The sequence below is a fragment of the Solanum dulcamara genome, chromosome 6, assembly GCF_947179165.1.
Source record: "Solanum dulcamara chromosome 6, daSolDulc1.2, whole genome shotgun sequence".
Taxonomy (NCBI): Eukaryota; Viridiplantae; Streptophyta; class Magnoliopsida; order Solanales; family Solanaceae; genus Solanum; species Solanum dulcamara.
Genome location: NC_077242.1, coordinates 73,647,801 through 73,791,979, shown reverse-complemented (window position 1 = coordinate 73,791,979; position 144,179 = coordinate 73,647,801). Strand labels below are relative to the sequence as shown.

Below are 144,179 nucleotides of genomic sequence, written 5' to 3'. Positions count from 1 at the left end.
ATTAATTCCTTATACTCAGTCAAGTAAAACCTACTAAGTACATGTGAATTGTACTCACCCCTACTTATGTATCCCTTTTTGATGCAGTTACTAGTCTGAGTACCTCATGTAGCAGTTGATATTCTGATGGATTGTGTATTCTCAGATTAGTGGTGAGGTCCCAAAATTCGGATCGTCACTAGTCTATCTTTATTTTTTAGTCTTTTGTATCATTCAGAGACTTATGTTGTATATTCAGATTCAAACCTTGTATTAGATGCTCTTTATACTTATAACACTAGGTTTTAGGATAAATTTTTTGTATTGTTTTTTTTTATTTAAATTGTGGCATCACTTTCCCCTTTGGGAGTCTTGTATGAGTTTTATTTTTAGGGTTACACATCAAATTGGGTTTTGAGATGTGTGTCATTATGACCTCGATTTTTAGGTCGTGACAGTCTTGTTGGTTAGGTTGAATTCGAGCTTAACAGATATTGACTTTTGATATCTAGCTTGGAGGGATGTTACTATTGAAATTTGAGGTGATTTCGTGAAAAATTGAAGTTGAAAATTTGAATTTTTGGTGTTCTTGGAGAAGAAGCAAAAAAAGTGCATTTGATTCAAAACTCTAATAAAAAAGTGTTAAAAGTTGTTTAGGTGATTTTGCAAAATCGGAGTTAAGAAATAATGGCATAGATGAGCCTTTTCTTAAACGGCAATGGCATAGATGAGCCAAACTTTTAACGGATGGTATAAATGAGTCTTTTCTCAAAGTTCGATGGCATATTTGAACATTTTTCCTTTAATAATTAATATCACTTTCTCGACAATGTCTATTGTTCAAGTCTCTACCTCTTCAAAACAAATCACATGACAAAGAGGCACACGCCTTAGCCCTTTAATGCCTACATAAAAGCAAATGCCTAAACAAGGCAAAACGCCTAGCTTGCACTTTAAATAGCTTCACGACTTAAGTGCATCTCCAATAGTGTCCTGACAATACCCCACTCTGAATGGTGCCCTAGTTTTACAAGGTTTGAGGATGATATTGAGTTAAAGTAGTGCTAGGACACTAGCATTATTCTTTGAAGTAATAAATGTATTGTGGTACCACAAAGTTATGATTCTCGTGCAATCATTTATGTAAGCCTGAAAATCATGGGTGCACCAAATTTTCATTAAAAGGTTAGTTCCTCTAATTTTTACAAAAGAGTTCTGCCGACCCTCAATATAGAGTTCTATAGCAACAGAAGGAGAAGAAACTCATTGGTGCATTACATTGTCGCTCTTGGTACTTATTTATTGGGAATGCTACAGCCAATTACTTTTAAAAGTGAAAAGCACAAACCAAACGACAACTTGTGTGGGCCTTGAAGCGAAAAACGAGAAGTGAAGCGCATATTACTTTGGAGAGAAGCGTATTATATAACATGAATAAAGGAATATCAAACATCTATGAATTTAGCACAGTAAAACTGCATGTGTTGCTTAGACTCTCCAAAAATGATATCGCACCCGTGTCTGGTCCTTAAAAGATGCACTATGAAGGATTTGACATGCACCCGTCGACATTTTTAAGAGTCCGAGCAACATAGGTAAAAAATAAAATAACTAATTCCAACATCAAATATTTGATAATGCTTATATTAATCCAATACTTGTCCTAGCCTTGGTGGAGAGAGTTACCTGGTACCTCCTGTTGGTAGTAGCAAGTATCCTGTGGAATTAATCGAAGTACGCGAAAGCTGGCCCGAATACCAGGGTCATCACAAAGAAAAATAAAAATTCAACACTTCAAAGTTAAAATTCAAATAAGGGATCAATTCTCACACTGTATGCAACCATTGTTTTTTTCTTTTTTGAAATAGGTAAATTTTAATGCAACTTTTGTTTAAAGTGCAAAATTTCATCCATAAAGCGATAATACAGTGCTTTATATTACTTTGTCCTTTCAGTAACAAGGCGATGACTCTACGTAACTCTTCTCTTCTCGTCTAATGTTAAGAAATGCTCTACATTCCTATTCCTCTTAGCCCCACCTCAAATATTTGAATAGTTTCCCCATAGCAATAATTTCATCAGTCAAAAATTAAGATAGAGCTACAAGGCACTTTTGGAGGTTTTAAGAACTGATCTGTTTCACCCAAATTGAGCAGAACTCTTAAGTCAAGTTTATCCAATTTCCATTTAAACCCCCTTTTTCTGAATAAGTAATCAACTTATACTTTTAAGTCCAATTTGGACAGTTCATGATCAGGATCTTTTTGACAAGTATGATTTTCATCAGTATTTACTAAGCTTGATTGTCTATTAGGCTTTACTCAATGCAAAGAGAGTGTATCTTTCACAAAAAAAAAGGAAAACAATTCAAAAGGGCTTGATAAGTGGTACAAATAAGATTTACGGAAAGACTTTGGGCAGTATTGCCCACTATTTTTTAATGATGGTGGTCTCCAGACCGCCTTGCGTGCACCTCGACTATTCCATCAAGTTTCTATTACCTCCCACCAGTACGGGTACCAGTAACTCTATCCAACATGGCTTAGGTAGATGAGAAGAAATCACGTAATGTTTTTGCCTCAATTGGTATTTGAAGACATCATACTTCTCCTCTAACTTCATTGACCATTAGGCCACACTTGTATTGCCTGTCTTTTTGTATTGATTGTACAACGGTCTCTAAACAAAGAATTTCTAGAGAGTTCTCCCAGTCGACTAAAGGAGCAATGGCATCCACTTTTGAAATTCAGCTAAGGTGTGAGCAAGGGTATCTTCAAAAGAAAAGAATTACACCACACAAGCATTTTCATAGTGTAATCAGTAGTTCCTACCTACAAGGAACCATCAAAGTGATGTCAACCTGATTTAATTCCATCCAAAATAGCAACAATTTTATCCAAAGACGACATAACTTAAACACTAAAGGATCATTTGGTTGGTGGGATAAGGATAATAATCCCGGCATATCTCATGTGATTATTTTATTCTACGTTGGGTCATGGGTAGTATTTAGTCCCAAGATTATTTTATCCATCATTTTAGTATAAAAGGTGGGATAAGTTATCCCGTATATAAGATGGTATAAAATAATCTCATTGAATATCCTTGTCTATCTCATTCTACTAATGAAACGACCCCTAAGGACTTTCAAAAGCTAAAGTTGAAAGCATTGGAACAGAATCTATGAAAACCTGAATCCTCTGGGATAAAAAAAACTTGATTTCTCTCTCTTCATTTTATACATGCGGTGCCCAATCCATCTTGCGAACCCCTTGATTAATTACGGAGGTACCTGCTACCTCCTACTAGCACAGGTACCCTTGTCCACCAAGGCTTGAAGAAATAGGAAGAAATCATCTAGTGTTCTCTGCTAGGATTTAAACATGAGAACTTGGTTTCTCTGTTGATGTCCCAATACCTTAAAATGGCTTAGTTACTCAGTATTGACTTAAGTAGCACAAACCTAGATGTTGTCACCAGCCAGACATAAGCATAGGGATTAAACAAGTGTCTTACATCCATCGATATGAAAATTCTTCATACAACCACAATCCTCTAGGAATACACCGAAAGACAAAAGAAATGGAATGGGTACATCTAACAAGTTAAGATTAAAGTAAGTTCCATTCACATCCAGCAAAGGTTATTCTTTATAATCGAATTTTCATGTCTAACCATTTTAGCCAAGCACAAATATGAAATAATGTTCCTCTGGTGTCTAGAAGAGTAACACGATTGCCCTAAATGGCTAAAACAATAAATAAGGAAAATAAGGTGAGCTGGATTCTTTTGGTATTGTTTCGGTAAGGTAGTGACAATTGACAAGCCTAAGCACAATTGAATGTCACCTAAAACTTAAAGCCTCATTAGCTCGAGTACAGAGTAATCTTTCCTATTTTGCTCAGGCATATAGCCTAAACTATGGAGATATTTTTGACATTAGGAAATAAGATATCATTCACAGTCCAGATTTTCTATAAGGAAAGAATTAGAGAAGGCGCCTACTGCACCTCTTGTAGGTTTTCTAAAGCAGCAAGAAATCCCCAAGGACCAGTAGCACACGGTTTGAAACTCAATGGATAATGGAACAGTCCTCCTACCCTTATCCACTTAAATACCAAAGTTCGAACCTACTGAACATATTGTAGTTCTTTGATGAAGTTTTACACATGATATTCTTATCATCTTTTAAAAGTACCTGCTGAAACTAGGTTCCTCAATGAGGTCTTTGAATTTAATCTCCACCTCACCACATAGGTCATTACTTTTGAACACACAGAAAATGCAGGTCCATGGAAATTTGACTTTGATGGCACAACTAATCAAAATGGGTACAGAGTAGGGGCATTGCTGATTACACCTGATGAATCGGTTAATAAGCAGAAACCATAACCACTCTCAATTATAGGATTAGCCATGTAAGATTAAAAGGCTGGAAAAGGCAAAAAGTGAAGAAATTTTGCTTTCGGCCCCATCTCAAGGCTGGCTACTATATGAAGATGTTCTACTACACCCAGTGTGAAATGATGCACATATCTCTTGTATCTCAAACCATAAAATATAATCCATGCTTCTTTTTTTGAGGGAGATACAAAGTTTATCAGTTTCAAATTACGATGTAACTGCTTCAGCTGGAACTTCTAGAGATGTTAAGCAATAAACGCATCATCTCAAATGTAAAAGGAGCCTCCAAGCTCTAAATCCGTCTTAAAAATTTGATAAGACCTCCAAGATCTAATATGTTACTAAATGAGAGTGATGATCTGCAGGTTCGGGTGTCATACTTGGGTATCAGATTACAACGAATATTCAGTTATATATGTCAAACTGTGATCTCTTTACATCTTCCATTGTAGTTTACCAGCTCCATTCTGGGATTAGAACTTTCTTTACTTAAAAGACTTCTTAGCTCATGCTCAAATAGAAAATTATGCTTTCATTGCAAATTTGAGATTAGTTCAACGAAAACTCAGAACCAACTGCAAATGTTATTAGATGTTGTTTTACTAAAATAGGTTGAACAATTAACTATCAGCGATCTTCTAACTGTGCATAAAACTTAAATTAGTCTTTGGTGTCAATATGTAATAGAATTTGTTAGACAAAGATTAACACTTATTCCCCTTGTTGAGATAATTGGCTACTAAATCTTTAACATTTATGCACATCATTTTTTATCAACTGACAAATAAAAGTATCTCCCGGCGATGACTAACCTTGCATATTGGACGGTGGGGATCACGCAGATTAACCAATAGATTATCGCTTTTCAAGTCAAAGTGCACTATATTCTTCCCATGCAGATACTCCATTCCAAATGCCACATCCATGGCGATCACGAGGCGTTTCCGCTTATCCAGATTCCTGAAGACAGTATGCGATGCATTTACTCATCCCATTTTCTTATGTGTAACACCACAACTAATATACAATTTTAATGTATGCAGAAGAGTACTACAAGTGATCAAACTGAAAATGATTTGACATCCCACAAAATTAAGGAGAATGTCATTAAAGAAACCTACTCATCCACAAACCCTACCCTCATGGCAGTCCAGGGGAGGATCTAGTTTGGGGGGTGGGGGTCGCCCGAACCCCCTCGACAAAAAATAACACTGTATATATAGTATAGATTTTCTGTATTTACGTAATATATTAATTTTGAACCCCCTAAACAATAAACAAAATGTAGCTTAGTGGTAAAAGCCCCTCCATTGCACCCCTGTGTTCAAGGTTCAAATCCCACCAACTAGATTACTTTTTACATTTAGCTTTGCTAATTTTTTCCATTTATTTTCAACATTAACTTTTGTTTTTGTTATTGTTTTTCATTTAATTTCCAAAACAGCCACGAGACCACTGCCCAACTATGATTATTTTTTAAAAAAAGAAAGTGCTGGAATAGTGAATTAGGGACTTCTAATCTCAAAAATCAAGCGTTTTGTACTTATAAACTATATACTACTGTCTCCCTTATAATTGTGTTTTATTGGCTTATTCACATGTTTATACTTTTATTTTCCGAACCCCATAAGTGAAAATCCTGGATCCGCCACTGTATGGCACACTTGAAAAAAACCATTTGAAAATGATGTGGCCTTTAACCTACCATTACCGTAAAATTATATGAAGACATGAATTTATACCACCAGGTTATTTAATCACTAAAATCATAGCAGAGGTCAACCCTAAAACAAGTTAAACCCAAAATTCAGTGGTATAAAAACCAGCAAATTAAGTAATTAATAATTAGGATCCATTTCAAATATCTTCACATGGAAGTAAAGATTGAATTACCAATAAACAAATACTCCATTTAATCTGTGCAAGCAAAAAGAATAACAAAAAGACAGAATACCTCTCGTTCTTTTGTAAAGAGTTTCTCAAGGACCCGTTAACCATATATTCTGTAACAGTCGCCACTGAGCCACCCGGACCATCTAGCACAACACCATAGAAGGCAACAACGTTTGGATGGTGCAAGTCTGCAAGTTTGATGGCCTCATTCCAGAAATCATCCCTCTAAATGAAAAGATAAGCACAGACAAATTATAGACATGAATAAAAGAAGCAAAGATCTTGGATAAATTAGTTAAGTTATCAGGTGCAGGGAAAAAGACAAGGGACGAGAAGAATTTGAAAGAAGGGGGAAAAGGTGCCAACCATACGCTCTTGTTCTGAAGCTTTCCCAGCGAAACACCTGTCATTAATCCTTTTAATTGCAACATCAGTACCCCTCCACTTTCCATGATAAACAGTGCCAAATGTACCAGAACCCAATTCTCGAATCTCCTCGAGGTCATCATTCTTTATAATCTATTCACAAGAATGCACTTTCAAAACATGGGAAAATGAAAAAATTGCAACGCGGTAGTGACAGTAAAAGATCAGTTCACTTTTCCATTTAGGTATAACAAATTATGGGAATTACACTGGACAAGAAATGTCGAACCTGCAAGCGGCCAATGCCACCTGATACAGGAAACCCAAAATTTGCTCCCTCTGGAAATTTAGTTTTAGTTTCCTGAACAGAGATTGCTTCTGATTAGCAAGACTGGCAAAGATAAGATACAAGAAACTGATTCTAAACAACTTGCATCGCAGCAGCTGTTGTTTGTGTGAGAGAATTTAAGACCTCAAATTTATCCTTGGAGTCCTTTCCGGCATTAGTGCTTTCAAATTCAACATTCCGTTGACTTGAAGATGGGGACTCACTCCTCCCATGGGTGGACAGGTCAGCATTAGATGGAATTGATGACTGAAGAACAGAAGCAGCGACACCCTCAGCAACAGCCTGAAGTTCTTGCTTGATCATTTCCTCCTCTGAGTCTTCAATAGCAAATAGTAAAAGAAAAAGTTAGGATGGCAAGAATATAAGATGACCCACCAATACTGAATTACAGAAAGAAGCAAATTGAAGCTTCTCACCTTTCTTGGACCATGATTGATCTGAACTATAATCTGCATTACCTGAGGGAAGGTAAGCTCCATCCTCCAAACGAATCTGTGTTTGTAATCCGCCATTACTAATAGTTGGCAACTCACTGCTATTGCCAAAACGATTCTCGCCAGAATAATCCTTGGTGCCAGCAGCTTCCTTTTTTAGCTGAAGTTTACTAGGTTTAGGAGGAGGGAAATGGGCATCATGTTGCAAATTCCAAGGATCCTGGTTGCTATATAAAGAATTTGAATTCTCCTCTACACATGGTGAGGTACCATCGAGTATGGTCATTTCTGCAGTTGTAGTACTCAACATTGGCTGGAAATGCCGAGCCCCATCTTTCCATTCAGCAATAGCTGGAGTTTTTTCTGTTGCATGGGCAGATAGGGAAGTTAAATGGGGAGACATTTCACCGGGTATCAAGTGATTAACCCCGTAGTTTGGTTGGGCATGCACACCTGGATTTGTCATAACAGGATGTTGAGAGACTTCATACCCTTCTGCAGCGTGAATGTTGGGCAAGAAAGGATTCTCATTTGGAGAAACAGGTATGTCATTTGGATTCATGTTACTTGTAACCAAACCTGGATATCCCTCCCTCCCACCAAACTGTTGTACTCTGTTATTCAAGATGTCTTCCCTTCTAAAATTATCAACAGCTGGCTTACTCTGCTCATTATTTGCTAAAATTTCAGCGGGGTGCATCAGGAGATTTTCCATCCTTCCCTCAATTTGTCTCAAATGGTTGTAAGCCGTAACAGATTCTATATCATCTTCTTTCGGGAGCATGGTAGGTGCCGTTCCACCATAATTCTTAGGAGATTCACCACTTAAGTTATCCAGTGTTTGACCAGGCACGCTGCCAATCTTAAGTAAATCACTATTGACTGGTTTAGTCGCAGCAACTTCCTGTTTAACCTGATACTGTGATGGAACCACAAGCTGCTCAGTGGCATTAACATGGCACGATTGAGGAACAGCTCCAACAAAAACTCCATAAGGTGATTGCACCGTACCTGTTAACCCTATCATACCTTGGGGGGGAACTGGGACCTTTGGGTGCTCTGTATATTCAGACTTTTGAAGGCTTCTATCATATTCATACTGTTTATCAACAGTTTGTGAGACTCCAATTACCTCACCTTGACCTTTTCCAACTGCATGATCCATCTGACCTCCAATTCTTTGCCCAACAGCAGCTCCCTGCTGTTCAACAGCTGCCTCACCCAGGGTTCCAGTTGTAACAGCTCGGTAAATAGGCCGCCCCATCTCATCCAACCTTGGGTTAGAATACACCGGATTAAAGTCAGATACTGTGCTTGCAGGACTCTCTCTTTGCTCTTGCACTACTGTATCTGAGTGTGCATGAGGCAGCGATTTTTGACACATTACACAGTCATCATACCTAGGTAATGCATCAGAACCAGTAACCGGTGGTTGAGGTACCTGGCCTTCAGAAAGTGGCACCTGCTGTGTTTGTGGAATCTGGTGCCATCCATAAGCTCCTCCAAGACCTGCAGGAGGGGCGTGATGCTGAAAACCACTGTATCCATGGTCAACAGGAAACTGCACAACTCTCTGCCCCAATGTGCCTTCTGCAGGATAATGTTCTAACCTAAAATGTTGGGGCTGAATCTGTGAGGCAACCAGATTAGGATTCATACTGACATGACCGGAAGGAGTCATTGACATGTGAAGAGCAGGGACAAACTGCTGAGTTGGACCACCAGCAATTATATGCTGCTGATTGATTACTGGCCTAACAGTTCCCAAAAGCTGTCTTGGGAATCCCATTTGTGAGGGGATCTGAACATAATCTGTAAGGTTTAGTGTCTCCCTCTGAGGATCCAAATAAGCTGGGAAATATGGTGTAGTTCCTTGATAAGTCACTCCTGTTTGCTGCATATCATAACCCATTTGTTGCTGCTGTGCAGTGACAGGCACAGTTTTCTCTAATCCATGCTCCAGCTGAGCAGATAAGCTTGGACCTAACCCAGGAACGACTAATGGAATGGTCATTGGAACAACAGAAGCATCAGCATGAGTTGCAGGATTTGCATCTGTAGACACCAATCTATAAGCAGGCTCTTGAGAGGCAGCAGAAGTCCCACTAAGTGATAGTGCGTCAAAAGAAGGTACACCTCTAAGCTCCACCTGACCATGACCTAAAACATCCACAGCTTCAGAGACACTAAATTCTGAATTCTGGGTGGAACCAGCACTAGCGTTACTCCCTTTCCTAGTAAGGCCAATACCACTAACTCCATTACTAATCCCATTCACTGCCTCGACATACCTCTGTCCACAATCTTGCAGATCTCCCAATTGTACCAAACCGGATGATTCCACCTCTGAAGCCGAAAACAGAAACACCCTCAATTTAGCTGACCCATCTGACGCTCTTTCAACCAACTTTTCATACTCATCCATCATATTTTCAAGATCTTCTGGACAAGAAACAGACACAAGTGCATCAAGATCCTCATCAGGCAACTGGTACTTAATTGTCACATCATGCCCACAAGTCTCTACCATTTTGCGTACAAGTTCAGCAAAACTTGCATCCCTCCTAACACTGATAATCCTAATCTGTCCACCCACATATCTCAATGCCCCATCACTCGGCCTCGGGATTATCCTCCCCCCAAAACTGCACAAAAACTTAACTTTCCTCCCTGACACCGAACCATCATCACTAGCACGCTCAGACACACCACTACCAACCCGTGCCCCGGAATGCAAATTCTGCGATGACCCAGTACCTGAACTCATAACACCAGCACTTACAACCGGTGGTTGCGAAGCCACAACCTGCGGTGGGACCCACCCAACCGCCCCTGGACCAGCATTGCTATAACCTAAACCTACAAACCCGGCATCCATTACAGTACTAGGGTAATAAAACCCCTGTATAGTTCCAGGACTACCTCCAACATCCCGAGTCAGGTTACCATAAAACCCCTCAACAGTTCTACCAGATGTAGTCACAGGAGCAATACCCGATTCTTCGGGCACTGTCCTGACAATGTTCAACGGCCTCAAATCTTTAGGTATTGAATTTTGATCAAAAGCCATAATCTGTACAAATCAAAATTGGATTTTTTTTAAACCTAAAATTGCTGTTTTTGTTTTTTAGGTTTATCCTTCTCTACATTAAGCTACTACGAAAACCAAGAAAACCCAATACTACAAACCTCCAATAAACCCTAATGGGGTTCAACCAAATACAAGCAAATCAAAAGGGTTTCTCAAGAAACATAAGTTTTCAGTAACGAACAACATCAAACTGAAAATTACCTCAAAAAAAGGAACCGACCCAGCAAGAAAGTGGTGAAAACAAGAAGAATAACAGCACTTTCTAGCTAATCTCTGTATTTCTACAGCTGATATGCCCAAAAAATACAATTTTTTTTATTTTTTTCTCATTTTTTTTGAGATTTTGCAGGAAAAAATGTGTGCAGGAAGAAAGGAAGCCAAAAACAAGAAGGGGAAGAAAGAAAGCTGCGTGGGTCGCTATCAAATTGTAGAAATGGAAGAGGATGGTGCCTTTGATTTTGATTTTTGATTTCTTGAAATATTTTTGCATAAAAAAAAAAAAAAAAAATATATATATATATATATATATATATATATATAAAGAAAAAAATTAAAGAAATGGAAATGAGAAAGAGACAGTGATAGATGAGGGAAAGGGCACGTGGAAGAGTTCATGCCTAAGTGTTTGCAAATTGGAAAATTTAGTCAATTTGGTGAAAGGATCTAAAGAGCAATTCTTTAAAGAAAAAATTTGAAAGGAACATTTCAAAAATCCAATTTTAGATACTCCTATAATGGAACTTTTTTTAGAAAAAGATATGTATTTATATTTGGAGTGTAAATTAAGTGATGCAATGAATGAGATAGACGTGAAAGTAAAGTTTCGAAGAGAAATAGTTTTAAGTATTTTGGAATTTTAATTCAGGGAAATAGGGATCGACAAAGATGTCACACATTGTATTAGTGCAGAGTGGATGAAGAAAACTAGAAAAGCATTGTTTTCGGAGTCTTGTGTGATAAAAATATATCACCTAAATCTAAAGGTAAGTTTTATAGAGTGATGATTAGATCGACTCTGTTGCATGGGGAGAAGTGCTGATCAATTAAGAACTCTCATGTTCATAAGGTGTAAGTTGTGGAAATAATGTTGTTGAGATGAATATGTGGATATACTACGAATGATAAGATTAGGAATGGGGATGTCTAAGTAAAGTTAGGAGTGGCTTCAATGGGGGTTTGAAGGGAGCAGGATTGAGATGGATTTGAACATGTGAAAGGAGATACGCATATGCTCTAGTGAATAATAGTTCAACTATTTATATGCAACCAGTAGAGTACATCAACCAATGAAACTGCTCTGTTTGGGCCTTATGGTACATCGTTCGGTAGAAGTATTCTATTTAAACACATCGTTAAGTGCATTGATCGTAATCTTATTGTGATTTGTGGAATTCCATACGGTCTAGCAAACGTATTTGACTCTTCTTTCTTCCAGCATGACTTCACGCTATGGATTTCTATCTTTATTAACAGAATCTTCAGCTGGCATTACGTTTATATCAGAAGTGGTTGATAGCGGATATGTAATGATTTTGATTGCTATTATTGGCGATTCTCCGAAGATGGCTTACTTTTAACGACTCTATTCAACTCATCCTTTAACGTTATTCTAATGTCACGTATATTTATCCTGTGCAGTTACGACGTATTTACGATGATTTTTCCCATACAATTTTTATATAATTTTGAAACGTTAATAAAATTGACGAAACATGTTGAAGACCAAATAATTTTAAAAGCGCTTTTAACAAATTCTCTATTTTTCACTCAATATTTCCTGCGTACCGAACACATCCGTTATTTTCGTTCTTTCCTAAATTTGGCTTTACTTTCTTTTTCTTTCTCCATGAAGAAAAACACATAACAAAAATATAAGTCATCTTTTTGTGTACATACTTTCCTATATTTTTACAAAAATTATAGAACTTCATGATCATCCTACTTTTGGAGGCATAAATTGTTTCTTTCTTGGAGGAAAATGACTTCACATTATATTAATATTTTCAATAGACATTTATTTTTAAAAATGAGGGGAAAAAAAGAGGAGAATGTACTTGAGTTTTATGCATTTTTCACATTTTAATGAATATTATTCTTTTTTTCTTTCCAATTATTTTTCAAATCTTACACATAACAAAAATTTTAGTGTATAGGCTATCTTCGTTTAGAGAAAGAGTGATTAGTTTAAAATATTCTAAATTTTGGATTCTTTCTTTGTTCTTTTTTGCTTTACGATGTTGTAATATAATGACAATGCGATGATTAAGTTAATGATAAGATTCACTTTGTGACAACATAATCTAATAACAAAATAACAAATCTAAGACAAAAGATTAAATAAGTAAGTAATTATCATTTAGTTTAATTAGGCTACTCCATTAGTCTGTTCAATTTCAATTAATGATTTTATATTGGTTATTTCTTTTTGCTGAGTCTTTTGTTCGATTCCAATTAGTGAGTAGATAGATTCTAATCTCCATTTTGAAGACGATGCTTGTTGGCATTACTTTAGGCTGCAACGATTCAATTGTAAGGATAATATTATAATCAAGAATGAGTAATTGAGTTGGCTAAAAAATTGTTAAAGTCTAATGCAAACTTAAAGTTCAAAGTTCAGTTAATCCCAAAATCTAACTGAACTTGTCTCATTGTTCTGTGAGTATGCAGGAAACTATCATGATTAGAAGTTCTTTATATATTTTCAAAATTGTATTTGCCGTTGAATTCATCAAAATAAAATTTAAGGGGTTGTTTGGTATGTGAAATGCGGTGAAATATTTTATGATTAAATTTGGTATAAAAATTATACCATGTTACTTAGCTAACTATTAGAAATGATTTGTCCATGTCAGTCATCTGTTAATAATTGGGGTCACACATGTCACTGTTGTGACCTAAAGTTCCTCTTTATGTAAATTTTTTATCTTTAATTTTTTAATTTTTATTTGTAATTAATAATATAACGTACATACAATAGTTTTTTTATATATACATATATTATAATTAACACGATATACATGTGCAAAGCATGTACACTTGACTAGTATATCTATATCTATCTATCTCTCTCTATATATATATATAATTTTACTCCAATTTTTTTATTGATTTATTTTGTATTAGATTGTTATAGTTCTAAACCTAACTCATTAGTGGACTTTCATTGCATGATTTTGAAAGGAGAAAAACATATCATAGATTTTGAGGACAATTATTTTTCAATTTTTTTTAATTGTTATTATTTCATAATTTTGATAATAAAATAAAGGATGAATAACATCTTAGTTATTGGTAAATTTTAATTCTAGTTCTTATATCTAACTATGCACATTTTTTTAATTATTTGAAATGCATGCTTTTGATCTCTCTGCTTATGAATATTCACAAAATTTCATACGCTTAATTAGGGGTGCTTATCGGGCGGATTAGACGGATTATTATGCTTAACGGTTTGACTTAACGGTTATCGGCTTTTAAAAGTACTAATCCACTAGCCAACCTATAAGATATCGGTTGGTTCGGTATCGAATTAGCAATTATCGGACGGTTATCAGGCGGTGTATCAATGGTATGGTAACATGTAAAGGAAAGACAAACAACAAAAAGTAGTCAAATGAAAATGACATACACAAGGGTTGCCAACAAATTCTTAAACAGTGAATAAAATCAATTCAAATAAATTAAGGAAAATTAACTGTGAACCAAGTGGAGTAGCAATACAAATCCAACGTTGTTAAAAAAAAACATCACATATATTCATATATCTTAAATGCAGAAACAAAAGTTAATCTAAATAGATCACCAACACGTGATTTTTAGAAGATAAAATGATAGAAAATAATATCATGAAATAATGGAGGACAAGATCAGTGAGAAACCAATAATAAAAGAATAAAGACAATTTAACAATGCATAACTTATTTGAGGATTAAAAAAAATTAGTAAACTAGTCACTGAAAATAGACTTGGACAAAAATAATAAAATTAAACTATAACAAATATAATTCAGAATATCTAGATAAACACAAATCTTAGAAAATAAATACATATTTATAATATCCCAACGGCGCATAGCCTGTTGTTCGCCGGAGTTTGGAGCCACAACGTTTCTATTGACATCTTGGAGACCAATCAATGCTCAAGCAACATCAAACTAGTTTAAATTATTTCAAGCCACCATGACAGTCAAGAAGAGTACACAGTATACACAACTTAACACTACACTGAGTTTTGAGAGAGAATGAGAGAATAGAGATGAGACAGAGGGCAACTGGCAAAGTGGCACTCTGAATCTCTTATACTCTTAATTAGGTTTAGGAAAAATTATGTTTAGTAATTAGTTGCTGAGTATACTTTAAATGGGCTTGGCCTGTTTAATTAAATGAGTTTGGCCTATTGAGGCTTATTTTAGATTTATAAATTATAATTATCATACATATTTTATATGTTTAGGGATAAAAATATAGTAAAATATAATAAATTCTTAACGGGTTAACGGTTTACCCAATAACAAAATTGAGTAATCCGTTCCCCACACCGATAAGCCGTTAATTATAAAATTTAAATCCATTCCCCACCCGTTAATCCGATAACTCAATACCAATAAGCCAATAAGCCAATTTTGCGATTGGGTTATCGGTAGCGGAACAGCCCTACGCTTAATTACTTTTGTGTATACTTTTTAATTAATTAATTAAAGAATAAATATGTTTTAAGTCATATACATAAAGGGCCAAAAGTGTTATTCTCCCTGAAACAAAATAGAGTTGAAGAAACACACTTTTTCCTTTAAAAATGTGCTTAATAATTAAATAAAAATTGACATAAGAAATCCACGTACACATTTCCCCAAAATATGATGAGAATTAATTTTTTCAGTTTCATCAGTTACGAGTCTTTTTCTTGTTTGATTACAAGTCAAGACGTACTTAACCATATTAATTAAATTAATCTCCCTCACGCTACTGATACTCTTAAAATAATTAATGAGATTTTCTGAATTAAAGAATTTAATTATGATTCTTAAAACTTAAAAGGCATAATACATAAATATTTGACGTTGGATTTGAGAGTACATATCTAGACACCTTAACTTAATCGGTTTCAACTGACAACTAAATACTTCAATTCGTTTTTACTATATCTCGTGAATATCCAGATGTTGATGTAATACATTAATTTTAGAGATGTCTATGTGATTATTTTATAAGTTGAAGTGTTCAAGTGCCATGATAGAAATGATTTAAAATATATAAATATACATACTCAAAATTAAAATATTTATTTATTAATTGAGATCCAATTTGAGAGTTCGTTTACTACCGTTAATTAGTCCATTTAAACAAATTGATCAAACATATTGCTTGTGTAGTGTGGTTGTTCAACATTAACTTATTCAAATGACGGTGCGATATTTGATTGGAAGTCTGTTTAATCTAAATACCGTTATGTTAGAATCATTAATGAAAAGAAGAAAATGTTTTTTATTAATATTATTATTTTTATTTTCAAAGTTTCAACTTAAATTTTTTTAATTGAGATTCAAGAAATCATATCCATTTCATGGTAATTTTTGATGGTATAATATCAACTTCTTCAACATCAAGTTATTATGGTACTTTTTGTATTATTTTTACTTTAGGAAAAGTAAAAGTAATTATGGTGATTGATGATGCTTTGATTTTTTTCTTTAAAAAAATTATAAAATTTAATTATGATAAAAAAATCTGAGCAAAAAACTTTAACAGTTTTACCAATGAATTAAACTCAAGTGTTGACATTTTAAAACAATTGTTGTTACTTTATTGTCATTGTATATCTTTTGAAGACTTCCGATACAAAAACAAATTTTTAAGGCGTATAGCTAAATTTAATCAAACATTAATATAAATATTGATCATCAAATTAAAAATCATGGAACATACAAGGAGGCGTCACAATTTTGGGGGTTGCAGGAGTATTACGGTCGAGGAGGTTAAGGGTGTTGTTCGTAGGATGTGCTAGGGAAGAGCGACAGAACATGACGAGATTCCTGAGAAATTTTGGAAGAGCGTGAACTCGGTAGGTTTGGAGTGTCTGACTAGGTTATTTAATGTCATCTTTAAGACGGCAACGATGCCCGAAGAATGGAGGTCGAGCGCAATGATCCCCCTATACGAAAACAAGGGGATATCTAGAGCTGCAACAACTATAGAGGTATCAAGCTTCTAAGTCATACTATGAAAGTGTGAGAAAGAGTGGTAGAGATGAGAGCGAAGAGAGGCGTGTCTATTTCAGAGAACCAGTTCGAATTTATGCCGGGACGCTCAACTGCAGAAACCATCTATCTTATGAGGAGACTGGTGGAGAAGTATAGGGAGAGGAAGAGAGACTTGCATATGGTATTCATCGACCTAGAAAAGGCTTACGATAAAGTTCCATGAGAGATACTATGGAGATGTCTGCAGTCTAAAGGTGTACCCATGACATATATTAAGGTGATCAAGGACATGTATAAGGGTGCCAAAATCAAGGTAAGGACAGTAGGAAGAGACTCAAAGCACTTCCCAGTTGTGATGGAGTTGCATCAAGGATCAGCTCTCAGTCCATTTTTATTTGTCTTGGTGATGGATAGATTGACCTGACAAATTCAAGATGGGGTGCCATGGTGTATGCTTTTCGCGGACGACATAGTCATGATCGATGAGGCTAGTAGTGGAGTTAACACTAAGCTGGAGGATTGAAGACATACCTTGGAGTCTAAAGGGTTTAAGCTGAGTAGGACCAAGACAGAGTACTTAGAGTGCAAGTTCAGTGAGACATCTCAGGAGGTTGGCGAGAAAGTTAGGCTTGGTGACCAGTCCATCGAAAAAAAAAGTAGTTTCAAGTACCTTGGGTCTATTATACAAGGCAGCGGGGAAAATGACGATTATGTCACACACCGTATTGGGGCAGGGTGGATGAAATGGAGGCTCGCTTCCGATGTGCTATGTGACAAAAAGGTTCCACCAGAACTTAAGGGCAAGTTCTACAAAGTGGTGGTTAGACCGGCTATGTTATATGGGGCGGAGTGTTGGCCAGTTAAGGTTTCTCCCATTCAAAAGATAAAAGTTGCGGAGGTGAGAATGTGTCACGACCCAAAAACTGAGGTCATGATGGCACACATCTCAAAACCCAATCTGATGTGTAACCCTAAAAATAAAATTCATACAAGACTCCCAAAGAGGAAAGTGATTCCACGATTTAAATAAAAAGAAAAAAAACAATGAAGAAATTATCCCAAAACCTGGTGTCATAAGTATAAAGAGCATCTAATACAAGGTTCGAATCTGAAGATACAACATAAGTCTCTGAATGATACAAAAGACTGAAAAATAAAGATAGACTAGTGACGATCCGAATTCTGGGACCTCACCACTAATCTGAGAATTACACAATCCGCTAGAATATTAACTGCCACGTGGGGTACCCCGACTAGTATCTGCATCAAAAAGGGACACAGAAGTAGGGGTGAGTACAATTCACATGTACTCAGTAGGTTTTAGCTGACTGAGTATAAGGAATTAATCAAACCTATGAAATAAACTAAGGAACGCTTCCACCTGCATATAGAAAAGTCCCACTTCGGCATCGGTGCCGCCAGTTTATATATATAGTGGCACGAATAAAGTATAATAACAACTCATAATCACAATTAATCAAATAATTCAAGCAGCACAAATGTCAATGCAATGCAATGCAATATGATGATGCAATGATGTGGTGGTACGGTGGAATCAAGACTGTCGCACAGCCTGTCGTATACACCTGCCGAGCTGTGCTACCAAGCAGGACCCATGGGGGTCTCGCAGACCATATACCTCAATCACAATATCTCATTATCCTTGCCACCTCCTCGTGGTCAAGGGATCACAATGCATCCACTACCCTGCCGGAAAACTACCTCGGTCAGGGACTCAAGATACAAAGGTTGGGATCACAATGCATCCACTACCCTACCGGAAAACTGCCTCGGTCAGGGACTCAAGATACAAAGGTTTAAAGGTGTTTCATTTTCTTTCTCAAAAAGAATTTCCATATTTCTCAACTTCCCATGTTTCATGATGTGATGAATGAGGATGAATGCATCAAAACACATATGCATGGAAGTAATAATCAACTCACATGTGGTATAATGTTCAAAGTTCTCAAAACTTAACCTACACATGATATTCACCCTCAATAAATAGTAACGGGAAGAACACACTTTCATTTAAATATTCACCCCTTTCTCAACAATATTTCAATACTCAAGTATGCTCAAAACCCCCAACTCAATCTCTCAGGCGGCATCACAAGTCAAATAATATACTCAAGCCTCTCTCTTAGGCAAATCATAATTCACATGCTCTCAAAGCAAATAAGATAACAAATAAGGCCCCCACACGGGCTATGTAATACAAATAAACCCCGTCACGGCAACACATTAATAAATAAGCCTCCACACGGACATCATAATATATATAACATTCTCAACTCATACTACAACCCCATCCCAAAGTCTATAACATATGAATGATTAATTACTCCATCTCAATCTCAAAGAAAGATAGCCAAACCTACCTCAATTGCCGAAACCGCACTCGAATACCTCCACCGGACAAGTAACTCTCGAATTCAGCGCTCGGAATGACAACCCACTATCAACAATGAAACATACACGTCACAAGGAGTCCAATGACACCCATATTGATAGGTTTCGGAACCGGGGGTAAAATGATCCAAAAATTAACTATTTTCGAAAAGAGTCAAATCTGTAAATTTATTGAACAATCCCATTCTATTGGTAATAAGAAACTCATGGTTGAAAAACCCATAAAAATAGAGCTCAAAACGAGTTGGAAATCACAATTTTCCTTAAATTCGGATTAGGGAAGAAACAAGGATTTTTGGGGTTTGAAACTAAAATTTAAGAGTTAAAATCGTCAAAAACTTAATGAAAAAGGAAGGTTTTAGGTCAAAAATCACTTACCCAACACTTTGCCTCGAAAATCTCTTCTCAAATCACCTCAAGGAGTTCAAGAACTCAAACAAATGTTGAAAAATATTGAAATGAGAAGAAAGGGGCATTTTCTGCCCAAAAAGTTACTGTTCACGCGTGTTACTGTTCACGCGTGTTACTGTTCACGCGTGTTTTGTACAAATTTACGAAAATCACCCTCAAGGTCATTACAATATCCACCACTAAAAAAGATATTCGTCCTCGAACATAAGATAAAATAAAGTACCTGGGGTCTCAAAAAGCTGAGGGTATCGAGCCTGCATATCAGACTCTAACTCCCAAGTCGCCTCCTCAGCAGGCCGATGCTGCCACTGCACCTTGACCGAAGCGACCTCCTTGGTCCTGAGTCTACGAAGCCGCCTATCTAGAATAACTGTCGGCTCCTCCTCATAAGTCAAATCCGGACTCAACTCTACCGCATCATAAGAAATCACATGAGACTCATCCGGTATGTACTTGCGAAGCATGGAAACATGAAACACCGGATGGACAGCTGACAATTTAGGGGGTAAGGCCAACTTATACGCCACTCCACCTACTCTCCTCAGGATTTCAAACGGGCCAACAAACCTTGGGCTAAGCTTGCCCTTCTTTCCGAACCTCATCACACCCTTCATGGGCGATATTTTAAGCCACACGCAATCACCCACCATGAACTCTAAGGGACGAACCCTCCTATCAGCATAACTCTTCTGACGACTCTGAGCTGTCAATAGTCGACCCTGAATCAAACGTACCCGCTCCACAGCATCCCTAAGTAAGTCAGTATCCAATGCATCAACCGCAACAGAATCAAACCATCCAATGGGTGATCGACACCTACGACCATACAATGCCTCAAATGGTGCCATTTGAATGCTGGAGTGATAACTGTTATTATAGGCAAACTCTGCTAAGGGCAAGTGTTGGTCCCATTGGGCACCAAAATCAATCACACAGGCCCTAAGCATATCCTCCAACACCTGAATAGTCCGTTCAGACTGACCATCGGTTTGGGGATGAAATGCTGAACTCATCTCTAGTCGCGTACCCAAACCACGCTGTAATGCCTTCCAAAAGTGAGAGGTGAACACTGAACCCCGATCCGATACAATAGAGATAGGCACCCCATGCAGCCTAACAATCTCACGAAGATAGATCCTAGCTAACTGATCCGCATTGTAGCTAGTCTTCACCGGAAGGAAATGGGCTGATTTGGTCAATCGATCCACAATCACCCAGACAGAGTCATACTTACCCAATGCCATGGGTAATCCAGACACGAAGTCCATAGTGATACGCTCCCATTTCCACTCAGGAATGGGCATCCTTTGCATAGGACCACCCGGTTTCTGATGCTCATACTTCACTTGTTGGCAATTTAGACACTTAGCCACAAAATCAATAATGTCTCTCTTCATGCCACACCACCAATAATGTTGTTTCAAGTCATGAAACATCTTTGCCACTCCCGGGTGAATCGAATACTTGGAACAATGAGCCTCCTCTAATATCATACGTACCCATTCACTAACCTTGGGCACACAAATGCGACCATTAATCCTCAAAACTCCTTCCTGATCAAGAGAGGCTGATTTTGCTTCACCACTCAACACTTTGTCTCGAATGGCCCTCAACTTTTCATCTTCAAACTGGTGTGTACGAATCTGGTCCATCAAAGTAGACCTAGCCTCCACAAATGCCAAAATACCATGATGTGTAGAAATATCCAGTCGGACCAACTGTCTAGCCAATGACTGAACCTCCAACGCCAAAGGCCTCTCCACAGCCTTAAGAAAGGCCAAACTACCCATGCTAGATGCTTTGCGACTCAGGGCATCCGCTACCACATTAGCTTTGCCCGGATGATAAAGTATGGTAATGTCATAGTCTTTCAATAACTCTAACCACCTACGCTGCCGCATGTTCAGATTCGGCTGAGAAAAGATATACTTAAGGCTACGGTGGTCAGTATAGACCTCGCAATGCACTCCATAGAGATAATGCCTCCACAACTTCAGAACAAACACCACTGCTGCTAACTCTAAGTCGTGGGTAGGATAGTTCTTCTCATGTACCTTCAACTGTCGAGAAGCATAAGCTATAACTCTACCTTTTTGCATCAATACACCACCCAAGCCGACTCCCGAAGCATCACAAAACACAATAAATGCCACGCCCTCCTCGGGTAAGGCTAGAATAGGTGCTGAAGTCAATAATTCCTTGAGCTTTTGAAAGCTCGCCTCACACTCATCAGTCCACTGAAATGCCACGGTCTTTTGAGTTAGCCTAGTCAATGGGGCTGCAATAGAAGAGAATCCTTGAACAAACCGACGATAGTAGCCTGCCAACCCAATAAAACTCCGAATCTCGGTAACCGAAGTAGGCCTAACCCAATCACGAACCGCTGCAACTTTGGCTGGATCAACCATAATACCATCCTTGGTCACTATATGACCCAAGAATGTCACGGACTCAAGCCAAAACTCACATTTGGAGAATTTTGCATACAACTTCTCCTCTCTCAATCTCTGAAGGACTGTCCTCAGGTGCCTAACATGATCCGCCTCATTCTTGGAATAAACCAAGATGTCATCAATAAACACAATCACAAACGAGTCCAAATAAGGTCGAAATACCCAGTTCATCAACTCCATAAAAGCAGCCGGGGCATTAGTCAACCCGAAGGACATAACCACAAACTCATAATGCCCATAACGAGTCCTGAATGCAGTCTTCGGGATGTCAGATTCTCGAACTCTCAACTGATGGTAACCCGACCTCAAATCAATCTTTGAGAACACCGATGCACCTTGAAGCTGGTCAAATAAATCATCAATGCGAGGGAGAGGATACTTGTTCTTGATAGTGACTTTGTTCAACTGTCGATAGTCAATACACATCCTCATAGTACCATCTTTCTTCTTCACAAATAAAACCGGTGCACCCCACGGTGATACACTAGGTCTAATAAACCCTTTCTTCAATAAATCTTCCAATTGTTCTTTCAACTCTTTCAATTCTGCCGGAGCCATCCGATAAGGAGAAATAGAGATGGGTTTAGTGTCATGCTCCAAATCAATCACAAAATCGATATCACGATCAGGAGGAACTCCCGGCAAGTCTGTAGGAAATACATCCATAAACTCTCTCACCACCCTCGTAGTCTCTATATGAGATGACTCCGTGGTGAGATCACGTACATGAGCCAAATAAGACAAACAACCCTTATCCATCAAGCGACGAGCACGAATATAAGATATCACCCCCTTAGGGTATGAACTCGGATTACCCTTCCATACTAAGCTAGGTAAACCGGGATAAGCTAAGGTCACGGTCTTTGCATAACAATCTAATATAGCATGATAAGGAGATAACCAGTCCATACCCAGTATCACATCAAAATCAAGCATGTCTAATAAAATCAAGTCTGCACGGGTCTCTCTACCCGAAAATATCACCAAACATCCCTTGTATACCCGATCCACTACTAAAGATTCACCTATTGGGTAGAAATAGTAATAGGCACAATAAGGGACTCACTCACATAATCAATACCCACATTAAAATAAGTCGACACATAAGAATAGGTAGACCCTGGGTCAAATAATACTGAAGCAGAACGATGGCAAACTGGAACAATACCTGTAATAACTGCATCAGAGGCTTCTGCCTCATATCTACCCGGTATAGCATAGCATAACTGACGGTCACCCTTAGCCTGCGAACCACCACGAGCACCACCTCGTACTCTACCCCTAGCACCATGGGTGCCACCTCTAGTATTCTGCGAAGAACCTCGAATAGTTGGAGCATCTATAGAATGAACAACTGGTGCCCCAGGCCGTCCATTAGAAGGAGCACGTTTGGGGCAATCTTGGGCCTTATGCCCAAACTCATCACACACATAACAACCTCGAGGACCTAAACTCCGTGGGGAATAACTAGAATTGTCAAAACGACCTCCGGAGCTCGAAGAACCCTGAATAGCTGCCTGGACTGGTCTGCCCTGATAACCATGGGTTCCTGAACCCGAATATTCTCTACCCTTGGAGGAATGATCGCTGAATTGACCCTGCCGACGGAACCTCTTGGCCCCGCCCTGTCTAGCACGTCGGATACTCTCTATCATCCTGGCATGATCAATAATACTCTGAAACGTACCCCCAGACAGTACAAGAGAGGCTGTAGCCTCCTGGAGATAACCGGCGAATCTCTTCACTAGTTTGCGAATCCGCTCGAATTCGGTGGGAATACTCGACATAGCATAACGAGATAACTCATGGAAGCGAGTCTCGTACTCAGATACAGATAAGGAGCCCTGCTCCAGTCTGTCAAACTCATCCCTACGCTGATCACGAAGGCTATATGGTACAAATCTCTCAAGGAACACCTCAGTAAACTGTTCCCAACTCATCATAGGAGAACCAATAGGTCTACGAGCAAGAACTGACCTCCACCATTCTTTGGCCACTCCCGCAAATTGATATAAAGTGTAAGCAACTCCATGTGCCTCTAAAATGCCTAGGTTGAACAACCTATCTTGACACTCAATCAAAAAGTCATAGGCTTTCTCTCCGGCTTTACCATCAAACCTTGGAGGTGCCAATCGAACGAACCTCTCAAAACTCTTCTGCTCAGCTACCGACATGGCAGCATTAGCAGAAACTGGCGGAGCTGCAAATCTCGGAGGTGCAATAGAAGGCATTGAAGATGAACCAGGAATCTGAAATCCTACACTAGGCCCCTGAACTGGCGGTGTAGCACCAACTGTGATAGGAGAACCTATAGTACCTGAAATAATACCAGAGGTAGGAGCACCATCCAGTCTAGCCAATAATCGAACCAATAGCTCTTGAAGCATCGGAGTACTATCGAGAACCACAGGAGGCTGGGATGGCCTCTCCTCCTCAGTCTTCTGCTCTAAGTCATCCTCATGCTCATACATGGGCTCAGGTGATAGCTCTCTAGCTCGTCCACGAGTAGGTGCCGCTCCCCTTGCTCGGCCTCATCCCCTGACTCCACCACGTCCTCTACCTCGCCCGCGTACTGGGGCTTGAGCAGCAGGTGCAGCCTCACCCTCAGTAATTGTGGCTCTAGTCCTCACCATCTGCGCAGAAGGAATAGATCAGAGGTATACAACACTTGATATGAATAAATCGCACGAAGGGAGTAAAAAGAAAGAAATTCTTCTATTAAGTATCTTGTAGCCTCTCGAAGATAAGTACGGACGTCTACGTACCGATCCGCAAGACTCTACTAGACACCCTGCTCTTTAACTTATAAGACCGGTGAACCTAGTGCTCTGATACCAATTATCACGACCCAAAAACTGAGGTCATGATGGCACACATCTCAAAACCCAATCTGATGTGTAACCCTAAAAATAAAATTCATACAAGACTCCCAAAGAGGAAAGTGATTCCACGATTTAAATAAAAAAAAAAAAAACAATGAAGAAATTATCCCAAAACCTGGTGTCATAAGTATAAAGAGCATCTAATACAAGGTTCGAATCTGAAGATACAACATAAGTCTCTGAATGATACAAAAGACTGAAAAATAAAGATAGACTAGTGACGATCCGAATTCTGGGACCTCACCACTAATCTGAGAATTACACAATCCGCTAGAATATTAACTGCCACGTGGGGTACCCCGACTAGTATCTGCATCAAAAAGGGACACAGAAGTAGGGGTGAGTACAATTCACATGTACTCAGTAGGTTTTAGCTGACTGAGTATAAGGAATTAATCAAACCTATGAAATAAACTAAGGAACGCTTCCACCTGCATATAGAAAAGTCCCACTTCGGCATCGGTGCCGCCAGTTTATATATATAGTGGCACGAATAAAGTATAATAACAACTCATAATCACAATTAATCAAATAATTCAAGCAGCACAAATGTCAATGCAATGCAATGCAATATGATGATGCAATGATGTGGTGGTACGGTGGAATCAAGACTGTCGCACAGCCTGTCGTATACACCTGCCGAGCTGTGCTACCAAGCAGGACCCATGGGGGTCTCGCAGACCATATACCTCAATCACAATATCTCATTATCCTTGCCACCTCCTCGTGGTCAAGGGATCACAATGCATCCACTACCCTGCCGGAAAACTACCTCGGTCAGGGACTCAAGATACAAAGGTTGGGATCACAATGCATCCACTACCCTACCGGAAAACTGCCTCGGTCAGGGACTCAAGATACAAAGGTTTAAAGGTGTTTCATTTTCTTTCTCAAAAAGAATTTCCATATTTCTCAACTTCCCATGTTTCATGATGTGATGAATGAGGATGAATGCATCAAAACACATATGCATGGAAGTAATAATCAACTCACATGTGGTATAATGTTCAAAGTTCTCAAAACTTAACCTACACATGATATTCACCCTCAATAAATAGTAACGGGAAGAACACACTTTCATTTAAATATTCACCCCTTTCTCAACAATATTTCAATACTCAAGTATGCTCAAAACCCCCAACTCAATCTCTCAGGCGGCATCACAAGTCAAATAATATACTCAAGCCTCTCTCTTAGGCAAATCATAATTCACATGCTCTCAAAGCAAATAAGATAACAAATAAGGCCCCCACACGGGCTATGTAATACAAATAAACCCCGTCACGGCAACACATTAATAAATAAGCCTCCACACGGACATCATAATATATATAACATTCTCAACTCATACTACAACCCCATCCCAAAGTCTATAACATATGAATGATTAATTACTCCATCTCAATCTCAAAGAAAGATAGCCAAACCTACCTCAATTGCCGAAACCGCACTCGAATACCTCCACCGGACAAGTAACTCTCGAATTCAGCGCTCGGAATGACAACCCACTATCAACAATGAAACATACACGTCACAAGAAGTCCAATGACACCCATATTGATAGGTTTCGGAACCGGGGGTAAAATGGTCCAAAAATTAACTATTTTCGAAAAGAGTCAAATCTGTAAATTTATTGAACAATCCCATTCTATTGGTAATAAGAAACTCATGGTTGAAAAACCCATAAAAATAGAGCTCAAAACGAGTTGGAAATCACAATTTTCCTTAAATTCGGATTAGGGAAGAAACAAGGATTTTTGGGGTTTGAAACTAAAATTTAAGAGTTAAAATCGTCAAAAACTTAATGAAAAAGGAAGGTTTTAGGTCAAAAATCACTTACCCAACACTTTGCCTCGAAAATCTCTTCTCAAATCACCTCAAGGAGTTCAAGAACTCAAACAAATGTTGAAAAATATTGAAATGAGAAGAAAGGGGCATTTTCTGCCCAAAAAGTTACTGTTCACGCGTGTTACTGTTCACGCGTGTTACTGTTCACGCGTGTTTTGTACAAATTTATGAAAATCACCCTCAAGGTCATTACAGAATGTTAAGATGGATATGTGGGTATACCAGGAGCGACAGGATTAGAAATGAGGCTATTCAGAACAAGGTAGGAGTGGCTTCGGTGGAAGATAAGATGCGGACAATGTGACTGGGATGGTTTGAGCATGTGAAGAGGAGAGACACAGATATTCAGTGCGGAGGTGTGAGAGGTTGGTCATGGATGGTTTCAGAAGAAGTAAGGGTAGGCCAAAGAAATATTTGGAAGATGTGATTAGACAGGACATGGCGCAACTACAACTTACCGAAGACATGACCTTAAATAAGAGGGTGTGGAGGACTCACATTAGGGTAGAAGGCTAGTACATAGTCTCGTTATTCTCCCTTATTAGTAGGCTCATTAGCGCACTATAATTTCTTATGCTTTGATTTCTGTTATTATCTATTACTTTCTGTACTTTGATTACTCTATTTTATCTGTGTCGCTCTCGTTATTTGCTTTCGCATATCGCTTTGAACTTCTTAGCCTTATCTAATATCTTTTTATGCTTTTATTGAGTCGAGGATTTTTTGAAAACAGTCGTCCTATCTTTGTTTTGTAGGAGTAAGGTCTGCGTACACTTTATCCTTCCAGACTCCACGTTGTGGAATTTCACCAAGCAAAATGCACTTTAAAAGAGTCCATCTCTCATTTTTTTTAAAAAAAATGGTGCAACTAATTGTTGGAAAAAAATAGTGACTGATTCCCGTTCCTTCTTGACCGCTCCATCAAATAGAAAATAATAACAAATAAATTAAAGAAAATAAAAAAAAACACAAGATATAGTGTAGAAATTTAATGCGGAAAAAATCACGAATCATTCAGAAAAATATTCACTATATGAAAAATTGTTATAACCATATAATACATAATATTTTTTTTAAATATCACAATACCTAAAATATTATACCCAAGAGACCTCTAAAAGATATGATCCCTAAATCTCTTAATGATAAAAAAATACTATATCATGTATTTACTATTATAAAATACTATACCATGTATTTTATATATTTTAATATTTTTTTTAATATAGATATAAACAATATTGCTAAGCTCCTTAAATAGCTAACAAAAATTATATGCATCGGCTATCTCACCGATGTGAATTAGCCAATATTTTTTACCTTTTTTTTTCTTTTTCAAATCAATAACCAACACTAATTGGAGACAAAAAAAATAAAAATCACATGTTGCCACATGAAGAAAAGAGAACAGCCAAAAGCAAGTCCTAACAATTACTTTTAATTATTGTTTTTTTGTAAAGACAAATGTTTTATGAAAGCCTGTTGGAAACATCAACTTGGAAATGATGAGTCAAGGCACTTTCATGTGTTCGGATAAGGTTTGGTGAAACATTTCAGTGTTGCACCTAGGATTTCAGAATCGTGATAAAATGAATGAGATTTATTTTATTTTTAATTAAATTTTTAGGTTTAAATTCTAGTTAAAAAAAATAATCTCGATAGAAAGTTTTTATTTTTTCTTTAATGGATTTTATACGATATAAAATCGAATGATAGGAATCTCAACACGGGCATCGACATTAAATAGGAAATCAAAAAAATAAAAACATTAAATATAAACTTGCAGTTAAGAGTGTGATTTAACAGTTAAAGAATAAAAATAAAAATTAAGATTCAAATTTCAACAAAAACGAAAAAGAAAAAATGAACAATGTTATTTGATATTTATGTGTTGAATATCAAGATACGATCAACTTGACTCAGAATTCAATATTGTATTAACAAAAAAATTGATTGACACACCAGGATGAACTAAAGATATAAGTTTGATAGAATTCATTAACTTTCATTTATATTTTATATGTTATGTAAAAAAATAATTCATTCAAAACTCAATAAATAAAAGTTATAGCTCAAAATTTAACTAAAAATCTTGAAGTTAGCCTCTAAACTAATACACTCTTTCCAAAAAGAAATGTAAGTTGGCCATGTTGGGTGAAAAGTGTCCTTTACTCCCTATGCAAGTTGAGGCTTGGTTTTGTGCATGTAGTAATTTATCTTCTTGAATTCAACAAACAATGAAAATCATTGTCAAAAACGTACTCCTTCATTTCAAAATAATTATCTTATATTTTTCATTTAACTAACCTTTAAGAAAATATTCCTCCACTATTTCATATTAACTGAATTTCTAATTTTTTTTATTATATCAAAATAGTTGAATTATTCAAAATTTAATAAAAATGTTTGAATCTTTTTCCATATTTACCCTTTCTATTAATAAAATTTTGTAATTTTTTAGAAGTTAAACTATACTACTTGCAAAAATATACTCCAATAAGAGACTATTTGTATTTATGATTTCACATTTAATCATTTTTATGAGGCTGATTAAACAAAAGGGTAATAGAGGAAAATATGATTCAAATTTTGTCCTTGAATATTTTTCTTAATATGTGTGCATTACTTTAGAAATTCAATTAATATTCCTCTATTCTATATTAATTATATTTGAGGGATTTTTCATTGTTCAATATAATTGAATTGTTCAAAGTTCAAGATAGATGTTTGAAACTTTTTTCATATTTGCCCTTTCATTTATTGAAGTTTTATATTTTTTAGAAGATAAATTATGTTGTTGAATATTTCTCTTAATATGTGTGTATTGCATTACAAATTCAGTTAATATGAAATAGAGAGAATAATATTTTAACTATTTTAACTATTAATTAACTCTCTTCAATGTATCTATGCCAACTCCATCAATGACGTTATCTCTATTAAATGTTATAATTAATACAAAGGGTAAGCTGAGAAAATATTTAATTTTGTTTTGATTCTTTTTTTTGAATAAACAAGTATTTTGGGAATTTGTTTTTAGTAAAAATGATAAATATTTGGAGATGGAAGAGAGTACAAATTGTATGCTAGTGGAAATTTTGAATATTATAAAAATATATTAGGGATAAACCACTTATAAGCAGTTATAAAGTAATACAATTAATAATCTATTTTGGTTCCAACTATTTTGTGGTTAAAATCTAATTAACCTTTAATTCACACTAACAGCCTAGTTTAGTTAATCACTTTATTATTATTTTTCATTTTTACAAAAAAAAATTCATTGTTTTGATTAAAGAAATAATCAACAAAGTACTTTTAATCACTTTGGAAAACTTTTCCTATCCAATCTTTATTGTAAATCAACAAAGTGTTTAATACTTTAATGGTTGTCTACATATGGTTTGTTGTTTTATAATTTTGTTAGTTAATCAATTTGGTAAAAACTCAAAGAAAAAGAAAATCATTAGGATTTCCTAAAGTTCCAATCTTTCACAGACAATGACAATTACAAAAGCCAAAAAGAGAGTTCAAAGAAGGTCTTTTTTGTTTTTTTGTTTATTTAGTATGAACGTCTCTATTAATTTGAATTTGTACAGCATAAAACTTATTAAATGGGAGAATTGTTCCTTATCGAAAAATGAATTTCATATAAGAGATCGATCTTGATACTTTGAATTCAAATACAAAAATATTCATCCCACCACAATTTTCGCTTGTCTTTTAAACGATTCAATCCAAACATTTAAAAAAGAAAAAAAAAGACATGTACCAAAAAATAAATATAAAAAGAAGGGCAATTTTTATTTTTGTTGTAAAGTCTTTTGGATTTCAATATGGCACATATTTCTATATTATTATTTTTTAATTTTAAAAAAAATATTATTTATCACTTTAAAATGAAAATGATGGGATGGTTTCTTTCTGTGAAATTTTGACAGGTTGATGATGCAAATTTCAGTTTTTGAGGTACTTTTTGTTTTGTGGCTGAAAATTATTTGTTATGTGGTAATTTAGTGGAAATTGCTTTCATGAGCTATAATTAAGGTTGGTTAGTGATATAGCTTTCATTAATTATAATTAAGGTTGGCTTGACAACTTTAAAATTGGCATTGGATAATATCTATTCATATGTTATAAACTTATACTAGCTTCAACAAAATAAGACACAAGAAATAATAGAGAAAGGAAGAACAAAGGAAGAGCAGAGGAGAAAAGGAGAAGAATTGGAGTATGTCTTCTCTACTTCATAATGGCAAATAATGGCCATATTTATAGTGATACAAAGGAAGGCAAGTTGAGCAACTTGCACAGTGGTGGGTCCACACAAAGAAATGGACGTCCACTACTTAACACTCCCCCTTGGATATCCACGTGTAAAAAAAAATGCTAAAAAATAAATAAATATACATAGTTATCCTGAACGTCCATAAATGTTGTGCCTCATTAAAATCTTAATAGGAAAAATTCAGTGGGAAAAAACCTAGTGAGGGAAAAAGAGTACACATATCTGATAATACGACTTGATTGCTGTCTCGTTAAAAACCTTATCAGGAAAATCCAATGGGACAAAACCTTGGTTAAGGAAAAAAGAGTACAACGCGTATTTTACTCCCCCTGATGAAAACTTCATTTGATATTTTGGAGACGACGCATTCCAACCTTATATCTTAATTTCTCAAAAGTTGATGTTGGTAATGCCTTTGTGAATAAATCTGCAAGATTATCACTCGAACGAACTTGTTGTACATCAATATCACCATTCTTCTGTAGATCATGTGTGAAGAATAATTTTGGTGAAATATGTTTCGTTCTGTCTCCTTTTATAAAGCCACCTTTTAATTGAGCTATGCACGCGGCATTGTCTTCGAATATGACTATGGGTACTTTAACATTATTTTCGAGGCCGCATCTTTCTTTGATGAACTGTATCATCGATCTCAACCACACACATTCTCTACTTGCTTCATGAATTGCTATTATTTCAGTATGATTTGAAGAAGTAGCAATAATGGACTGCTTTGTAGATCGCCATGATATAACAGTTCCTCTGTGTGTAAATAGATAGCCTGTCTGAGATCGAGCTTTATGTGGGTTTGACAAATAACCTACATCTGCATAACCAATAAGGTCTGCGCAACCTTTGTTAGTATAAAACAAACCCATATCAATAGTACCTTTCAGGTATCGCAAAATATGTTTGATATCGTTCTAATGCCTTCGCGTTGGGGATGAACTATACCTTGCTAGCAAATTAACAGAAAATGTTATATCAAGCCTAGTTGCGTTAGCAAGATACATAAGTGCACCAATAGCACTGAGATATGATACTTCACGACCAAGAATTTCTTCATCCTCTTCTAGAGGTCGAAATTGATTTTTTTCCACTTCAAGTGATCGAACAACCATTGGAGTACTTAATGGATGTGCTTTGTCAATGTAAAATCTTTTTAAGATTTTGTCAGTGTAGGCAGATTGATGGACAAAGACCTTGTCTACTAAATGTTCAATTTACAGACCTAGACAAAGTTTTGTCTTTCCAAAGTCTTTCATCTTAAATTCTTTTTTTAGCTATTTAATCGCCTTTTGGACCTCTTCAGGGGGTCCAATGAGATTTATGTCATCAACATAAACGGTGAGTATAACAAACTCTGATTTCATTTTCTTAATAAAAACACATAGATAAATGACATCATTTATATAACCTTCATTTATTAAGTACTCACTGAGGCAATTATACCACATACGCTCTGATTGTTTTAGACCATATAATGATCTTTGCAATTTCACTGAGTACATCTCTCGAGATTTATTACATGCTTCATGCAATTTTAATTCTTCTGGATTTTTCATATAAATTTCATTATCAAGTGAACCATAAAGGTAAGTTGTAACTACATCTATTAGGTGTATTTCAAGATTTTTATGTATAGCTAAACTGATGAGATATCGAAAAGTTATTCCATCCATAACCGGTGGATATGTTTTTTCATAGTTGACCACAGGTCTTTGAGAGAATCCTTGTGCAACAAGGCATGCCTTGTATCTTACAATTTTATTTCTCTCATTTTGTTTTCGCACAAAAACCCATTTATAGCCAACTGGTTTTACACCTTCAGGGGTTCGGACTACTGCTCCAAAAACCTCACGTTTAGCGAATGAGTCTAATTCTAATTTAATTATCTTTTGCCATTCTGGCCAATCACATCTACGTCGACATTCTTCGACGGATTTAGGCTCAAGACTTTCACTATCTTGCATGAGGTCAAGTGCAACATTATATGCAAAAATATTATCAACCGTGATTTTTGATCGATCTAAATTTATCTTATCACCGGTAGAACTTATTAAAAGTTCTTCATTCACTTGAGTCTCGGGCTCACTGATTTCTTCAGGAATATCAGAAGTACTCAAATCTTGACCTTTTTCAGGAGGTTCTTGTGTAGTATTATTTTTATTATTTCTCACACTTCTCTTTCTAGGATTTTTATCCTTCGATCCCAATGGTCTACCACGCTTCAGGCGTGTTTGGAATTCAGAAGCTATGATACTAGTAGATGGTCTTTTTGGGATATCAATTAGGATAGGCACATTCACTGCAGGGATATGTGACTTTGTTATCCTTTTCAAATCCGTAAATACATCTGGTATTTGATTTGCTAATTTTTGTAAGTGGATGATCTTCTGGACCTCCTACTCACATGTGTGGGTATGTGAATCAAAATGAGATAGTGATGAAACTTTCCACGCAATTGTTTTTTCTTTTTTGGGTTCCTTTTTCTCTCCCCTTAATGGCGGAAAAATTATTTCATCAAACCAACAATCTACAAATCGAGCAGTGAATAAGTCTCTAGTCAACAGTTTAAGGTATTGAATTATGGAGGGTGAGTCAAACCCAACATAGATACCCAACCTTCGTTGGGGGTCATCTTTGTACGTTGTGGTGGTTCTACAGGCACGTATACCGCACAACCAAAAATTCTTAGATGGGCTATATTTGGCTCATGACCAAATACTAATTGTGATGGAGAATATTTATTATAATGTGTCGGTCTGAGACGTACAAGTGTTGCTGCATGTAAGATAGCATGACCCCAAACAGTAATTGACAATTTTATTTTCATTAGTAGAGGTCTTGCTATCAATTGTAGGCGATTTATAAATGACTCTTCAAGGCCATTTTCAGTATGGACATGAGCAATAGGATGTTTAATTTTTATCACAATTGATAAGCAATAATCATTAAATGTTTGAGATGTAAATTCTCCAGCATTATCAAGGCAGATGGCCTTAATTGGATAATCTGAGAATTGCGCTCTCAATCTTATTATTTATGCTAACAACTTCGCAAACTCCAGGTTGCAAGATGATAACAGACACACATGGGACCATCTAGATGATGCATCTATTCGGACCATAAAATATCTAAATAATCCATTAGGTGGATGAATAGATCCACATATATCTTCATGTATACGCTCTAAAAAGTCAGAAGATTCGATGCCAACCTTCAGGGTTGATGGTCTGACAATTAATTTGTCTTGATAACAAACAGCACATGAAAATTCACCAGTCGTAAGAATCTTCTGGTTTTTTAACGGATGTTCAGTTGAATTTTTAAGAATTCGTCTCATCATTATTAATCCAGGATGACCTATTCGATCATGCCATAGGAAAAATGTATTTGGATCAGTAAACTTCTGGTTTATGATCATATGTGCTTCAACTGCACTAATTTTTGCATAATATAGATCAGATGACAAAGTTGATAATTTTTCCAAAATATATTTCTGGCCTGAGACACTTTTGGTTATACCAAGGTATTCAATATTCATTTCATTTAGTGTCTCAACATGATATCCATTTCTGGGGATATCTTTAAAACTTAACAAGTTTTTAGGGGATTTAGAAGAGGATAATGCATCTTCTATAACAATTTTTGTTCCTTTAGGCAGAATTATAGTAGCTCCTTCGGAGCCTTCTATTATTTTTGAATTATCAAAAATTGTAGTAACATTTGCTTTTCTTCTTAGCAAGTTAAAAAAAATATTTCCCATCTTTAAATATAGCATGAGTTGCTCCACTATCAATTACACAAATATCCTCTTGATTTATCATTGATCCAAATAAGATTTGAGGCATTTTTATATTTTCTTCAATAAGAAATAAAATAAGTATTAACACATGATACATTACACAAGTTTTATTTATTTACATTGACTAGGAAAATACAAACATGATATTTAATACATATAAAAAGAAAAATATTTATATATTATTAGTCCTATCAATATTCATATTTTTATCAGAAAAATTAAAGAAATCAGCTACATTCAAATGCATAGGCTCAATATTATCTCCAGAGACAAAATTTGTCTCTGGATTATTTTTTGCCCTCTTAAATAATGTCTGATATAGCTGAATCAGATGTTTTGACGACCGGCAAGTCCGCGATCAGTGCCCCACACTTCCAAATCTATGATATACACTTTTTGAATTATTTTTCGGTAAAAAACTTCTGGCTTTTTACCCTACCTTTTATATTGCTGGTCATTTCTCGGTTCCAGCCGAGTATCATAATTAAAATTTTTTCTTTGACCACATCACGATGGGGACATGACCTCTTTCTCGTTGGTTATAATTTGTCTGATTCACTTCAGGGAGTGACAAAGAACCAACGAACCAACTATCATGATTTTTCATTAATAATTCATTATGTGGTCGGGTCCTTTCCCGAACCCTGCGCATAGCGGGAGCTTAAGTGCACCGGGCTGCCCTTTTTAATTCATTATGTCTTTCAACAATAAGAAGGTGGAATAATAATTCAGAATATTTTGTAAAAACCTTTTTCGCGATATTACTGTTGCAGGAGCATATTCGCGGGTGGAAATATGGAGATATTTTTTTCAGTTTATCTTGCTCAGTGATTTCGTCTCCGCATAAATTTAACTGAGCTATAATTCTTAATAAGGCAGAATTATATTCAGTTATATTTTTAAAGTCCATTAATCTCAGATTTAACCAGTCATGACGTGCTTGTGGAAGCATGACCAACTTCAGGTGGTCATATCTTTCTTTTAAATTTTTCTACAATTTCAGGGGATCCTTTAATGTAAGATATTGTAATTTTAGCCCCTCGTCAAGATGGTGGCGGAGAAAAATTATAGCTTTTGCACGATCTTGACTAGATGCCTGTTATCATCTTTGATGGTGTCTGCCAGACCTATCGATTCTAGATGAATTTCGACATCAGGTGCCCATGATCAGTAGCCTTTTTCAGAGATATCAAGAGCAGTAAATTCAAGTTTTGAAATATTAGACATTTTAAGAAAATAAAATTCTTATCCCTTTTATTACCTTCTAAAAATATTGCCCAAAGTAGTGGAGCCTCGTGCTATAAAATTATACTAGCTTCAACAAAATAAGACACAAGAAATAACAGAGAAAGAACAGAGGAGAAAAGGAGAGGAATTGCAGTATGTCTTCTCTAGGCCATATTTATAGTGATACAAAGAAAGGCAAGTTGAGCAACTTGCACACTGATGGATCCACACAAAGAAATGGACGTCCACTACTTAACATCATACTATTTAAAATTTTGGATGGTAATCCAAAAATTTACTTTATTCTTGCTTAATTACATGTCAATTATTTCAGCGATTCATTTATATCATTTTTTTTATTGAGTCGTCCAATTTTATGAAAAAATTACCTCTACAATCCATCAATAACCAGATTATAAAGAAAATAATTGAATAAATTAAGTTGAATATTAATAAAATATTTGGATGAATTACTCCAAAGGGTTGGGACAAGTGATTCCATCATAATATAAAAAAATTAATCGAGATTTTATTAGATTAATAAAGCACCTTCTTTTTTATTTTTATCAACCTAAGTAAACATCAATAGCATATCTTAGTAGTCTCAAAATAGACATGCAAGCCTTCTTCGATAGTGAAGGTTTTTTAATAGATAATTCACTATCGAAGCAAAGAAAAGACTAGAATCAAATTGATAAGAATAAGACGTTGTTACTTTTTGATAAAAAATCAAGAAAAAAGAAAAAGAAAGGGAACTTACAATTAGGAAATTATTGGTTTTATGACAAGTGGACTAGTAGATGGACCATAATTAATATTTTTTAAATTTAATCTCTTTCTTTATTTAAATTTTTGGGTATTAAAATAGACCCTATTTTTTGTCTGGTTGTTGGGACTCTTAGTGATTAAGTGATAATGGTAAGGTGAAGTAACACATGTACAAATTGTCATTTTCATATTGATTTTTGGAGATTGTTTATAAAATTCATGTTTGAATTTGTTTTTTAAGGGACCCATGATATCAACATATTTCTTTGGTTGGAGAGAATAAATCATGTTAGACTTGACTTCAAATCGCTTTTATATACTGAGAGCATAATTTATAACTAAAGTAAAATAAATTTTGTTAGGTTTAATCGTGATTTCATCCTAACTATATTTTTTGTGAAAGGACGAGACCCTAGGGCAAACCACTAAATTGCAGTTATTGGAGGTGACTTAACTAAAATGATTTTATTAAATGATGCGCGTGAGTCAAACCACTCAAATTATGATGACACTTATGACCATTCATTTCTAATGTGACATGTTTCCTCCAAGTTATATAGTCAACTAGATAAATCACCTAGAGAGCGAAACTATTCTTCTTTTGGGAAGACAAAGTCATCTCTTATACTAGTTAAACCCTCAGTTTGAGGACCTTTGTTAACGTGTTACGAAGCTTCAATTTTTGATGGGTGACCATTACTATTTAACTTATAAAGGCAAGCATATGAGGAAGGAAAAGCGCAGTGCATCTGGCGTGACACGATACTAGTTACTCCTATAAGCTAAAATTAATTGATCATGAACATTCTTTGTAAAAAATAAAAATGATCATTCAAATTTCTATTTGAATCATTCGGTAGAAATTTGACATGATTTTAAAATGAACAATTGAAGTATATGCAAAATATATTTGAAATGATAGAAGCTAGATAAAGAAACTTAGAACAAAATCACAAAAGGGCCTTCTAGCAGCCCCAAATTTGTATGGGCTTGTGGCCCATGCTGAAATTTAGAAAAAAAATTGCAGAAATTTTTATGTATCAACTTTTTTTAAAAAAACAATTGTTTAGTTTTTTTTTAAAAAAATAATAATTTATGAACCTTTTTAGCTTATGATATAATTTTTTTTAAAATTTAAGTTTAAAACTCATAAGAAACTAATAAACCAGATAAAATGTGTTCACATTAGACGACATTCTAATGTTTTATCAATTAAACAACTATTTTTGCACAACATTTAAAATAGAAACAAAACTAAAACGACGAACAAGAAAAAAAGATATGTGTAACTATTCATATATTCGGTTTATGATAAATATGTACAATTAATATACACATCAATTATTCAATGCATACTGACACTTCATGTGAAAAATCTTGATTGTGTGTAATTCAGACTGCAAAAATAAATTGTGTCATCAATATTTTTTTTTGAAAAATTAATATTATTTGTTATTTGAAATTGAATGTCCCATTTACTTGTGGTATAGTAGTGAGACTGTTTCATCCTTAATCAGAGGTCTCGAGTTCGAATCCTGGGTATAGAATAAATCATGTTGGGAGAGCACCCCAAAATGAATCTTGCAATGCATGATTTGAATTTAATTGAGACTCCACGAAAACATCGATTGAAAAACAAAAAAGGTCTGAAATTGATCTATCTTATCAAAATATGATGGTGATGCAGAGTTGGGTGGGGTAGGTCTAATGGGCTATGGGCCTAAGGTGTCTGTTCCACTGAATGTTTCTAGTTTCTACTTGCCCACTAAACTTGAATAGGCCCACTTATCCTAAAGGCAAATTCCATAGAGATGGTTTGGTAAGCGGAATAAATTGAGATATTTTAAAATTAAATTTATATTGTGTTTGATTTTCTTATATCGTCAATCAAATATGATATAAATTTAATTCTAGTATATATGATTCTTAATACCTTATCTTATCTCATAAAGCTTGAAATCATTTTATTTTATTTCTTAGATAGGATAAATTAATTCTAAAATTATAATTTCAAAATAATTTAATCCGCAGATTAAACAAACCTCGTGAGCTTTAGATTCAAAAGGCATAATCATGTTCCATTTTTTAAAATAACGGTCTTCCAAAATAAACTTCATTGGCCCTTTGCTTCAGAAGCGGAGCCAGGTATGGCCGAGTCTAAATTTTCTTTGGCAGAAAATTACACTAATAATATATAATTAACGTTATATATATATATAGCAGATTTTTTTTTTGATTTCTTCGTGTGCTTGATAACTTCTTTATATTTTAAAGCATCTTAGTAAAAAAAATTAATTCTGCCACTATTTTTTATGTCTTTTAAAAATTTTAAGTTATGTATTATTGTGATTTATAGTACTATTTACGGCATTTCAAATAATATGTATTACTTTCTTTGCCCCAATTTATCTAGTACTGATAGAATTTTGAGAGTCAATCAAATTTTTTATATGTCTTCTAAATATTTTAAATTGCTAATTATTATAATTTGTAATATTTTTTACGTAATTTTTAAATACATAATAAATTTTTAAAAAGGCCAAACAAATTAAAATATAGAAAATAACCTGAAATGACCAAAATAGCCTTGGACAATAGGCTGATAGGACAACCGCCAACTGCTTTCGTAAGTGCTTCTCTATATAGAGAAAAAAAATAGACAAACAAACTAAAATATAAAAAATAACCTAGAATGACCAAAATAGCCCTGGGCAACAAGCTGATAGCTGCTTTCCTAGGCGCTTCTATATATATATATAGAGAAAAATTAAGATAAATAAATTAAAATAAAATAACAATCTGAAATAACTAAAATAGCCCTGAACAACAAGCTGGCAAGACAACCGGCAGCTACTTCCCTGGATGCTTCTATATATATAGAGGAATGAGGTCAAGATAGTAAACGTGCTTACACCTACTACTAAGAGACAAGAGAATTGGTGTAGCCACATAAATTAAAAAGGGTGATTAATTGACTACCCTTTTATTAAAAAATTATATTGTCTTTTTTTTGTAATTGATTTTTTTTTGTATGTGTACTTGATTAAAGAAAGAGATTGTTTGCACTTTTTTTTCCGAATATTTTTACAATATGTTTAAGGTGTTAGTATGATATAAATGAGATGTTATTTAAAAAAATCAAAGTCATAATTATTTTCTCTATTATATGAAAATCAAAATTAAATAAATTATGATTATCAGTTTACACAGTACCGTAAAATATTAAAATTGAATTTTAAAATATGGAAGCATGCTGAATTTATATAATATAATAATTATTGATCTAATATTTTAAAAAAACTCAAATTGTTAAATTCGAAATTTTCAATATCGTACTATATACATCCCTATGGACAAAGGACTAGACAATAAATACAAGTAAATTGGAACACTTGTACAATTGCTGAATTTGATGTTAGTATTATTCTTGGCCAAATAAGCAAATGCCACGAGCTTTTGTCCCTTCAATTTGCAATATTTTTCCGTATCCCATGCTTCTCTCTTGTTTTATTAGTGGTAGATCGATTTAAAATTTAAATATCGTGAGTTTTATTAATATTTATTTGTATAATTTTTAATGATAATCTATATGATTGGAGTCGGTTGAACTTATTGATAATTTTTTTAATTTGTTAGCAACAAATTTTATTTAGATATTCAAATTATAATATATTTTAATTGAGCATTCATTTAAATATATAGTGAAGAGTTTATATTGGACACTCCCATCTTAATTTTTGACTTTTTTTTTCGTATCCTCAAATATTTATTATATAATCACATAAAATATACTACTTCTTTTAATTATATATATTTGAAAACTATTATGACATGAAGTTTTATGACTAACTAAGGCTAAAGAAAATGCAAATAGTTATAAACTTTGTAAAGGTGATGTCATGCTTTATCGTTTTTATATGGTAGAATAATAAAACAAAAAATCAAAGGCACAAAAGAGGGAAAAGGCATGCACCAAAATTGTTCCAACTTGCCAACGTACGTTAAGATGAAGTCATGCTAGTCATACTTGGTAGACATTCTGTAATGACCTTGAGGGTGATTTTCGTAAATTTGTACAAAACACGCGTGAACAGTAACACGCATGAACAGTAACTTTTTGGGCAGAAAATGCCCCTTTCTTCTCATTTCAATATTTTTCAATATTTTTTTGAGTTCTTGAACTCCTTGAGGTGATTTGAGAAGAGATTTTCGAGGCAAAGTGTTGGGTAAGTGATTTTTGACCTAAAACCTTCCTTTTTCATTAAGTTTTTGACGATTTTAACTCTTAAATTTTAGTTTCAAATCCCAAAAATCCTTGTTTCTTCCCTAATCCGAATTTAAGGAAAATTGTGATTTCCAACTCGTTTTGAGCTCTATTTTTATGGGTTTTTCAACCATGAGTTCCTTATTACCAATAGAATGAGATTGTTCAATAAATTTACAGATTTGACCCTTTTCGAAAATAGTTAATTTTTGGATCATTTTACCCCCGGTTCCGAAACCTATCAATATGGGTGTCATTGGACTCATTGTGACGTGTATGTTTCATTGTTGATAGTGGGTTGTCATTCCGAGCGCTGAATTCGAGAGTTACTTGTTCGGTGGAGGTATTCGAGTGCGGTTTCGGCAATTGAGGTAGGTTTGGCTATCTTTCTTTGAGATTGAGATGGGGTAATTAATCATTCATATGTTATAGACTTTGGGATGAGGTTGTAGTATGAGTTGAGAATGTTATATATATTATGATGTCTGTGTGGAGGCTTATTTATTAATGTGTTACCGTGACGGGGTTTATTTGTATTACATAGCCCGTGTGGGGGCCTTATTTGTTATCTTATTTGCTTTGAGAGCATGTGAATTATGATTTGCCTAAGAGAGAGGCTTGAGTATATTATTTGACTTGTGATGCCGCCTGAGAGATTGAGTTGGGGGTTTTGAGCATACTTGAGTATTGAAATATTATTGAGAAAGGGGTGAATATTTAAATGAAAGCGTGTTCTTCCCGTTACTATTTATTGAGGGTGAATATCATGTGTAGGTTAAGTTTTGAGAACTTTGAACATTATACCACATGTGAGTTGATTATTACTTCCATGCATATGTGTTTTGATGCATTCATCCTCATTCATCACATCATGAAACATGGGAAGTTGAGAAATATGGAAATTCTTTTTGAGAAAGAAAATGAAACACCTTTAAACCTTTGTATCTTGAGTCCCTGACCGAGGCAGTTTTCCGGTAGGGTAGTGGATGCATTGTGATCCCAACCTTTGTATCTTGAGTCCCTGACCGAGGTAGTTTTCCGGCAGGGTAGTGGATGCATTGTGATCCCTTGACCACGAGGAGGTGGCAAGGATAATGAGATATTGTGATTGAGGTATATGGTCTGCGAGACCCCCATGGGTCCTGCTTGGTAGCACAGCTCGGCAGGTGTATACGACAGGCTGTGCGACAGTCTTGATTCCACCGTACCACCACATCATTGCATCATCATATTGCATTGCATTGCATTGACATTTGTGCTGCTTGAATTATTTGATTAATTGTGATTATGAGTTGTTATTATACTTTATTCGTGCCACTATATATATAAACTGGCGGCACCGATGCCGAAGTGGGACTTTTCTATATGCAGGTGGAAGCGTTCCTTAGTTTATTTCATAGGTTTGATTAATTCCTTATACTCAGTCAGCTAAAACCTACTGAGTACATGTGAATTGTACTCACCCCTACTTCTGTGTCCCTTTTTGATGCAGATACTAGTCGGGGTACCCCACGTGGCAGTTAATATTCTAGCGGATTGTGTATTCTCAGATTAGTGGTGAGGTCCCAGAATTCGGATCGTCACTAGTCTATCTTTATTTTTCAGTCTTTTGTACCATTCAGAGACTTATGTTGTATCTTCAGATTCGAACCTTGTATTAGATGCTCTTTATACTTATGACACCAGGTTTTGGGATAATTTCTTCATTGTTTTTTTATTTATTTAAATCGTGGAATCACTTTCCCCTTTGGGAGTCTTGTATGAGTTTTATTTTTAGGGTTACACATCAGATTGAGTTTTGAGATGTGTGCCATCATGACCTCAGTTTTTGGGTCGTGACACATTCTTTATCATATTTTATTTTGGTCGTGTGTTCGGGTGAATATAGAGTCATAATCTATTCAGTATAATTTTATGAATGTGAAATGAAAAGTTTGAGGTATAAAAAGACCTTATTTCTATGATATAATTTTGTGAGATATAGAAAAATTATTTATGATAAATTTTTGGATTAAAAAAAATAATTTTAAAAACAAATTTGACAAAAATAAGAATAGAAGATATGATGAAAATAATGTGGAAAAGAAAAGTGTTTGGTCAAATTCATATCTTTTAGGTTCAATTTTATTCCTTATAGATTTTTTTTTTGTATGTGATGAAAATTTGAAGAGTAGTTTGAGTCCTAGTTGGCACATCATGATGGTGACTCATGCCTCCACATCATCACTAAAGCAATATTCTTGTTGAACATCTTATTTCTTGCTATTAACTCTAAGTGCTTTTTACTTGAGAATGGGGGAGAATCGTGTGTACGCATTATTATTTTTATTTTGTGAGAATAGAAAAAGTGTTTTTAATAGACATTCGATTCAAATATAAAGAAAAATATAAAACAAATATAGTAGGGAAGAAGTTATGCTTAATATAATTAAGAAGAGAATAAGTGACAACAATAGATAATACAATAACTGAAGTAAAGGAATTAATTAATATGTACTACTAAAATTAAAAAATAAGATAGTAGAAAAGTAATAATAGGGAACTAGACAACACTCGTTCACCTATTAAACTTCTATTATAATATTCGACCTCTATATTTTTTTTATCTAAGATCATGTTCTCAATAAGCGCGTATAAAAATAATTAAAATTTGCAATAGTAATTGCAAAAAAATGTAGATATTTTCTACTTAAAAATTTAGATATTTTTCACTCTAAAAGATATTATATTGGGTATTGAGATATTGCAAAGGAATACATTTTTGGCAAAACATTATACCAATAATATGACATATACCTGTCTTGGGGCAGGAAAAGACCATAGTGAAAGTGACAGAGAATCTCATCAACCTTCAAAACTTATATGATAATGTTATCATGGCAAAATTTTATTAGTTTGTTCTTACTTATATTATATGATAGTAAAAAGAGATGTAGTAAATTTGAAGAAGAAACATATACCCTTTGATGTTGACAAGAGACCAACTTGAACTAGCTCTAAACCAAATTGCTAATTTAATATAGTAGATTACTAAAAATAAGGTCTCAACGACTACAACTTATTCAATATAATTTCATAAATGACGTTTGAGAATAGTAGAATATACACAAATTTATTCCTACGTACCTTTATAAGAATAAAAAAATTATTTCTGATAGGTCCTCGACTCAGAAGAAATGTAATCAAAGAAAAACCAAAACTAAGGTCTCAATAGCCTTAAAATTTACCATGGACTTGGTGATCTGTCAATTTTCATCTCTTCAATTTCACTTTTTACTTATTTTGCAACTTCTAACCTCTACAATAGTGTTTTACTATTAAAATATTGGCATGTTGGTTTATCGAGTATCTGCTACCGCACCAACATATATATGTATAGGATAATTCTTCTCACCAAGACTTGAAAAAATAAAAATAAAAATTACTTAATATTTTTATGTTTATTTAAAATTCGAATATGAAGTCTCAGGATTTTCCACACTTCATTGATCATAACGTTGCACACTTACATCTTGAATTTGTACCCTTAGTATTAGAAAATTTTCTAATATGAAGCATTTTCTCTTTTAATAATTTTTACGTATCATAAATATATTAGTCCGACCAATGATTACCTGATATAAGATGGTTAAGAGTCTATTTTTTGTAGAGTTTTTCATTAACTTGCTTTAGGAAATAACCTCAAATAGATATTTTAGCATTATGAGGGTGAGGAATATAAAAGTAAGATTCCTAGGCTTCCATGTTTGTGTGATCTATGAAGCTTTTTTAGCTTTGGGACCAGTGTAGGAATGATAGAATCTTTCTTAGAAATCAGCAATAATTATATACATTACTCTAGTCATATTTAATTATTTTTATACATTTTTTCTATAGATTTTTTTTATAAAATTATTCTTACTTGTCATATATTACTTTATCAAAAATTAATTAATTTTTAAAATCAAATTAAATTATATTAATTTTTTATTTTGATTTAAATATTTAGAAAGTATACGAAAAATAATATAAGTTGCATTCTTATTCATATTAATATAATAAAAAAATATAATTTAAAATATTGATTACAATTCATGAGTATGTTTCTCGAAAATCAAAATTTGACAAGTAAAAGTAATCAAAACCGAGGAAGCATTAACTAAAATAGTTATTTAACTAAAAGTAAATACGAAAACTAATACTATCTCCATTCCATATTAGATGAACATCTGACTAAAAATGTTTGTCTCATATTACTTAATCACTTATTAAATCAAGATAAATTAATTAAATTTTTTCTATTTTACTTCTACAATTAATATGATTTTTTTGAATATAAACAATTCTCAATACTAGCTATTTCTATACTCTATGTATATTTCATTGAAATATTTTATGGGACGAAAGTAGTATTTGACGACAACATAAAAATAAATTTCCTCTTTACTTTTCATAGGTCTTTATGTTTTTTTCCTATATTTCAAAATTATCACATTTTATTATTTATTTGAAAGTAATTTTATTAATATTTGTGAAAGACGTGATATTTAATTAAAATACTAATAAAATTTATTTTCTTTTAAGGAGATAAATTGCATAAAATGCTAGTAATCTACTTTAAAAAATGTTACTCAAGATGATAGCGTTCAATTTGCATCTCATAATAGCTTTTATGACATTGCTAATGTACACTTGTAAAATCATGTCATAAGTTTTATTTCCTATGAATTTTTTTAATCATATTTTTAATTTTTTAAACTTATTGATATTATTTTTATTATTCCTTTGTACTAAATTAAACGTTTTGCCTCACGTCCTACTCAGTTTTTTAAACACCATTAAATATAAAGTAGTCCACATAAACATCAACAACTTACCCCTTGTATCTCACAAGGTGGTGTGTACATGTACGCGACCTTTTATTTCTATCTTACGAAAGCGGAAAAATTATGTTCAAGTATAAAATAAGAAGTTATATTAAATACATGTTATTGGTGTACTTAAGTTTCTGCTATGGGCAGGATCCAGAAAAGAACCTGATCACAAGGGTCTATTGTACGCAGCTTTACCTTGCATTTCTGCCAGAAGCTATTTTCAAAACTTGAATCCGTGGCCTCCTGATCACATGACAACAACTTTACCAATTACTCCAACGCTACCCTTCTATATTTGTACTGCTACTATTAATATATTTGCATAAAAATGAAAACGAAAAAAAAAATAGAGAGCTATAATACTCCCCCCCACCCACCCACCCCCACCCCAAAAAAAGAAAAAAACAACACCCACACCAGTAAAGTCAGTAACCACCACCATTACTCATAAACCCGCCGCAGCGATACCCAAATTCTTCACCGCCGGCGGAGGCGGCGGCGATGGCGATGGAGGAAGTCTAGAAGAGAAACTCGTTAAAGGAGCCTCATCTTCGAAATTCAACGAGTAACTCAACGGGTCGTAACGGAACTCAGTAGATGAGTGTCGTTTGTGACGGTTTCCGTTTCCGTTCCCGATGAAATTGAAGATCGTACGACACTTGTCTTTGATATCAGGTTTGATCCAGATCAGAGACGGGTTTTCATCGGAGGAGGACGGCGGCGGTGGCGGAGGACGGTGGTGGTAGTCGAGTGAGTGAAGTTGGGTGGTGGTGTTGCGGTGGGTGAAACAGAAGGAGAAACAAAGTGAGTTTTTGAGTTTTTGTTTGAGAGATGGTGGAGAAATGGGTATGGTGAATTCGTCGTCCTCCATTGGAGAGAGTGTGAAGCTTGTGAGTGAGTGAGACAAAGTGTGGAGAATTTGAAGGCCTTTTTAATATATATATAAATTTAATTTTTATATATATATTTTTTTATTTCCTATCGGAGCCAAACTAAATTCAGGATCTATTCAAGGATGATGCTCACGACACCATTTTCTCCATAAATTTTTAATATATTTGTATGGGGATGTTATCATTATTTTATTTATTTACGATATTCATTTTTACTTGTTAATTATATTTTTTCTATCCAATAATAATTGTTCAATATTGATTTGATACATAAATTAAGAAGCAGTAAATCATATAAGTAATTTTATCAAATTAGTCTTATTAAATACAAATTATTTACATATTGAAAAATAAATAGTATTTAATAGCAATGCTAAAATAGACATATTAAGGTGAATTATTCAGTAATTTTATAAATTAAAAATATTATTAGACATTTTAAAATAATATAATGAACAAGTAATACGGATGGAAAGAGTAGAACGAAGAGGTGCAGTGTTGCTATTACTATGTTCAATTCCCCGTAAAATAAGGCAACAACAAACAAATCTTGTTTATCAATTTAACTTAATCTTACTTCTTGGTAGGATATAAATTCTTTAGAAATTGAAATCATGTCCAAATGTGAAATATTATAATATAAAAATATAAAATTTTATTCTATAAATAATTATTATGTTACGAGGGTCATAAATTAAAAACCAACACAAAATAGGAATAAAAGTGCAAATGTCCACGTCTTCATGTGTAGCTCCCCAAATGTAGGCCATGTTATACAATATGTGCAAGAGAGAGATACATAGTTGGAAAATTTACATAAATGTACAACATTAAGAAAATATTTACTATTTATAGCAATAATATTTTTTTTTCACAAAACACTTATAATATAATTATAATACAATTTTAATACATATTAGCGAAAATAATTTATAAAACTCATATAATACAAGTTTTATTCATGGATACTTAATTTATCACATACTTTAATACACTTATAATACATTGTGTCAATTTCTTACCAAACAAGTATAATATATTTTAAAACACTTATAATACATTTATATTGCATGCATAATTTACTTTTAATACATAATAGATATATCATAATATTGTTATATATTGCTATAAATGTTAATAAATAAAAAATATCGCTAAAATCAGTAATTATTTATTAAAAAGTGATTTTTCTAGTAATTTTTCCTACATAGTTTGAGAACATTTGAGTGCTCACGTGACGGCCCAAACAGCAGTTGGCCCAATATTTTGGCCCAATAATAACAGCTTGGCCCAATATCTAGCGGGTTGGTTTGCATGATATTTGTGCAGAACTGATAGTAGAGAGGCATGATCGACAAGCGGAACCAAAATCGGTGAACAATGCCAGTAAGTGATGATAAATCGGTATGACTGTCATATTGATGGTTGAATTACTAATTTTAAAGCTACAAATAAAGTTTGAAAAAAATACCATTTCAAAAATGTAGCATGAAAGACTTCATGCTATATGCAATTTAACTGTCCATTGAATTACTCACAAATCTTATCGAATTGTCACAACATCTGTGTAGTCATGAATGTGTCTGTGTGTATTGCAAGGGCAAATATGTGATTTGTTTAGCCGTAGTATAGATCATATCTATTTTTGCAAGATATACGAAAGCACGAGAGAATTTTAGTAGCATTGTTAGTTGACTACCTAAACTTTCACCTTATTAGAGAGAGTGTTCGATTCCTCATAAAAAAAGATATACAAAAAACGAGAACAAATATTAAAGGATAACAATCCACGCGACTCCCAAGCAATTTCCCGGTCCTCCTTCTAAGAAGCCCAAAAGTATATTGGGCCATATCTGGCCCAAATTCTTTTCTTTGTCTCTTTCTAGAGAACTCATCTCAACCCTTTTTACTTTTATTTTATTTTTGGACAAATTACAGGATCTGGCCATTCGGTCCTTTTCTTTTCAAAAAAAATAGCCATTGGATTTTCTCTTACCAAAAAAATGACCAATGTGCCACTCGGCTTTGCAAAGCCCATTATTTTTTAAAAAAATGTTGTGCTATTTTTAAAAAATAAATCGTTGATTTAAAAAATGTTGTGCTCCTTTTAATTTTTTCTTTTATAATTATTTCACTTCTTTTGTGGAAAAAATGAATATTTATATTATTTTATTTATTTATTTATTTTTTATTTATTAAGGTGAGAATGCATGATAGTTAACTAAATATCGATACATTACATAATTATTTATATAATATTGATACATGATTATACACATTTATACAATATCAATATATTACATATACACTATATAATTATTTATACATCATATATACATGTTTATACATCATTTATAAAATATTGATACATGTTTATATAACATTTATACAATAACGATACATTACATATACACTACATAACTATTTATACAATATCGATACATTACATATACACTACATAATTATTTATACAATATCGATACATTACATATACACTACATAACTATTTATAAAAATCGATACATTAAATATACACTACATAATTATTTGTATATAATATATATACATGTTTTTACGATATTTATACAATATTGTTAGATGTGAAAAAGTTTTTGAAAAAAAAAGGATATTTTTTATTTAAAAAAAGACAGAAAAAAAAGCAAGTTAATTTTTATTTTTTTAAAAAAAATTATCACTACAAAGGAAAAATAAAAAAGAAAAGTAAATAAAGAAAAAAAGCTTAATGGCCTTGCGCCTAATTGAGCCATGTAGTGTTAAGCAAAAAAGGCCTAATTATACCTTGAGCCGAATTGAGCCCTTTAATGTCCATCCCATAACCTCTTTTTGACTATTTTTTATGTAAATAAAAATAGGAAAAATTACCCTTTTACACATATTCTAATACCATATTTACTTGTATTCCCTATTATACCAAAAAATTTCCAAAATCCCTCTTTTTCCTTTAATACTCTCTCCCTCACTGATACATCACTCTTCCTCCATAAATCCTCGCCCTAATTCGCTCCTCTTCATCAGTTTTTGAATTTTTGAATTTATGAGTTACTCAATTTCAAGGTTCTAACTAAGGTATATTTTAATTTTTCCTTATATGGAATCTCACTTCATCCTCATTCAATCTGATTTCTCCTAAAATTTGTATCATTTGATTTCTTCTGTAAATCTTTGAAGAATCTTCTAAAATTGATATCATTTGCTTTCTTCTGTAAATTTTTCTGTTTTTGTAACTCATATCTTCAATGATACATATGGAATTCGTTCATGGTCTCAAACAGTCAAATAAAAATCAAGGAATTCTTGTTTCACCTGGTTCTGATTCATCTTGGGAAGGTTACGATGAGGTTAGATCCAAACATCGTAACGGTCCAGCAGTAATGGATAAGCTACATGAGAAATTGAAGTCAAAAGCTCCAGTTAAACATGCACTCAAAGAACCAGACAACAAGATTGAAGGGGTTACAATACGCCCTAATCTCCCAAAGGTATGTGTTCAATTAAAGTTTTTTTTAATGAAGTTTTTATGAAGGTTCTTTGATTCTGATACATATAGTTTATGTATCAGCTTATCGTGTATCAAACGCTAACTCTTTTCATACATAGTATTTTTTTAAATGCCATTTTTTTTGAAGATTTACTACTTCTGATACATCGTGTTTAAGTGTCAGTTTCTATTGCATCAAATTTTAATGATTCTGATACATCTACATTTATGTATCAGATTATAATTTATAAAGCCTTACTGCTTCTGATACATCTTCTGTATGTATCAGAATCTCATGTATCAAATATTTTAATGCATATGATACATCGTATTTATGTATAAAGTTCAAGTTATATTTAACTATTTTTCATGTCAATAGAAGGAATGAAATACGTCATCAAGAAGATTCCGTCACACCCATTGAGATTTGGCACGGCATATAGGGCTAATTTTCTTGATGATTTTGAATCATCAATAGGTAAAGAAGGTATAAAGTTATTTAGGATGAAATTTCTATTCCAAATACTGGACTATATGTCGAATTTTTCCGTTCAAGATATGCCACAATATTGTGGAATTATGGTTGTTGGAAGGCCAAGGATGGTTATGTTAGCGATAACGATGATCCTAAAAAACCTAAGAGAGATTTCATATCTCCTAGTCAAGGAAAACCGATGGACGTCGAGTAGTTTTTTTTTGAATTTTATATTAGAAGAATGTACAATTACCAAACTTTTAAGTTTTTCTCATGTATGAAACTCTAATATAAGATCAAAGTTTATATATCATATTATCATGTATCAAACTTGTCTGCTTCTTGATTCTGATACATACTATTAATGTATCATATTCTAATGTATAAAACTTGACTGCTTCTAATACATACTGTTAATGTATCAGATTCTAATTTATCAAACTTGAATGCTTCTGATATTGTATATGTATCAGCATCTCATGTATCAAGATTTAGTGATTCTGATACATCTTGTTTATGTATCAGAATCTCATTTACAATCATACCTTATCTCAATCTACTATCCATAAATAACTGATGTGCATTAACTATTCTATAGCTAAAGTTGATGTATCAGATACATAACTTATGTATCAGCAAAACTGAAAAAATAATTGAAATCGACTTCGGTTTGAATTGATGCTCTGTTTTTTCCATTCGAGACGATGCTCTGTTTTTTGGCTTGAATCTACATGAACATAACAGTTGCTTTTTTAACAAATTAATCACATTAATTAGACCAGTAATTCAATTAAAGAACCAATCATACCTTACATTAAGATACTAACCATAAATAGCTGATATGCATTAAGTATTCTACATTTAAAGTTGATGTATCAGATACATAACTTATGTATCAGCAAAACTGAAAAAAAATTGAAATCGAATTTGGTTTGACTTTATACTCTGTTTTTTGGCTTGAATCTTCATGTACACAACCGTTATTTGTTTTAACCAAATTAATCCCATTAATTAGACCAGTAATTGATTTAAAGAACCAATCATACCTTATATTAAGATACTATCCATAAATAGATGATCTTCATTAATTATTCTACAGCTAAATTGATGTATCAGATACATAACTAATGTATCAGAAAAATTAAAAAAAAGGGGAAATCGGATAATTTTGATACAATGAGGGATGTATAGTAATTAGACTTTTCCATTATGAGATTTAGGTAAAGTTTACATAAAAATATGACTAAATTTTTTGTAAACTAATAATTTTTTGATATATATATATATTATATTAGTCCTTTATTAGCCCCAAATTCCACGTTATAAAATTTCACTAGATCGTTGTTGTTTATTAAATTAGCTCTTTATTTTTTGCCTCAACCTCTGAACATAAAAAACTACATTTCCCAACTTATATTGGAATTTTCTCTCATATTCAACTACATAAATTTGACTCAAGATAGCTCAATTATTACACTAATTGTACATTTGTACTAGTCTAGAAATAAAAGCAATAAAGAAATTGAACCAAAAGTCTTGTGAAGTTTCCTACATCCTTCCTAGTTCCTACCACCTTCCTTCCTAAATTCTATTTAATAAACTCTATTAAACATTATGCCAAATGAAAGAGGAAAAAATAGTATTATTGAAGAAGAGAGTTACAATTCTCAATATATTTGAATATTTTGATAGCAAAAGAGTTCTTTCGCCTGGAAATCTGAATAATATTCATTTTGTTCCATCATATTACTAGTAAAAATGGCAGGTATGCTTGCTGGTGTTGAATGTGCTAGAAGAAGAAAGTTTCATAAAAATAGTGGCTTGCTAGATTCATCATATAATACATCTTCATCCACAAGAAGATCTTTTCTTTGTCTATACACAAGTAGCCATGAACATAACCTTACCTCAAGATTGTCCAAGGTACTTAATCCCCCAAAGTTATTATGGTGGAAGTGTTGTTAGTAAGTTGAATATTTTTGGTGAAAAATTATATTATATCTTTTTGGTGTGATTGGATTAGATGTACTTGTACAAATGAATCTAGGAAGAATTATGTAGAATTCATTATTTTCACCTCGAACTATATTGAAGTAGCTTCTATGAATCTATCAAAGATTAGATTTTTGTGTTTCTACTAGCATAATACAAATTTTGACCTTTTAAGGTGTAATTCTTTTTCAAACTCTGCATAATTAATCAGAAATTATTTTTACATTGAACTATCTTTTTATAAATACAACACGATTACACTTATTTTGAATTTTTCACCTTTAGATACTCTATGGATCTATCTAATATTAGGCTTTTGTGTTTGTAATTAGTGGCTTGATATTAAAACTCTTGTGGTTTTTTTTGTATGAACAGGAAAGAAGTTCAACAAGCCAAGAATATGAAGATGAGAAATTGGGTGAAATTGCAAGAGAAGCCAAGCAAAGACTGGATGAGAGGCTCAGTTCCCAATGGAAATCACAAAATAAGAGGTCAAAAATCTTGATCCAAACTTTTTTCCCTTAGCGTATGTTAGCATGAAAAAGGGAATAGTATGATTCAGATAACTAATTAGATTAAATAAACTAATAAAAGATCAAAATAGTCGGGATGATCTATTCCAATCCCCCATCACCAACCCAATCAACATGCATGGTGTTGATTTAGAGGTTGTTTGAATTGGTTTATAAGCTGTTTATAAGTTGTTTTTAGTTTTTTTTTTTTGAGTATTTGACTCGCTAACTTAAAGTCATTTTGTGCTTAAAATAAGCCCCAATAAATAATTGAGTTTATTTGGATGAATTTATTTTAAGCAGTTTATAAGTTGTTTTCAACTTATAAGTCAAAAAAAAAAGTTAGCCTACTACTATTTTTGATTTAACTTATAAGCACTTTTCAACTTATAAGCTGCTTAAAAATAAGTCAATCCAAACATGATATTAATCTTAACTCAACTTCATTTTATTGGCGCACAGTAGCAAAACCTCAATCTTCTTGCTAACATGCGCCCCCACCCACCCCCCCACCCACGCACTTTGGATCCTTCATTTGTATTATTTCTTTGACCCTTTTATCCTCATGATGCTGATTGTGTTTTTCATTATTTTTTTTTTATAATTGAATTCAGTGGTGCCAAGGGATTCAAAAGTCTAGGGCAATGGACGGGCCTGATTTGCTGATAAATGGCTGGACCAATATTTGAAGTTGTAGTTGAGAAAAAAAATTATTATTTTTAAGACTTCAATTAGCATTTACGCTAACCAATCGAATGTATGACACGTATCTTTCATACGTATATTATAGTTAAACTGATATGCATTTTGACTATTAGAACGGGTTTCACAAAATTGATTTTGATTGAGCGTCAATTGTAGATCGTATTTTTTTTTGCCTTTTAGGAGTGCCCAAGATTTCATGTAATGAAACTGTGGACTGGCAAATAGTGTTTAAGATTTCTTGTAATGAAGCTAATTGACTTGATTAGAAGTTTTATAATTCCGATCTTGATTAGCTTCATAAGTGTACAACAAGAAAGTTATTGATATGATTTGAAATATCTTTTAGTTTTTCCACTGTTTTGGGTGTACAAATCAAATGTTAGTGGGATTATTCATGAACCCCACATAACATTTGGAAGAATATACAGCTCACAAGTCACAACTATATATACACATAAGAAACAATCATTGAGGTCCTTTAGAATTACTTTTTTTTTCTTTTTATTTTTCGGTGTTGGATATTCGTATTGAAGTCCGATTATATTCATATTCACACTAAGGTCTCATTCAGGGGAAAGCGCTCCTCGTTAATTTTTTTTTTCATATGCAGAGTTTGAACCCGAAACCTCATATTAAGAAAGAAGCAACCTCATTCACTGCACCACATTCTTTATAGTTAGAATCACTTATATACCATAGGAAAATCAATCAATTAAAATAAAGAAACAAGAAACAATAGTATAAGAATATCTATAATTTAACTACAGAACAATATCTAAAAATAATAGTTGTTTTTGCAATATTAGCTCAATTATTATTTCTGTTGAATTATTTTTTTTATACCTCATAATCATTTTTTCTTCTAATCAAGTTTAATAAAGAAGATTCAGAAAGAAACAAACTTATATGCATATTCGTTATAAATAAAATGGTAAACCCAATTAAGAATATGAAATAGAGAGCAAGTGAGTAATCTATATTTTTTTTTTTTTTTATATTCATTCATGTTTATAAAAATAATTATTTATAGGCCTAAAAGAAAAAACAAATTAAGGTGAAAACACATAATAGTGGAGATAAATTGTGATGGTGGATAAGATATAGTGGAAACAAATTGTGGTGGAGAATAAGATATAGTGGAAATAAATTGTGGTGGAGGATAACATTAACATATATTTTCTTCATTAGCAGTCTCAATATGATAGCCATTTTGACGAATAATTTTGAAACTTAATAAGTTTTTTTGAGACTTATTACAATGCAAAATATTATTAATGTCAGTATTGTTCCCGATAAGGTTGCTCTTCCAGAACCCTCAATTATTTTTATACTATCAGATATTGTATTAACATTGGCCCCTTTCATAATCAAATGAGAAATATTTTTTTTAATATAGTGTGCTTTGTAGCACTATCCAAAAGACACGTATCTTCATTACTCATCTTGAATCATATTGAAGACTGAAAAATTTATTTATCTTCATAAAATAAAAGTACATTATAAGAAATAAGATAAGTAACAATAAGATAAATCTTACAATAAAATTAAACATCAATTATGATCCCCAAAAAAGTCTTCAACCTCCAAATGAGTAATATCATTGAGGTCATTAAAATCTTTATTCTTCAAAGCCAAATTCGCGTCAATATTATCATTGTATACTTGTGAAGGTCCCGCCTCAACATTATTTTCAAACGTCAAGTGTGACTCTATCCGCGGATTAGAAAAAGAGACACTACCTTTATTTGCCTTTCTTTTGAAGGAATTTTGATAAAACCAGACAAAATGCTCAGACATCCGATATTTATTTTTTCAGTGGCTTTTTATGCCACAACGATGACAGTTATTTCTTGGATGATTGTTTTGAGAACTCATATTGTTCTTCCTACCATCACCACGATGATTATTATATTGTCTTCTGTCATTGCCACGTCCACGCACATTATTAAGGCCTCGATTTTTATTTTGTCTTCTTTTAGACTAGCCATGTGCTTCTACCATATTTGCTCCCGTTAATAGAGCAGTTCCAGTGAGACGTACTACATGATTTCTCATTAAAAGAACATTATGTTGGTCAGCCACCAGAAAATATGAGATTAATTCAGAGTATTTCTGAAAATCTTTTTCACGGTATTGATGCTGTAATATCACATTTAAGGCATGGAAAGTAGGTAATTTTTTTATATAACATGTTCTCATCATTTACAGTTTATCCACATAATTTTAATTGGAAAGTTATTCTAAATACAACAAAATTACTCAATTTTAGTTTTAAAATCTTGAAACTATAAGTGCATCCACTCATAACGAGCCCTTGGCAATATCGTGCCCTAAGGTGGTCATACCTTCCTTTAAAACCTTTCCACAATTCAAGTGAATCTTTCACTGTCAATTATTCAACCTTCAGGCTTTCATCCAGATGATAACGAAGAAAAATTAAGCCTTCGCTTTATCCTGACTTGATGCTTCATTTCCTTCAATTATAGCATCACCAAGACCCTTAGCAGTAAGGTAAATTTCAGCATTAAGCATCTATGACAAATAATTTTTGTCTGAAATATCAAATGCCATGAACTCCATTTTTTACATATGAAAACTATCATAAAAATATTTAAATTAGATCAAACTAATAAAATTTTAACCATTGAAAATTAAGAACAACTTATACGATGAATAAAGTCTACTACCACCTTACATTATTTAGAGAACTTAAAAACTGAAAATATTCAAATATATACTTGTGTTTAGTATTTGAAAATAGAAATAATTATATCATCAAAACATACTTTATAAGATATTTCGTGCTGATAACGTGTTATAAATAAAATGATAAACCAAATTAGAAGAGGGAAGATAGAGCAAGTGAGTAATCTATATGTTTTCTTCTCTTTTCTATATTCATCCATGCTTACAAGAATGACTATTTATAGGCCTAAAAGAAGAAACAAATTATCGTGGAAACAAATAATAGTGGAGACAAATTATGGTGATGGATAAAATATAGTGAAAGCAAATTATGGTGGAGAATAAGATATAATGAAAATAAATTATAGTGGAGAATATTATGGACATATATTTTACAACAATATTATAATTCTTAAAGGTTATGACCCCCCCCCCCCCCCGCCATAATTCTTAAAGGTTAGCCCAACGAACCACACATTATACTATCTTTAGTGTCTATAACTTCTTAAATATTCGGAACTTTTTAAAATTAAATTATATGCATACTATAATTAGAATTTATGTCCGACATGATAAAAATAATTTATTTTAAGATTTGTTAAGCGGATTAAAAAATCAAGATTGTAGTGTCCTTTTTCTGCAATTCCTATTGTAAAAGATGCTTAAAGGTAGATTAAATATCTTACCTAATAAGCGAAGACTTCAAATTTTCTCTTTTTTTTAATTTTTTTTTTGATATAATAGAAAAAAAAAGAGACCCAAATCTCATTCAAGTATGAAAAAAAAGGAAATATAACAAATTAAATTACCTAATCCCTTTTGTTTGTTTTATACTAAATAAAAAAGGTTCATTTCATTTAAATATTTCTAAAAGCTTATAGAATATCATTTGATCTATTTTATACTTTATTGTTTGGCAGCCTTTTATATTTTATTAGATTTTGACAGGCCATCCCTTTTATTTGAATATTGGGTCTTTGGTTATGCAATCTTAACTTTTATTATATTGTTATGAATTAACTAACTTGACAATTTTATAAAGGAAGAAGAACAAGAGAATATGTATATAGAAAGTATTAATAGAGAGAGTAGTAATATAGAGAGAGTAATAGTAATTCTTTTGTTATGTGTTTGTATGTTTTTACATTGAAGTTTAAGGCTATATTTATAGCCATATTTACAAGTGGAGGAAAATATTAATGGACATTTTACCCACTTAAAAAGTAAATGGATTATCCACCATTTTAAGTGGACAACCATTTTACTTGGTTGATATTACTTGGTTGATAATACTCCCCCTTGGATGTCCACGAGAAATGTGCCTCGTTAAAACCTTATTAGGAAAAACCCAGTGGGAAAAAACCTAATGAAGGAAAAAGAGTACACATATCTGATAATACGCCTTGAGTGCTGCCTCATTAAAAATCTTATCAGGAAAACCCAGTGGGACAAAACCTTGACTAAGGGAAAAAGAGTACAGCGCGTATTTTGCTCCCCCTGATGAAAATATCACTTAATATCTCGAAGACGACGCATTCCAATTTTGTATCTCATTTTCTCAAAGGTTGATGTTGGCAATGCTTTGGTGAACATATCCGCCAAATTGTCACTTGAACGAATTTGTTGGACATCTATTTCACCCTTCTTTTGAAGATCATGAGTGAAAAAGAATTTTGGTGAAATATGTTTTGTTCTGTCTCCTTTGATGTATCCTCCCTTCAGTTGAGCTATACATGCAGCATTGTCTTCATACAATATTGTTGGAGCGTCTTTTGTCAAAGAAAGACCACATGTTTCTTGAATGTGTTCAGTTATTGATCTTAACCAAACACATTCTTGACTTGCTTCATGAATGGCTATTATCTCTGCATGATTTGAGGAAGTGGCAACCATAGTTTGCTTTGTTGAACGCCATGATATAGCTGTACCACCACATGTAAATAAATAGCCTGTTTGCGATCGACCTTTATGGGGATCAGATAAATATCCCGCATCTGCATAACCAATCAATTGTGACGTGGAATCATTTGAGTAAAACAATCCCATATCAATGGTACCTCGAAGGTATCTGAATATATGCTTAATTCCATTCCAGTGTCTGCGTGTTGGTGAAGAACTAAATCTTGCCAACAAGTTTACTGAGAAAGCTATATCTGGTCTAGAATTGTTGGCAAGATACATTAATGCACCAATTGCACTAAGGTATGGTATTTCAGCACCAATAAGTTCTTCATCATTTTCATAAGGCCGAAACGGATCTGTATTAATATCAAGAGATCTCACAACCATTGGAGTACTCAATGGGTGTGCTTTATCCATATAAAATCTCTTTAAAATATTTTCAGTATATGTTGACTGATGGACAAATATCCCATTTGTAAAATGTTCAATTTGTAGACCAAGACAAAATTTTGTCTTTCCAAGATCTTTCATTTCAAACTCCTTTTTCAGGCATTTTACTGCCTTTGAAAGTTCTTCTGGAGTTCCAATAATATTTAAATCATCAACATATACTGCTATTATGACAAATTCAGATCCAGACCTTCTCATAAAGACACAAGGGCAAATTGGATCATTTTTATATCCTTCTTTTAGCAAATATTCGCTAAGACGATTGTACCACATTCGCCCTGATTGTTTCAACCCGTACAAGGATTTTTGAAGTTTTATTGAGCAATTTTCTCGAGAATCCTTGTATGCTTCAGGCACTTTGAACCCTTCGAGAATTTTCATAAAAATGTCGTGGTCCAATGAGCCATATAAATAGGCAGTGACCACGTCCATTAACTGCATTTCAAGCTTTTCATGAACTGCCAAATTCATTAGATACCTGAAAGTAATTGCATCCACCACAGGGGAATATGTTTCCATATAGTCAATGCCAGGTCTTTGCGAAAAACCTTGGGCTACAAGTCGTGCTTTATATCTTACGACTTCACCCTTTTCATTTCGTTTACGCACAAAAACTCATTTGTGCCCTACTGGCTTGACACCTTCAGGTGTTCGAACTATTGATCCGAAAACTTCACGTTTTTCAAGTGAAGTTAACTCTGCTTGAATTGCATCCTTCCATCTTGGCCAATCATTTCTCTGTCTGCATTCATCGACAGATTTTGGTTCAAGATCCTTATCTTGTTGCATTATTTCAATGGCAACATTATAAGCAAAAATATTATCGACCACAATATTATTTCGGTTCCACCGTTTTCCTGTCGAGACATAACTTATTGAGATTTCTTCATTCTCATTATTTTCAGGTACTTGGACCTCCTCGGTGGTATCACCATTTATTGTGTCTCTGGGCTCTTCTTGAGCACTCGCCTCCAAATTATGATCATCTTGATCATTCATTCCTTTCCTTTTTTGAGGATTTTTATCTTTGGAACCAAATGGTCTTCCACGTTTTAAGCGTGGTCTAGATTCATTTGCCTGAATAAGTTGTCCTACCGGGACATCAACTCGAACTTGAGCATTAGCAGCTGGGATATGCGATTTAGTAACCTGTGGAAGGTTAGTAAATGCATCCGGCAGTTGATTTGCAATATTCTGCAAATAAATCATCTTTATAATAGAAGGAGATTCATACCCAACATATATTCCCAACCTTCTTTGGGGACCCATCTTTGTGCGATGCGGTGGAGCAATTGGGACATATACCGCACACCCAAATATTCTAAGATGGGATATATTTGGCTCCCTTCCAAACGCCAACTGTAATGGGGAAAATTCATGATAATTTGTTGGCCTTACGCGCACAAGTGCTGCTGCATGCAAAATAGCATGCCCCCATACTGAAATAGGAAGTTTTGTCCTCATTAGCAATGGTCTAGCTATCCATTGGAGGCGTTTAATCAATGATTCCGCTAGACCATTTTGTGTATGTACATGAGCGACCGGATGCTCAACTTTTATTCCAATCGACATACAATAATCATTAAATGATTGAGATGTGAATTCACCAGCATTATCAAGACGAATTGTCTTTATTGCATAATCTGGAAATTGTGCTCTTAACCTTATAATTTGAGCTAACAATCTCGCAAAAGCCATGTTGCGAGTTGATAATAAGCACACATGTGACCATCTTGTAGATGCATCTATCAAGACCATATAATATTTAAATGGTCCACATGAAGGGTGAATTGGCCCACATATATCACCTTGTATACGTTCCAGAAACGCAGGGGATTCAATCCCAACCTTAGTTGCTGATGGTTTGATAATCAGTTTTCCTTGGGAACAAGCAACACAAGAGAATTCCTTAGATTAAAGAATTTTCTGATTCTTCAAAGTGTGTCCATGTGAATTCTCAATAATTCTGCGCATCATATTATAACCGGGATGGCCCAACCGGTCATGCCAAATGATAAAATCATTAGAATCAGTAAACCTTTTGTTTACAATGGCATGTGATTCAACAGTACCAATATTTGTATGGTACAACCCAGAAGAAAGTGCAGGTAATTTTTCGTGCACAATTTTCTTCTCCATATTTATTGTAGTAATATAAAGGTATTCAACCTTTCCTTCATTTGCAGTCTCAATATGATAGCCATTTTGGCGAATAACCTTGAAACTTAACAAGTTTCTTTGAGACTTACTACAATATAATGCATTATCAATTACCAATATCGTTCCTCCAGGTAGTAATAAGACTGCTTTTCTAGAGCCTTCAATTAATTTTGTACTACCAGATATTGTATTGACATAGGCCTTTTTCATAATCAAATGACAAAAATATTTCTTTTCTTTTAATATCGTATGAGTTGTGGCACTATCCAAAATGCACATATCTCCATTATTCATCTTGAATCCAATTGAAGACTGATAAATTTATTTATCTTCATAAAATAAAAATGCATTGTAAGAAATAAAATAAGTAACAATTTTGCTAGAAAAACATAAGTCCTTTTTTTTAAAAGTTAAATTATGGTAATTTAGAATTTAAAAAATTATATGATTCAATTATGATGAATGTTACAATAATTTAGTTTATGGAATTATATACTTATTAACCTTAAATAAATATTATACACAAGTATTAAAAACAAATATAAAATATTATAAAACATTAATATAATATTATTCATCATGTATAGATAATTTGTTTATTGACAAAAATAATACAATCATTATATATTATTAATGTCTAAAACATTAATAAGAATAAATAGTTATTATAATGACATTAAATAAGGCGAATATTATTTTTAGTAACAATATGATATTAAGATTAAATAATAGCACACTAATAGTAATTAATTACAACATTGTAAAATAGCACAATGTAATAAATAATATACAATTATCATAAAAATGTAACCTTGATTATTATTTTTTTCTTCAAATATATAAACGTAAAAACACAATAATTCAAAGTACATAATAACATATTGAAAAACATGAAATTAAACATCAATTAAGATCCTTAAAAAAATCTTCAACCTTCAAATGTGTAATATCATTGAGGTCATTAAAATCATCATCCCTTAAGGTCAGATTTGTTTCAATATTATCATTATTCAAAGGCCTTGCCTCAACATTATTTTCGAACGCCAAGTGTGACTCTATCCGAGCATTAGAAGAAGAGGCACCACCTCTATTTGCCTTTCTTTTAAAAGAATTTTGATAAAGTCTTACAAAATGCTCAGGCGTCCGACATTCATTTTTCCAGTGGCCTTTCATGCCACAACGATGACAGTTACTTTTTGAAGGGCCATTTTGAGAACTGATATTGTTCTCCCTTTTATGTTGACCACCACCACGACGATTATTATATCGTCCTCTGCCATTGCCACGCCCACGCACATTATTGTGACCTTGATATTTATTATGTCTTCTTTCAGACTGGCCATGTGCTTTTACCATATTTGCCTCCGGTAACGGAGCAGTTCCAGTGGGACGGGCTTCATGATTTTTCATTAAAAGGGCATTATGTTGTTCAGCCACCAGAAGGCATGATATCAATTCAGAGTATTTTTTAAAACCCTTTTCACGGTATTGCTGCTGTAATATTACATTAGAGGCATGAAAAGTAGTTAGTGTCTTTTCTAACATGTCCTCATCATTTATATTTTTCCCACATAATTTTAATTGGGAAGTTATTCTAAATACAGCAGAATTATACTCAATTACGGTTTTAAAATCTTAAAACCGTAAGTGCATCCACTCATAACGAGCCCTTGGCAATACCGTTGCCCTGAGGTGGTCATACCTCCCTTTTAAGTCTTTCCACAATTCAAGTGGATCTTTCACTGTCAAGTATTCCATTTTTAGGCTTTCATCTAGATGATGACGAAGGAAAATCATAGCCTTTGCTTTATCCTGACTTGATGCTGTATTTCCTTCAATTATAGCATCACCAAGACCCTTAGCGGTAAGGTGAATTTCAGCATCAAGTACCCATGACAAATAATTTTTACCAGAAATATCAAGTGCCACAAATTCCAATTTTGACAAGTTTGACATGATGAAAATTAATTTGAAAGTAACAAAGATAACTTAAAAATTAAATTTCTTTAGTAGATATACCTGATATAAAAGTTAATTTTCTGAAAAATTAGAGCTTCGTGCTGATAACGTGTTATGAATTAACTAACTTGACAATTTTATAAAGGAAGAAGAACAAGAGAATATGTATATAGAAAGTATTAATAGAGAGAGTAGTAATATAGAGAGAGTAATAGTAATTCTTTTGTTATGTGTTTGTATGTTTTTACATTGAAGTTTAAGGCTATATTTATAGCCATATTTACAAGTGGAGGAAAATATTAATGGACATTTTACCCACTTAAAAAGTAAATGAATTATCCACCATTTTAAGTGGACAACCATTTTACTTGGTTGATATTACTTGGTTGATAATATATATAGATTATAACACTAATAAGTAATAAATTAAATAGATTAATATAACAAGAGAGTACCATCCATTCTACGTTATTTCTTTATGTTACAAATTAAAATTACTTCGGTTAAAAGTATAATTGGATCCATAATTTTAAATAGAGAGAAGTATTAAAAATATTTTTGAACTTAACGCAAATTATTAGTTTTGTCTCTAAATTATTGACAAACTTAAAAACAACATCTACTTGAATAATTAAACTTAAATACATTTCCTATAGATTGGAATATTGATGCATGCAATTTTCATTTTTATAAGAAAATAACGAAAGAGAGAAATGAACTATTTTTACTAATATAAATTGTTAAAGAAAGAGATTTTAAATGAAGGATTCCCCTTTTTTTTTTTTTTTGCTTTTTTCAAACATTTAATTTCATTAAAAATATTAAACTGAACGACAGAACACATGTCGAATTATGTGTACAATTCGCCAATAATAATGTTTTGGTCGTTTAGTTAGTCCGCTATGATATGAAAATTATGATTTTTTAATATTATATCATTATTAAATTAAAATAGTTTGGTATAATTTACTATTTTAAAATTTGATTTCGATAGTTTACTGTACGATAATTTAGTAATAATAGTTTGTTAGATTTCACCTTATATACTCATATAATACTTTTTAAGAAACGTCTTAATTATATTATATTAACACCTTACATATATAAAAAAAAAAAAAGGGCAGCCCGGTGCACTTAAGCTCCCGCTATGCGCAGGGTCCTGGGAAGGGCCCTTACATATATATAAACATTAAAAAAAAGACAACATTGATAATATTATTATTATTATTATTATTATTATTATTATTATTATTATTTATGAAGATGAAGTTGAAAAACAATTTAGAAACACTTTTTTGAAATTTGAAATCCAACTTTGAGTTGAATTTGGATATTTTACAACCAAATTTTGATTTTAAAGTAAAGTATTTAATAAATAAATAGTTTTCATGTCTAAACAACTCCTTATTATAGATAATCCTGCCTATAATTTGATGGTAAATCTATAACTAGAGGTAAATTTAGAATAAGTGTGACTCTAAAGTTTAAAAGAACAAGAGTATTTTGAAAAAAAGGAAAATTAAAAAAAAGAAGAGGAAAGAAGTCGTATCCTAATTTTACCACATCCATTTATTATTTAAGTGAAAGATGAAAATGATGCTTATCAAAAATTGAATGAAGTGGTAGGTACCTCTTTTGTCTGCCAAAAAACTTTAGTCCAAAAAAATATATTATTTTGCCTATTTTTTCAAGATTCAATTATTTTGTAAAAAAAAAGTTGAAACTTTTGCATTTAGGTGAGGTCTTTTCAATTGACATTTTTCTAAAAATATTTTGAATTATTAATAATTTTCATTTAATTTTTAAATATGCAAATTTATTTTAAAAAATTAAATATCGACTTTCGTACTGTGTGTTCACATAAATCAAGACACAAGAAATAGTAATAATACTGAATTTATGGTAAGAGAAAGATTTCCTCTGTCTCCATTTTTATACTTAGAAAAAGTTGCTAGTGAGTTAGGCCAATATAGTGTATAACTTTTTATTTTTTCACTAAGAAAAAATTCTTCCCTCTTTCCTCTTTTGAGTTTCGTGTAAAAATGGCTGGTATGCTTCCTGGTGTTGAATGTGCTAGAAGAAGGAGATTTCATCAAAGTAGTGGATGTATAGATTCATCTATTACCTCTAGTTTTTCATCCACAAGAAGGTCTTCTTTTTGTCTATACACTAGTAACCATGAACATCCTCTCAATTCAAGTTCATCCAAGGTACTAATTCATAACCCCCCCACCCCCCCTCCCTCAATGTTTGTTGTATGTATTAAATTTTCATGTGGATGTAATGATGTGATACTAGTATTAAACTGAGATGGACTTAAATGGAGCGATATGGACAATCATGATTCATGTAGCCGACCACTATTACTTACTTGAAATTAAGACATAATTATATTGTTGTTGTTATGGTTATTATAATTACATGATACTATTTCTTGTGTGTTTTTCTTAGGAAAGTTGCATCTAGGGAATAGTTTAAATTTTATGTGTTAGCTATATGGAGAGTCAGAATTCATATAGTCGATCCTAAATTGTTTGAATTTGAGGCTTAATTGTTGTTACTATTGTGGTGTTGTACTAATTCTTGTGTGTTTTCTTGCATAATTGAATTAACAGCAAAGGGTTGCAACAAGTCAAGCATATCAAGATGAGAAACTAGGTGAAGCTGTTAGAGAAGCCAAACAAAGGTTAGATGAGAGGCTTAGTGCAAGATGGAAATCACAAAATAAGAGGTGAAAAACTCAATTTTTCCTTTCTTGATTTAGGTTCATGTTAGCAAAGAGTTTAAGTTCTATGTAATTTTATATAAAGTAATTAGAGATAAATTTATCAAGTAAAAGTGGTAATACCTTCTTCTTTCTTGATATAGGCTCATGTTAGTGATGAGTTTAAGTTTTATGCATTCATGGATAAAAAAAAAATAATTACATAATTAGGTCACTAATAAGGTAACTATCGGCAAATAATTGCAGGACTAATTAGTAACCTAATAAAAATAGGTACTAATCCATCACATTTTAAACTAACTAAAAGAAGATCGTTTGGTTTGCAGACTGAATTATTCTGAAATTATAATTTTTGGACTAATTTATTCCATATGAAATGTGGGATAAAATATATAATCCCAAGTTTGATAATATAATTAGATGGGATTCCAAGATTCAATTTAAGATAGAATTTATATCGTCAACCAAATAGTATAAATTTTATCTGAGTTTAATCATGAGATATTCCACCTTTATCTAGTGTATCAAATGATTTAGAAAACCATATAATTTCTTAATTGAACTTCAACCATTTGACCCTTTACCCTCATGTCACTAAATTTTATTTTTCTTCTTGTGATATTGAATTTAGGAGTCTCAATAATAGACAACCACAAAACCATAGCCAAGAGATGGTGGAGAATAGGCCAAATTTGCAAGGAGAAGTATTTTCAGGACTAAAGAAAAGTGGATCAAAGAAGTTCAATTGGGCAAAATTGATTTGGAAATCTCAAGAACAAGATGAATGTGCAATTTGCTTGGACCAATTGAAGATTAGTGATACCTTAATGCAATTGACATGTGCCCACAAGTTTCATTCCAAGTGTTTGGTGCCATGGCTAGAATCCAATGCACATTGTCCATGTTGTAGAATGACAATAATTTTGACTAGTACTAGTGCATAATTAGGAAAATGGAAGGAAGTTGCATATGTCTCTTTCTCCAACTTGTAGGTATCCAAGATTTCTGAAATGTAAAAAATATATATAGATACAATAGGTGTCTTGTAATTGAACCTATTGACTATATGATCTTTTAAGAAAACTTTATGTAGTGTGAGCTAATGGTAGATTGGGAGAATCTAGGTGAGTTTTAATTATTTTGGCTTTAAATTATTGTGTGTTATGTCATTAAATTATTTATTTTTCTATTACAAAATAAAGATATGTGATTTGGTTACATCATTTTCAATTATTGATTAAAAATAAAATAATTATTACGCTATTTTCAATGATTGAGTAACCATATAAGCAATCAACTCTTGTTAAACTACGCCTTGACCTAACTTACGCCTCTCAATCCAAAGCTAGCTCAAACTAATGATAGTTGCTCAATCCTTATAAGGAGACTAGAGTTTTCGTTCCAATCCTATGTGGGATCATTCTCAGCACCCCCAGTCCCCAGCCAATCCTTCACGGCTAGATCTGGACATCTTTATTTGAAGTTCTACTTCAATCGCTTGGTGCATGCACAATCATGAATCAAAAGGCTATTCACAACCCCTATATGGTCTGGGATCCCCACATAGAATTTATGAGGCTGACTCTAATACTAAATTAAATTAGATTTTAAATTTAATTCATACCTTCAAAAATTAGTAAAATTATCTAAATCTTATAAAAAATCCACAAATTTTTATCCCAATCTGCGGTGATATCATTCTCATCAATTCCTCTGTTATAGTAATTGATTTTTGTGAAAATTTCATTATAGATTATCATATGGCTATTGAGTAGCAATTGGAACAAGTGATTTCAATAGAACCAAAGATCACTATCTGACTTTGTTTTTTTGGGATCCCACCGTGAAAGAAAATTCTCAATAATTCAATTAGTTTTCACTATCTTGTCTGGTCCCATATAATAATAATAATAATAATAATAATAATAATAATAATAATAATAATAATAATAATAATAATAATAATAATAATAATAATAATAATAATATATCATTGTATTATTTTGTTTGGCAATGAATTATGAATAGGGGTGAACATAAATATCGAATAATTGAAAAATTAGATCAAGTTGAATCAATTCGATTGTTCAGTTTCGATTCTTTAACTCGATCTTAATACTGTTTTTTAAAAACATTCATATTCAAGAGTTTCGATTCTTCAATTATTCGATTAATAAAAAAATTATATACATAAAAAATCAATTATTTTTGTCATTCTTATAGTACACTTGTTTGATTCATGTGATTTGTTAATGGAAGTGACTTCCACCTAATCAAATCAAAATGACACTTAGACATAACCCAAAAGAAAGAAAAAAATTAATCTAATTTGCCATGATTAGGCCATTAGTGACTTTACTTGTACGAATGGAAACTTATTAGCTTGTGATTTTTGGTACTATAATCACTAATTTATTACTAGTTCTTTAAATTTGGTCATAATAGTCGTGTGATGATTACTTTAAATATATGTGATGTGCTTGACATTCGAACAATTCTTTCTTGTTAATAAATAAGAATTTTTTTTTCTTATTGTATTCGAGATGTTGAACTATTTTCTCCCAAGATAGAATGAATATATTTGTTATTGGAGTAGTGGTACATCAAACGCTAATAACTTCGTCGAACTTGAAGACAGATACGAACCACCCAAAGAATCGATTTTATTTCTATGATTTAATACAGAAGAAGTGCCAAAAATCGCTAAAATAAGGCTAGTCCGTTGAATTTATAGTCAACAAAAAATAGAGTAAACAAGTGTTGTGCCTTATTAGAAGAATCACAATATATTTAAAGTGATAAAATGTTGTTTAAATTGTATCCTTTTTTTGGGTGTCTTTTCGAGAATACGCCTTTTCATTTTTCATTTTCAGCCCAGAAATTTCAAGAAAATGATGTCTACGTAACTAACAAGACATAGAGGAAACTTAATTGAAAAAATCATTTTAGTTCATCGTGAAATGTACTAAATTATTCTTTAATTTGTGATCTTAAATATATCATATAATAAAATAATATTAAAAAAAAACTTTTTAAAACAAACTAAAAAAATAAAACAAATAAATTGAAACAAAGAAATTAACTACAGCTAAGTTATGATAGAAAGAAGTGATGTTTGGATTACATTGGTCGAATTAAATTATGACGCATCATACTTCCATTCATTAGAAATATGCAAAAGGACACTGTGGTGGAACATGATATCCCAACATACATATAAATTATAATAAAAAAAAGTTGTCCGATGCATTAAGTTAAGTTTTTAGATAGGGTTTGAGAAAAGTCTTGAATCATACAAGTTTATTATGTGTTAGTATTTCTATAAGAGATTGTCTTTATGATTTAAATCTCTAACTTCTTGATTATATAAAGATAACTTTATTGATTACGTTAAATTTTTTTTTCCAACAACATATACAGAGGCTGAATCGTCTTGAGTTTAGGAGTTCAGTTGAATTTTTTTCGACGAAAAATTATATTATTTATATATAGTTAAAATAATTTTTTATGTATATATAATAAATATCGAACCTCATTCAACTAATTTATGTGTCTAATCTTCAAAAATTGAACTCCATTAATAATTTTTTTTAACTCCATCACTGATTACATACATATAGTGAAATACCTAAAAAGAATTAAACGAAAGATACTTTGAGATAAAGCTAACTCAATTCAACAAAGCAAGTATAATTGCATGTTTTCACTCTTTTGTTTTTTGTTATATAGAGAAATTTATAAATAAATCAGAATCAATACTTTGCCTCTTTATTTTTATTTTTTTAACTCCTTTGTAGGATTTTTTATCTTTTTACTTTTTTTGATAATTTTAATTCATAACTTTAAATTTGAAAATTAAGAATGTTTATCATTTGAACAGTCTTTCATTATCAATATTTTACCTCTTATAAATGAATTAGAATCAATATTTTTGTACACTTGTAATTATTGAAACACTTCCTTAATGCTATTATTATAATTAATTATGCAATTACCTTTCTTTCTCATAAAAAAATATTTTCGCTATTAACCAAATATTATATTCCCTATATTTGTTAATTAAATAACAAAGACGTATTTTAAGTTAACACTTAAACTTCACATTGAATCAAAAACATAATATATGGATAGACATTAACTTGATTTGAACTGACAAGTAATATTTTAATTTTAAAAATGTCCATCTAAATATTATTTTGCTTTTTAGTTAAGGTCAAATTAAATATTTATTTATATATTACGCCTTAATTTATATCATCCCATATAAAAAGAAAAATTCCGCTTTATATATATCAACTGAAAGAAAGTATTTATACCATGAAGTTCAATATAAAATATTATACAACATTATATCTGATTTATCTTATATTTATATATAAACATCTTTTACATATTATCAAACACTTTCTTATACAAAGTTGACATATATAATATTATATAATATTTTATATTGAGATACTTTACTTAATATTTTATATTATATTGAGTCCATTATCTTAATTTGAGTTGATAGGTGATCAATAAAGCAATAACTTATGTCCAAAGTCTCAAAGTGGTGCAACCTTTTTTTTTAGACACGTTAGCTTTTTAGTTACAAAATCACTATTTTTTTTTCTTTCTTAAAGTTTCATCTTAGATGTAATACTTATCCTAAAATCTTTTCTCCAACCAACATCCCAAAAGAGAAATTTGGACACAAAAATCAAAATACCATGTTCATTATTTTGTCTCAATTTTTCCAAAATTTGTTAAAATCAGAACCATAAATCATAAATATAAAATGTCTGGTTTGTTTCTTGGAATTCTGTGTATTACAAAAAGGGGTTATCAGTTCAGATCATTTGATTCACTTGCCCCTTCCACTTCTTCCACGGTATGCTACGCAAAAATTTATGTCAACCTCCTTGGTCGAAGAATTACATATTATATTAGTTAATTTATTTTTTTATACATAGTAAACATTAAATTTTCTGCCTTTTTTATGTATATATTTTTTTATATTTTAAATTTCCTTAGTGAAAATTCTGATGGTATATAGTATGATGTACTTGTTCACGTGAATATCTATAAATATTTTATTATGAATCCAGCTATTATGATATATTAACGTATAGTTGTTGCAGAATCCATAGATATAGTGGTGGATGCAGAATATGAGTAAAGGGTTCCCGTGAACTAGTAATTTTTTTTTTAGATCTTGTATATTTAATAAGGAATTTGTTGCATATCTATAAATATTTGAAAGTGAACTTTGTTATTATGATATACTAGTAGCTATAGTCATTGTGGGAACCATAAACTTTAAAGATTGGATCCGCCTCTATGCACCCGCCGCATCCCAAAACCCTCAAACCTCTGCACATTTTTGGAGAATCTTGATGTGAATTGAGTGAAAAAAATGAACTTTTAAGTATAAGCTTGTGTTTAGCATTTGAAGGAGCAGATAGAGCAAAGAATTATAGGAAGCTATGGCTATAATGATGAAGATCTAGGTGAAAAAGCTAGGAAAGCCAAGCAGAGACTGGATCAGAGGCTAAGAAGGTAATTTTCAGCTTCTTCTGTAAATAATTGTCTTCATTTTTCTAGTTTTTTGATTCTAAAATCTAATTAGGAGAGCATATTTTTGCTTGTATTATAGAGAGTCTTGTGTATTACCCTTTTTTTTGTCTTAGTATCCGGAACTCGTCGGTCGAACTAATCCGAATTTGTTCCGCATAGGGTCTATTGAAGGGAAAGCGCTCTTTATTCAATGTTCATAAGTCTTAGCTTCTGTTTGGTACTAGATTTTGAGGGTTGAAACTTGAAAAATTGAGTTTTTGTAGTTGTGATTTTTGGAACTTGAAGCTGTGTTTAGACATGCATTTTACTCGAAAAAAAAATTGAAATATATGATTTCTTCCAAAAATTGGCACAAGTCTGATCAAATTTCATGGACAAATAGATATTTGAAGATCGATTTCAAAAGTTGATCCAAAATCTATGGTCAAATGCTAGAACATATTTTGCAGTACTCTAGAGATTTTTCTGTACTCTAATAAAAGAAAGTAGCTTATAACTTGTTTGAGATAAAATAAAACTGAGTTTTTAGCTAAACATATCCCTTGTGTTATAACCTTGGGTACCTTTTACCTCTAACTTTGTAAAACTTGAGTGGTTTTGGTTGGAGTAATGGAATGATACCAAAGAAAATATAAAACTAACCGCAAGTGACTTGCACGTAATAGGGGGATAACGAGCTCCGTCCATTTTAACTGTTCATAGGTATAGTTAACTTCAATTATATAAACTGAGCGTGACAGCTAATTCGATTGAGCTATACATAAGCTTGACATTTTTCTATGCATAATTGAGTCTCATCCATTCGAACTGAATTATGCATAACTGAGCTATTTTAGAGAATTTCTGTATTTTTATGATGTGTAGAATTACTTCACTCTCACTCATCAACTTTCTAAGTATTCGGAACTTCTGCCATTCTCCATGTGAAATAACTAGTTTGGTCTTCTAATTGATATAAAGATCCAAGTGGTGTTTCTAAGGAAAGTTGGCCTCTTGATGCCTGAGAATTGTAACTTCTGGCCTCTTGATTGAGCTTTCCTTAACTGAGCCCGACATATCTCTATACATAACTGAGTTTCGTCCATTCTAACTGAGTGATACATAATTGAACTTTTTAACCTCTGTAGTGAACAGAGATTGATGTGTACAATTACTTCAGTCTTACTCGTCAACTTTCCCATACACGGGCTGAGTATTCCAAACTTCTGTGGGATTGTCATCCTCCGTGGGAAATCACTGGTTTGGTCTTCTTGATATAAAGCCTGAAAGGTGTTTTTCTTTGGGAAAGTTAGACTCTTGATGCCTTAGAATTGTAACTTGTGGGATCGGCATAAGTATCTTGTTTTGAACTTTACCTTGGGGAGTTGTCATTTAACTAAATGAAATCCAATCGTTCCTATAAGTTTACTCACAGCAATCATTTAAGCAGATATTGATTTTTTCAATTACATACAAACGAACCAACCTAATGACGGAAGGTGGGATAAATGTGGGAAAATGAGGAATTTGGTGGAGTTTCATTTGTATCGAGTCTCTGGCTGCTGCCATTAAAAGGAACTACTTTCGGAACATGCTGCTTTTGTTAACCTACTTTGTATATATGCTGTGCTTAAGGAACATATATGAAGGATGCCTACGAACGGATACTTTATGAATGAATTCCTTTACATGATAAAAAAAGGGGGAAAAAAATCTAATTATTTTCACCTAAGTACAAATTCTGTGTTCTGCATTCTGGTAATTTGTTTCTCCTAGGCACAAGCCCACAGTAATGATATGATGTGAGTTTCAATGACGAAATGAGGTCTGAGGCGTAGTTGTTGTTGTAGTCACGAGTCCATAAATTTGATTGATCTTTCGTTCACTCACTATTTGCAGTTAGCTGCCGTTACTCTGCCTTGTCTGTTAGTTTTCTTCCCTTAATTGGACCAAATCTGCTCAATTTTTGCTAACTTGAAGGATAAAAGATGCTTAGGGTTATATATTGAAGACCTATTTTGACCTATTTGTCTAAACTTGCATGTCATGCTAATCATTAGAACATTCTTGACTGAAGTTTCAATCATTTTATCCTTGTTATCTATAAATCGAAATCGTGGATGTTCAAGCATTTATAATATTTTGTTGATTAAGGCTTCCATCGCTTATTGGATACTCACACAGGATGTTTACACCGAACCAATTTGTGAGATTAACCATGGTCAAGTAATAAATTCTATGTAAAAAGTATATGTCATGTATCTATTGATTCGGTATAGATCGGTGTGTGTAAGTTTTTCCATACCAACAACTAAGTAATTGTTAAAACATTTTATGTTAATGTGATCTCAGCTTTGTTGCTCGAACTCTTCAAACCGTCGGGTGTCTGTCGTATCCTCCAAAAAGTATTGCATTTTTGGAGGTTCTGATACGGGTTCCGCAGGATTTTGGAGAGTCCGAGCAACATAGAATCTCAGTGCACTTATACTTATTCATTGATGTTATTGAAAACAGGTCTAAAAGTAAAGAAGAAAGATTCAAGGATGTCGAAAACGAGCAAGTAGAATCAAATAATTTGCAGAAGAAAGAGATGGCTGGAATGAAGCAAAATGGGATAAAGACATTTAGCAGGGTAATAAAGCAATGGAAGGATATAGAAAATGATGAATGCACCATTTGTTTGGGCCAATTCAAGGTTGGTGATAACCTAATGCATTTGCAATGTGACCACAAATTCCATTCATGTTGTTTGGTTCCATTGTTGGAGAATTATGCTTATTGCCCTTGCTGCAGAATGGATATTGTCACTTGAAAAAAATGTATCGCGCATAGTTTGTATATATATGGGATATGAAATGAGCTTAAATGAAGAAGTCGGGATTCATATAGTTGACCCCAACTTATTTTGAAGTGGCGATTCATATAACTGATCCTAACTTGTTTGGAACTGAGGCATAGTTATTGTTGTTGTTTGCAAAGTTTGTATAGATCAAGTTTGAAATAAGAGGACTGTATCATTGGATCAAGTAGTCCTACCTTTTTTTGTGTTTGAAATAAGTCAGTGGTTGGTCCATTTGGTTGCTTGAGAAGTGTAAGATATTTAGGACTTTCATTAACATATTAGATTTAGAAATTATGTGATTTGAATTCCTTGTGTTATAGTTGTGCTTTTTCTGGTATTTTGGTAACTTGCAACTTCCTCTTCCTTTTTTTTTTATATTTAAAAATAAATAATTATGGTATTCGGGTGCACCGTTGTGTGCATTTAGATTAATTTTACGGGATATATGTTATATGTTACCTTTTACAAACATAGATATTGAATAAATCTGTTTATCAAAACTTAAATAGATGTGAAGAGATCACCTAATATTTTTGCGTACATATTCTCCAGTATCGTCAGAGGCAGGAATTTGCCCTGAGGGGGGGGGGGGGGGGAATTTTGTTACACCAGACTATAATCTATTTGAATGAACATAGTGGATATAATCCAATGGGAAGTGAGACTATATAAAAAAATTGATATATATATACCGAAATTTTCTTAGTTTTAAAAGAAAAATAGCACTTCTAATAATGTTAAGGGTTGGTAGGGTGTAAGAATAATGTTAAATAAAATGTATTAAATATTTGTATTAGTAATATTTTTATTAATTATATTTGTATTAGTTATGCTGAGATTATTTCTTATGAAATGTTTGATTTAGTGTATTAAAATAATATGCAATGCATAATTTCTATATAAAAAAAACTAATTGGTTATAAAAATACCCTCCACTAATATGATGAAAGGGATGTGAAAAAGGCTTTGAGGGACAATTTTTTTTTAACCATGCATATGCATGCATTAAAATTCATTGCATTACTAATACCATGAATTTTCATGCATTAGTTATACACACTTTAATATCAAATAGAGTATATAACTAATGCAAGAATTAGCTATACACAGGTTGAAAAAGTGTACCAAAAAAGGTAATACTAATACACATTAAAGATAATGCATGCATTATTTTTCTAATACACTCTACCAAAAGGGGAAGGGGAAAGAACAACAACCACAATATACCCAATGACATTTCATAAGTAGTGTTTGGGGAGGACAGTGCATGCAGAACTTATCACTACATCGTGGGGGTACAACAACAATAACATACTCAGTATAGTCTCACACAGTGGGTTTGAGGAGGGTAGAGTGTACATGACCTTACCTCTACCTCAGAGGTGACTGAGGTAAGGAGATTATTTACGAAAGGCTCTTGGCTCAAGTGCTTCAAATTCAAGTACAAAGAAGAAGAAAACATAGCAACCATTAACAGAAGCAGTGCAATGCATGTAAGAAAGGAACAAAAACAATAATAAAATAGTGTGATAATTGAAACACAATAAATAACGGATGATCGATGATAGATACCAAAATCAAGAACTACATGAATATGGCTAGTACAACAACAAACACTCCACTACCTACAAACCTTCTACCCAAAATACGCATCCTCCACACTCTATTAAATTAAATCTATTAGGTCAAAAAATCTAATTTTTCTTTTTAATCAAATAGTTAATTGTTAAAACGCCTCTAAATCTATCATATTTTCGCGAGAATAAATAAAATTTCTAATAAAGTTTTAATATGATTAAGATATCTATTCAATTTTTTAATATAAATATGACAATTCACCAATTCAATCTATTCAATGTTATTACCATCAACCTCCATTATTTACTGTCACCACCGCAACATCTATCACCATTCACAATTACCATTATTATCAATCAGTACAATCAATCTTCACAAGCACTAGGTATCATTTCTCACCATCACCATCAACCACCATTATCACAATAATCAGCTATCACTATTACTCACCATTATATATCGATCGTCGTCACTACCCTTAGAGATATCATTATCATCTATCACAACCATCAGCCGCCACAATCAATCGTTTCTACCCGCTATGATTATCACTAGCTACTACTTATAACATCACCATTAGCCTACATCATCGGCAATTGTCACCCACAACTATTATCATTGACCATTACTATCACCAACTGTCATATTACTTTTTAAAAATATTTTGTTGATATACCATTAAATCAATTTAGTACTATATTAAATTTTATAGTTATCGGGTTTCAAATAACAATATTTATTTTTACATTTAGCTATTGAAAAACAAACCAACTTAATTACTTAGTATTTTAGATCTTAATCATACAAATTTGCATTTAGATTATTTTTCAAGTATAAATCCTCAAATACGGAGTAAATTCTAACATAAGATTTAGATAATTAAATGTTGGAACATTAATTTGGAACTGGGAAATGACACGACGTCGTTTTCATGTGAGCCCAACGTTTTAAAACTCCCAACGGCTAGTTTTTTCACTGACCGTTTGGAAAAAACTCTTCAAACTTCAACAAAAGCCTTTCACCATCATCATCAAATCAAACATACAAGAAAAAAATTCACATTTAAATACAATAAAAACTCTCAAAAAATTCTCAAAGCAAAAAAAAAAAACTCAGAGAAAAGAAGAAAAGAGGCTTCTTTTTTGAATTTTCAAGAATGGTTTATTCATATACACCAACATACTATAGCTCACTCCATGATTCAATTACTTCTCTTTGCAAAACCATTCTTCCATTTCCTTTCAAGAAAAGGCGAATACCCGCGATTGTAGCTGCTGAGCAGAGGTTATCGAAGCAACAATCGGATAACATTAAATGGCAACAAGAATCTTTTCATCAAATTCTTAACTTGATGGGTCTTTGTAAAGAAGGGATCTTGGCTGAATCTGAAGTTTCTGCTTTCAGATCACATCTTCTTGATACGCTCATCGCGTCTCCTGCTGATTATGAACATTCTTCAATCTTAAGAGATAAATTGATCTTCTTACAGGTGATTTTCCCCCTTCTTTCATTTTTGTATCAATTCTTGAAATTTGTGTCATTTGGTGGATTGATTGTTGATAGCTCAGTTTAGTTGTAATTTCTAGTAATTTTCCAAATTGAACTGATTTTTCATCATTTGGGAGTTGGAGTTTTTCATTTGTTTTTTTCCCCCTGTTTGTAAGGCTTAACCTTTTTAGGAGTTTTAGTTTTTCTTAAGTTGTTTTTCCTATAAGAGCCGAGGGTCTATCGAAACAACCTATCTCTGAGTGAGTGAGTGGTAAGGTCTACATACACTTTACCTTCCACAAACCCCACTTTGTGTTGATATACTGGGTATGTTGTTGTTGTGTTTTTTGTGTAAGAACCGAGTGTCCGTCGAAAACAAGTTATATCTGAGTTGGGTTATATCTATGTTCTTGTTATTGTTTTATGGTTCTTCTTCTTGAAGGAGTTATTTTCAAGTACATTTTCTAAATTAAACTGAAATTTCAGCATTTGGGAGTTGGGGCTTTTTCTTTGTTCTTTTGATTGTTTTTGTTTTTACATGTTCTTGATTTTTCCTGTAAAGATTAAATTTTTATATGGTATTTCTTCTTGAAGGAGTTGTTGTATGCAAATTGTATATCAGAGGAAGAGTATCATTCATCAAAGAGGCCATTATTGCAAAGGTTAGCAGTTCAAGGAGCTGAGATTGAGGCAAAACATGTTATTGTTGGATCAAAGAAAGAAACCACAGATGATGAATGGTCTGTTATAGATTTGAAGGATGAAAAATCTTATCTTGGTAAAGAGAATTCGATTTCGAGCTCGAAAGGTAAGCAAAAGCAAACTTCTTCAGCTTTAAAGCAAATCAAAGGGTCTGCTTCAGTTTTTGGCTTTGCATCATCCAAGAAAGAAAGAGGCATACTTAATCCAGTTAGTGAAAATTGTTCCGAGAGAAATGAATTGGGAGTGTCAACAGAGAACCCTTTTTGGAACACTCATTTAAGGGAAAAAGATAGTCAAACTATGTCAATTCTGATGGTGGAGAGCTTGCCTAATGAACCTATGAAAGTGAAGAAGCAAAAGAAACCTTTTAAGGGACTGTTTGGCGTTGATGATCAACATCGCGGTGAGCCTGAATCTGAAGGAAAGTCGAAATCAGGAGGGAAGAAACAGTGGGGATTTGATGGATTCAAGAAGTGGAAGAAGAATGATTCTGAGGATGAAACAGCTCCACTATCACTTGATGAGAAATCGGATGGTGGAACTTACTTAGGACAGTTAGTTGCTGAACCTGTTGGAGAAGGTCCAGACACTAAGCAGATCAAAAGGAAGTTGCATCCTAATGGTGCCCCCTCTGATTTCTTTGTCGATAAGGTCTCTCATTCATACACATCCAGTTATGCTTTAGAACGTCTCTATGATCCTAATCTGAATTTGTTCTTGTTGCACATTTTCAGGTTTTAGGAGACCGTATCAAGAAAGAGCTATCCCGAATTCAAACAGAACTTGGTGCCAAAAACGCAAGTGTTGAGATAACGTAAGCTAAGAACATCTTCTTGTCCTTCAATTTCTGTTACTATCTGTTGTTTCTTGTACTTCTACTATCATACTATTCTGTTGGAGTACTGTTCTATTACTATTTGTTGTTGTTGGACCCCATTTTGTGGGACTATACGTGGTATGTTGTTGTTGTCGTACTCTTTCTTGTTGAATAGATTGAATTTACTAATTGTGGTATCATATCATCATACATCAGAGATGATCAAATTGAAGCAATTTCAACTAGGCTTCCAGTTGACAAGGCTGATCTAAAGAAGTTCTTCCCCAAGTAAGCACACTTGTACTTAAAACTTACCATTTCAAAAGTTGTGTAACATGTAGTTCTAATCCTATGATGCTTGGACTCAAAGAAAATGTTGTGCACTAGTTTTGAAGGATCCAACAGACACTTGTCGACATTTTTGAAGAGTCTGAGCAACATAGACAAAATAAGTTGTATCACTTCAGACTAATTATTTTTTCCTTGCTGAATTTTCAGAACATGGTGTGATCGATATGGAGACGTCGTTTTGGATGTTGTAAGAAAGGAATTCAAGAACCATGTTGGAGAAATGGGAGGAGGAAATTTAAAAGGTATTATAACCAAGGAGGAGAAGCAAAACTCAAAAAGATGGACAACATTTGATGAAGATGATTATGATGATGATGAAAATTGCCATCCAAATCTTTTTGCTCCTCAACAAGATCATCATCATACATTTCATTCTAAACAAACCAAAAGCTTCACTCCTTTGAAGAGTACTGTTAATAGTAGCATTGATAAGGGATTAAAATATAATCCTTTCTTTGATGTTTAAGAGAGTTTCATTTGGTGGACAGTGAAAAAAAAGAAAGCTGAGAGCTAATCAGCTTCTTTAGTTTGTGGACTATATATACTTATTTGTAGTTGGTAGAGCCATCTATGTTCTTTTATTGGCTCTACAAGAGATATATTATTCCATTTATCAACCTTTTAAAAATGTGTTTAACATTAAGGTGTAAAAATCATCTTTGGATGGTTAGACTTGTCTACCATTACAGTACCATTTTATGAGTAAATCATCCTTGTTCCAATTATATTAAATATTTTGAGAAAATAACAAAATGGTCCCTTATTTTAGATTCAGTGACAGAGATTCAAATATTTAACAAACTTTGGTTGTTAGATTCAGTGACAGAGATTCAAATATTTAACAAACTTTGGTTGTTAGATTCAGTGACAGAGATTCAAATGGATTTTCTTGGACCAAAAAATGTACTATGCAAATATGATAAATCCAACTGTTGACTCCTCTTAACATAAGAAAAAGATTGTATATATTGTGACCTATACAGATTTAACGGGAACTATAAAAGAAAATTTCCCTCACAAACTTAATAGAACATTAGAAAAAGCCAAAATAACGGAATTTGCACCTAAAAAAATAGTATCAAACATTAGAAATAGACCAAAAAATAACAAAAACCGTATAAACCATATGTTTTCCATCAAATCTTTCTTTTGTGCTCTTTTGTGCTAACTTTTTTGGCTAACTTAAAGAGCCAAAACTGCTCAAGAGTAAAAGAAGTTATTCTATTTCATTCCCTGATAGAGGTGGTGGTGGTGGTGGTGAGGTACACCTTTCGCCCTTCCCTAAAAGTACTACTTGGTGATCGATCACCCAAAATAATTTAGCGTTGCAAGGTGATCCTTGATTTCACGTGCCCCATGCTACCCGATCAAAGCGTAAGCTAATGATGCTCTTGGCTACTGGACTTTCACCATCTAGAGTGCAACATTCAGATTGGTTCATTGTGTTAAAGCTAACACTTCACTGAATATGTGCTAGTTCCCCGCCAACAACATACATGGTAACTTTGTTTACTAAAACTTAGACAGATAAGAAGAATTTTTTTTTTCTTTCTTTAACTCTACTAGGATATAAACCCTCATTCTTCACTTACATCATTGACCACTAGGACGCAAAACCTTGAACATTAATTAAACATGTTGAGCCTTATATTCAAATCCCATCATTCTTTTTAGAAAAATGTAAAAAAAAAATTGATTGCTAACATGACCTTAGCAAAGATTATATTATGTATATCATCTCAAGATGATCAAACAAAAAAAGCAATCAATTTTAATTGCAGGCAAGACAAGCCAGAACTTGGCTATGAAAGTCTCTACTATATAATATTATAGATATAGATTTGAAACTTCCCCTATTACAGATATATCTCTATCTATTAATGAGAATCCATATGAAAATTCACCTATTTCCTAAGGCCACCACCAAGTACAGTGGCAATTTTTCTCTCAATGAACATTAAAATGTGCATTCTTAACAACAGCAGCAACAACAACAACAAGGGTACATTGCGGAGCGAAAGCTGCCATATACATCTGTACAAGCTCTCCACAAAATTGCATGGGGGCAATGTCGGAAATGAAAAAAAGGAAGAGGGCCCTTATTATCTCACATTGTGTTGAGAATAAGGGAAAGGCAAAGGAAGAAAACTTGGGAACTGATCCTTCCATGTTCAACGTGCTCCGATAGGTGATATAACCCTTCCTAGCTCAAGATGCTTAGGGAAATAAACACCGTTAAGAGGAGGAGCCTTCAGTATCCCTTCAGAAGTCGTCGGATACTGCATAAATAGCAAAATTTCTTGTTTCATTACGACAAATTATGGAGCCAGGTTTTAGCGTGGCGTTCCTTTTCCCTCTTCCCCTCTCTTTCTCCCCACTATATACTAGATACCTCAAAGAGGAAGTGCTGCTGAGTTAGAAACTGAACCGTCAACGAAACCATTTCGGACATCTCCTCTGCAAAGTGGACATACACTGAAAAACAATATGTTAGTAAAGGACAAAGGTATCTCTTCCTTTAGAACCATTCTCTCCGCAGCGATGAGAAAACAAAACTAATGCACAGGAATGTAAATTAGGAGTTAGGAGCAGTTTCATGTTACCCGTGTATCTCTTTGAGCCATTTATCCACACATAATAAATGAAACTCATGGTGACAAGGTAGAACTCGTATTTTATCTCCTTCCTCGTACTCAGACAAGCATATGTGACACCTACAAATTATGAAACTTGAAACATGAAAGAGCGATATATTGTTTGTCATATAAAAGTACCGCATAACGACATCACATCAGTTTCGAGAAAAAGAGAACAAAAGCCCCATATACTGCTTTAAGTCATAACTTATTATCGCACAGATAAACTGGTTTTAACTTGTTTTCACATAATGCATTCCTTCCAACCATTTTAATTCACCTACTATTTTAATTAGTTCATCCATAGAAGTGTTTTTTTCTTCATGGATGTTTGTCCCAAAAAATTTGACCCCTTTCCTTAAAATAAATAGGAAATTCCTCTTAACAATTCAGGTATATAGATTTATACTAAGCTATTATTAATGTGATATCTTCTCAACCTTCTTCTCCAATTTGCTTTCTCATAGCAAACTATTATTTAAAACACTTTCTACCCCACTCAATGCATAACGAATCCAAACATTCATCTCTAAAAAGCCAAAAGGGTTTATGAAAAATGAACAAATAGTCCACCAGTAACAAAATGTTTTCTGTACAAAGCAACATTAATTCTCGTTCGTTTACTAGAACAATGCCACACACATCGTTTTTCATTTCTTTACATTACCCAACTCAAAAGCATCAAGGTGACACTGAAAAAACCATGATAAAGGAAGTGTCCATGATCAGAGAACTGAAGAAGTACTTCCTAATGGGCAAAGGACTATTTAAGACAAAGCCAAAACATTCCGGGGTCATTTTATACACTACTAAAAGAAATATTCCAGCATTACTAATATACCCTATTTAGTACTTTTCTTATACACTCTACTAAACGACCCCTCAAAATACAAATAGAAATACTAACGCCATCTTAACACTCGATCATCTTGCATATATAGGGAGAAAAAACACTCAAGAGCAAACAGTGAATCATTCTACTGATCCTTTCTCTTCATATGACAAAGGGGAAAATGCCCCTGGATAGAGTAGGAGACGGCTTTCATCCTATCTCTTCATTTCTCCTATGAAAACACAAAGGGATGGAGAAACTTACTGTGAAACATTGTTGCTAGTATCTACTTCCTCTGATTTTGAGTAACTCTTCACTGGGAATGAGTCCACAATTGACTCTGGAGCTGGAAGTGATAACACAGATAAGGACAATGACATAGGTTGCCGATGTATTTCATCCAGTACCTGCAATTTGTCATTAGTGTCAAACAGTGACGACTTCCAATAAAGAATGGAAAACCACATATAGAACCTGAGATTCTTTCAAAGAAAGAAAACTTAAATATATCTCTAAAACATGCAAATTAAGGATTTTTAACAGGTCTACATAACAAGCACTGAGTATTATGTATAGCAGTGTTGTCAAAGACGTGCTTAAGCCCTAAATCGAGGCTCAAAACATGTTGAACGCTTCCCCTCACTTAGTGTGCGCTTCAGTGTTGTCATCAAGTTTCTAATGCATACTTTTCCTTACCAATGAGCCTCTTCTGAAGAGGCGACACTAAACAATTGATATTTCACTTTACCATAATTTTTTTTCAATTTCTTTGTTCATTTATTTGTCATTCATGCTTATAATTATTAGTCTTGGACTAAACATATATATTTGTATTTTTTCTCCCTTTGTGCCTTTTTTAATTAAAGCACCAAAGGACCTTAGAGCTTTTTTCCACTTTTTGCTTTTGATAACACTAATGTATAGCAACAGCTTAAGCAAACTTAAGGCAAATAATATCTAACATACAATAACTTCCTCTATCCCACTTCAGTCCCCTCTACAGAGGAAGCTTTTAAAAACGCACAACATGGCTCAGGGAGCCAAAATTTTATAGAGATACAACTTAGAGCGTGTTTGGCTTAGCTTAAAAGTTAACCAACTTTTAAATAGTTTTCAGCCCTCAAGAGTGTTTGGATATTTTAAAAATAACTTAAAAAAAGTTAAAAGTTAAAAGTAGGGGCACCTACTTTTCATTTTTTAACTTAAAAGTTACTGAAGTTTGACTTTTTAAAAACTACTTTTCAAAAGCTACTTTTTTTAAGCTAAGCCAAACGGGCCATTACAGTCTTTTGGAGGGACCAATGGACCAAGACCTGAATGGCATGTATTATGCTATATATTTATCACTAAAGAGATCATTATTAGATAATTCAAACATGTTCTTTATGTTAATTGCTCTATATAAAGCTTGTACAACAATATAATACTTTCTTCGAACAATTATTTGACAAGATTCAAGCAAGATATATATTCAAACTCTACAACACTCAATACTCATCAACAAAGAAAGAAAAGACAAAAAACTTTGTAGCGCTCAATAATATCAACAACGGTAAAATTATTTGTTAGAAATAGCTGATTGTTGACACTTCTTACGATGCCGGCATTTACCAAAACCAGTGCTTTTAAAAGTGAACAACAACAACAACATACCCAGTGAAATCCCACAAGTGGGGTCTGGAGAGGGTAGGGTGTACGCAGACCTTACCAGTACCTCATGGAGGTAGAGAGGCTGTTTCCGAAAGACCCTCGGCTCAGTTTCAAGTTCGAGAGAAAAACAATATATATAGCATACAAAAAAAAACGAAAAGCAATGCAAATTTTACAAGACAAGAACAATAATGTTAGCAAAGTAATGCGATAATCAAAAGCAATAACAACACAACTATAAAGGCATGCCTAGACGTACGACCACCCCAAACCAACACACGGCAAGACACCATTCTATCCCTACTAGTCTTCTACCCTAATCCGCGACCTCCACTCCTTTCTATCTAAGGTCATGTCCTCGGTATATGGAGTAGCGCCATATCTTGTCTAATCACCTCTCTCCAATACTTTTTTGGTCTACCCCTAACAAAAAAGAAATAAGGTAAATGGGGCTTGAAGCGAGAACAAAACGCATGCTTCTTTGAAGTGAAATGCATAATTACGGGAGATTAGAAAAGATCAAACATCTATGACGGTGTGGCCCTCATGGTCAATGAAGTTGGGGGAGAATCATGAGGTGCACACTTTAGTATAATAAAAATTAAATTTTGCACCGAGGATGTGACCCTCATGGTCAATGAAGTGGGAGGAGAATCATGAGGTGCACACTTTAGTGCCTAATCAAGATAAAACTTATGGGGAATGAGGCGCACGCCTTAGTGCCTTGCCTACAATAAAGCACCGCCTAAGTGACGTAAAACCCATCACCTGAGCTTCTTTGAGCTTCAGGGCTTAAGCGTGCCTCAAATGAGTCATTGACAATACTGTTTAGAACAGTGTCTTCCCCATTCAGAGTTTCCTATCTCAAAGTTTCGGAGAAATTCTTCCCCGTAGTGGAACAATCAATTTTAGGACATCCCAAAAGATTTTTGTATGCGGCAGTAATAAGTTACAAAGCACTCGGACCACAAACTATGCGCAAACAATGGACTGCTTGAGCATTTAACGGACAAAACTGTTCCACGTATCAAATATCAGAGGCGGATCTAGGATTTGAATTTTATGGTTTCCTATTGCAACCTCAAGTTAATATATAATAGTAATTGGGTTCACAAATGCAAAAGCTAATGAGTCGCCGTAAACCCATAAACTATGATCTACATCTGCCACTGACACTGTTAAACATTGTGGAGAAGCCATAAAGAAACTAAAAAAGTTGCATCATGAAAAGTTACCTCAAACAATGCCTCAGCAAGCATAACTATTCGCGATATACTTGCACGACTGCCAGATTCCCGAGTCATTAAAATTGTCTCACATGAACATGGGCCATCTGTGTGAATCCCAGTTGGACAAGTGGCACTTCGATGATCACTAGCAATAAGACCACCAGGAAGTCTTTCCCACATCTGGGAAGAGATAATAACCAGAATTTATTGGAGCAGCAATCAAACTTCCCACTGAAGAAAAAATAAAATAAATCACATCACCTCAGATCTGGAATGCCGTCGCCGTTCATTCCGACTTCCATTTGATGGAAAATTTCCTCCAGGCCCCTCATGAAGGGGATTATCACTAAAGTCCAGCAGTAACCTGTCATGAGATGCTACATCGTCTGAATTATCATTTGGAAAATGGAAGTTACGGGGATCAGCACGCCTCCTAGGACTTCTCCTTGAAAAAGAATCCCAAAAAAGTCTCCTACTATTCCGTCTTGCTTCACGACTACTAATTTCAGCAGGAATGTTAGAGAAAATATTGGGAGAGGCATTCGCCATGTCAACATGAAGTGCACTTCCATCTCTTATACCCTCTTCCCTGTCTGACACCAGAAATTCAAGACCTGAAGATGGTGTATCCTGACGCATATCATCTCCCACCAAATGTGGCGTAACTGAAGAATCCGAAAGAACTGATACAGAATCAGAATTATTGAAGATAAGAATTTCATTTGTGTTGTTTACAACAAAATCTTCACTTGATGAAGACTCTCCATTTCCATGAGACAATGGACTGCTAGAATGAGAGTACCCGGCAAAAACTTGAGAGACATCTACATTCACTGTAGTGGCGACATTATTTACAACATCATCATCTGCCCTTTTGTTTAAAGAAAGTGGATAGCGAAATGATCGGTCATCCCGAGATGTACTAGCAGTTTCATTACGTGTACGTCCAGGATTATATTGAGTGTCTACTTCCATGTCTTTGGTTGAGTTTCCTCTTTGATTACCTCCCTGAACATTGATTGAAGCGTCTGCAGATATAGATTTTTCACCATTTACCAGATTGCTTGCAGACGAAGCTCCACGTTCAGCTTGGGAGAGAATAAAATCGGGTGAAGGGTCCTTCACAGAGTTTTGGAGCTTTCCAGTGTCAGCATGTTCTGCAGAAGCCACCATCATTTCAGCTGGATCATCTTCCATCTACAGAGTAACAAATATAAAATATGAATTGAATTTAAACACCTTAAGTACCTACTCTATGTCAAACGTCTTGTTGAAAATATTAGCACATAGCCTAAGAGACTTTGTAGCTTTAAACAAAATGAGAACTAAAAGACCATAAATATCAGCCCAGTGCTTGATAAAACTCTCCTTTCAAGATATACTAGAATGACACAATTAGTAAATAGCAAAAATCAACCTGAATTTGTAGGATATCTAGCATAGTACAGATAATACATGTGAAAACTAAACCAAGAAACACAACTATTTTACATAGGATCAAGAATTTTCCTGACGGCCTTAGAGAAAGACATTGAAATTTAAGTGAAATCACCCAAACATACCTATGAGAAACAGAGCCTCCCACTCACATAAGATAATTCAGCGCTGAAGACTCTACTCTCCCACAATCTAGATAACTGCAGCAGGAGATTCCTCGAAGGCTGTTAGATTGATTCTCATATTTGCTGACTACTGTTTGATATCCATACTATTGGTAGCAATGAAAGATACCCTAATTGAATTGGTCACATTAGTGTCAATTTCTTTACTAAACCCATTTCTTATTTGCTTTTAAAATGAGGTTAAGCACGGATGACAATGAGAAATACCAAGCACCGACGGAAGTGCACTATTGTATGGACTATAGCTAGGAATTCTGCTTTAGCAACCTAAGATCTAAGAGTAAAGAAGATCACTTTGTGAAACCGATCTGATCAACTTAACAAAATCTCTCTACAGCATTACATAAGTTTAATCATAGACCGCTGACGTAATAAAACCATGAAAGCATAAAAGTGGTAATGTCAACAGCACAATGCTATGTCAACATCAAACTCAGGTAAACAAAATTATGTTGTTCAGATAAATAAAACCATTTAATATCCTGGTTTCCGATGACTGCATCTAAACTTCATCAACGAAAACAAAATACACAACATCTCAACTATCCTCCTTAATAGCAAGCCAAAACAGAATATCAAGTAAACTTCACAATACCGATTCTCTGAATATTATCTCATTAGCCAAAACATCCAGCAAGAACCCAAAGGCATGGTCAATAAAGTGGATTGAGAACTATGAAGTCTTAGGTTCAAAACCAGAGATGGAAATCAAACACCAGGTGTTTTCTTTCCATTAGTCCCAGCTAAAAATGACGAGCAACCCGATACATGTATTGGTGGGAGGTAAGCAGGTACCCTGTGGACTTGGTCACCAAGATTATCAAAAAAGAAATTCTAGCGATTTCATTACCCATTTGCCATTTGTGCACGTTATCCTTAGGCAACACTAATCTTCCCTGACTCAATTGAATCTTCATAATACCAAAATCAACCATCAAAGGGCAATCAAAAAAAAATAATCAAACTCTGGGTATATCACCAAAATTCATAATAATCCCATTACAGCAAAAACCATAACATCAAAAAACAAATCTTGAAATTGCAATTGAAATTTATTTATTTTAAAAAAAAAAACAATCCATCATTACATTTCCAAACAAAACAACCAAAAGGGGTTTGTGTTTTTTACCTCAATAGCTGAACGACGAGAAGATGAAGAAGCACCACATATAAAAATGGATAAAAATGTTCTTTTTGTTCGATTTGAACGACTTGGGCGTGACCCCAAATGGCTACTCCCAGAACCCATTTGTAATTTTGAACCCACCAACTCCTTTTTCCTCTCTTCTTCCTCTTTGCTAGAGAGAGAAATGGAGGGTGGAAGGGGGAAAGAGTAATGGAGGTCTTTCTTCTCTTTTGTGGGTTGGAAAGTCACTCTCCCATTTTCAAGTTCTTCAAAATCAAGAATCCATTTTTTTACGTTTTTTAATTTTTTCCCCTCTTTTGATTTTTGTGAGGCATAAGACCAAATGGTTTTTTATTTTTTATTTTTTATTTTTTCTTGAGGAAAAATAATGTTTTTGTTTGTTTGATGATGACTTGTTACTATCAAATTTGATTTGTGGTTAGGACCTAATATTGAATGTGATGGTTGTAATTAATTCCTTTGTGGGAAAATGTTTTTAAGTGTATAAATCTTGTGTCCATAGACTTGATTGTATAGCTATGAGAATCCAGAATGTTATGCTAGGACCAAGTACTGTGTTGACTTTGATAGAATCTTGTAATTATTGTATTTTTTTAAAATTGTAAATTAACCATAATTTTTGAAATAAGATTACTAATAAGTTTAGAAGATATTACCATTTACCTCTTCTTCTTTTTTAACATTTACCAAACTTTATTACCTTAGTTAATGTTTGGCTATAGAGTTTGAGAGTAGATTTTGAAAGATTATTTTCAGATATTTATTTGATCATGATATTTGATCTTTGTATATTTTAAAATTTTCAAAAACTGACTTGAGACCATGTTTGGGGATTTTGAAATTTTCACTCACAAAACTTTTTAAAAGATCAAGTAAAATGTATGTCCTAAATGATCAAGTAAAATGTATGTCCAAACATACCTTCAATTTTCAAAAACTCAAATTTTCAAAATTCAACTATAAAATCTATGATCAAATGAGAGTGTATATTATTATATAAGCATCGGGAACAATAAGTCTCTAATTTAGGGACACTTAATCCGATGCTTTTGCACTTACTAGTTTTACTTATCGATTGTGCTAAATTGTTATCGAACCAATAAGAAATTGATTGATTCGGTTTGATTTAATGATTATCCATCAATATCAACCGATTAATTGGTTTATCAAACATAAAAATTGAAATCAAAGAAAGAGAAACTTTAAGTACTTCACCAATGACTTCTCATCCAATAACTTGAACCATAAGAAGTCTTCGTCATTACTAGTAGAGAATACAGTTGATAAGGTGAGCGGTGAATGGAGACAAATGTTTTGGGACAAAGGGACTTATAGTGAAATAGTATTAATAGTTTGGGGAGGGAAAAGCAATCAGTAAAATGGGTTGACGTTTTATCGATTTATCTAGTTATAAAAGTTAAGCAATTTACTTTCGAATTAATAATTTGTCATTTACAAAACTCTAAACCACTTTCAAATCGTTAATTTAATAATCCACTACTAATAAATCCAATAACATTTTTTTTATTTGAATTATCAATTATGATTCAACTTCGAACATCCTAATCACTATTACATAAAGCTAGGATAATATAATCGGAATAGGATGATTGCTTCACCTAGAACCCTAATCTACCTTTGCCTCTTTTTTTTCTTTTCATGTTGCTAATTGTATATCAAAATATACTAAGTTTATTCAACAAGCGACTTGATATAAAAAATTAAATTATATTATTGATGTATAGCAACAAATGTGAGATATTTAAATTACGGGTGTTCGTCCAACAAAATTTCAAAAGAAGATTATTTTTAAAAGCTATAGATGCTAGCTCAATACTTATTTAGTCGGACAAGAATGAAGCTTTAGAGTTGTCTCGTACTATTGAATATTAACATGTGCTATACACATATAAGCACATGGTGTTAATAATAGTTAGTTGGTAAATAATGTGTTAGTTAGTGGTGTTAGTATAATATGTGTGTGTGGTTGTTTTAGATGTGGGTCCCACACAGGGAGTTAGTTGAAGTTAGAATACACTTAGCAAGTCTAAATATAAGTATGTAGATGTATGTATATTTTAGAATGAGAATAACATTTTTCCCCTCTCTCTCTACCTTTACTCTCTTCTTCTCAAGCCGACTTCTCTCTAGAAGTGGTAGCTCTGAAGCTGCTAACATGGTGATTTCTACATGGTATCAGAGCGGGATTGAAGAATCAATCAGCCACTGAAGCTCGAATTGAAGAACAACGGTGAAGGATCGGAGATCAATCGAAGCCTGGACTGAAGAACATCGAGAGAGAAGCTAAAATGGTGAATGGTCAACGACTAGCAAATCCGTCACAATCGCATGAAAGGATGGTTGTAGAACATGGCCATCCCTTATATGTGCACCCATCGGACACATCGGGGTGCGTGCTTGCGCCGGTGAAACTCACCGGATCTGAAAACTATGGAGTTTGGAGCAGGGCCATGAGAATCTCACTTTTAGCAAAGAAGAAGTTGGGATTTGTGACTGGAACATGCACAAAGGACTCATTTGATGAATCTCTTCATGAACAGTGGGAGACGGTGAATGCAATCGTCCTTTCATGGATCATGAACATAGTGTCAGAAAATCTGCTCAGTGTTATCGTTTATGCATCGGATGCACATCTAGTGTGGGAAGACTTGAAGGAGAGCTTTGATAAAGTGAATCGTGTGAGGATTTTTCAACTTCACACAGCAACTGCGAATCTCAAGAAAGGAACTGATCCAGTATCAGTGTATTTCTCTAAGCTGAAAGAGCTATGGAATGAATCTGATGTAATAGCTCCTTCTCCAAATTGTGGCTGTCCAAAGTCAAGAGACTACATTGAGTACTTGCAGCAGCAAAGGCTAATGCAGTTTTTAAGCGGTTTGAACGAGTCATATGATCAGGCCAAGAGGCAAATCATGATGAAATCCACCACACAAACTGTGAATCAGGCATATGCCTTAATAGTACAGGATGAAAGTCAGCAGGCAAACACTGAGAAGTCTAATCCAATGGCGATGCAGGCTAAGAAAAGAGACAACTACAAGAGAGGCTCCATGTATTGTGAGCACTGCCACATGAGAAATCACACAAAGAATGACTGTTATAAAATCATTGGGTACCCTGCAGAAAGAGACAATAAGTTCAGTAGAAGAATAAGAGGTAACTATGAAGGGCATAACAACCATCGTGAGGGTTGGAGGAGAGACACATACAAAGATAGATACAAAAGAGACAATAATGAAGGATGGAGAAAAGACACACATACTACAGTTGCCAACAATGTGGATCTTTCTCAAGAAAAACACTCAGGCACGATTGACAACCGAAGTCATTATACTGATAACAACAGGAGAGATGATAGCAAAGGTGGCCACTATGCCTCAGATAACAAAGACTCTGAAGAATATCAAGCTCATATGACAGGTACTATAACTTGTCTACTGTCTCAGCTAGAAAAGTGTGAGTGGATAGTTGATTCTGGTGCCTCTCACCATGTTACTGCAAATGAGAAACTGTTAAAGAGCATACGTAATATACATGCTAGTAGAGGTTTAAAAATGCATTTGCCAAATGGAGACACAGTGCCAATCACACATACAGGGTATATTGAACTATTTGGAAAGGAGACAATATCAAATGTGCTGTTTGTGCCAGACTTTAAATACAACCTTCTGTCAGTGTCAAAATTGACTAAGGAGTTATGTTGTTCAGTCAATTTCTTCCCTGATCACTGTATCTTCCAAGATCTCTACAGTGGCAAGGTGAAGGGGATTGGTAGATTGCAAGAAGGTTTATACATTTTTCAAGGGTTAACTGAAGATGCAGAGCAAAAGGAAAATATAAGGCAGGTCCACCTAGCAGCTGTTGATGAGAGATGCAGCTTATGGCATATGAGGCTGGGCCATCCTTCCATTTCTACTATGAAACATATACCAGAGTTCAGGAATAAGCTTGATGCCAATATTCATAGCCATTGTAAGATTTGCCCTATGGCAAAACAAACTAGATTGCAATTTCCTTTCAGTAATTCTAGAACTGATAAGCCTTTTGAATTGATTCATCTAGACCTGTGGGGTCCCTATAGAATTCCTACATTTGATAAGAAAAACTATTTCCTCACCATTGTTGATGATCACACAAGGTACACTTGGATTTATCTGTTATAATTGAAGACTGGAGTAATTGTTGTTTTGAGACAATTTCTTGCTTATGTTGCCACTCAGTTCAATTGTAAAATCAAAACTATTAGATCTGATAATGGCACTGAATTCTTCAACTCACAATGCTATGAGTTATTCCATAGCTTAGGCATAGTTCATCAAAGCAACTTTCCTTACACTCCCCAGCAAAATGGGGTGGTTGAAAGGAAGCACAGACAAATTTTAGAAATGGCCAGGGCTGTCAAATTCCAAGCTCATTTTCCTACTAAATATTGGGGGTTTTTGTGTCAGCAGTTTATCTCATGAACAGGTTGCCATCAACTACTCTGCAGAATCAAACTCCATATGAATTGATGTTTCACAAGAGTGCCACTATTGATCATCTCAGAGTCCTTGGCTGCCTATGTTATGTCACTACACTACCAAGATCTGACAAGCTTGCCTCTAGAGCCACAACAGCTGTCTTCATGGGATTCTCAGAAACACAAAAGGGTTACATTTTACTTGACATGTCCACTAACAGGTTCCTTGTTAGCAAGGATGTGGTATTTAGAGAAACTGAGTTTCCTTTCCTCACCTCTTCAGAATCAAGTCATGATTTTTTCTTTCCACCAGGCCCAACAGGTATCATATATCCTGATCCTCTCCAGTCCACACCAGTAGGAGCAAGGGGGCCCCTGTCACCTGACAATGGAAATGGATCCTCAACATATGTTCCTCCTGCAGATACACCAGAAACTGCAGATACATCAGAAATGTCTATTGAAATTGATCATGTTGATACTCCTGTTGAACAAACTCCATTGCAGGCTATTACTCCTCCTGTTGTGAATGCAAGACCAGCTAGGATTACTAAGAGGCCTGGATGGTTGAATGACTACATTTTCAATGCTAGTCATGATGGAACTAGCACTTATCCTATGAACAAATATGTGTCATATGCAGCAACATCAAACAAGTACAAAAGTTATTTGGCCAACAAATTCTCAAATTTGTCTGAACCAAAAACTTTCAAAGAAGCTTCAAGAGATAGCAAATGGATAGAAGCCATGAAGCAAGAGATTAAGGCTTTGGAAGATAATCATACTTGGCAGGTTGTTGATCTTCCAAATGGGAAGAATGCAGTTGGCTCAAAATGGGTGTATAAAATCAAATACAAAGCTAATGGAGATGTTGAAAGATTCAAGGCAAGGTTAGTGACAAAGGGGTATAGTAAAAAAGAAGGCCTCGACTATCATGAAACCTTCTCTTCAGTGGCCAAAATGATCACTGTAAGATCTGTAATTGCATTAGCAGCATCAAAGGGTTGAAATCTTCATCAAATGGATGTGTACAATGCATTCTTACAAGGAGACCTGTATGAAGAGGTATATATGGAACTGCCAGAGGGCTTCAAAAAACAGGGGGAGACCAAAGTATGCAAGCTGCTGAAGTCTCTGTATGGCCTGAAGCAGGCCTCAAGGCAGTGAAACATAAAGCTGACTGATGCCTTAGTAACTGCAGGATTCACACAAAGTGCACATGATTACTCTCTCTTTACAAGGAAATCAGGTATTGATATTGTGATAATTCTAGTATATGTAGATGACCTACTCATCACTGGGAATAGCAACATTCTCATAGAAGAAGCAAAAAAGATTTTGCATCATGACTTTAGAGTCAAGGATCTGGGGGAGCTTAAATACTTTCTTGGGATTGAAGTTCTGAGATCACAGGTTGGTGTTGTCCTTAATCAAAGGAAGTATATACTAGAACTCATATCAGAAGTAGGCCTAGCAGGTACAAGACCAGCTACTACACCATTAGAAGCTGGAAACAAACTAACCACTGTGGAGTATGACAGAATTGTTGGAGTCAAGGATGATGAAGTCTTAGGGGATGCTTCAATGTATCAAAGGTTGATAGGTAAACTCCTCTATGTCACCATTATAAGGCCTGATATTAGCTTTGCAGTTCAGACACTGAGCCAATTTATGCAAGAGCCAAAAATGTCACATTGGGAGGCAGCCATTAGAGTGGTCAAATACCTCAAAAATGCACCAGGACAGGGCCTCATCTTCAGATCACAACAGACACAAGAATTAACATGCTGGTGTGATTCAGATTGGGCAGCATATCCAAACACAAGAAGGTCCATCACAGGCTATGCAGTGAAGTTTGGAAAGTCCCTGATCTCCTGGAAATCAAAGAAACAACAAACAATATCAAAAAGCTCAGCTGAAGCTGAGTATAGAAGCATGGCAGCAGTAGCATCAGAAGTTATTTGGCTGCTGGGGCTGTTTAAGGAGCTAGGAGTACAAATACATCAACCAGTGAGAATTTGGAGTGACAGCAAGACAGCAATTCAGTTGGTTGCGAACCCAGTATATCATGAACGTACTAAACACATTGAAGTTGATTGCCACTTCATAAGAGATAAGATAAAAGAAGGAACAATCAAGACTGAATTCGTAAACACAAGTGATCAACAAGCAGATCTACTAACGAAGGGACTGAGCAGGCAACAACATTCATATTTGATAACCAAGTTGGGACTGCTGGACATTCTGCACCCTCCAACTTGAGGGGGAGTATTGAATATTAACATGTGCTATACACATATAAGCACATGGTGTTAATAATAGTTAGTTGGTAAATAATGTGTTAGTTAGTGGTGTTAGTATAATATGTGTGTGTGGTTGTTTTAGATGTGGGTCCCACACAGGGAGTTAGTTGAAGTTAGAATACACTTAGCAAGTCTAAATATAAGTATGCAGATGTATGTATATTTTAGAATGAGAATAACATTTTTCCTTTCTCTCTCTACCTTTACTCTCTTCTTCTCAAGCCGACTTCTCTCTAGAAGTGGTAGCTCTGAAGCTGCTAACATGGTGATTTCTACACATACCATCATGACATCAATTTTAAAGATTAATCGAATCCTAAAACGAATATCAAAATATTGAATGAAAAATCTGGGAAAATAATAATTTGACTATAATATTTCATTTCAAAAAGATGAAATAAAATAATATAAACTGTATTAAACTACGTACAGTTCCATTGCATTTTTTATTATACAAAATAGAATTTCCTTCAATAAGATATTGTGGGCAGAGCTTTGATTTCTGATTAACCATCATATTCATACTGTTATTTTGAATGGATAGTATATCCAACAAATAACTGATATATAGCCAATACTAGAGTTTATTGTCAATAAAATTCATTATTTATCTTATATATAACCTCGAGATTATAGTAATTTATACAATTCAAATAATTCGTTTTACAAGACACCAGAACATTCTTGATTTATGCACTACAATTAAATACATTATGTATTTTTTATCAAAAAATTTCACAACTAGCGATATTTAATTAGCGCATGTTTTTGTAATATTTAGCGACATTTTATTTTTGTTTTTGTGTTTTTCTCAAAATATAGAAAAAAATTATTTTAAAACGTAGCGAAATACACTGTATTCATACGCATGCAATATTTAATCCTAACTAAAATTGCATAAGTACAATATCTGATTTTTTAAAGAAGACATCAACTATACGTGTAGCAAACTGAATTCAATATTTGTATTTTTATATTTCTAATATTGTTTTTTTATCTTCCGTTCTTGCATGTTATGAATACCTTGCAATCCTTCATCCACTCCATTTAAAATTTACACATTTGACTGTTTGCTCAAAAATATTTACATCACTAGTTAATAGACATAATATAATTATTTTAATTTATAATACAAATAAATTGAAACGAAGAAAGTAACCTGAATTGATCAAAATAGCCTACTCGAGAAGCAAGTTAGAAAGACATTTGCCAACTGTTTCCCTGACCACTTCTATATATATATAGAATATTATCGGCTATTAATGTTAATTTCTCTAAAAATCAAACCCAATTCTTTTGGCCTTTTTGTATTCAATGTGGTTCTAGATCTATGTTAGGCCCAACTTATATAGCACGGAAAATTGAAAGTTCTGTTCCCAAAGACTATCGGCTTGAACATCTGCTTGAACTGTCGCTATTGCAGCTGCTCACGTCACCGTCTTTCGTCATCATCTCAGGCATTTCTTCGAGTCAACGATACTTTCCTCTTCTTTCGTCTAGTTAATAGGTTAGTTATTTATTTTTCTTACCTTTGCATGTCATTCCTTTAAAATCTCATGTTTTGTTGTGGTGTAAGAAAGTTTAGCCATGAAAGCAACGACTGCTCAATATAATGGGTGGCCTAATATTAAAATTTAGAAAAAAGAGTTATTCTTATTATATATATATATATTTATTTTTATAAATTTTTAAAAAATATTTTGATAGATCATAATTTAATAATTAATTTTTCTTTTTCGATTAACATTAACAGTTCTTTATAATATTTTGTAAGAGAAGAATAAATATATATAAATTATTGTACATTACATAGCAACATAAATATTTAAATCTCTCTTATTGATTATAGTTTTGAAAGCCTTTTAATATAATCAATTGTTTTATGAACTGTAAAAATTATTTTAAAAGTGTTTAAAAATAAAATTAAGACTTCACTTCATTAAATATGTCAATTAGAGTATTATTTTTTTCTTATATAATATTTTATAATATTTTAAATTACAAAAATCGATATTCAAAGTTAAGATATTTAAATTTAATTATTTGATAATTTATTTAATTTAAGCTTGAATTGTTTAATTAAATATATCAAAGTATTGAAAACAATCTTATATAGTCAATATTAAAACATAATTGATTTAAATTGAAGCGAATTAGATAAATTAAGAGATAAAAAATAAGCCTAATAATATATGGATAAATTTTCTTATATTCTACTTAGGGTTTGTTCCAAGTGTGTATGTGTATCTCCTTCATCTTTTGTCTGCTCTGTTCTTTTAGTTCTTCGTTTAATCGGTCGAATTTATTTCCTTTCTGTGCATCTTAGGTATGTTTTCGTATTTGAGCGAACTGAATTTGGGGATTTTTGCTTCTTTGGAGGCCCTTATTTTTTTGGGGGGGTTAGTGGCTTTAGGGTTGAGCCGCCCTTGAATGAAATAGTTCGACTTATATGTTTTACCTGTACATAATGCGCATTGTGTTTTTCTGCAGCTGATTTTTGTTTTTGTTTAATTCAGGTAGTAAAGAGCCATGGATGATAGCTTGTATGATGAATTTGGGAACTATATTGGTCCTGAAATAGAGTCTGATGAGGAAAGTGATAGGGAAGAGGAAGAGGATGAGCTTCCCGATAGGAGTGATGATGAGAGAGTTGCATCTGATGGTGAGAAGCAGCCTGGTGGATCAAATGGATGGCTTGCTATTCAAGACGATGATGATATTGACATGGATAATCAAGTTGTTCTTGCTGAAGACAAGAAATATTACCCAACAGCTGAAGAGGTTTATGGTGAAGAAGTTGAGACTTTGGTAATGGATGAAGATGAACAGCCACTTGAAATGCCAATAATTAAACCGGTGAAGAATCTCAAGTTTGAACTTGGGGTAAAGGATTCGTCCACTTATGTTTCGACTCAGTTTCTATTAGGTCTGATGTCCAATCCAGCATTGGTTAGAAATGTTGCTCTAGTGGGACACATACATCATGGGAAGACTTTGTTTATGGATATGCTAGTGGAGCAAACACACCATATATCTACGTTTGATCAGAACAGTGAGAAGCATATGAGGTATACAGATACAAGAATAGATGAGCAGGAGAGGAGGATATCAATTAAGTCTGTTCCTATGTCGTTAGTTCTCGAAGATAGCAATTCTAAGTCTTACCTATGTAACATTATGGATGCTCCCGGCCATGTCAACTTCTCCGATGAAATGACTGCTGCTTTAAGACTTGCTGATGGGGCAGTTTTGATTGTTGATGCAGTTGAAGGAGTGATGGTAAGTTCCTTTTTATTTCTATGGTTAATTCACTTGCAAATGACAGCCTAGTAGCTTAGAGCATGTTAGGATTGGCTTATTTTAGGTGCTTTTAAGCTAAAATAGCTTTTAAGCACGTTTGTAGTGTTTGGGTAGGATAAAAAAAGTACTTTTAAGCACTTATAGTCAAGACAAAATAACAATAATAAACCAAAAGCCATAAGTTAGGATTCTTAACTTATGACTTATAAGCCCATCCAAACAGGCTCTTACTTGTTTCAGTGCATGAGGCAAAGTTTGTATAGGATGCTAGAAGTTATAGCCATCAAAGCATATGCTTCTAAAACTAGTTTTGTTTTATACGGATGCTGACCTGAGTTGCCAGCCTCCTTTGTATGTGGTGGCGTTTGTGAGTTGCAGCCAACTATATGGTTTTCAATTCGCACGTATACTGTGCAGACTGCAGACAGTATATCTAAGCAGAACTATCGTGGAAAATCGAGTTATATTCCTTGGGATGACTGTACTGTAATAGTAGCTAGTCTTTATACATTATAAGTCATTAATTTTATTTCTTCCCTGCAGCATCCAGTACAGTGCTTCTGAATTGCCAATCTTGCCATATGCTGGAATTCAGACATTTTGTGGGAATCATGTAGCTGCTAGATAAGATCTAACAGGTGTCTTCACAACTAATTAATCGAGTAAAAGAGTACTAAGCTTCCACAAAAAAAGAGAGTAACAGCATACATGTCTACACCTTAATTTGAAACATACATGAAGCACGATTTCCATTTGGAAAAAATGTCAGAAGTATTGTCAAATAGAAATTGGTACTATATATAAACAATGTTTTGGAAAATGTTTTTTCTTAATGAGAGGGAGTTGGGAGTATCGAAGTTTAAAGCAATGTATAGATATTTAAATAGCCTGATAAAATATTCAACAAATGGAGTGCCTTATTTACTCATATACTATGTCGTCTACTGCCCAATGAAGAGTGGGACCCTTTAAACTAGCTGGTATGTGGGGCCGAGAGTATAGAACAATGGAAGTCGTCTAAAATAGACCAAACTATGCGATGTATGCAGGACATGGTGATTATCACTTGGTCTGGATGTAAGCTGCTTGCTGTGTGTTCTCTGGGAGGCTTTGCAGTTTAGGGAAATGTATTATCAAAATTTTGGGGCTCATATGGGGTATGGTGGGTTTTAGTTGGATTAAGTTAATCAGGTAGACGAGCTGGGTGGTAAAGTTGCATCTTCTTTTTGTTTTTATATATGGAAGCCGTATTTGCTACAATTGAGTTCTATCTAGTCTTTATCTGGTATATGTACACTGGATAGACAGATCACTTACATTTGTTTCTTGTGTCATTCGTAACAGGTAAATACAGAAAGGGCCATTAGGCATGCAATTCTAGAACGTATTCCGATTGTTCTTGTGATCAACAAGGTATATTGCCCATCACATAAAACTGGTGAAGATTCAAGTAATGTTGAGACACATTGTTACCACTAACAATTTTTTTTGTCATTTTAGGTTGACAGATTGATAACTGAGCTTAAATTGCCTCCGAAGGACGCCTACTTCAAATTAAAGCACATAGTTGAAACTGTCAACAATCAAATTACAGCTGCCTCATCCACAGCTGGAAATGCACAATTAATTGATCCTGCTCTAGGGAATGTCTGCTTTGCAAGTGCAACAGCAGGATGGTCATTCACTCTGCAGTCATTTGCCAAACTGTATGTTAAGCTTCACGGAATTGCATTTGATGCCAACAAGTTTGCTTCGCGGCTTTGGGGGGACTTCTACTTTGATCCTGATACAAGAAGTTTCAAGAAGAAACCGCCTGCAAGTGGGGTTGAAAGATCTTTTGTTCAGTTCGTTCTTGAACCTCTTTACAAAATCTATAGCCAAGTGATTGGAGAGCACAAGAAGAGTGTTGAAGCAACCCTAGCAGAACTTGGGGTGACACTAAGCAATGCAGCTTACCGTTTAAATGTAAGGCCTCTGCTGAGGCTGGCTTGCAGTGCTGTTTTTGGAACTGCCACTGGGTTTACTGACATGTTGGTTCATCACATCCCTTCTGCTAAAGCTGCCGCAGCTAGGAAAGTGGAACACATATACACGGGTCCAAAGGATTCAGCAATTTACAAAGCAATGGAAAATTGTGATTCCGCTGGCCCGTTGATGGTTAATGTGACAAAGCTGTATCCCAAACCAGATTGTAGTGTTTTTGATGCTTTTGGTAGGGTTTACAGCGGAGAAATAATGACAGGGCAGACAGTACGCGTTCTGGGTGAGGGCTATTCACCTGATGATGAAGAGGATATGACTGTAAAAGAAGTTACAAAGCTGTGGGTATATCAAGCTAGATACAGGATACCCATTAGTAAGGCTCCTCCAGGTGCATGGGTTCTGATTGAAGGAGTGGATGCTTCAATCATGAAAACTGCTACTCTTTGTAATTTGGAATTTGATGAGGATGTATACATATTTCGCCCTCTTCAGTTCAATACTCTTCCTGTGGTGAAAACAGCAACTGAGCCTTTGAATCCTAGCGAATTGCCCAAAATGGTGGAGGGGCTTAGGAAAATCAGCAAGAGTTATCCTCTTGCGATCACAAAGGTTGAAGAGTCCGGTGAACACACAATATTAGGTACTGGTGAATTGTACCTAGATTCCATAATGAAGGACCTTAGGGAGCTTTACTCCGAGGTGGAAGTGAAGGTGCTTTTGTAACTTTCTCTTCTGTACTTGCCTTTGTCAGTTCTTTACTTGTTACAGGACAAATACAAACTTTATTGATATTGGTAACTTTTTTGTCAAACTCAACTGATCTTGGGGTTCTTTTTCGTTGTGATGCGCGACATTCAGGTGGCTGATCCAGTTGTCTCATTCTGTGAAACTGTGGTGGAGTCGTCTTCAATGAAATGTTTTGCTGAAACACCTAACAAGAAAAATAAAATCACCATGGTTAGTCTGTTAATTTTTTAATCTGTCAAAGCTGAGAAAATTGCTTTCCAACTTGCTCACTTTTATTGCTTGTAGATTGCTGAACCTCTGGAGAGAGGACTTGCTGAGGACATCGAGAACGGTGTTGTAAGCATAGATTGGCCTAGAAAGAAACTAGGTGAATTTTTCCAAACCAAATATGACTGGGATCTTCTTGCTGCACGGTCTATTTGGGCATTTGGACCTGATAAGCAGGTCAGTAGTTACATAGTTTAGATTACCACTTAGCTGTTTTGAACTTCTACTAATGGATTGATTCTATCCCTTAGTTGAACATATTCTGTTTTGACACTTCAAATATATTTGCAGGGGCCTAACATCTTGTTGGATGACACACTCTCAAGTGAAGTGGACAAGAGCTTGTTGAATGCTGTTAAAGATTCTATTGTTCAGGGGTAAGTTGAGTTTCTTAGTTTTGTGGTTTTCCCTGACCCAGATGGTGGACTAACAAAATCAACAAAATCTCAACAGGTTTCAATGGGGAGCTCGGGAAGGACCCCTCTGCGATGAGCCCATTAGAAATGTTAAATTCAAGATAGTCGATGCAAAGATAGCACCGGAGCCATTGCATCGTGGAACGGGTCAGATTATTCCAACTGCACGACGTGTAGCCTACTCTGCTTTCCTTATGGCTACACCCAGACTTATGGAACCTGTGTATTATGTGGAGGTATACTGTTTAAGTTTTTTTTTTTTGGTAATGTTTTCGTGATTAATTGTTTGACAAGTTCTTTGGATCACCAATGTAAAAAAAGAAGGGGAGAGGGGTTTAAAACTTTACCTATGAGCTGTGTAAAACATATTATTTTAGGTGTTAGAGCTGCTGCTCTATGCCCACATATATTAGGAAAAAAGTGAACAGCGGAACTGTCACAACTGGATATTAGTGATGCTCCTGCTGGGTTTATACTATGTTCAAATTGACAAGAAAAGTCCAAGTGTTGAGCCTTGGGTTAGGTTCTCACTTATTTACATAAATTGGATATAAAATTTCAACCAAAGTTTGTTTAAAGATGTTTTCTTATGTGAAACTAGGGCTAACTTTCTGACGTCTTGCTTCAGATCCAAACGCCCATGGATTGTCTCTCGGCTATATACACCGTGTTGTCTCGCAGGCGTGGACATGTTACTGCTGATGTTCCTCAACCTGGGACCCCTGCCTACATTGTCAAGGTTTGATTTCAAACATCGATAGCACCTTCAATTGTTGATGCAATGTTTTCATGTTATAGCATCAGGTTTCTTATGTGCACACCTCTTCTTTGTCCAGGCATTTTTACCCGTTATTGAGTCCTTCGGTTTTGAAACGGACTTGAGGTATCACACCCAAGGGCAGGCTTTTTGTCTTTCTGTGTTTGATCATTGGGCTATTGTCCCTGGGGATCCTCTTGACAAGAGCATTGTTCTACGACCACTGGAGCCTGCCCCAATTCAGCATCTGGCTCGTGAGTTCATGGTGAAGACAAGGCGTAGAAAGGTATACATTCTTACAGGGTTAAATTGAGTTTTGGAAGAAGTTATTTACCCTTCAGGTTTCTGGAACAACACCTGATTTGATAAATCTATCCCTTTTCTTTCCAGGGAATGAGTGAAGACGTGAGCATCAACAAGTTCTTTGACGAGGCTATGATGGTAGAGCTTGCGCAGCAGGATGCTGATCTTCACTTGCAGATGATGTAGATATTTAGTTGAGATACTTCTGTAATTGTGCTTATGGAACTTTCCTTTGTATGTCATGTTGCAAACAGCCTTTTGAAAGGTATTAGATCATTGAGCTCCTTGAACCACAATATGTAATATTCCAATGCAAATTGGCAGTCCAGATCATGGATGGTTCTGGCCTCACTCAATTCCTTGAGCTGGTTCATTTGTTGGGTGATCGCTTGCTCTCACATTCCGAGTGTTTGGGTCGGTTTCCTCTGTCAAAGAGTAGGTTCTGGTATGACTAACATTGTGAATGAGGTTTCTGTATGCTCAAGTGTAGCGAATGACTGGGCACCAGTTCAAATTCTTACTTTATCCTGTTTTGGCATCTTCTTTGGATTGCATGTAAACTAAAGATTGAGCTCATTGTCCACGGTACTAGAACTTCCTTCTTATATATCTATTTTAGTTGAATTTTGTGAAGGCGAGCCATGGTGTAACATTAAAGTTATCTTCCTTTGAACTATAGGTCGTGGTTCGAGCTATGGAATCAGCCATTGATGGTCTTGCATTAGGGTAGACAACCTTATTTTTGAGGTGAGTTTTGTGACATTTGATCCCGGTTTTAGAGGATGATTGTTGAATTCTTTTTGGTTAAATCAACAATGAATTCTGGATTCTATTGAGTTGAATTCAACTCCAACAGAATTTGAAACACAAATTTCTATTTTGCACGTGGTTTCACCTAGGGGTGGCAATTGGGCGGGGTTGGATCAAATTTGGACGGGTCATAATGGGTTAAGACAATAATTGGGTCAAGACCCAACCTAACCCAAATTAGTTTGGGTCAAAATGGGTTATGTAATGAGTTATATAACGGGTCAAGATTCAATTCAACCCAATTTTTACGAAGCTTAATTGTTTTATTTGTTCTTTTAAACTATTTTAGTACATAATAAAGTTATTTTTTTTCTTTATTATGGCTATATATAACATATCAAATTTTTTAAAAAGAAGTTTTTTAAAAATATTTTAACAAGATTTCTCATGAGTCAATTCGAGTTATATATCAATCTAATTTTTTATAGGTTAAAATGGGTTGGATTGAAATGGTTGAACTAATGAATGAACGGGTCAATTACCAACCCAAATTTAAACGGGCTGGATTGAATTGAACGGATTGAGTTGATTTTGCCACCACTAGTTTCACCTGTGAAGCGATAACCTCTCACTTTGCATCTCACTAATAATGGACTCGTCACTTTATGATCTTTACTTTACCATTAATGTTTAGAATTAAAATGTTTGTACTCGAAAAAAAAGTTTGAAGCTCTTAAGCATATACATTTGTTAAATTTGTAAGTATGATACTTTATATGCACCAAAATTCAGCAGAAAATACATTTGTTAAATCTGCAATATAGCAGCTGCAAAGCCGTTACGCCTTAGTGCATCTATTTACTTGTGGATCTAGGATTTAAGCTTTATGAGCTCAATCTTTGTTTCAAGTAATTTTTCATACATGAATTTATAATTTATGTTCTGCGTTGAAAATATTGGATTCAGATGAACCCGCAGCTAAATAACTGCATCCGCCACTGGCCAGCACTCATATGAAGGAGATTTGGAACTCTTTTATTAAGCCAGTCACAGCCAAGGCATGTGGTAATTACATAAACTGTGTTTTGACATCAAAAAGGTTGGAACAAACCAACAATTCAACTTTTGTCTCTCACCATACAATGGAAGAATATTGAGTTTAATTTATGTACAAAAATTTGGCTCAATGGGTTGCTTCTCTCTCCCTCAAGCTTTATTTCGTCTTGGACTTAGGTCTAAATGGGAGGATTACAAAAAAAGAAGATAAGCTTACCTCAAGAGTATTTACAAAGTTGTCAAGAAGTAACCAAGTGATCGTCCTTATCGCTGTTGTTTAGGTGGATATGTTGTAAGCTGCCAAAATTAATATCGAACGTTGCAGCTCTAGCCTTCAAGCAAAGATCTTAGATTTGCAAGTCCCTCGGCGGATATACTTTTCCTTATTCTTGATCTTTGAAAAACAACTGGAGGTGGAGGCTCGGAGTGAAAACAGACCATGACTACTGTTAAGTTGTCTATGGCACCGCGCTTTTTGGCCTCATCTACTATTTCCTTGCAGCATCGCTTTACATTGTTATGCTCCTGCAGTCTCCTCCGAGCAAAATCAACTGCATTTTGGCTTCGGAAAACATCCCATATTCCATCACTACCAATAATCAGGAACTCATCCTCCTTTGTCAACGTCAGCAACTTCAGTTCTGGTTCAGCACTCAATGGCCCGCCCTTCTCAACCTCCTTCAATCCTTTAATGTGCCAGTCACCTAATGCCCGGGTCACGCCTAGCTGTCCATTCAAATAGTCATCATCAACAAATCCACCTACTGACTCGATACGAGTTTTCTCAGTAACACAAGAAGGTCTGTGATCCTTTGACATTTCTATAGCCAGTCCACGTCGAGATACAACTGCTCGACAATCACCAGCATTTGCCACAAGTAGTGATCTGTTCATAAGACAACGCATCAGTTTAAAGAATTGATCAAAGAGGCTAATCTTAGAAAATGGATTCCTGAATGTAGCTTAATGAGATGACTTAGGCACAGGAATAGATCACCTTCCAAATATCATTGCAGTGAGTGCAGTAGTGCCGGAGGACAAGGCTGAGTCAACAGAGCATGACTTGGCAAAGGCAGCATCCGTCTCTGCGAAAGATCTTGTAACCACTTTCTCAAGTTCCAGAGGAAAATCAGCATCCTCGACAATGATCTTTGGTAAGTAATCACGAACAAACTGTGATGCTCCTTTCCCTCCATGTCCATCAAAGACCTGTCATTAGAACCGTTTGCATTAGGCATCATCAGAGTAAGAATATCAAAAGGAAAAAGAAAACACCAAAACAGAAAAAAGACCTCTCTGTGTTCCTCCTCCTCGTACCAAAAGGAAAAAAAAGGAACTCAATTTAATTCTAATCCATATAAATTGACAGAAACATCAAAGGAAACAATGGGACATGGTCGTAAGTAGGAACTAAGATATGCATTTAGGAAAGCAGAAGTTCAATTAATGGAGCTCCACCTACTGCTGTTCAACAGGTTCATTTTGAGACTCCTGGAAGCACAACACCTTTGTGATTCCATGGTATTGTTCGGTTGGATTATATACTCCCTAGAGTTTATAAGAGTTGTATTATGCTTCAACTTTGGAGAAATGTGGTCTCTTCAGTTAACTTTTCATACTTTTCTTTGATAAGAGATTCTAAGAACATTTCGCTCTACCTGAAAATACTTAAAAATATCTTCAGCACAGTATTTGCAATAACATGACGAAAGAAGCACCCGTATGGTGAAGAGATGCACCCCATCTCACAACTCTGACAAGTAGGGCACTCTAGTTTGTGTCTACTACATAGTGTTAGTCTTTTTATATGCATACTTCCTATGTTCACATGGAAAGAGCTAAGCTAAACCTTACTGAAAGTTAAATTCAGCCTAAAATTATATTGCGTAAATAGTCATGACGTATATGATATCCAATGAGGTTAAAGAACTTACTCCATAGAAGGAAATAGCATCCTCACCAAGTATATTATGGCCAAAATTCTTAGCTAGGTCCGCAATACAGATGTGAGTGTCTTCCATATCAAGGCGACCTCCAATGTCAGACCAATCTCCAGACCTAAGGGCAGGGAGGAAGTTACTAAAGAGTAACTGTTTCCGATCTGCAATAGTTGTGTCTTCTGAAATACTTTCCAGCTGCAGAAAAGGACAGAAATTAATTGAAGCGAAGAAAAAGTCTGAATTCAAGCAACAATCAGCTTCGATGATGTGACAATAGAAGTGAACTTCAGTGCCAATTCTCTGTTTAGGAAGCTAAACAGCATGACTGTAGTCACATGAGTTTGTTGGAAACACCAAACCAGTGCTAATGCAAACTCTAAATCACTAGCTACAAATGCTGACAAACGAAAAGATTCCAGAAGGACGATATGAGACACATCTTGAAATTGCTTTTTCAGAAGACAATGATTGAAAAATACCATCAGGAAATTTCCAATTCCACAAAAACTAGGAAAAAAAATTGTACAAGAAATTTAGGTACACTGTAGCTCTGAAGCAGAAAGTTTACACAAGTCAATTGATTAAATTATCCAGCCAGTATTCACAAATTGACCATCTAACTGGTAAAAAAAAACATAACACAGAGGTGGATGGAGCCTAGTTTACAGGGTTCAACCGAACCCGATATTTACTTACTATAATTTCAGGTTGAACTCAACAAGTTTGAATCACGGATCGCCTTTGCGGTCACACATAGAGACGCAAAGAAAAAGAAATATTGGGGAGCAAATAGTACACAAAAAGAGATTAATAACCATAGCTTTACAGTACTGTCCTAAGGCATAGAAACACCATAAAAATCAAATCTTTTAATAGTATCAACCAATAAAACTCCAAGTTGACCAACACTTATAAGACAAAACTACTAATACCAATCAACATCCATATGCAAACCAAAAAAGTCTCTCCCAATTAACTCAAAAAAAAATACAATCAAGACTACATAAAAACTCGAAATGTTGAACCCTATCAAGTTTAAATTATGAGACAACAACAACAAACCCAGTGAACTCCCATGGTCCGAGGAAGGTATAGTGTACGCCAGCCTTACCACTAGTCCACTACATCTTTGAGGTGAAGATACTGTTTGCAAAAGACAGCTTAAGGAAATCAAAACAATAATTAAAAGAAAAACATGGTAGCTAATAGCAGACATATATGCAAGGAACTGTAACAAGAACAGCAACAACAAGGTGCAGTAACCTAAACAGTAAAAAACACAGATGATATCAGATACCAAAAGCCAAACACTACATGAATATGCTAATACTACGATGGACACGGAGCTCTATACTTCCACCCAGCCAAAGACATGAATAGGCTAGTAATAAGAGACAGAGAGAAATATCAGCATGATATCAAATGAAAAAAGACCAATAACCATAGCTTTAAGTACTGTCCTACGGCATAAGTACGCCATAAAAATCAAATCTTTAAACAGTATCAACCAAATTAACCAACATTTATGACAGATTTTTTTTTTTACTAAAACCAATCAACATCCATGTACAAACCAACAAAAAAGAATACAATCAAGACTACCCAAAAGCAAAAAATTACAATTTTGAAAAAAGAAAAGAAAAGAAAAAAAAATCCTTACTGGGATTGAGTTTCTCATCACAGAAGGACTAGAAGTAGTAATTTTTCCCAAATTCTCATTTTGGGTATGTTGAAATTCAGCTTCAGAATGTAAAGTTTGGTTCTTGCCATTGTCATCAGTGTTGGAAATGACCAAATTCTCCATACCCTCATTCACTTGTTCTGAATCTTGAATGCACATGTTATAGTAGTTATTACACAATTTACTGGGGAAGTTAAAGGGCAAAAAAAAAAAGAGTAGAATATTTAGACCAAGAAGAAGAAGAATGGGTTGTTTTATCACTTTTAGGTTGAGCAACTTGTTGGTATTGAAAGGAGGTAGTAGAGGTAGGGGAAGTGAGAATATGTGGGGGAAATTGTTGATGAAAGAGAAGATTCTTGGGAATATGTGATTATTGGGGTCACAGAAAATAGGTTGCACTCTACTCGTTGAATATTAATTGTCATATATATTAAAAGTAATTGTCTCAAAATAATTATCAAATTAAATCATAAAAATAAATTAATTATATTTTTTTAATTTTATTTTTATTATTAATTATTCTATAATGAAGATGTATATAAATAAATAAAAAAATGATCATAATTAGAAATCTCGATTTTAAATTTAAAAAAATTAAAAGAAATTCGGTTAAAAGTGTTGCTTTAAGAAATAAGTTATAATATTTAATTTAAATTTAATCAAATCTTAAAATACATATCCGATTAAAACAAATCAAAAAATTTAAAACTACACCTTAGCTTGTTTTACATTATCATTTTCGAATCCGAACTAAAAATAAGAGTTATGATAGATTGTCACTCGACGAGTAATGTACAATTTATGAATTCATGATAAATCTATCTATCTCTCTCTCTCTCTCTATATATATATATATATCTAAGTAGCGAATATAATTATTTGTGATCGATTGACTTTTTTTTTTTTTTTAGTGTTAACTTTTTCCTTTTGGAGATATTTAGGTTAGATATTTCTAATTTATTGTCGGTTCATACCAACTTACCAGAAACTTCAGGGCATTTAGTACCTTATTTTCCACTTAATTAAAAAAGAAGACTTTTTGTCAACATCTGTAATCTGTATTTTTCTTTTTGTTATTATTAAATAAATTGAGAGAAAACTTCCAAAATAGTGATCAATATGTCATTTTCAAAAGGAAAAAAACAGCAATTTTTTGTCTCCAAATGAAAAAAAAAAGAATTTAATTAGACCACAACAACAACAACACCAACAACACTAACACTAACAACAATAACAACAACAACTTTAATATAATTTATAAGTCGGGAAAAAGTAATATGTACGCATCATATACTCCTACTTTGTAAGGGGTAGATAATAGTTTTTAAAAAATCCTAGGATCAAGAAAAACGTAACAAATCAGTATGAATAAAAAATTATAGTATTGGAGAAGACAAAAATAATAGAGAAAAAGAACAACAACAATGGAAATAATACAAACGTCCAAAATAATAATAAAATAGATAATCAAAAAAATAAGATAGTAGGAGAATAATAATAATAATAATAATAATAATAATAATAAAGAAATTAGGTAATACTAAATTATATACTAACCTTCTATCCTAATTCTCAACTTCCATATCCTCTTATATAAGATCATGTCCTCGATAAGCTCTATGTCCTATCTAATTACCTTTTTTCGATACTTTCTGACGTACCTCTATATATCTCCGATCCTCAAATCCATTATAGCCAATTCTTATATCTCTTTATTAAAATATCTACGCATTTCCTCATCAATTTTTGGTCCCAAATTTTAATTATAAATGATATCATCATAAATATAATAATAAAAAACATAAATAGATAAAGGAGGAGTTAGAATAGCAGTATATTTCTATAAAAAAAACAAAATTTTAGAAGCATTAATAAGAAAATGAAGATATAAATGGACAAGGAAGTAGTCAGAATGCTTTTTTTTTTTTAATAAAAAAGAAGAATTTAAATAATAGGTTAAATTTCCTCACCCCACTCTTTAATTTCTAATTTGCGGTGGATCTTTTCCTTAGAAGTTTAATAGATTTAACATAATAATAAAAACTTTATTCCTCTCTAAAAAAATATAATAAATATAAAAAAAATAAAGAATGGAAAAGAAGTATTTATGAGTAGAAGAGGAATGAGATACGTGTTCTTCTGCTGAGAAAAAACGTGGTAAATTGAATTGCAATATATAATTGATTATATAAATTCAGAACCTACCTTTTCTTATATTAGTTGTCATATTTAACCTTTGAAAATCAGTTTAATTAATATTTAATTTTAAACTAAATGAATGAATTAATTTAAGTTTAATTCTTATAAAATAAAATATACTATAAGTTAACATATTTTATTATGAAAATGATAAAAAAATATATTTCAAACTATTATATATAATTTAAATCTTATAAAATAAAAATATGAAAAATATTTTGAAATTGAGAGAATATTTATTAAGTGTCAAGACAAATAATTGCCACCATCACTTTCTCTACACGCAAAGCACGTTTACTGATTTATCATAAAAAAAAGTTAGGTCGTACTCCTCCGTTTTCAATTTATTTATTTTATTTTTGTTTAATTTATTTTTTAAAAAATATTTTTTTGGTAACTAATTAATTTAAACTTTTTATTTGATATATTTAAATTTAAGATTACAACATGGAACATTTTAACACATTCTATATCTTTGATAAAACAACAAAATTTTATTTTATTTTCTTTTAAATTTCTTGTCTAGTCAAAGTTACGTACACAATAAAATTAATATAGAGAAAGTAATATATTTATGTTTTCATATTCTTCCTTTTTACATAATAGATTACATATGAGATCTTTTCACTATACTAATCTCACTTATTATGAGTTGTTATGAGCAGTTACTTAATTAATAATACAATAGTAAAAAATTATTCCTATCAATTATTTATATTAAGTCAAAAAATATAAAATCTAAGTCGTGCGTCTATTGTACTTTTTAATATTTAATCACGATTAAGTGATATAATATGTATTTTTTATTTTAATTTGTTAATTTTTTATTTAGTTTTATATTGTAAGGGGTAAGAATGGACAATAGATTTTAATTCCTTATAAATATTTCAATATTTACAAAATTGATGTGGCTGTCAATATCTAAAAATATTTAACAATATTGAAAATGTTGTTGGATGAATATTTTAAATGAAATATTAGCGAATCTACGCAAAAATTTTCAATCAATTTAAATAATGAAATAATTAAGCTTTTAGGAAATAATAATATTATCCCTTTTGAAAGATGTAAAGTTGTTCAAGTAAGCTGAAAAGTCTTAATAATTTACACAATACTTATTAAAAGAGGACCTTAGATTACTTGTAAAGAGAAAGACCTAGATCTAGAATGATTAATTAAAGTGAAGGCCTAATTATGGAGAAGAAGTTAATCCAAAAACTATCTATAATATAAGTGTAGAAACATTAATAAATGGAGAAGAAAGTTAAAAACCAATTTGATTCTGTAAAGGTCAATGTTGATTTTCATGACATGTTCAGCTCAATAGTCAAATCGATTATTGTTTGTTTATAGTAAGTACCTTACATTGCAATAAAATTTGATTGACTTTTACATTAACTTGATGTTAATAACACATTTAGTCTGAACGAAGAGGTTTAGTTGGAACAAACTCAGAGATTTGCAGATAAAAATTATCCAATTCATATTTGTCGTCTTCATAAAGCTATGTACGGACTCAAAAAAAAACTTTCAGTGCATATACAATGATCTCACAAATCATTTATTCCTGATGAAATTCATGAGAGTCTGACAATTCGCACTTTATCCATCATTATTATCGTGCATGCTACCATGTACCTACCGGTATATGTGGATTGTTAACTTTGCTGTGCAGTGGAATCCATGGAAGCTATTCTTCCGTGAAAGTGCAAGGAATCAGTTAATTGTGAAGAAAAGAATTGATATTATTAAGTCCTAGTTACATTGAAGGAGGAGCATATCTATTTATAGAACAAACTTGCAACTTCCTAACTAACTTGGGCCAGTTGGAATTCTGTTATATAACAAACTTGCAACTTCCTTCAGTGACACTGCACAGTTCCCACTTGAAGCATGCTTAGCTCCCTTTGTTTTTTGGGGATGTGAAGCAGTGTCAAACCAAAATACCCAACGAGCATTAGCTCTCCTTTCTTCGGCGAACGGCTAGACACTTCTATAGTGGGATCTCTTGAACCTATGAAACTCGTGAAAGTGGGTGAACCCCTCATTTCACACTACTCCCTTTGTAAGAAAATAAACTGATTACTGTTTGGTGTTGACATAGGTAGGTAGCATCAACCCACTCTTGATTCTTTCCCTCACAAAATGACAGTCAATCTCTATATGCTCAGTCATTTCATGGAAGATGGGATTGGCAGCAATCTGTATTGCTGCTTTGCTATCACAATACAGCTTCACAGGAGTTGTGACATTGACATTCAGATTCTTCAACAAACCTAATAGCTAAATGATTTCTGCAACAGCTCCAGCCATACTCCTATATTCAATCACTACTGAGCTTCCGCTTACAGTGTGCTGCTTCTTAGACTTTCATGATATAAGAGAGTCTCCTAGTTTGATCATGTACCTAGTTACTAACCTTCTAATGTTGGGACATGTTGCCCAATCTGAATCACAAAATACCTCAAATTCTAGGCTCCTTTTACTGCTCAATAGCAAGCCTTGACCAGGACTACTCTTGATATATCTGACCAACCTCAAAGCTGCTTCCCAATGTGATAGCTTAGGTTGTTGCATGAACTGTGACAACACTTGAACAACAAAACTGATGTCAGGTCTTGTGATGGTGAGGTATAGCAATCTTCCAATCAATCTTTAGTAACCTGTGATATCCTTGAGTACAGGATCATCAATTGCACCAGTTAGCTCATCATGTGGTGAGCTTGATATTGGCTTTTATAGGAGTACTTACTAGTTTTGCACCACTAAGACTAGTGTTTGAGATTAGCTCAAGAGCATATTTCCTCTGGTTAAGTAAGATGCCATTTTTGGATCTCAGAATCTCAATCCCTACAAAATATTTGAGATCTCCAAAGTCTTTCATTCTGAACTTGATGTGAAGTGAGTCTTTTAACTCTTGTATCAGCTTGGCACTATTGCCTGTCAGTAGCAAATTATCCATATAGATCATAATTCATATTATGTCTGCACCCTCCCTCTTTGTGAAAAGAGAATGGTTATAAGGACTCTGTGAGTAACCAGTAGCTAATAGAGCCTCAGTGATCTTTATATTCCATTGCCTGGAAGCTTGTTTCTGTCCATATAGGGACTCCAGGAGCTTAAATACCTTGTACTCCCCCTGCTTATGAAAACCCTAAGGCATTTTCATATAGACATCTTCAACATGATCACCTTGCAAGAAAGCATTGTGAACATCCATTTGATATAAAGGCCATTGATGAGAGGTTTCCACACTAATGACAGTCCTGACTGTAACCATCTTAGCTACTGGGGAGAATGTTTCATGATAGTCTAGTCCCTCTTGTTGGCTATAACCCTAGACAACTAGCCTTTCAACTTCACCATTAGTATGAAGTTTAATCTTATATACCTACTTAGAACTAATGGCCTTTTTGTCAGGTGGAAGATCTACCACTATCCATGTTTTATTCTTCTTTAATGCAGCAATTTCATCCTACATTGCTGCAACCCATTCTGGACATTTAGAAGCCTCCTTGAAACTAAAGGGTTCAGTGAGTGTGGAAAGAGCAGTGAAGAAGGACTTATAAGAGCTGTTCAACTTGGAATAAGCCACATAATCACTAATCGGGTAAAGACAAGCAGTGCGAGCTTTTTCGGAGAATTTGTACACATGATAATCCTTGTGTGTGATCATCATGTAAACCATATTGTATAACACCTTCAGAAATGACTGAGTCTTGAACTGAGTCAGATTTGAAAGGAAATTAATGTTCTTCAAAAATAACATCTCTGCTAACATAAAATGAGTGAGTTATCAGATCAAGAACTTTATATCCCTTCTGTGTTTCTACATAGCCCATGAACACTCCCTTCCTTGCTCTTGGAGAAAGCTTATCAGACTTGGGCAACACAGAGAGAAAACACAGACAACCAAATACTTTCAAGTGAGTTAGTGGTGGTTTGGTGTCATATAGTAATTCATGTGGTGATTTCCCTTGTAGAATTGCTAAGGGAATAGTAAACAACTGTTTTCACACAATGACCCCAGTAAGAAATAGGAATGCCAGTTCGAAAACTTAGAGTCCTAGCAGTATTTAATATATGTCTATGTTTTGTTTCAACTAACCCATTCTGTTGAGGTGTATATGCACAAGAGGTTTGATGTACAATACCAAGAAATGTAAATAATTATCTATATTTTGAATTCACAAACTTTGTGTCGTTATCAAATATCAATACTTTCACCTTGATATCAAACTGAGTATTTACCATTTAACAAGAAATTTTTCAATACAGACTGAACTTCAATCTTTGAGCGAATAAAAAAAGTCTAAGGAAACCTGTTGTAATCATCTACTATGGTAACAAAGTACTATTTTCTATCATAAGTTGGAGTTTTATAAGGACCTCATACATCTACATGAATTTAATGGAAAATACTGCTTGACTTATGTAAACTTTCATGAAAAACTGGATTGCTTTGCTTTGCTTGAGGGCATATATGACAGCATGGTTGATCATGTGGATGAATGTCCAGAGATGATATATGATGCATAGCTTTAAGTTATGGATGCCCAAGTCTCAAATGCCACAATATGGTTAACCTATCATCTTTTGTTGTAACATTGACCACTGTTTTTATTGTATTCTTCAACAAGTAAAGGCCATCAGATATTCTATCAATACCAATCACCTTTCCACTAGAGAGGGCCTGTAACACACAAAATTTAGGAAAAAAATTAACACTACATGATAGGTCCTTAATCAACTTGGCAACTGACAACAAATTAAACTTGAAATCAGGAACATGTAATACATTCTTCACTTAATAATTTCACAAAATGGTGAACTGTCTATGCTTTTAATGTGAGCCCTATTCCTTGTGGGTAATTGCACAATATTTGACCAAGATCACTTACACAACTTAATTCATCTAGTAGATCCCTAGAAGATGTGATGTGATGAGTGGAACTTGAATCAATGACCAATCATGATCATGAATATTAAGTGTCACTCCTACAACATCAACTTCACCTTCTTCTGCTAATAGACCAGTGGTAGCACATGATGTGCCTAGGTTAGATCCTGAGCAGAGGGACAGACTTGGGAGAGTCATGATTGAGCCTGATGGATCCTCGTAAGTTTAATGTTTTATTTATTTATTTATTTTTGCTACATTAATAAATTATTCATGAACTAATCACATGTTTATTATGTGTCTTGCAGGTGACATCCTTCGAAGGAGACTACTAGGGCTCTTCAGGAGAGTGTTAGGAGGCTATATACTAAGCCCTATCACTTTTGGCGGGAGATTCCAAATAGTATCCGTCAGGCGATGTTTAATGAATTCAAGGTATATATATGTTTAAATCTATTTTTTTAAGTCACGTTTAATATTTTTACTATACTTTACTTAACTAATTATTTAACGTTATTCATTTTTTCAGACTTTATGTACCTGGGAGCCAAGGTACAATATGGTCATTGCGATCACTTTTGAAAGAAAAACGAACATCAGACTGTCTAGCTAGCTAAAGACGGCTAGGGATGATCGGGCACCTTCGAGTTGGATGCTGCCTCATATATTTGAAGAATTATGCCGCTATTGGGATACCAAAGAATTTAAGGCTTTGTCCGAACAAGGAAAAAAAGCAAGAGCCAGCCTAAAGGGTGGCTCATTGTGTCACGCCCCGAGAGGGTACCCTAGGCGTGGCCGGCACTTAGAAACCATTTCTGGCTTCCGAGAGAACCACTTGATCTCATTTCTTATTTATTCATCAGCGGAAGACTTAAGAATACTAATGTGGGCTAGTCATAATCAAAGGAAAAATAGATAATTTTTATAAGAAGTAGTTTCTAAGGAGGACTACTTTGATTACATCATCAGACTCTATCTATGAAGCCTCTAATACTCTTAGATGGTGCCAATAACATGTCCATGGCTACCTCAAAAGAAACATCACACTCAACAATAATAAAAGGATAAGGAGTTCCTTCGAATACAAGAAGGACTCACCAAATAGCTGAAAAGAAATGATCTTCAACGATGCGCCTGTTGAGGATCTCTAACACCTGTATTTGCATCATAAAACGATGCAGGTCGAATGACGTCAGTACGTGGAATGTACGAGTATGTAAAATGGCAGGAAGGTAAGGACAAATATCAAGAAACTCCTCTCAAGAAAACTCAGCTCAGAACTCAACATCATCTCAACATGAATATGTAATGCAAGTTTTATATATAATAATAAAAATAATAGTAATAAGCAATGCTTACTCAGTTGGGAGTTTCTCTAACCGACAACCATCACTTATGAGCTAGCGATGATACAACGAAGCGATGTCGTTGCCACATCCATCCAATACCTTGCCAGGGTAAAGGACATCACCATCTTGGATCCACTCATCAAAGTCCTCTTTTTGGGACTTAAGAGGCATAGCCTCCATCCTACGCTGGCTACGTAGTTCTGGGGTTTAAGTCAATTAAACTCTTACCCAACTCGGTGCTCAATACTACTCCCAAAATATGTGCTCATATTAAACTCATCATCTAGTCTCATTGGACTTTAATTTAAATCATCAAACTCATCTCATTTCATGTTCATCAATCATTATACTTCAAAAAAATATCATTTACATCTCATCAAAACATCTTGCTCAAAATATCATTTGCTCAAATTCATTCAAACTCAACTCTTTTACTCTTTTAAAACTCAATAAAATACATATATAGTATTAATTCATATAACTTTCTTTTTATCAATGAAAATAATAAAAAGCCAACATCTTTACTCAAAACATATGTAAAAATATTCATGAACATCAAATCAATTAGGATTCATGGGAAAGTAGCCATGAACAATAATTCCAATAATATGAGAGATAACAATAATAATAATATTAATGCATAAATATATCAAACTCAATAGAAGAAGAATTAATTCATCTAGAATTCAAGATTTGGATAAAACTCAACAATAACTCAATTATAATAAATTTAAATATTGGGCGCATGGACGAACTCAATCCAATGCTATGAAAGCCTTACATACCTTAAATCGGAAGCTTTACTTCGAATTGAAATACTCTTGGATCCCTAGCCTTTTCTTCTCGCCGGAGCGTTTTGTGTACTACCCGGAGTATAAGAATCACCGGAGTAGTATATTTATACTACTAAAACTAAAACTATATTTGAGAAGAAGTATATAGAGAGAAGAAATGCTTAAGAAAGCTTGATGAATAAAATGAGGAAATAAGATGGGTATTTATAGGTGTGGAGGAGGGACCTAACAATAAATAAACATAATCATAAAGGATGATCTTGAAAATACAATGGAGAATTTTGATGTCATGGATGATGTCAAATGGTTCTAGATCTTTCTATGGTAGGTGAGATGAAATCTCTTTTAACGGAATATCTGTTTTCGAAGCTGCGTTTGAATAAGATAAATTCCTTATTAAGATTTGGTGTCTTCATAAGAATTGTAGATATAGAAGTCTAGTTTCAGTTAGTTCAAGAATCATCCAATTTGGAGCATTCTACATCGAGATATGAATTTTATTCTACAAACACTCCATTCCGTCACAGCACTATGTCTTGCAAAGATCAATTTATTTGATCTACTTAAAATCCGAATCTTAAGATATGTTCTTCATGAAAGTTATAGGTAATGATGTTGTGGTTATTCAGAAATTTGAATCACCTAATTTGGACCATCCTATGAAAAGTTATGCCCAAATTACTTTAGGCATGAGAGAACATAATCAAAATACTTTTAGAACATGATCAAAATACTTTAGAACATGATCAAAATACTTTAGAACATGATCATAATACTTTAGAACATGATCAAAATCTTTAGGCATGAGAGAACATGATCAAAATACTTTTAAAACATGATCAAAATACTTTAGAACATGATCAAAATCTTTTCATGCCTTCATATAAGGACTTTTGATAAATCAACAATTTAATGCATTTAAAAGCCAATATAAGTTAATATAAGATAGGTAATTAAATTTCATATATTTAATAATCTATGCATTTGGAATCATGATATGAAAAATCCATAAAGTTTCATGCTTGAATTAAATAGAAAACTTTGATAATTTATTTGGACTTCATGAAAGAAAGGATCCATGAATCAATAATATTTAGGGGGTGTTACACATTGCATACAGGAGGTGCAAAGAGTGTTGGTACGATTTAGAGGGAGATGGTAAGGTTTCTAAATTTTAAGTTTAAATTTATTTTCTTAAATAAATTATTTGACAGAATATTATTTCATTAATTGTATTTTTATTTATAGGAAAAAAGAATTGGGACGCACTCCCTATCGTCATGAAGTCTTTAAAAAGACTCATGTAAAGAAAAAGACTAATGCGTCGGATCCGGATGAGTGAGTGGAGGAAAGGGCCGAACGAGCCTATGTAAGTTATTTAACACAATGTATTTATATATATATATATATATATATATACTGATTATAACTTTTATTTTTTAATATGCAGCAAGATTATGAGCGGCACATATGTGATATGAGAGATTCGATCCAGCTAACGCCTGAACAATCTACTCAAATTTGGACAGAAAAAGTGGTTGGAGACAGCCACAAGGGCCGAATATATGGAATGAGCTCTAGGAATAATGTACGATGACTCCAATCAGATTTAGAAGGTATTGGATCGTCGCGTCAAGCCGAGGCCGTTGACGGGGTTCAGATAGCTGCTATGTCTCAGCAAATTGCAGAAGTTACACGCGCATTGACAGAATCTGAGAAAAGAAGGATTGAGGAGCAAAAAAGTATGAATGAACAAGTTGAGCAAATTAAAGAACAAGTGTTCAACCTCGCCCGTCAGCCTCCGCCCCGTTATTCTAGAGGATCCACTCCGGATGAATCCGACGATACTGATGAATACATAGGAAATAATCCTTAGGTTCCCAATGTTAGTTTATGAACATTTTGAAATTGAGTTTATGAACATTTTGAAATTGCTAGCTGGAATTCTGTTATATAACAAACTTGCAACTTCCTTCAGTGACACTGCACTCACTTCACACTACTGCATCATCACACACTTGATCATTTCTCAATATGGATGACATTATTGCTACTAGCTAACATCGTCACTTCAATTGCTAACCAGGTTATTTCTTCTCATGCGGTTCGATTTTCTATAAAAAATCTTGAAAATCTCACCTATCGGGAAGCTCCAATCTTTGTCCTTCACTCGTTCATGCATTTGTTTCTCAGTGAACAAACTGTCACAATTTATACAAATTTGCTCTGAGACTCACTGGAAAGCTTCCAAATGAGTACTAAGGAATGTTGAAGGGACTACTCATTTATTTATGTTTGATGCGCCATAATGATCTCTCTTGACATATGTACTCTGATGCAGATTGCACTGGAGATGTCAATGATCGAGCCTCCACTACTGGTCATCTTTTGTTTCTTGGCCAAAATTCTGTGAGCTGGTCCTTTATAAAGCAAATAGCGATTGCTCTTTTTTCTACTACAACTAAATATCGATCAGTTGCAAGTGTCCTTGCGAAAACAAATTGGGTAACAAATCTTTTAGCAAGCTAGAACTTCAACTTCAAAAAGTCTCAATTATCTACTGTGACAACATTGGTGCGATTTATGTGCAAATCTTGTTTTTCATAGTCACATAAAACATATTGCGGTCGCTTTTCACTTTGTGCACAAACAAGCTCAGCATAAGCAAGTTTAAGTTGTGCGCATACACGTCACATACCAACAAGCAGATACTCTTACCAAGGCCCTTTCCAAACATGCTCAAGCTAGGCGTTGTTGCACACTGCCTATTTTAAGCCCCGGGAGAAGGCTGGGGTGGGGTGGAGGTATCGGCGCATTAGTTACATGCATTCTTTCTTGTTTCTTTAAAAGGGATGATGAAATGTTCGCAATTTTTTTTCTTTATTTCATAGAAATAGAAAAACTATTTTCGATAGACTCCCGACTAAAATAAGACCTGGCAAACAGTATGAAAAAGGAGATACAATTAAGGGGACAAAAAAATAGGCCTCTCCATTACACACTCTCTCTCTCTCTCCATTTCCTAAAGTGCATACTTAGATAATTGACACTTGCCTATTTTAGATTTTTAAGACTTGGATTAAATTAACATAAGCAAATTTTAAACATAGTTGAATAAGATAATTTTAGGAATGGGCTCTTTGGTAAGAGTATTTTTAATTGCAGATTTGGATTTCTCAAGTCCTTCAAATCATCAATTCTAACATCGGCAAATGATTTGTTTACATTTCATAGTATGAACTATAAATCAAGTTAATTTGATTTACAGTTGGGATAGTTTCAAATATATATATATTAAAGTAATTAGTTTACGATAAATATAGTATTTTTATTTACATAAAAAATAGTCAAAAGTCATAGAAAATATATACCGACTATACATTATGATACACTCAATAGCTGAATATAACAAACCTATACATGAAGTATATATTGACTATATATTATGATATACTCAAAAAACTGAATATAATTTAACTATACATGAAGTATACACTGACTATTTATCGAACTAATTTCAGAATATTTTTTAGGCTAATTAAACAAGGAGGAAAATGATGAAAGATAGTTAAAGGGAAGATTGATAAGGAAGAGGTGATTTCACTTCTTTCCATTCAATCCCAACCAACTCAAAATCTCATCTAAAAAGTCCCAAATTTTAGATATGAAATCATCTCGATGTTTCGAGTCTTTTGATATATATAATTAGCTCAAAACGATTCACGTTTGCAATATGTCAAGGTTTAAATAAAGCTTTGAAACTTTAATGGTTGATTGATAATGGAATTAAGAAGAAGGAAGGAAGACTGAAAGCAACAAAGAAAAAAGGAAGAAGAAGAAGGAAAGAGGAAGAAAGAAGAAGGAAGAAGAAGTCATTAGTGGCTAAAGTGAAAGGAAGAAGAAGAAGAGTATGGTCGAATGGGCAATTCAACCATTTTTCTTGTAAATAAAATGGCCAAACAACCCTTTTGTATAATTATCCCTATATAATTTTATTTTATTTTTTATGTAAGTGATCGCCAAAGTTGTGATCCTTAGCATATCTTGACCGAACCTCTAACAAGAAAGAAGTTTGCACAAAATATGCCCAAAGGACAAGAAAGGATTTAGCCTATACATAGTCCTTTCCTACAAGCAAGTGTTAGCTAACAAAAAAAGTTGCTCTTTTTGTATCTTCTTCTCATAGAAGGAATTTATCGTTTGTCTAGTTGAGTTAAATCGTTAACCTCTCTAGGATGGTATTGTGGACCAAAAGAAAAAAAAATCTCGTAATATTGTTCATGAAATTTTTGAGAAACGAAGACATAGGCACATAAGTTTAAGACCTCATGTGCATAATACTAATTCAAAGTTGCATCACTTAATCAAAAGATTCAACTAGAAATTATAGACCACAAGTTCAACAAATAAGAAAGGAAGAAACAACCATAATTTGCTTGGTCTCATTACAAAATCATCTGAAAAGAATCTGCATTGTTTATTCATCTTATTTTTGGTAACTGACACATCCAAGTACTAAGAACAAAATCAGACTATTTCCTTGTATTTGCGAAGCAAGGTATGTAAAGCATAGCATACATATAGTTACTTGTATTCGCAAAGCAAGGTCTTTAAAGTAGATGCATACATATTTTCTTGCATTCGTTAAGTAAGGTAACGTTAAAAATAAACCTAAAGTTGGCGATTTCGAAATTATTCCCCTTGACTTAATTTATTGAATGACAATATGTAGTTTTATATTCCCAACTCCCAAGGGTGTAAAATGGTGCATTGCTTTAACATTTGTGTCGTACAAGATTTTTTAAATTAATGACTTTGTAGATAAAAAATGTCTAATTAATTCGAATTACTTTGTTAATTCAAACTAAAGATAAGTGATTTTGGTAGATAATATATTTATTATATTTTGGTGACCGTATAAATTATTCAAGGAGCTATGGTGTGTAAGTGAGCAAAAACTAGTTCTTGTAACAAACTTGTACAATATGTCATATGGATATTTTTGTTTTGAAAAACGAATGCAGAAAACAATTTAGAGGGGAGAAAGAATTCAGATTTCGATATTTTTCATGTCTGAAATCTGAGGCAAAGACCTCTAATTCTATAGACAATGAAGGATAGGATGGAGAGATACAATCTAAAAGGTTTTTTTTTTAGTATAGTACTACAAAAATGATAGATATTGTTATTCTCAAGAATTGTGATACGATAAGACACCATCATATTTAATTATTTATAGTATTAGAACAAAACTTTCATCTGCTGACTTATTCTCACCGCATTATGGTATTTACATGTAGATGCTAATATTATTTTTTGGGGAAGTTTGTTAGATTAACTAATAAAAATAGAATTAATGGATATGCTTGAATTTAGGGATTTTTTTATTGTAACGTAAGTTCCTTGAATTTTGTAGGATCATGTGAACTAGGGGTGTACATGGACCGGGTTGGTTCGGATTTTTTATAAACCAAACCAAATCATTTGTGTCGGGTTATTAAATCTATAAACCAAACCAAACCAATAAAGTCGGGTTTTTCGATATTAATTTTTTTTTGGGTTTTTCGGGTTTTTCGGATTTTTTCGGGTTTCTCAAGTTTTCATAGTATCTAATAAAAAACAAAGAGCGGTACTTCTTAAAAAGAATTCTAGTACAAAATATCAACATATAAGATGGAGGCAGAACACTGTTTGAAGTTTTAACTTTATAATATAACTTTATAAGATGGACTTTTTTTGTATATTATTTAGATGGATTTCTCAAGTCCAAAACTAAATGTAAGAAAGAAAAAACAATTATGAAAAATTTTAAAAAAATATTTATAAATTATATTTTAATAAATATTTTTATGTATAACGTAATTTAAGAGTAGTATATCTATAATCGGGTCGGTTTGGGTTCGGTTTGACTTTTTTTAGTTAAAACCAAATCAACCCTATAATGGTCGGGTTTTTTTTTCCAAACACCAAATCAAGTCAAACCAAACCACTAGTCGGGTTTTTTTTCCGATTTGATTTGATTTATCGGTTTGGTGCGGTTTATCGATTTGCCCTGTACAGCCCTAATATGAACTATGGATTTGATTCCTTTCCCTTGCACCTTTTGTTTATTTTAGATTTTAAAGGCTTGGATTAAATTAACTTAAGCAAACATATTAATTAACTATAATTAATGTTTACTTTGGGAAATTACTCTCCATACAAATCTCAACTTCCACAAGTTTAGGTACCCATTGATATCAATATAATTATATTTTCTTAATTTTCCGATATAAGATTCATCTCAATAAATGATATTATTATACGTTAAGAATAACTATATACATTTTTGCTTTTTAACCAGAAAAATAATATTATTAATTATCTCCCACATTTTTCTTTCTTGCAATCAACCACTTTAATTTAAAATTAAAGGATAGTTATTTGAGGGGCATTTACTAATTTTAAATGTTTAATGGGGAAAATTGGATATAAATAAAATATGAAATGGTGTTCCTCACATGGTACATCCTTCCAAAACAAAATGAAGAGAACGAGAAGTTCATACGTTTAGCTAATATTGTATGCATAGTTTCATCTCATTAAATAATATTATATTTAAATATAAACAACATAAAATGTAAAAACTAATAATAAATAAATAAAAAAAAAATGAGATATCTGGCTTATACATCACGTAAAGTGATTTATCCGACGGATATATCACGTAAAGTAATGTATTCGACAGATACATCGCGTAAAGTGATGTATCCGACGTCCTGATACATCACGAAAAGTGATGTATCTGACTAATACATCGCATAAAGTGATGTATTTGACCGATACATCGTGTAAAGTGATGTATCCGACGTCCCGATACATCACGTAAAGTAATTTTTCCAATGGATACATCACGTAAAATGATATGTATCCGAGAACAGAAAAGAGTAGAAATTTTAATAAATTTTTCAAATGATAATTTTTTTAAAATAATATAATAAAATAAATCGTGTATTTAGATAATTTTTCTATTGAAATAACACTTCAATTGGTCAGTGCGAAATCGAAACATATTTGATTTAACATCTGATTACCTCCATTTTCTGTGGAGAATTATTGGGCCACGAATATGGAAAAGTGATGTCTTTTAGGGCAATTTTTCTCAGTGTGAAATCCAGATATTTATTCTTTATAGCGGTACTTTGAAAAAAATTATATAATTGTTAGGAAAGAAAAATAGTGGATGTGAGATCCATCGCTCTCTCCCTTATCCTCTTAATTCATCATGTTATAAATAACCTTATTTAGTGTGTAATTTATACACACTGATATCTTCTCAACTCTCTCTTCTCTTACTGTCTTTCTTTCTTATTTTGCTAAGTTAATTTATTTTATAACACGTTATCAGCACGAAATCTTCTATAAGATATGTTTCGATAATATAATTATTTCTATTTTTAGATCCTAAACACAAGTATACATTTGAATATTTTCAGTTTTTAAGTTCACTAAATAATATAAGGTAATAGTAGACTTTATTAATTAATGAAAATAAATTTTCTTATCAAAATATCGTATAAGTTGTTCTTAACTTTCAATGGTTAAAATTTTATTAGTTTGATCTAATTTAAATATTTTTATGATAGTTTTCATCATGTCAAACTTGTCAAAATTGAAGTTCGTGGTACTTGATATTTCTGATAAAAATTATTTGTCATGAGTACTTGATGCTGAAATCCACCTTACCGCTAAGGGTCTTGGTGATGCTATAATCAAAGGAAATGAAGCATCAAGTCAGGATAAAACGAAGACTATGATTTTCCTTCGCCATCATCTGGATGAAAGCCTGAAGATTGAATACTTGATAGTGAAAGATCCACTTGAATTGTGGAAAGGTTTAAAAGAAAGGTATGACCACCTTAAGGCAGCGGTATTTTCAATGACTCGTTATGAGTGGATGCACTTACGATTTCAAGATTTTAAAACTGTAATTGAGTATAATTTTGTTGTACTTTTCAATTAAAATTATGTGGAAAAACTATAAATGATGAGGAGGACATGTTGGAAAAGACACTAACTACTTTTCATGCCTCTAATGTAATATTATAGCAGCAATATCATGAAAAAGATTTTCAGGAATACTCTGAATTGATCTCATGTCTTCTGGTGGCTGAGCAACATAATACTCTTTTAATGAAAAATCATGAAGCCCGTCCCACTAGAACTGTTCCATTATCGAAAGCAAATGTGGTAGAAGCACATGACCAGTCTGAAAGAAGACAAAATAAAAATTGAGGCCACAATAATGTGCGTGGACATGACAATAGTATAGGACGATATAATAATTGTCGTGGTAGTGGCCACATAAAAGGGAGAACAATATGAATTCTCAAAGTGGTCCTTCAATAGGTAACTGTAATCGTTGTGGCATGAAAGGTCACTGAAAAAATGAATGTCGGACGCCTAAGCATTTTGTGAGGCTTTATCAAAATTCTTTCAAAAGAAAGGCAAATAGAGGTGGTGCCGCTTCTTCTAATGCTCGGATAGAGTCACACTTGACGTTTGAAAATAATGTTAAGGCAAGACCTTCGCATAATGATAATATTGAAGCAAATTTGACTTTGAAGGATGACGATTTTAATGACCTCAATGATATTACTCATTTGGAGGTTGAAGACTTCTTTAGAGATTGTAATTGATGTTTAATTTTATTGTATGATTTACAATATGTTGTCGTTTTTATGTACTTTTGATTATCATATTTTTACTTTTATTTATTTAAAAAGACAAGAAAAAAAGAGGACTTATGTTTTCTAGCAATATTGTTACTTATTTTATCTCTTATAATGCATTTTTATTTTATGAAGATAAATAAACTTCTCAGTCTTCAATTGGATCCAATATGAGTAATTGAGATATGTGCCTTTTGGATAGTACTACAACGCACACTATATTAAGAAAAAGAAAATATTTCTCTCCTTTGGTTATAAAAGGGGTCAATGTTAATACAATATCCGATAGTACAAAAATAATTGACGGCTCTGGAAGAGCTTCTTTATCACTACCTGGGGGAACAATATTGACTATTAATAATGCTTTGTATTGTATTAAATCTCAAAGAAACTTATTATGTTTCAAGGTTATTCATCAAAATGACTATCATATTGAGACTACTAATGAAGAAAATGTTGAGTACCTTCATATTACTACAATAAAAGCAGGAAAAAGATTTATGCATGAAAAATTACCTAACTTTCTTTTGGATTATACCATACAAGTATTGATGTGGTTGAATCACATGTCATGGTAAATAAAAAATTTATTTACCATAATGAATTTATCATTTGGCATGACCGATTGGGCTATCTCGATTATAATATGATGCGCAAAATTTTTGAGAATTCACATGGGCACACTTTGAAGAATCAAAAAATTCTTCAATCTAAGAAACTCTCTTGTGTTTCTTGTTTCCAAGAAAAACTGATTATTAAACCATCAGCAACTAAGGTTGGGATTGAATCTCCTACATTTCTGGAACATATATAGGGTGATATATGTATGTAGGCTAATTCACTCTTCATGTGGACCATTTAAATATTATATGGTCTTGATAGATGCATTGTTATACCCCTCATTTTTGTACATGGGAATATTTGTTTGGTTCCCTAAAAGTTGCCATCTGATCCATGTTATCTATGACGTTACCAAATGATCCGAAAGAGGGAAGGATGTAATGCCCCATATTTTGCATAGACTAATTCTATGTGAGTAGTGATGGTTGGAAATAGGGTTGGAAGGATTTGAAAGGAGTTGGAGGCCAAATAATGAGTCGTGGTAATCGACCTACTTGCTTAAGCTACCAGTTTGAATGTTTTACATAATTAAGCTACTTGAGTACATGTCGAGCTTAAGTAGCAAGGATCACATAGGTTCTTAAGGTGAGACTAGATTAAGAACCTACGAAAAAGAGTAAGTAGGTGATGCAACTACTTGAAATGAGTAGGTGATGCACCTACTAAAGTGGACCCCACCAAAACACGTAGCAGCGGCTGGTTGGAGCATGGAGGGGATGGACGTGTAGAAGCTGGACATGTGTCACCCTTGGGGCTGGACACGTGTAGGGGATGAAAATGTGTCACCCTTAGGGCTGACACGTGTCACTCTCAAGGGTGGTGTATATAGGCCTAAATTAATGACTAAGAGCTCATTTTTAGCCCATTAGTCTTCTTCCTAACTTAGAGAAAAATAGAGAGATAGAGAGACTTAGAACTTTAGCTATGGCTAGCTAAACTTGCAGCCCAAATTAGTGATCCGAACCTAATCTTTACAAAGTAATTCCACCCTTAGAAGGTCTACAACAACGTGGGGTGATCCTAGGAGCAGCAACATTGAGTTGATCGAAGCCATCAACTTTCAGCCACTTTGAGAAGCCAAGTTGCTAAGGTAGGATTTCTTTTTTTCAAATTGGAGTTAATGATATTGTAATGGAGAGATTACTTTGTATTAAGTGGGGTTGGAGGTAATAAAATTACATGGTTATTATTGACGTTGTAAATGGACAAAATTGAAGTTGTTCTAGTTGGATTAAAGTTTGATTAGTGTTGTCATTATTATAGTATTGTATTTGAAGGTAATTTATGTATGTTGAAGGGATGGAAATATAGTTATAAATGAGTATGGGTGCTGTTGTTCACAGCAACGTTGTGCTCCTTTCCGTGTGGTTGTGATTTTACAAAGTAAAGATCAAAAATCGTATTTTGATGTCGTGATTTTGGGTGGGTTGTTTAGCACTTGTATTGAATGATATTGAAGTAGTTTTATTGTATGTGGATGGTGGTCGTTGTTGTTGTTGGTGTTTCTGTGCTAATTGGAGATTAATTAGAAGTTTGGGTTAGGCGAATTATATAGGGGAAATGCTGCCCGATTTCCATTAAATTCTTAACTAATCGAAAAATATGAACGAAGAAATGATTCCTATAAGTGATTGATTTTAGATTTATAAGCTAGAAAATCAAAGTTTATTCATAATAGTGTTACTTTCATATTAAATAGGCTAAAGGGGTAACAAAGCAAGCTTGGATACAGTGGATTTGTAACAGGTATGTAAAGTTATCCCTCATTTCTTTTGGCATGTCTTAGACACAAGTGATATATGATATGAGCTTTGGAGGTAATTCCATTCATAAGCTCCGGGTATGATTCATGATTCTTATTCACTTCTTGACGGTAATACTCTTAAAGTAGTTGAGCTATTTCCCTCGAGCCTTCTATATGTTGAATAGTAAATGGATGTATAATCTCCTATTCCTAAGGACTCTACGATGATAAATGTCTCTGATTCCATAAGCTATTTAGTATTATCTTGATACATGTCTATGATTTCTGAGGCTCCATTTGATATGGTTTGACATTCAAAGGGTATTTAATATGATTATAGCCTTTAATACTCAAGTGCGAGTTTATTCTATTTATTCTATTGAGTCTCAGATGATGATTTAATTTGCATATAGTTACTCACTACTCTTCTCGTGCATACTGTTATTACTTCTTTCACCGAGTTCCAGGCTAGGTATGTTATCGTGCAAAGCTTCACTACATCTTCATCGAATCCCTTACTACAGGGACGGGTATGGTATAATATATGTATATGATGATATGATGATGCAATGATATAGTTATGGCACTGAGTCCCATAATGGACCAGGTACGGTATAAGTGTACACTATTCTATTCACCGAGTTCCTTGCTAGAGGATCGGGTACGGTATATATATACATATGATGATATAATGATATAATTATAATATCGAGTCTCAAAATAGGCCGGGTACGGTATACGATGATGATATGCATGACTTCATTTCATAAGATGCAGGTACAATAATTTATTAATTATCATATTTGTCTCCTGACCCCTTCTTTCAGATGTGATTTTCTTTGTGGTATTTTATGCTTCGTATACTCAGTACGTATTCCGTGCTGACCCTTCTCTTTGGGGGGTTGCATTTCATGTCCGTAGGTACAGACATGCATTTTGGAGATCCGACAGCTTAGAATTTTCACTCGGCTATTTTGGGGTGCTCTATTGTACCAGAGCCTAGATTTTTGGTATTGATCTTTTTGATGTATACATTCATTTATTCAGGGGTATGGTGGGGCCCTATCCCGCCATATGATACCGTTGACACTCTTAGAGGTCTGTAGATATATGTGTGTGGGTTGTGTGTAAGTTTGTTCAGCTACGTCTATACGATGTGTTGTGAATATTAATATGAAATGACAGCCTTGTCGGCTTGCGTGTCCTTTCATGATATGATTAGTGGCGACTCCTCAGAAGAAAAATGATAGGGATATTTATATGAAGACGTTATGACCCATTGGAGTTCTTATGTAAGTTATCATATTGTTCGCAGTTCCGCTTGACTACATATGATAGGTATGTATACGCGTGTCCAGGTCGTACCTCAGTCACGTCTTACGAGGTTGGATCGTGACATGCATATACAAGATGATCACATGTGTGCTTATTATCAACTCGCAATATGGTTTTTGCAAGATTGTTAGCTCAAGTTATAAGGTTAAGAGCATAATTTTCAGATTATGCAATAAAAGATAATTCATCTTGATAATGGTGATGAATTTACATCTCAATCATTTAATGATTATTGTATGTCGGTTGGAATAAAAGTTGAGCATCCGGTCGCTCATGTTGATACTCAAAATAGTTTAGTATAATCATTGATTAAATGCCTCCAATTGATAGTTAGACCATTGCTAATGAGGACAAAACTTCCTCTTTTGTTATAAGGGCATATTATTTTGCATGCAGCAACACTTGTGCACATAAGACCAACAATGTTTCATGAATTTTTTCCATTATAGTTGGCTTTTGGAAGGGAGCCAAATATATCCATCTTAAAATTTTTGAATGTGCGGTATATGTCCTAATTGTTCCTCCGCACCGCACAAAGATGGATCCCCAAAGAAGGTTTGAAATAAATGTTAGGTATGAATCTCCTTCTATTATAAAATATTTGAAACCTATGACTGGAGATTTATTTACGGCAAGATTTGCTGATTGTCATTTTTGATGAATCAGTATACCCAACATTAGGGGGAGAACACAAGCATCTAGAAAATGAGATAGATTGGAATTCATTGCCACTATCTCATTTAGATCCTCGAACAAATCAATGTGAGCAAGAAGGTCAAAAGTTGATTTATTTCTAGAATATTGCAAATCAACACTAGCCTTCCACGGATTACTAAATTGCATATCCAACTGCTAATGCTCAAGTTTGAGTTGATGTCCCGATAGGACAACTTGTTCAGGCAAATGAGTCTAGGCCACGCTTAAAACGTGGAAGATCAATTGGTTCCAAAGATAAAAATTTTCAAAAAAGAAAAGAAGTAAATGATTAAGATGATCATAATTTGAAGACATTTGCTCAAGAAGAGCCTAGAGACATAACAAATGGTGATACCACTAAGGAGGTCCAAGTACCTGAAAATAATGAGAATGAAGAAATCTCAATAAGTTATGTCTCGACAGGAAAAAAGTGGAACCAAAATAATATTGTGGTCGATAATATTTTTACTTATAATGTTGCCATTGAAATAATGCAACAAGATAAGAATCTTGAACCAAAATCTGTCGATGAATGTAGACAAAGAAATAATTGGCCAAAATGGAAGGATGCAATTCAAGCAGAGTTAACTTCACTTGAAAAACATAAAATTTTTGGATCAATAATCCAAACACCTGAATGTGTCAAGCCAGTAGGGTACAAATGGATTTTTGTGCGTAAAAGAAATTAAAAAGGTAAAGTCATAAGATATTAAGCACGACTTGTAGCCCAAGCATTGACTATATGGAAATATATTCCCCTGTGGTGGATACAATTACCTTCAGGTATCTAATGAATTTGGCAGTTAATGAAAAGTTGAAAATGCACCTAACGGACGTGGTCACTGCCTATTTATATGGCTCATTGGACCACGACAGTTTTATAAAAATTTCCGAAAGATTCAAAGTGCCTGAAGCATACAATAATTCTCGAGAAATTTGTTCAATAAAGCTTCAAAAATTCTTTTACAGATTGAAAAACCAGGGCACATGTGGTACAATCGCCTTAGCGAATATTTGCTATAAGAAGAGTTTAGAAATGATTCAATTTGCCCTTGTATTTTTATGAAAAGGTCTAGATCTGAATTTGTCATAATAACAGTATATGTTGATGATTTGAATATTATTGAAACTTCAGAAGAACTTTCAAAGCAGTAAAATATCTGGAAAAGGAGTTTGAAATGAAAGACCTCGGAAAGATAAAATTTTGTCTTGGTCTACAAATTGAACCTTTTGAAAATGATATATTTGTCAATCAGTCAACATATAGTGAAAATATTTTAAAGAGGTTTTATATGGATAAACCACATCCATTGAGTACCCCAACGGTTGTGATATCTCTTGATATTAATAAAGATCCGTTTCGACCTAATGAAAATGATAAAGAGCTTATTGGTGCTGAAATATCATATCTTAGTATAATTAGTGAATTAATGTATCTTGCCAACAATTCTAGATCCGATACAAGCATATATTTAGATACCTTTGAGGAACCATTGATATGAGATTATTTTACTCAAATGAATCCATGTCACAATTGATTGTTACGCAGATGCAGAATATTTGTCTGATTTTCATAAAGGTCGATCGTAGACAGACTATTTATTCACATGTGGTCGTACAACTATATCATGGCTTTCAACAAAACAAACTATGGTTCCCACTTCCTCAAATCATGCAGAGATAATAGTCATTCATGAAGCAAGTCGAGAATGCGTTTGGTTAAGATCAATAACTCAATACATTCAAAAAACATGTGGCCTTTCTTTGAAAAGAGACGTTCCAACAATATTGTATGAAGACAATGCTGCATGTATAGCTCAACTAAAGGGAGGATACATCAAAGGAGACAGAACAAAACATATTTCACCAAAATTCTTTTTTACTCATGATCTTCGAAAGAAGGGTGAAATAGATATCCAACAAGTTCGTTCAAGTGACAATTTAACAGATATGTTTATCAAGGCATTGTCGACTTCAATCTTTGAGAAAATGAGATATAAAATTAAAATTCGTCGTCTTCGAGATATTAAGTGATGTTCTCATCAGGGGGAGTAAAATACGCGTTGTACTCTTTTTTTCTTAACCAAGGTTTTGTCCCACTGAATTTTCCTGGTAAGGCTTTTAATGAGGTAGCACTCAAGGCTTATTACCAGATGTGTATACTCTTTTTCTTTCAATAGTTTTTTTTCCACTAGATTTTTCCTAGTAAGGTTTTAACGAGGCATAATATCTATGAGTGTTCAGGATAACTATGTATATTGTTTCTTGTAAAGTTTTTAATGAGACACATTACATGTGGACATCCAAGGGAAAGTGTTATGAAATAAAAGTAGTGAATGTTCCACTTTTTTGTGGGACCCACTTAAAAGAATATTGCTCTCTCCCTTATCCTCTTAATTCATCAGGCTATAAATAGCCTCATTCAGTGTGTAATTTTTACACACATTGATATCTTCTCAACTCTTTCTTTCTCTTAATGTCTCCCTTTCTTATTTTGCTAAATTAGTTTATTTTATAACAATAACACATCGAGATGTAATTTTATAGTATATATACACACGCTTATATATGTATTTGTAAATTTTAAAAAGGATAATTATGCCAAATGGTCATTCGAGAAAAATGATTATCAAAAAAATGGTCATTCACTGTATAGACATGTATAATCAGTATATATTTCATATATAGTCAAGCTATATTCAGGTTTTGAGTGTATCATAATATATATTCAGTGTATAGATTATGTATAAGTAATCTATATTGTGTAATCAATGTATACTATTTTATGATTTTTGGCAAGCTATATTGCATAGTCACTGTATATTTTTAATGATTTTGACTATTTTTTTTAATGTAAATCAAACATGAATATATTTATTATAAACTAATTAGTTTATTGTATATATTTGAAATTGTCCCCTTTTAAAAATCCTAACCGTCATTGTCCATATATACGTATAGAGTTAATCATATATACATTCAACTTTTACTTTGAAAATACATATACCATCTTCACGTGATTTTCAATTAGAATGAGATATTGTGCTTGTATTTTATGGCATTTTATAATTAAAAGAATAATAGACCCTAATAGCTTTATTTATAGAAATTTCCCTGTGATGATGTAAGACATTAGATTTCACCTGTTTAGAAGAAAAAATGAAGAGCATTGTTTTTTGTTTTTTGTTTTTCTGCCTCGTGAAATATACCCCCAAATAATTTAAAAGGCCCTAATTATATGCCATTACATTAACCCGAATGTATATTTGGACCATTTTAATTATTTACAGAATATACTTAGAATCTTTATAAGCAACTTATCTATTTTTAAAAAAATTATTAAAAGTCATATGTATTTAGATTTTCGGTGAATGAGAAGAAAGAAGTTATAAGAGTCCATAATCTTTTTCCTCCAATAAATATGAATGCTTTGTAATTTTCTTTTAGATAAAAATAATAATTAATTATGGTAAATTATTAGGTCTCTTCAAGAAAAAAGAAAACTCAAACATGGTAACTCAAAAAGTATACCTTGTTCAACTTAACTTTGTTCCATTTATTTCTTTTTTGTATTCTAGATGGATAAAATATCAACAATAATTATAAAAATAAAAGTAAAAAAGAATTTTACTCCCTATTTAAGTTAACCCCCATAGAGTTTAATTAATTACGTACTAGGGTTTAATCTTAATGCAGCCCCTTCCTTCCACTATGGGAAACAAAAGAAACAAACATTCACTTGAAACACCAAATAACCTAATGGTATATCTACCCTATGAAATTACTATGGTTTTTCTTTCAATTTTATCGGTGAAATCTTTGTTACGATTCAAGTGTGTTCAAAGTCATAGCGTTTATGGATTTCAAACCCTAAATTCGAGCTCTCCAATAATCAACAACGACAAGGAGCAATCGCCATAATGACGTTTAAAAGATATTCAGTATTAACGAGCTCCTTTTGATTCATAAATAATGAACAACTCACTTTGGAAGAGGTCGATGCTCCTTTCATGATAAGAAGGGATATTGATGAGAGTTATAAAGGAACTTTTAGGGTTTTAGGCTCTTGTCATGGTCTTATATTGATTATTATTGACAAGTATATGTACTTGTGGAATCCCGCTACTCGATTTTCATAGTATATACACACGTTTATATACGTATTCGTAAATTTAAAAATTCTAACCGTCATTGTCCATATATACATATAGAGTTAATCATACATATATTCAACTTTTGCTTCGAAAATACATATATACATACATATACAACTGATCATACATATAAACACATATAGTTACATCAGATACCATTTCCACGTGATTTTCAATTAGATTGAGATATAGTGCCTGTATTTTATTACATTTTGAAATTAAAATACTAATAGACCCTAATACCTTTATTTATGATAAAAAAAGTGAAGCACTATTAAAGATATTTTACTAAAAATCATTTTTCTATTTCCTAAAAAGGAATCAATTTTCATGTTGAATGGTCCATACCTAGTCTGGTTATTGGGTAGTGTTCGAAAAAATATAGAGAAATTCTAAAGCTTTGAGGCGTGAAAGATCACTATCTTTCAAGAGTTATTGTCTGTTTTATTTTGATGGATTACAAGTAACGCTCTATCAAGATATATATGCAATCGAAATATAGAATTTCTTTCTATAATTGTTCCATGACAAAGGCAGTTTCGAGAGAATTGCACCTATTTGAAGTGCATCTGAAATTTTTACTTCAAGATCAGTTAGTTTCGAAACTAAGATTTGTAATTCATGAATCTGATCCATGATAGACTTTGTATCAATCATCTTAAATTCGAAATATTGCATAGATAAGAACTTATCGATACCTCATTTCTCGTTTTGATATGCGGTTTGTAATGATGTTCAGATTTTCCTTGGAGACTTCAGATTTGAGTATAGATCATACAGACGATCAGTCAATGTGTTTAGAATGTGATCTCGATAGAGAAATTTATCTTCTTTACATTTCTTCCTCTCTGCTTTGGCTTCAACAGTCTCATCTGGGTCATATTCAGAGATATCAGGTAGCAATGGATCAGGAACATAAAATATTTTCAATGCAATGAGCAAGAAAATCATCTTGTCCTTCCAACGAGTGAAGTTCGATCCATCAAAACGATTTAGTTTGATCAATTCTTTTGGATTCTCAATAGCAAACAATAATTTCTCCGTAACACAATAACTCTTGAAATTTGTTAGAAAAAATATAGAGAAATTCTAAAGCTTTGAGGCGTGAAAGATCACTATCTTTCAAGAGTTATTGCCTGTATTACTTTGAGGGATTGCAAGAAACGTTCTATCAGGATACAACAAAGCCTAAAACAATCTACACAATCGAACTACGCTACAATAGAGAATTCATCGTATTTATAAAGTCTGTTAAGGAGACCTTTCAGAAGAGGTGGTATATACAAAAGAATCACTGTCAATTAGAGTCTCCATTAGTTGATGTTCTTTTGACAAGTGTTTACATTTGCAAATGTTGCATTTGATGTTTATATCAACAGAAAAGAGTTAAAAATGTGCATAACCTTTGTGATTTTTTCAATTATATATATATACGCGTGCGCTCTTTGTTAAACTATTGGTTCATAAAGGCATTCACCATTTTCCGCCCCTGGTCTTCTAATCAGCCAATAAGGTACAACAGGATCGACACCTACTATAGAAGAGAGAATTCACTTTAGATAATCAAGTCTTTGCTAGGCAGCGTATGGGATGATCGAAAGCAAATCTTTTTGGATGGATAGTCTAAGTTGAGAATAAGGCTATACAAAAATCTGTCTGATGGAGAACTATTTTCTCGTTTGATTTAGAGAGCATTTTTTTTGTTGTGAGTGAACCACTATTATACAAATGGTGCATTCAAATTGATCTGGACACCACGGTTATAAAAAAGACATCATGCTTGGATTTGCTCAGTGCGAGAGGAATGCTATTCAGAGTCAATGGAGAGCTAGTCATAGTTTTTTCACAACAAGAAGCTAGTAATTGGAAAGATAGTCTGTTGACCAACACATCCTTTAAGTACCTATATCAACAACTTAACATTTCTAAACCAATTAACCCTGCAAGAATGTATACCTTTCTACGCCTCGTCTTCACCATGAACTTACGAGCCAAATGCTGAATTGGGGTAGGCTCCGCTCCAGTGGCCATAAAATGATTGTCTTGTCAAGAGGATCCCCAGGAACAATTGCCCAATGATGAAACATCGAAAGACAAAAGGTATTTTCTTCCTTCAAGGCCTCATTGAAACCAAATGAGGTAATCATAGGTAAATATAACTTGACGATGGAGGAAGAAGCTCCAGCTTCTTCAGTACTAATAACTTGCTTGCAAGCTAACAACCTGCTTACAACATCAAAATAATTCCTAGATCTGAAGCAAGATACCAGAAAGTTAGTCCCTAGTTTCACTAAAGAAAACATCTTTGATCCTTATTTCTGTAAGTTGTTGAATTACAGAAGCAACTCCAATCAGTAATTTAATGCGCTTTATACAGCGTATATGTCCAATTATAAACCCCTTTCCCCTTCTTTTCTTACAACAGTTTATCAAAAACATGCATTCACAAAGTGCTCTCCAAACAATACCTCTACGTAGTACACAGGTTCCATAAGCCTGGGTGTAGCCTTAAGGAAAGCAGAGTGGGCTGTACGTCGTACAATTTGGTTAATCTGATCCCTCATTCCAATTTCATGATCCAATGAATCAAGTGCAACTATCTCATCAACTATCTTGAATTTGACGTTTCTAATATGCTCATGACAGATGGGTCCTGCTTGATTACCCAACTGAAAACCTATTGAAATTTGGTTAGTAAAACAACTGAGACAGGACAAAACCACAGAACTAGAAAAGTTTAAGTTATCCCTCGACAATGTAATCTTTGAAGGCATTCAACAAGATCTTGTCCACTTCAAATGAGGGTGTATCATCATGCAATAAAATGTTAGGTCCTTGAAAATATATTTGAAGAGTCAAAACAGAAAAAATACATTCAACTAAAAATGATAGAAGCAGACTACTACGAACCAACCTGCTTATCAGGTCCAAATTCCCAAATAGACCGTGCAGCAGGCAGATCCCAATCATATTTGGTTTGCAAAAAGTTAGCAAGTTCCGTTGTAGACCAATCTACGTTTTCAATGTTGTTCTCAATGTCATCAACAAGTCCTCTCTCTAGTGATTCAGCAACCTACAAGCATTATAAGTGAGCAAGGAGGGAAGTAATCCAGCAATAGAATTGCACACAAAAGAAAAAAATGCCTCAATATGAATTATGTTTGATAATCATTCCCTTGTGTCAAAAAAGTCCCCATTTGTCCTAAAACAAGCAGAGAGAGTTATAAATGCACCTCTAATTCCACCTTGAGGTTAATCCGCCTAACATTCTCTATTATGTATTTTAGGTACAATTCACCAGTATCTGATATTGTGCATATACCCGACTCTTCAACCCTTAGGATTGCAAGGGGATAATTCCTGATGATACTTTTAAGCCACACTGAGATATCATCTAAACTCCAACCATTCAACAACAAAAATGCTATTTTCACTAAGGGAAGAGTATTGAACTGTAGAGGCCGAAATATGTACACATCCTCATTAGTTTCCAAATTACAAAGAGTAGTAGTTTTCTTAATTGCATCATCCACTCCTTCAATCAGAACCAAAAAACCTGGAGAAGCCTTACTTATGGGTATAGAACAACAAGCTTGACACACCCACAACTTTAATAGTTGTAGCCTGCGACTTACCCTTAATAGTTGACTGACATTCGTCAACTAAAAAAGGCAAGTTACATGGTCGCATGTGTTTTTGCCCTTTTGGTTTCATTTTGAAATCGATCGCCCTTTTGGAATTTTTGCAAAAAAAATAATTATCCTTTGGACTCTGGATTCATGTAAAGCTTCACATACACTTCGGCAAATGACTGCAGTGTGAAAAACCATGCATCTCTTCACTTGCAAAACAGACATTGCCTAACGCAAAATCAACTACTTGTGCATTTCTAGCTGAAGACGAATCAGCTATAATATGATTGTTGACAATTTCAATTGTGTGATTTAATTTGAAGTTGGTGTCTCTTGGAGTCAATTTAAGCTATGTTATTAGTTTGTCAACCTAAAAGGACAATAAAAATTATTAGAGGTAACAAATTGTGTCTCAACATTACTTGGCTCTTCATCAGTTTTATGTAACTGACAAGATACCTTGTTGATAACAAGAACAATCGAGATACGTTCTTCAATCACATGTCGAATGACCCTTTTCATATTTACCTGTCACCAATGGCACAAGCAACATATATTAGATACAAGCTCCACCACACTCATGTGTATCATATAAAAGTGAATTAATCGTAAGAGAGGGAACTTATCATTACTCCTTCAACAGCATCAACAACTAACACTGCACCATCAGCAAGACTTAAAGCAACAGTCATCTCATCCGAGAAGTCGACATGACAGGGGATTTCCATAATATTACAGAGATAAAACTTCGAATTGTTGTCACTTAAAACAAGTTTGAGTTTATATGAGATCCTACCCTTGTCATAACCTCTTCTGTATAACAATATCGTATTAATCAATTTCCTTTTTTCCATGACGCCAGTCACCCACTAAAGCAACATTTCGGATCAACGTTGGATTCGACATCAAATTTGAGAGAAATCCTAATCAACAGAATGATCACAGAACTCCTCCTAATCAGAAAGTTCATCATCTACCCAGCTTTCATGGTCGTTTGCATCACAAGGAAAAGAATCCATGACTTTTAGTGCCTGATTAATTATAAATCTTAGCATTTGAGGTTGCAGAGAGGAATAAAAGAAACAAATTAAAAAACAAGAGAAAAGGAAGCAAACAACTAAAGAAACAACAACATAGAATTTGAGAAAGAGTGTTAATGATACTGAATATAAAAGCAATGATGAGGAAGAATATGAGAATGTGGAACAAAGCTCTAAAGATGATGAGGAAGAGACAAAAAAAAAGAAGATAACTCAACACCACCTCCAAGCATAGAAATTGAACAAGCCTTTGGAAAAATAACAGAACATATGCATCTTTCCTCAAGGGGACAATCCACAAACAGAGGGGGAAAGCTAAGACAGGAGGCAGAAGAAGTGGTAAAGCAAGTCTCAGCCATCCAGTATTAGAGATCAAACTAGACGATCCAATGCATTTCCTTTACAATGATTAAGTCTATAATATGGAATATCAGAGTGACCATTTAAAATAATTATTTCACTTTATTTGAAATTCAAGACGCTTAATTAATTGATCAAGCACGTGGAAGGTTAAAATTGAGTGTCAACACACATCGCGTACCAGTTAGCAGATACTCTTACCAATGCCCTATTCAAATCAGTCTACGACAACCACATGTTCAAGCTAGAGATTATTTCACACTGCCTACAATAAGGGTATGTTGTTACAGGCATTCTTTCTTGTTAGAGGGTTAAATATTCACAAATCTTTTTCTTATCTCTTATAGAATAATTCTTGAGAATAACAATCTCTGCCATTTTTCTATTACTATTTTAATTTTTATAATAGAGTTTTATTCCTTGAAATGAATTTTCAGTTGACAGTTACTTGCCTAAATAATTTGAAGTAGGCGTCCTTCAGAGGTAATTAGTATTATTTATATTGTACAAATTGATTCAAGTTAATAAGATTTTAGCCATGTATTTATAATACATTACTTTGAATGTTATTATAAGAAACTTAATTTACTAATATGAAAATTTAATTAATTTAATTCAAAGATATAAAATATATAGTGTTAAAATGTATGGAGTCTTTCTCTCTTTGTTTCTTTTAATAAATACCTAGCGTGACATGTGTGATAACAAAATAAGTCCCCACAATGAAGATATCACTCCATCTGTGTCAAAACAAGAAAAGAAGCTTGTTTGTTCACCACCTACCATATATAAGTGCAATGTGCTTTGTTCTAACTCATGCTTCACGTCTCAATGGTATTGTGTCATAGTTGTTGTTGTCGTCGTCATCGTCTCAATGTTATTATATTATAGTTGTTGTTGTTGTTATATATATAAGAGAGAGAATAACATACAGTAAGTAGTTCAAAATAGCATAGATGATCTAGCATGCGTTTGCTCCACAATATACAATAATAGTTAAATATGTTATATGAAAAATTAAAATTAAAGATAAATTAATATGTTATATGAAAAATTAAAATTAAAGATAAATTAAAAAAAATCTTTTTAAAACGGACGGAAAGTAAAAAAAATAAATTGGAATGATGAAATATTTTAATAGATTAATGAATTAGTTAAATGTTAAATGTCTTTTGGCAAGACACTTGAATCGAAGGACTTGGTTAATTAGTTAAATGCTAAATGCCAAGCTTTGACAAAAATAAAAGTAGAGCTCAAACTAAAATAGGACAATGTATGATTGGAATGATCAAGTTTCAAAAAATTAAAAAAATAAATGGAAGTGTTAGTCTTAATTCTTAAACGTGCTATGAAACTCAGTGGCTATAAAAAAATTATATTATTAAGAATAAAATATAAAATTATAAGTTAATTTCTCTATTCCAAATTATGTCGCAATCTTACTAATTAGAGAGTCAAAAATGTTCTTCCTTAACCCCACTTTTGTTTAATACTATTTTTTAAATTATTATGACAATAGTAAAATTTATGTTATTCCAATTATGCAAATTTATTTTCAAATACTTGAAGATTTCATTACAAAATTAACCCCAAAAAATTTAAGTACTCAGATCATCTGTAACCATTTAAAATTAATTGAATATAAATTAATAAAATAATTCAGAGTAAATTAAATTCAAGATATATTAGTTTAAATAAATATTGTGAATTAGTATAATTGAATTAATTATTTAAATTCAATAAATATGAATTTAATTAAAATTCAATTTCATTGGGCTAGTCCATCGATTTTAACTACTAATGATGAACCACTTTGGTAAGCCTAATGTTATATCATCCTAGAGGCCCAGTTTGGTGTCACGTGTCAAATAACGTGACATGTTAAGTCAAACGAAGAAGCCAATAGGATGATGTCATGTGTCAAAATGATATGATATGCCTATCCCAAAGGCCAATAAAAATGTGTCACGTGTACAAGTGACGTGTTCAAACCAATCAAATATCGATAATGGTAAGTCATATTTCAATTAACAATAAACAAGTTTTATATAAGTGAGAGCATGTAATAAACCGTTAGGTCATCTTGAGAAATAATTATCTTCCTTTCATACGAGATTCTTCCCGTAATTTTTTTAATGGGTTATTGGACTATTTGATAACTACGGTTATTTAGTTGAGGGGCAATTTTAGATAACTAATTTAATTGATAGACTAAGGTGTTAGTTTAGTTAATATCTTATACCACTTTATTTATTAAAATAGGAGGGTTTGTAACTTTTAGTACATAATTAGTTTGAAAAAAAGAAGAAGTGAGATCAACGAGGAAATTTATCGTGCAGTGACGGCGAAGCATAGGATTTATCAGGTAAATTCCCCATTCGATGATTGCTACTTTCTTTCATTCGTGGATATATGTATATAATTGTGTAAAGGAGAATATCTGCTATTATTAAATTGGTAGAGTAAAAAAAAAATATGAACGTAATTGGGGTTTGCTGTGGCGCCGTCACGAAAAGATGACAAGTCTGTCGTTATTGGCAATGTCTAAAGAAATGACATAAGTGAAGGTTGCAGCATGTTACTAAAGAAAAAAAAATATTATAATAATATACGATCAATAGAATTAAAGTGATGACTACTACCATTGGTTCGTTATCAGTGTCTTCTAGTAATTCTTATTTTGTCATTTAGATGTAAATTAAATTTTCATATATTGAGATATGTAATTAAGTATTATGTGTATTGTATTATATGAACACCCTTATATTTATGACATTGGGGAAAATTGGAACTTAACCCTAGACTTGAAATTTAGAAAATATAAGATTTGATTTATTAATTGGCATCAAGATTTGAGAACTTAATTATAGATTTAGGTAGGTTTTGGGTATAGGCTAGACATATAATAATATGGGTGTTGTTAGTTTCTAAATCTTATTATGATTATTTATTTTATTAGATTATACTTATTTGGAGGCCCAACGAAAAGGGAAGACTCAAGTACCAGAGTAATTGCTTGATTATTTGAGGCAAGTGAATTTTTAAACCTCAGTTTAAGCTTATAGATGCTTGTATTTGTCATATATACTAGGGAGTAATGAGAATTGGACTGGGTTATTGACTGTATGATTGACCTTAAAAATAGAGATGAGGGGTATAAAATGGTGATCTAATGACATGTATTGGTGGAATTGATATGTTGTGATTTTGGACATGTGAAATGACTATGTTAATGTGAGATAGGAAAAATTATTATTATTGTCATGTTATTATCGTGAATTATATGAACATGAATTGATTGCATTGGTTCTGACATATTGTGTTGAGACTGAAAATAATATGAAATAAAAGGGGTCGGGCCACACGCTCCGTGGCAGGTATTATAAAACAAAGGGGTCGGGCCACACGCTCCGTGGCAGGTATTATGAAACAGAGGGGTCAGGCCACACGCTCCGTGGCAGGATATATATATTGAGGGGACGAGCCACACGCTCCGTGGCAAGTTACATGGACAGAAATGTCCCCCATGGGTTCCGGATTGTGATTCAGCGGATGTGTACCGATAGGACAGACATGCATCATTTCATTGCATTGCATTGCACCTTTCTGACATTTGTGAATTTATGTTTACCCCTATATTGCTCTGTGTATGTTGAACTTGACTTGGTATGATTCATTGATGAGAATTTATGGACTGTATTACTGTTGTTATCGCACAAGTGTAGAGTTGGGCTGATTTTATGCAGGTTGTAGTTAAGGAGGTTCGGTTGGGAAGACAAGAGTACTTGTATCTATTAAGTTTTGCTTAGTTTTAGCTATCCACTTGCTGAGTACCGTGTTGTTTAGTACTCACCCCTTGCTTCCACACTTGTGTAGGTTGTGAGCCCGGACCTGCTTGATCTTCTACTATTTTCCACTACAGCCGAGGTTATCAATTCCGAGTGTTGAGGTAGCTGTTACATTCATCTAGCGGATACCTCTTACTCTTTTATTATGTTTTAGTCTTACTCTAGAGACAAAGACATTGTGACTGTATTTTCTTTTGTACTTCGGTAATTTATTAGTGGCTTGTATATGTGACAACCAGTCTTGGGGAATTTTGGAGATTATTTATTTGTTTTTGACTAAGTTAAACCTTGTTTTATCTCAATTACTTCCGCATTTACTTTCTGTTGAGTTTTAGGCTGACTTATCTCGGTGGGTTGAGATGAGTGCCATCACACCCGAATTTGGGTCGTGACAAAGATGGTATCAGAGCCCCAGGTTCATAGGTCTCACGTGTATACAAGCCGAGTCTAAGTAGAGTCTTGAGGATCGGTACAGAGACGTCTGTACTTATCTTC

The 144,179-nt window shown here is 33.5% G+C and overlaps 10 protein-coding genes and 1 long non-coding RNA gene across 14 annotated transcripts in view; 6 read left to right on the top strand and 5 right to left on the bottom strand.

The window, feature by feature from the left end:
- LOC129891472 (uncharacterized) overlaps positions 1-10,995 on the bottom strand; it is a 15,035-nt gene extending 4,040 nt beyond the window's left edge. The window contains exons 1-6 of one of the 2 annotated variants that reach the window (XM_055966849.1): positions 7,408-10,995; positions 7,115-7,308; positions 6,932-7,003; positions 6,643-6,795; positions 6,338-6,501; positions 5,196-5,343 (exon numbers count right to left, since the gene is read on the bottom strand). In XM_055966849.1, the coding sequence (XP_055822824.1) occupies positions 5,196-5,343; positions 6,338-6,501; positions 6,643-6,795; positions 6,932-7,003; positions 7,115-7,308; positions 7,408-10,495 (3,819 nt within the window). In that variant the 5' untranslated portion in view covers positions 10,496-10,995. The remainder of the gene's footprint in view (positions 1-5,195; positions 5,344-6,337; positions 6,502-6,642; positions 6,796-6,931; positions 7,004-7,114; positions 7,309-7,407) is intronic. The other variant, XM_055966851.1, reaches the window with a different exon arrangement.
- Positions 10,996-41,322: 30,327 nt separating this feature from the next.
- On the top strand, positions 41,323-42,761 carry LOC129893056 (uncharacterized). The gene is made up of 2 exons (XR_008767377.1): positions 41,323-41,447; positions 42,569-42,761. It is a non-coding gene; the product is annotated as an uncharacterized LOC129893056 (long non-coding RNA).
- A 3,613-nt stretch (positions 42,762-46,374) lies between these two features.
- On the bottom strand, positions 46,375-46,800 carry LOC129892982 (uncharacterized). Its single transcript, XM_055968480.1, has one exon. It carries the CDS (start codon positions 46,798-46,800, stop codon positions 46,375-46,377), a length of 426 nt encoding a protein of 141 aa, XP_055824455.1.
- Positions 46,801-52,280: 5,480 nt separating this feature from the next.
- On the top strand, positions 52,281-54,282 carry LOC129891468 (uncharacterized). The gene is made up of 3 exons (XM_055966845.1): positions 52,281-52,719; positions 53,164-53,279; positions 53,915-54,282. Exons 1-3 carry the CDS (start codon positions 52,555-52,557, stop codon positions 53,964-53,966), a joined length of 333 nt encoding a protein of 110 aa, XP_055822820.1. The 5' UTR covers positions 52,281-52,554; the 3' UTR covers positions 53,967-54,282.
- Positions 54,283-65,035: 10,753 nt separating this feature from the next.
- Positions 65,036-67,005, top strand: LOC129891467 (probable E3 ubiquitin-protein ligase RHY1A). The gene is made up of 3 exons (XM_055966844.1): positions 65,036-65,371; positions 65,777-65,892; positions 66,518-67,005. The coding sequence occupies exons 1-3, from the start codon at positions 65,204-65,206 to the stop codon at positions 66,828-66,830; spliced, it is 597 nt and encodes a 198-aa protein (XP_055822819.1). The 5' UTR covers positions 65,036-65,203; the 3' UTR covers positions 66,831-67,005.
- Positions 67,006-70,500: 3,495 nt separating this feature from the next.
- Positions 70,501-74,571, top strand: LOC129891466 (probable E3 ubiquitin-protein ligase RHY1A). Its single transcript, XM_055966843.1, has 3 exons — positions 70,501-70,759; positions 71,315-71,427; positions 73,939-74,571. The coding sequence occupies exons 1-3, from the start codon at positions 70,667-70,669 to the stop codon at positions 74,234-74,236; spliced, it is 504 nt and encodes a 167-aa protein (XP_055822818.1). The 5' UTR covers positions 70,501-70,666; the 3' UTR covers positions 74,237-74,571.
- A 2,256-nt stretch (positions 74,572-76,827) lies between these two features.
- On the top strand, positions 76,828-79,934 carry LOC129891465 (uncharacterized). The gene is made up of 5 exons (XM_055966842.1): positions 76,828-77,333; positions 77,927-78,685; positions 78,769-78,848; positions 79,068-79,139; positions 79,350-79,934. Exons 1-5 carry the CDS (start codon positions 77,001-77,003, stop codon positions 79,666-79,668), a joined length of 1,563 nt encoding a protein of 520 aa, XP_055822817.1. The 5' UTR covers positions 76,828-77,000; the 3' UTR covers positions 79,669-79,934.
- A 1,066-nt stretch (positions 79,935-81,000) lies between these two features.
- On the bottom strand, positions 81,001-88,621 carry LOC129891464 (uncharacterized). Of its 2 annotated transcripts, XM_055966841.1 has the most exons (7): positions 88,301-88,382; positions 87,112-87,281; positions 85,811-86,746; positions 85,556-85,729; positions 82,935-83,077; positions 81,806-81,916; positions 81,001-81,677 (listed from the first exon to the last, which is right to left on the bottom strand). In XM_055966841.1, the coding sequence occupies exons 3-7, from the start codon at positions 86,744-86,746 to the stop codon at positions 81,596-81,598; spliced, it is 1,446 nt and encodes a 481-aa protein (XP_055822816.1). In that variant the 5' UTR covers positions 87,112-87,281; positions 88,301-88,382; the 3' UTR covers positions 81,001-81,595. The 2 variants fall into 2 exon arrangements, with proteins under 2 accessions (XP_055822816.1, XP_055822815.1); XM_055966840.1 differs by lacking the exon at positions 87,112-87,281 and having other exon boundaries at positions 88,301-88,621.
- Positions 88,622-97,321: 8,700 nt separating this feature from the next.
- On the top strand, positions 97,322-103,507 carry LOC129891462 (110 kDa U5 small nuclear ribonucleoprotein component CLO). Its single transcript, XM_055966838.1, has 11 exons — positions 97,322-97,427; positions 97,618-98,380; positions 99,746-99,814; positions 99,902-101,095; positions 101,243-101,341; positions 101,417-101,575; positions 101,690-101,775; positions 101,852-102,050; positions 102,443-102,553; positions 102,651-102,857; positions 102,962-103,507. The coding sequence occupies exons 2-11, from the start codon at positions 97,631-97,633 to the stop codon at positions 103,058-103,060; spliced, it is 2,973 nt and encodes a 990-aa protein (XP_055822813.1). The 5' UTR covers positions 97,322-97,427; positions 97,618-97,630; the 3' UTR covers positions 103,061-103,507.
- Positions 103,508-104,636: 1,129 nt separating this feature from the next.
- Positions 104,637-108,687, bottom strand: LOC129891463 (probable protein phosphatase 2C 27). The gene is made up of 4 exons (XM_055966839.1): positions 108,281-108,687; positions 106,615-106,815; positions 105,678-105,889; positions 104,637-105,566 (listed from the first exon to the last, which is right to left on the bottom strand). The coding sequence occupies exons 1-4, from the start codon at positions 108,458-108,460 to the stop codon at positions 105,008-105,010; spliced, it is 1,152 nt and encodes a 383-aa protein (XP_055822814.1). The 5' UTR covers positions 108,461-108,687; the 3' UTR covers positions 104,637-105,007.
- A 28,475-nt stretch (positions 108,688-137,162) lies between these two features.
- LOC129893052 (110 kDa U5 small nuclear ribonucleoprotein component CLO-like) lies at positions 137,163-140,107 on the bottom strand. 2 transcript variants are annotated; one of them, XM_055968544.1, is made up of 5 exons: positions 140,009-140,107; positions 139,069-139,467; positions 138,896-138,964; positions 137,719-137,877; positions 137,163-137,481 (listed from the first exon to the last, which is right to left on the bottom strand). In XM_055968544.1, exons 2-5 carry the CDS (start codon positions 139,288-139,290, stop codon positions 137,413-137,415), a joined length of 519 nt encoding a protein of 172 aa, XP_055824519.1. In that variant the 5' UTR covers positions 139,291-139,467; positions 140,009-140,107; the 3' UTR covers positions 137,163-137,412. The 2 variants fall into 2 exon arrangements, 1 of the variants encoding a protein (XP_055824519.1); XR_008767376.1 differs by lacking the exons at positions 137,163-137,481; positions 137,719-137,877 and adding an exon at positions 138,260-138,806 and having other exon boundaries at positions 138,896-139,467.
- Positions 140,108-144,179: the final 4,072 nt, after the last annotated feature.

Coding starts and splice junctions, on each gene's coding strand:
- LOC129892982 (XM_055968480.1), bottom strand. CDS start 46,800: ATGGAGGACGACGAATTCACCATACCCATTTCTCCACCATCTCTCAAA.
- LOC129891468 (XM_055966845.1), top strand. CDS start 52,555: ATGGCAGGTATGCTTGCTGGTGTTGAATGTGCTAGAAGAAGAAAGTTT. Junction 52,720..53,163: donor TTACCTCAAGATTGTCCAAG/GTACTTAATCCC, acceptor TTGTATGAACAG/GAAAGAAGTTCAACAAGCCA. Junction 53,280..53,914: donor TGGAAATCACAAAATAAGAG/GTCAAAAATCTT, acceptor AATTGAATTCAG/TGGTGCCAAGGGATTCAAAA.
- LOC129891467 (XM_055966844.1), top strand. CDS start 65,204: ATGGCTGGTATGCTTCCTGGTGTTGAATGTGCTAGAAGAAGGAGATTT. Junction 65,372..65,776: donor TCAATTCAAGTTCATCCAAG/GTACTAATTCAT, acceptor TTGAATTAACAG/CAAAGGGTTGCAACAAGTCA. Junction 65,893..66,517: donor TGGAAATCACAAAATAAGAG/GTGAAAAACTCA, acceptor TATTGAATTTAG/GAGTCTCAATAATAGACAAC.
- LOC129891466 (XM_055966843.1), top strand. CDS start 70,667: ATGTCTGGTTTGTTTCTTGGAATTCTGTGTATTACAAAAAGGGGTTAT. Junction 70,760..71,314: donor CCCCTTCCACTTCTTCCACG/GTATGCTACGCA, acceptor GCTTGTGTTTAG/CATTTGAAGGAGCAGATAGA. Junction 71,428..73,938: donor CTGGATCAGAGGCTAAGAAG/GTAATTTTCAGC, acceptor TATTGAAAACAG/GTCTAAAAGTAAAGAAGAAA.
- LOC129891465 (XM_055966842.1), top strand. CDS start 77,001: ATGGTTTATTCATATACACCAACATACTATAGCTCACTCCATGATTCA. Junction 77,334..77,926: donor ATAAATTGATCTTCTTACAG/GTGATTTTCCCC, acceptor TTCTTCTTGAAG/GAGTTGTTGTATGCAAATTG. Junction 78,686..78,768: donor CTGATTTCTTTGTCGATAAG/GTCTCTCATTCA, acceptor GCACATTTTCAG/GTTTTAGGAGACCGTATCAA.
- LOC129891464 (XM_055966840.1), bottom strand. CDS start 88,420: ATGGGTTCTGGGAGTAGCCATTTGGGGTCACGCCCAAGTCGTTCAAAT. Junction 86,747..88,300: donor CTCGTCGTTCAGCTATTGAG/GTAAAAAACACA, acceptor GTTACTCTGTAG/ATGGAAGATGATCCAGCTGA. Junction 81,917..82,934: donor ACTAGCAACAATGTTTCACA/GTAAGTTTCTCC, acceptor CATAATTTGTAG/GTGTCACATATGCTTGTCTG.
- LOC129891462 (XM_055966838.1), top strand. CDS start 97,631: ATGGATGATAGCTTGTATGATGAATTTGGGAACTATATTGGTCCTGAA. Junction 101,342..101,416: donor AGAAAAATAAAATCACCATG/GTTAGTCTGTTA, acceptor TATTGCTTGTAG/ATTGCTGAACCTCTGGAGAG. Junction 102,858..102,961: donor TGAAGACAAGGCGTAGAAAG/GTATACATTCTT, acceptor TTTTCTTTCCAG/GGAATGAGTGAAGACGTGAG.
- LOC129891463 (XM_055966839.1), bottom strand. CDS start 108,460: ATGTGCATTCAAGATTCAGAACAAGTGAATGAGGGTATGGAGAATTTG. Junction 106,816..108,280: donor TGATGAGAAACTCAATCCCA/GTAAGGATTTTT, acceptor CCTTTTCTGCAG/CTGGAAAGTATTTCAGAAGA. Junction 105,567..105,677: donor ACTGCAATGATATTTGGAAG/GTGATCTATTCC, acceptor TCTTATGAACAG/ATCACTACTTGTGGCAAATG.
- LOC129893052 (XM_055968544.1), bottom strand. CDS start 139,290: ATGGAAAAAAGGAAATTGATTAATACGATATTGTTATACAGAAGAGGT. Junction 138,965..139,068: donor TTGTTGATGCTGTTGAAGGA/GTAATGATAAGT, acceptor CATTGGTGACAG/GTAAATATGAAAAGGGTCAT. Junction 137,482..137,718: donor AATTTGGACCTGATAAGCAG/GTTGGTTCGTAG, acceptor AAATTTCAATAG/GTTTTCAGTTGGGTAATCAA.